We start from the raw sequence: 133,056 nt of genomic DNA on the forward strand, positions 1-133,056 counted from the left end.
AAGCTTCTTTGTGCTTAAAAATAACAACGTAATATGAAGCATATGTAATACACAAAAAATAATAAAACACCCTTCTCTCTCTTTCTCTAATTATATTTCTTTATTTGTTACCTCTTCCTTATTTATTTATTTAGTTATTTTATAACACGTTATCAGCACGAAGCTTTAACAAAATTTTAGGAAGACTCCAGGTAACAAATTTTCAATATGTCGAAACTCTTTCATCTTGAATTTAATGCTCTTAATATATCTGGAAATAATTATTTATCGTGGATACTATATGTTAAAATCCATCTTGATTCAATGGATCTTGGAGATACCATTAAGGCTGAAAATAATGCATCCCAGAAGGATAAAGCCAAATCCATGATTTTTCTTCATCGTCATCTTGAAGTATGATTGAAAAATAAATATCCTACATTAAAAGATCCTGCAGATCTGTGGAAAGACCTTGAAAAAAGGTACAATCATTAAATACTTCCTTAAGCCCGATATGTTAGAGAAAATTTTCTCGACCTTCCATGTCTCGAATGTGCTCCTGCAGCAGCAGTATCGAGAAAAAGAATTTAAAAATATTCTGAGTTAATTTTTTGCTTTCTTGTTGCTGAACGCAACAATGAGTTACTTTTGAGAAATCATGAAGCGCGCCCAGATGGTGCCACCCCATTTCCTGAAGCAAATGCGGCAAATTATAACCCCAGAAGAGGTAAATGGCAATATTTTGATAACAAGAAAAATTATGGAAGGAAAAGAAATTATGTTCACAAGAAAAGATCTCACCAGAAGTGGGATAAAGAAAGAAACAATGGACAAAGGATATCAATTGAGGATAAATACTTCCGTTGTGGTGGAAATGGTCATTGGTCACGTACCTGTCGTACCCCAAGGCACCTAGTTGATCTTTATCAAGCATCCTTGAAAAAGGATGACAAAGGAAAGAAAACAAATTTTGTTTTAAATGATGAAAATTCCACCACTCATTATAATGTATCTGATTTCTTTAAGGATTCTGAAAGAAATATTGGCTATTTGACAAATGATGGAATAGTTTGATATGTGTATGTGTTTGTTAAGTATTCATGTGAATAATTTTACTGTGTATGTACTTTTACTCATTTTATTATTATCATTTGATTTTGAAGAAAAATGGCAAGGACATATTCTGAAGATATTTGCCTTGCAAATAGTACAAGTTCGCACACTATTCTTAAAAGTACTATATATTTTACCCATCTTGTGCCAAAAGAAGAATATGTTAATATTATTATTGGCTCGAAAAATGTGAAAGAAGGCTCCGAAAGAGCTATAATTTTGTTTCCTGGAGGAACAAAATTTATAATAAATAATGCACTATTATCTACCAAGTCACTGAGGAACTTGTTGAGTTTTAAAGATATTCGCCAAAATGGATATCATGTTGAGACAATGAATGAGGAAAATCATGAGTATTTATGTATCACAACTCATGATTCAAATAAGAAAGTTATATTAGAGAAATTATCCTCACTTTCATCTGGGTTATATTATACCAAGATTAGTGCAATTGAATCACATGCCATTGTAAACCAGAAGTTTACTAGCCCAAATGAATTCATAACTTGGCACGACCGATTGGATCATCCAGGAACAACCATGATGAGGATAATTATTGAAAACTCTCATGACATTCACTAAAGAACCAGAAGATTCTTAAATCTAATGAATTTTGTTGTGCTGCATGTTCTCAAGGGAAGTTAATTTTAAGGCCATCACCAGTAAAGATTGGATTTGAGTCCCCTGAATTCCTAGAAAGGATTCAAGGTGATATATGTGGACCTATTCATCCACCATGTGGATCTTTTAGATATTTTATGGTCCTGATAGACGCATCTTCGAGATAGTCACATGTGTGCTTATTATCTTCTCGCAACCTGGCGTTTGCGAGATTACTGGCTCAAATTATTTGATTAAAAGTACAATTTTTAGAAAATCCAATCAAAATAATTCGTCTTGATAATGCTGGTGAATTTACTTCCCAAGCTTTTAATGCTTATTGTATGGCTAATGGAATAAGTGTTGAGCATCAAGTAGCTTATATTCACACACAAAATGGGTTAGCAGAATCACTTAATAAATGACTCCAATTAATTGCTAGACCCTTACTTATGAGAACAAATCTCCCAACCTTGGTTTGGGGGCATGCTGTTTTACATGCTGCAATACTTATTCGTTTGAGGCCAACGAGTTACCATAAGTTCTCTCCTATGCAATTAGCTTTTGGCCAGCAGACAAATGTTTCCCATTTAAGGATATTTGGGTGTGCGATATATGTTCCCATTGCACCACTTAATCGCATCAAAATGGGACTGGTGCACGGAATTGTGATCATCAACAATGGCGCCAAAGACTTGGTGCTCTCAAACGTGAATCACACTTCGTCAAAACTCCGCACAACTAACCAGCAAGTGCACTGGGTCATCCAAGTAATACCTTACGTGAGTAAGGGTCGATCCCATGGAGATTGTTGGTATGAAGCAAGTTATGGTCATCTTGTAGATCTCAGTCAGGCAGATTCAAATTGGTTATGGAGTTTTGATAATTAAAAGATAAATAAAACATAAAGTAAAGATAGAGATACTTATGTAATTCATTGGTGGGAATTTCAGAAAAGTGTATGGAGATGCTTTGTTCCTCTTGAATCTCTGCTTTCCTACAACCTTCATCACATCCTTCATACTTCTTTCCATGGCAAGCTGTATGTTGGGTTTCACCGGCGTCAATGGCTACCTCCCGTCCTCTCAGTGAAAATGGTCCAACTACGAGTTACGTAGGGCTAATCATCTGTCGGTTCTCATTTGTGTTGGAATAAGATCCAGTGATCCTTTTGCGTCTGTCACACGCCCAGCACTCATGAGTTTGAAGCTCGTCACAGTCATCCCATCCCAGATCCTACTCGAAATACCACAGACAAGGTTTAGACTTTTCGAATCTCAATAATACTACCAATGGATTCCAGCTTATACCACGAAGACTCTGATGTCAAGGAGTTGAAAGCTCTGTTGTCAGGAGAGACGATCAACACGCATGAGCCAGGAATCCAAGAGATACACGCTCAATCAAGGTAGAACGAAAGTGGTTGCCAGGCACGCGTTCATAGGTGAGAATGATTATGAGTGTCACGGATCATCACATTCATCAGGTTGAAGTGCGAGTGAATATCTTAGAACAAGAATAAGCTTGAATTGAATAGAAAATAGTAGTAATTGCATTAAAACTCGAGGAACATCAGAGCTCCACACCTTAATCTATGGTGTGTAGAAACTCCACCGTTGAAAATACATAAGTGATGATGGTCCAGGCATGGCCGAATGGCCAGCCCCCATAAAGGTCTAAGATCGCATAAAACTGATCAAGGATGATCACAAGATGAAAATACAATAGTAAAATGTCTTATTTATAATGAAACTAGCTACTAGGGTTTATAGAAATAAGTAAATGATGCAGAAATTCACTTTTGGGCCCACTTGGTATGTGCTTGGGCTGAGCATTGAAGCTTTACACGTGTAGAGGCTTCTCTTAGAGTTAAACACCAGCTTTTATGCCAGTTTGGGCGTTTAACTTTAGAATAGGACAGAGAATGGGCGTTTGAATGCCAGTTTGCGTCATCAAAACTCGAGCAAAGTATAAACTATTATATATTTCTGGAAAGTCCTGGATGTCTACTTTCCAACGCAATTGAGAGCGCGCCATTTAGAGTTCTGTAGCTCCAGAAAATCTACTTCAAGTGCAGGGAGGTCAGAATCCAATAGCATCAGCAGTCCTTTTTCAGCCTCTGAATCAGATTTGTGCTCAGGTCTCTCAATTTCAGCCAGAAAATACCTGAAATCGCAGAAAAACACACAAACTCATAGTAAAGTCCAGAAATGTAAATTTTGCATAAAAACTAATAAAAATATAATAAAAGATAATTAAAACATACTAAAAACTAACTAAAAATAATGCCAAAAAGCGTATAAATTATCCGCTCATCACAACACCAAACTTAAATTGTTGCTTGTCCCCAAGCAACTAAAAATCAAATAGGATAAAAAGAAGAGAATATACTATAAATTCCAAGACATCAATGAAACTTAGCTCCAATTAGATGAGCGGGACTAGTAGCTTTTTGCTTCTGAACAGTTTTGGCATCTCACTTTTTCCTTTGAAGTTTAGAATGATTGGCATCTATAGGAACTCAGAATTCAGATAGTGTTATTGATTCTCCTAGTTCAGTATGTTGATTCTTGAACACATCTACTTTATGAGTCTTGGTCGTGGCTCTAAGCACTTTGTTTTCCAATATTACCACCGGATACATAAATGCCACAGACACATGACTGGTTGAACTTTTTCAGATTGTGACTCAGCTTTGCTAAAGTTCCCAGTTAGAGGTGTCCAGAGCTCGTAAGCACACTCTTGCTTTGGATCACGACTTTAACCACTTAGTCTCAAGCCTTTCACTTGGACCTTCATGACACAAGCACATGGTTAGGGACAGCTTAATTTAGCCGCTTAGGCTTGTAGTTTATTTCCTTGGACCCTCCTATCCATTAATGCTCAAAGCCTTGGATCCTTTTTACCCTTGTCTTTTGGTTTAAAGGGTTATTGGCTTTTTGCTCTAGCCTTTTGGTTTAAAGAGCTATTGGCTTTTTCTACTTGCTTTTTCTTTTTCTTTTTTTCTTTTTTTCGCCAATTTTTTTAGCAAGCTTCTTCTTTTTCACTGCTTTTTCTTGCTTCAAGAATCAATTTTATGATTTTTCAGATCATCAATAACATTTCTCTTTTTTCATTATTCTTTCAAGAGCCAACAATTTTAACATTCATAAACAACAAGATAAAAAATATGCACTGTTCAAGCATTCATTCAGAAAACAAAAAGTATTGTCACCACATCAAAATAATTAAACTAATTTCAAGGATAAATTTTGAAATTCACGTACTTCTTGTTCTTTTGTAATTAGAACATTTTTCATTTAAGAAAGGTGAAGGATTCATGGAATTATTCATAGCTTTAAGACATAGACAATAGACACTAATGATCATGTAGTAAAAACACAAACATAGATAGAACATCAAGTATAAAACCGAAAATAGAAAAATAAATAGACAAGGAGGTTAAGGAATGAGTCCACCTTAGTGAGGGTGGCGTCTTCCTCCTCTTGAAGAACCAATGGTGCTTTTGAGCTCCTCTATGTCTCTTCCTTGTCTTTGTTGCTCCTCCCTCATAGCTCTTTGATCTTCTTTAATCTCATGGAGAATGATGGAGTGCTCTTGGTGTTCCACCCTTAATTGGTCCATGTTGTAACTCAAGCTTTCCAAGGAAGTGTTGAGTTACTCCCAATAGTTGTGTGGAGGAAATTGCATCCCTTGAGGCATCTCAGAGATTTCTTGATGAGGAACTTCCTCATGCTCTTGTTGAGTACCATGAATGGCCTCTCTAGTTTGCTCCATCCTTTTCTTAGTGATGGGCTTGTCCTCTTCAATGAGGATGTCTCCCTCTATGACAATCCCAGCTGAATAGCAAAGATGACATATGAGATGAGAAAAGGCTAAACTTGCCAAAAGTGAGGGCTTGTCAGCCACCTTGTAGAGTTCTAGAGGTATGATTGATGCATGAGCATTTTATCTATCTTTTCCTAGTGAATTTGCATCTAATTTGTTGAGTTTAATTAAGAATTAATTATATTTTAGCCACTATGGATGCTATTTTGAGTTTTGTGCAATTTTATTTATTTTAGGTAGCATTCGGATGGATTTGATGAAGTTTCTGCAGAGAAAAGAGAAGAAACCAAAGAGATTACCAGTGAAGACCGACACGAACGCGTGGCTCACGCGACCGCACAGAATGGAGAAATCGCAATGACGCGATCGCATGCCTGACGCGAACGCGTGGACTGGAATCTGCACAAATGACGCAAACGCGTGGACGACGCGGACGCGTCACATGCGCGATCTGCAAAAATACAAAAAACGTTGGGGGCGATTTCCGGGCTATTTTGACCCAGTTTCCAGCCTAGAAAACACAGATTAGAAGCTACAGAATGGACAAATCATGTGGTCCCCACCCATCAGCTGAAGACTTGTTAATTAATTCGAATTTAAATTCAAAATCTTATTTTTAGGAAAAGATATTATTTTTAATTTTAGATAATTAGATTTTAAATTTATGAGGATTAGTTATAAAAAAGGATCTGATGCCATCAGATTAGAGACGGTACATTCAGATCAGAAACAGTTTATCTAAATCCTAGTTTTCTACTCTGAACCATGAGCAACTAATCCTCCATTGTTAAGGTTAGGAGCTCTGGCTATTTTTATGGATTGATTCATTTGATCTTTCTAATTTGATTCATGCTTTGATTTATATTTCAATAATTATTTTCGTTCTTTATTTTATGAATATTGGGTGGAACGGAAGTATGACCCATGTTTTAATTGAGTTCTTGTAAAACTTGGAAAAGCTCTTTATTTGAACAACAGCTTGAAAACATATTATACTGAATTTTTAATTGTTTGTATTTAACGGGATACGTGACATATAATCCCCTTATTTATGGATAATTAGAATTCTTTTGGCATATAAACTAGAAATTGATCATCACCCTCTAATTGGAATTAATTGACCAAGGAATTGGCAGTTAATGAATTTTAGATGAGACTAGGAAGGTCTAAGGAATTAGGTCTAGTCACATATAGTTTGCCATGAAATTAAATCTTACATGATTAAATTAGTTAGTAATAAAAATCAATCCGAAAAATAGACAACTCTGAAGCCTTAACTGTTTTCTTCCATATATTTTTTTCCAATTTATTTACTTGCCTTTCTTCAATATTCTTTATATTGTTTAATGTTTTTTTATATTGCATCCAAACACTCTTTTCTACTTGCCTAACTAATCTTACCAAACGCTATTGTTGCTTAATCCATCAATCCTCGTGGGATCGACTCTTACTCACGTAATGTATTACTTGGTACGACCCGGTACACTTGCCGGTTAGTAAGTGTGGTTTGTAAAATCCGCACCAAGTTTTTGGCGCCATTGCCGGGGATTGACTGTGATTAACAACTATTAGTTGTTTGATTGTTTAGATTAAACATTTTAATTTTAATTTTATATAAATTTTATATAATTTCAAAGGAGAGTACTTGGCTCTTATTCTGCCCCTACTGCAGATCTTTATGGAAAAAGCATTGTGGTGCCTCTTATATCTGCAAACAACTTTGAGTTAAAACCACAACTGGTTACTCTGGTACAACAAAACTGCCAGTATCATGGTCTTCCCCACGAAGACCCAAATAAATTCATTTCAAGTTTTCTGTAGATTTGTGATACTGTGAAGACAAACGGAGTGAACCCAAATGTGTACAAACTCATGCTCTTCCCGTTCGCTCTGAGGGATGGAGCAAAGCTATGGTTAGATTCCCAACCCAATGAGAGCTTGGATACTTGGAACAAGGTGGTTACTGAGTTTCTGACTAAATTTTTTCCACCAAAGAAGCTGACTAAGCTTAGGATGAAGGTTCAGACCTTCAGGCAGAAGGATGGTGAAACTCTGTATGAAGCATGGGAGAGATCCAAGCTACTGACTAGGCAATGCCCTCCAGACATGTTCTCCAAATGGACCTAACTGGATATCTTTTATGAAGGTCTGGGTGACATGTCCAAGATGTGTTTAGATAATTCTGCTGGAGGTTCATTGCACAAGAAGAAAACTCCAGAGGAAACTATTGAGCTTATTGAATTGGTTGCTAGCAACCAATATTTATACTCATCTAACAGGAATCCTGTGAACTCTGAGACCTCCCAGAAGAAGGGCATTATAGAAGTAGAAGCTCTTAATGCTCTTCTTGCTCAAAATAAGCTTATGTCTCAGCAAATGAGTCTACTTACTCAACAGCTGGGTGGCATGCAAGTCTCAGCTATCAACACCCAAAATCTACCTCAAGAGGTCTCGTATGACATGACAGGTAATTTTGTGCAAAATGATAATTATGATTATGCTCAACCCTCTTCTGAACAGGTCAATTACATGGGGAGTGGTCCTAGAAATCCCAATAATACAATCCAGGGTGGAGAAGTCACCCAAATTTTGGGTGGAGAGACCAACCTCAGAGACCTCAGAATTTCAACAATAATTCTCAGGGTGGCCTCCAACAGAACAATTACAATAACCGCCAATGTCAGTCATCTTAACAAGCAACTTCTCAGCCCCAACAGAACAATAATTTGGAATCAATATTGTCAAGTTTTATGCAGGAAACCAGAGCCTCCATTAGAAACCTGAAAGTGCAAATGGGCCAAATAAGCAAGCAATTGCCTGAAAGGTCTGCAAGCACATTCCCAGGTGATACAGTGGTAAATCCAAAAGAAGACTACAAGGTTATACAGCTGAGAAATGGTAAAGTAACTGGTTCTGAGACCAAGGCCAATGAAGAATTAGTTGAAAAAGAAGCTCCAGAGGAGAAGAAGGAAGAAGTGGAGCACACACCTCCTAAGCGTGCAGACAACCCTTTCCTTGATTCTCTTGACACTTATCCTACCTTGCCAAAGGCTCCTGAATACAAGCCAAAAATGCCATATCCTCGAGGCTTCAGAAGGCTTCCAAGGAAAAGCAGTTTTCTAAATTTTTAGATGTCTTCAAAAAGCTACAGATCAACATTTCTTTTGCAGAGGCTCTTGAGCAAATGCCTCTCTATGCTAAATTTATGAAAGAATTGTTAACTCACAAGAGAAATTGGAAGGAACAAGAGACAGTGGTGTTAACCAAGGAATGCAGTGTCATTATTCAACACAACCTTCTTGAGAAGATGCCAGATCCAGGGAGCTTTGCAATTCCTTGCACCATTGGAACTGTCACCATTCAGAGAGTTTTATGTGACCTTGGAGCTAGCATCAATTTAATGCCACTTTCAGTGATGAAAAAGCTTCAAATTGAAGAGGTAAAACCCACTCGTATCTCACTTCAACTTGCTGATCTTTCTATTAAATTACTTGTGGGTTTTGTTGAGGATTTACTTGTTAAAGTAGGACCATTCATCTTCCCTGTTGATTTTGTTATATTAGATATGAAAGAGGAGGTAAATTCCTCTATTATACCTGGTAGACCCTTTTTAGCTACAAGTAGAGCTCTGATTGATGTGTAAAATGATGAATTGACCCTGAGGATCAATGAAGAACAGGTGGCCTTTCATGTTTTTGAAGCTCTCAAGCACCCAAATGATTCTAAAGGGTGTATGAGAATAGATGTTATTGAACCACTTATTCAAGAGATACTAAATATTGAGGTGCTGGATGATATTCTGGATCCCACTTTTGAATATGAATTAGTTGAAGTTGATGATTCACCACCCCAAAAGGATATGGTTCACACGCCTAAAGCAGAGGAGGAAACCCCCAAGCTTGAGCTCAAATCCTTACCTCCTTCTCTGAAATATGTCTTCTTGGGTGAGAATGACTCAAATTCAGTGATTATTAGCTCTTTCCTGAAGCCTGAAGAGGAAGAGGCGCTTATTTCAGTGCTCAGAAGCCATAAAACAGCTCTTGGATGGACCATTGGTGACTTGAAGGGGATTAGTCCAACCAAGTGTATGCACAAAATCCTCCTTGAAGATGATGCTAAACCAGTTGTGCAACCACAAAGGAGACTTAATCCAACCATGAAAGAGGTGGTCCAAAAGTGAGGGCTTGTCAGCCACCTTGTAGAGTTCTAGAGGTATGATTGATGCATGAGCATCTTGTCTATCTTTTCCTAGTGAATTTGCATCTAATTTGTTGAGTTTAATTAAGAATTAATTATATTTTAGCCACTATGGATGCTATTTTGAGTTTTGTGCAATTTTATTTATTTTAGGTAGCATTCGGATGGATTTGATGAAGTTTCTGTAGAGAAAAGAGAAGAAACCAAAGAGATGACCAGCAAAGACCGACGTGGACGCGTGGCTCACGCGACCGCGCGGAATGGAGAAATCACAATGATGCGATCGCATGCCTGACGCGAACACGTGGACTGGAATCTGCACAAATGACGCAAACGCGTGGACGACGCGGATGCGTCACATGTGCGATCTGCAAAAATACAGAAAACGCTGGGAGCGATTTCCGGGCTGTTTTGACCCAGTTTCCAGCCCAGAAAACACAGATTAGAAGCCGCAAAATGGACAAATCATGTGGTCCCCACCCATCAGCTAAAGACTTGTTAATTAATCTGAATTTAAATTCAAAATCTTATTGTTAGGAAAAGATATTATTTTTAATTTTAGATAATTAGATTTTAAATTTATGAGAATTAGTTATAAAAAGGGATCTGATGCCATCAGATTAGAAACGGTACATTCAGATCAGAAATACTTTATCTAAATCCTAGTTTTCTACTCTGAACCATGAGCAACTAATCCTCCATTATTAAGGTTAGAAGCTCTGGCTATTTTTATGGATTGATTCATTTGATCTTTCTAATTTGATTCATGCTTTGATTTATATTTCAATAATTGTTTTCCTTCTTTATTTTATGAATATTGGGTGGAACGGAAGTATGACCCATGTTTTAATTAAGTTCTTGTAGAACTTGGAAAAGCTCTTTACTTGAACAACAGCTTGAAAACATATTATACTGAATTTTTAATTGTTTGTATTTAACGGGATACGTGACATATAATTCCCTTATTTATGGATAATTAGAATTCTTTTGGCATATAAACTAGAAATTGATCATCACCTTCTAATTGGAATTAATTGACCAAGGAATTGGCAGTTAATGAATTTTAGATGAGACTAGGAAGGTCTAAGGAATTAGGGTCTAGTCACATATAGTTTGTCATGAAATTAAATCTTACATGATTAAATTAGTTAGTCATAAAAATCAATCCAAAAAATAGACAACTTTGAAGCCTTAACTGTTTTCTTCCATATTTTCTTTCCAATTTATTTACTTGCCTTTCTTCAATATTCTTTATATTGTTTAATGTTTTTTTATATTGCATCCAAACACTCTTTTCTGCTTGCTTAACTAATCCTATCAAACACTATTGTTGCTTAATCCATCAATCTTCGTGGGATCGACCCTTACTCACGTAAGGTATTACTTGGTACGACCCGGTGCACTTGTCGGTTAGTAAGTGTGGTTTGTAAAATCTGCACCAATGATCTCATGAACTTCTACTTCCTCTCTAATCATGATACTCTGAATCATGATGGCCCGATCCACAGTTACCTCAGATCGGTTGCTAGTGGGAATGATGGAGCGTTGGATGAACTCCAACCATCCTCTAGCCACAGGCTTAAGATCCGGTCTTCTTAATTGAACCGGGTTGCCTCTTCAGTCTCTTTTCCACTAAACTCCTCCTACACATATGTCCATGAGGACTTGGTCTAACCTTTGATCAAAGTTGACCCTTCTAGTGTAGGAGCGTACATTTTCTTCCATCATTGGCAAGTTGAACGTTAGCCTCATATTTTCCGGACTAAAATCTAAGTATTTTCCCCGAACCATTGTAAGTCTTTTCTTTGGGTTTAGGTTCATACTTTGATCATGATTCCTTGTGATCCATGCATTTGCATAGAACTCTTGAACCATTAAGATTCTGACTTGTTGAATGGGGTTGGCAAGAACTTCCCAACCTCTTCTTCGGATCTCTTGTCGGATCTTCGGATATTCGCCCTTTTTGCGCTTGAAAGGGACCTCAGGAATCACCTTCTTCTTGGCCACAACTTCATAGAAGTGGTCATGATGACCTTTGAGATGAATCTTTCCATCTTCCATGACTCAGAGGAGGAAGCTTTTGCTTTCCCTTTCCTCTTTCTAGAGATTTCTCCGGCCTTAGATGCCATAAATGGTTATGGAAAAACAAAAAGCAATGCTTTTACCACACTAAACTTAAAATAATTGCTCGTCCTCGAGCAAAAAAAGAAAGAAAGGGGTAGAAAAAGAAGAAAATAGAGGAGATGGAGGGTGTATAGGGTTCGGCCAAGGGGAGGGGAAGGTGTTTATGATGTGTGAAAAAGAAGGAGTGAAGAAGGGTTTTTATAGGGATAGTGGTCGAGTGGGTTGGGTGGGTTTGGGAAGGAAATGGTTTTGAATTTTGAAGGTGGGTGGGGTTTTTGGGGAAGAGATATGGAAGTGATTGGTGAAGGATATTTGGAGAAGAGATATGGAGGTGATTGGTGAAGGGTATTTGGGGAAGAGTGTTGTAGAAAGGTGTGAAGAGGAGAGAGAGTGAGTTGAGGTTGGTGGGGATCCTGTGGGGTCCACAGATCCTGAGGGGTCAAGAAATTCTCATCCCTGCTCCAATTGGGCGTTCAAAATGCCTTAGAGTGCAATTCTAGCGTTTAAACGCCAGTCTGCTGTCCTGTTCTGGCGTTTAAACGCCAGCTTTTATTCCTATTCTGGCGTCTAAATGCCAGTCTGCTGCCCTGTTTTGGCGTTTAAACCCCATAAAGGTGCCAGATTGGGCGTTTAAACGCCCATTTTGCTACCCTTACTTGCGTTTAAACGCCAATAAGTCTTTCCTCTAGGGTGTGCTGTTTTCGCTTTTTGCTTTTATTTTTGTAAGTGTTTTTGTGACTTCACATGATCATCAACCTAAAAGAAAACATAAAATAATATAGATAAAATAAAATTAGATAAAATAAAATAAAATTGGGTTGCCTCCCAATAAGCGCTTCTTTAATGTCAATAGCTTGACAGTGAGCTCTCATGGAGCCTCACAGAAAATCAGAGCATGGTTGAGATCTCTCAACACCAAACTTAGAGTTTGACTGTGGCCTCCCAACGCCAAACTTGGAGTTTGAATGTGGGGGCTCAATTTGACTCTGTACTGAGAGAAACTATTCATGCTTACTCTCCATGTGTACAGAAGGAGAACCTTGAGTCTTAACTACAAGGTAGTTATCATTCAAATGAAGGATCATTCTCCTCTGTCAACATCAATCACAGCTCTTGCTGTGGCTAGGAAGGGTCTTCCAAGGATGATGGATTCATCCTCATCCCTCCTAGTGTCTAAGATTATGAAATCAGCAGGGATGTAAAGGCTTTCAACCTTTATCAACACGTCCTCTACTAGTCCATAAGGCTTTTTCATAGATTTATCTACCATCTCTAATGAGAATTTTGCAGCCTGTACCTCAAATATTCCCAATTTCTCCATTACAGAGAGTGGCATTAAGTTTATCCCTAACCCCAGGTCACACAGAGCTTTCGCAAAAGACATGGTACCTATGGTACAGGGTATTAAGAATTTACCAGGATCTTGTCTCTTTTGAGGTAAAGTTTGCTGAACCAATGTATTTAGTTCATTGGTGAGCAAGGGAGGTTCATCCTCCCACATCTCATTACCAAATAATTTGGCATTCAGCTTCATGATTGCTCCTAAATATTGGGCAACTTGCCCTTCAGCAATGTCTTCATCTTCTTTAGAAGATGAATAATCTTCAGAGCTCATGAATGGTAAAAGGAAGTCCAATGGAATCTCTATGATTTCTGTATGAGCCTCGGATTCCTTTGGTTCCTCATTAGGGTACTCCTTATTGGTTAATGGACGTCCCCTGAGGCCTTCCTCATTGGGATTCACACCCTCCTCCTCCTCAGAGGTTTCGGCCATTTTGATTACATCAATGGCCTTGCACTCTCCTTTGGGATTCTCTTCTGTATTGCTTGGGAGAGTACTAGGAGGAGTTTCAATAACCCTTTTACTCAGCTGACCCACTTGTGCCTCCAAATTTCTAATGGAGGATATTGTTTCATTCATGAAACTGAGAGTGGCCTTTAATAGATCAGAGACTATGTTTGCTAAGCTAGAGGGGTTCTGCTCAGAGTTCTCTGTCTGTTGCTGAGATGATGATGGAAAAGGTTTGCCATTGCTAAACTCGTTTCTTCTACCATTGTTATTATTGAAGCCTTACTTCTGTTGATCCTTCCATGAAAAATTTGGATGATTTCTCCATGAAGGATTATAGGTGCTGCCAAAGGCTTCACCCATGTAGTTCACCTCTGCCATTGCAGGGTTCTCAGGATCATAAGCTTCTTCTTCAGAAGATGCTTCTTTAGTACTGTTAGATGCATTTTGCAATCCATTCAGACTCTGAGAGATCATATTGACTTGTTGAGTCAATATTTTGTTCTGAGCCAGTATGGCATTCAGAGCATCAATTTCAAGAACTCTTTTCTTCTGAGGTGTCCCATTACTCACAGGGTTCCTCTCAGAGGTGTACATGAACTGGTTATTTACAACCATTTCAATGAGTTCCTGAGCTTCTGCAGGCGTTTTCTTTAGGTGAATGGATCCACCTGCAGAATGGTCTAGTGACATCTTAGATAGTTCAGACAGACCATCATAGAATATATCCAGGATGGTCCATTCTGAAAGCATATCAGAAGAACACTTTTTGGTCAATTGCTTGTATATTTCCCAAGCTTCATAGAGGGATTCTCCATCTTTTTGTCTGAAGGTCTAAACATCCATTCTAAGCTTGCTCAACTTTTGAGGAGGAAAGAACTTGGCCAAGAAAGCCGTGACCAGCTTATCCCAAGAGTTTAGGATATCTTTTGGTTGAGAATCCAACCATGTTCTAGCTCTATCTCTTATAGCAAAAGGGAAGAGCATAAGTCTGTAGACTTCAGGATCAACTCCATTAGTCTTAACAGTATCACAGATCTGCAAGAACTCAATTAAGAACTAAAAAGGATCTTCTGATGGAAGTCCATAAAACTTGCAGTTCTGTTGTATTAGAGAAACCAATTGAGGTTTTAACTCAAAATTGTTTGCTTCAATAGCAGGGATTGAGATGCTTCTTCCATGGAAGTTGGAATTAGGTGCAGTAAAGTCACCAAGCACATTCCTTGAATTGTTGTTAGGTTCATCCATAATTGTTTCTTTTGCTGCTTCCTTTTTGAAAATTTCAGTGAGGTCCTCTTCAGAGTGTTGTGCTTTAGCTGCTCTTAGCTTCCTCTTTAGAGTCCTTTCAGGTTCAGGATCAGTTTCAACAAGTATTCCTTTATCCTTGTTCCTACTTATATGAAAGAGAAGAAAACAAAGAAAATATAGAATCCTCTATGTTATAATATAGTGATTCCTTAAGGTGTCAGAGGAAAATAAGAATAAAAGGATGAGGTGGGTAAGGAAGAATTCGAACACACAAAGAAAGATTGAGTTCGAGTTGACAATGGAGGAGGAATGTTAGTGTTTAAATAGAAAATGATATGAGTGGGATGATTTTCGAAAATTAAATTAAAATTTAAAACAATTAGATAATTAAAAAGAGTTTTGAAAAAAGGTTAATGGTTTTCAAAAATTAAAAGTAAAAAGGTGGTTAGATGGTTTTGAAAAAGATAAGAGTTTAGAAAAAGATTTTTGAAATTAGAATTTTAAAAAGATATGATTTGAAAAAGATATGAAGGCAGAAGCTATGATTGAAAAACAGAATTAAAAAGATTTGATTTTTAAAATTAATGACTTGCTTAACAAGAAATTTACAAGATATGATTCTAAACTTCAAATATTGAATCTTTCTTAACAAGAAAGTAACAAACTTGAAAATTTTTTTTGAATTAAGATTTTTGAAAATAGTGAAAGAAAAATTAACAAGATTTGATTTTTGAAAAAGATATGATTGAAAAGATATGATTTGAAAAAGATAAGATTTGAAAAAGATATGATTTTGAAAAACTATGAAGATTTGAAAAAAAAATTGATTTGAAAACAAAATTCCCCTCCTAGTGTCATCCTGGCGTTAAACGCCCAGGAGCTGCATGTTTTGGGCGTTTAAACGCCCAGCCAGGTACCTTGGCTGGCGTTTAAATGCCAGTTTTTCTTCTTTATTGGGCGTTTTGAACGCCCAGCTTTTTCTCTATAATTCCTGTGCTTTATGTTCTTGGATCCTCATTTTGTTGTTTTATTTATTTAAAAAGATATATTTTTTATTTTGAAAAACAACAAAATGAGTCAAACCATAAAAATCTTGGATCAAAGTACAAGATATATGCAAGAACATTATGAATGTCAAGATGAACACCAATAACAATCATGAAGATTATGATGAACATCAAGAATTTAGTTTTCAATAAAAGAAAACATACAAGACACCAAACTTGGAAATTTTTCATGTTTGGGCACTATAAATGCAAGAATACATATGAAAAACATCATGCAATGCAAAACAAGAAATCATGAGGATCAAATAAGGAAATTCATCAAGAACAACTTGAAGATCATCAAGAACACAATGCATGTTTTTTCGAAAATCGCAAGACAATTAAAATCATGCAATTGACACCAAACTTAAAATTTGGCACTAGATTCAAACAATAAACATAAAATATTTTTGGATTTTTATGATTTTATTAATTTTTTTTTGTATTTTTCGAAAATTATATGAAAGAAAAGAAAATAAAGAAGTTCAAAATTTTTAATAAGGATTCTAGAAATCATGCAATGTTAGTCTAAAGCTCCGGTCCAGGAATTAGACATAACTTACTAGCCAGCCAAGCTTTCAGTGAAAGCTTTGGTCCAAAAAACTAGACATGGCCAATGGCTAGCCAGTCTTCAGCAGAGCATTACATACAACAGCTAAATTGATAGAAACCAACACGCTCTTGTGATGATAGGTTGAAGCCTCGGTCCAAAAGATTTAGACATGGCTTTACAGCCAGTCAGACTTCAACATATCATCATGAAACTCTAGAATTCATTCTTAAAAATTCTGAAGAACATAGAATTTAGTTTTTTATTTGAATTTTTTTTGAAAATAAAAAGCTTTAAAAAAATAAAATTACCTAATCTGAGCAACAAGATGAACCGTCAGTTGTCCAAACTCGAACAATCCTCGGCAATAGCGCCAAAAACTTGGTGCACGGAATTGTGATCATCAACAATGTCGCCAAATACTTGGTACTCTCAAACGTGAATCACACTTCGTCACAACTCCGCACAACTAACCAGCAAGTGCACTGGGTCGTCCAAGTAATACCTTACGTGAGTAAGGGTCGATCCCACGGAGATTTTTGGTATGAAGCAAGCTATGGTCATCTTGTAGATCTCAGTCAGGCAGATTCAAATTGGTTATGGAGTTTTGGTAATTAAAAGATAAATAAAACATAAAGTAAAGATAGAGATACTTATGTAATTCATTGGTGAGAATTTCAGATAAGTGTATGGAGATGCTTTGTTCCTCTTGAATCTCTGCTTTCCTACTGCCTTCATCCCATCCTTCATACTCCTTTCCATGGCAAGTTGTATGTTGGGTTTCACCGGCGTCAATGGCTACCTCCCATCCTCTCAGTGAAAATGGTCCAACTATGGGTTACGTAGAACTAATCATCTGTCAGTTCTCATTTGTGTTGGAATAAGATCCAGTGATCCTTTTGCGTCTGTCACACGCCCAGCACTCATGAGTTTGAAGCTCGTCACAGTCATCCCATCCCAGATCCTACTCGGAATACTACAGACAAGGTTTAGATTTTCTGGATCTCAAGAATGCTACCAATGGATTATAGCTTATACCACGAAGACTCTAATCTCAAGGATTTGAAAGCTCTGTTGTCAGGAGAGACAATCAACACGCATGAGCCAAGAATCCAAGAGATACACGCTCAATCTAAGGTAGAACGGAAGTAGTTGTCAGGCACGCGTTCATAGGTGAGAATGATGATGAGTGTCACGGATCATCACATTCATCAGGTTGAAGTGCGAGTGAATATCTTAGAACAAGAATAAGCTTGAATTGAATAGAAAATAGTAGTAATTGCATTAAAACTCGAGGAACAGCAGAGCTCCACACCTTAATCTATGGTGTGTAGAAACTCCACCGTTGAAAATACATAAGTGATGATGGTCCTGACATGGCCGAATGGCCAGCCCCCATAAAGGTCTAAGATCGCATAAAACTGATCAAAGATGATCCCAAGATGAAAATACAATAGTAAAAGATCCTATTTATAATGAAACTAGCTACTAGGGTTTACAGAAATAAGTAAATGAAGTAGAAATCCACTTCTGGGCCCACTTGGTGTGTGCTTGGACTGAGCATTGAAGCTTTACACGTGTAGAGGCTTCTCTTGGAGTTAAACGCCAGCTTTTATGCCAGTTTGGGCGTTTAACTTCAGAATAGGGCAGAGAATGGCCGTTTGAACACTAGTTTGCATCGTTAAAACTTGAGCAAAGTATGAACTATTTTATATTTCTGAAAAGCCCTAGATGTATACTTTCCAACGCAATTGAGAGCACGCCATTTAGAGTTCTGTAGCTCCAGAAAATCCACTTCGAGTGCAGGGAGGTCAGAATCCAATAGCATCAGCAGTCCTTTTTCAGCCTCTGAATCAGATTTGTGCTCAGATCCCTCAATTTCAGCCAGAAAATACCTGAAATCGCAGAAAAACACACAAACTCATAGTAAAGTTCAGAAATGTGAATTTTGCTTAAAAACTAATAAAAATATAATAAAAGCTAATTAAAACATACTAAAAACTAACTAAAAACAATGCCAAAAAGCGTATAAATTATCCGCTCATCAGGGACCCCAAAGGAAATTGAGGATATATGTTGGATATGATTCTCCCTCTATAGTGAGGTATCTTGAGATACAAACTGGAGATGTATTTAAAGCCCAGTTTGCGGATTGTCATTTTGATGAATCAAAATTTCCAACATTAGGAGGAGAGAATAAGCTTCCTGAAAAGGAACTTAATTGGAGTGCATCATCGTTGATGCATTTAGATCCTCGATTAGGCAATGTGAACTAGAAGTTCAAAAGATTATACATTTGCAAAGAATAGCAAATGAATTACCTGATGCATTTTCCGATACAAAGAGGATAACCAAGTCGTATATACCAGCGAAAAATCCCCCAATTCGAATTGATGTCCCAGTAGGACAAGTAGCCACTGAAGCAAATTCACACCAGAAGCGTGGCAGGTATGTCGGTTCCAAAGACAAAAATCCTCGAAAAAGAAAAGAGGTAAATATGATTCCTATTGAAAAAGACATAGTAAAGATAACTGCAGTTGTCCAAAATTCTAATATAGTTTTAACGCCAGAAGACGTTCAGGTACCTGAAAATTGTGAAAATGACGAGATCTCAATAAATTATGTCTTTACAGGAGAGAAATAGGAACGAAATAAGACAATTGTCAATGAAATATTTGCATATAATGTGGCATTAAATATCATGCATGAAAGTAAGGATCTTGAGCCAAGATCAGTCGAAGAATGTCGACAAACGAATGATTGGCCAAAATGAAAAAAAGCCATGAAGGCTGAGTTATACTCACTTGCAAAACGTGAAGTCTTTGGACCTGTAGTCCGTACACCAGAAGATGTAAAATCTGTTGGATACCGATGGGTATTTGTTATAAATGAGAAAAATGAACTTGTGCGCTACAAAGCCCGACTTGTGGCACAAGGTTTTTCACAAAGGCCCGATATAGATTATGAAGAAACGTATTCCCCCTGCAGTGGATGCGATAATATTGCGTTATTTGGTCAGTTTATCTGCATATCATAAACTGCATATGCATTTAATGGATGTGGTAACAACCTATTTGTACGGCTCATTAAATCGTGATATCTATATGAAAGTCCCTGAAGGATTAAAGATATCTAAACCGTCTAATGAATATTCGCAGGGATTATACTCAGTCAAATTGCAAAGATCTTTATATGGTCTGAAGCAATCTGGACGAATGTGGTATAATCGTCTTATTGAGTATCTGGGCAAAAATGGATTCAAGAATGATGATATATGTCCATGTGTTTTCATAAAGAAATCTGCATCTGGGTTCATTATAATTGCTGTGTACGTTGATGATTTAAATATCATTGGAACTTCTGAAGAGATTCCAACAATTATAAAAACTCTAAAAGAAGAGTTTGAGATGAAAGATCTTGGAAAGACTAAATTTTGTCTCGGCCTGTAGATCGAGCATATAAAAAATGGGATCTTTGTTCATCAAACAACATACACAGAGAAGATCTTGAAGAGATTTTATATGGATAAGTCACATCCATTAAGTACTCTAATGATTGTAAGATCTTTAGATGTGGAAAAAGATCAATTCTGTCCTAAGGAAGAAAATGAAGATATCCTTGGTCCTGAAGTACCATATCTTAGTGCCATTGGAGCGCTAATGTATCTTGTTAATAATACGCGACCTGACATATCATTCGCGATGAATTTACTTGCAAGGTATAGTTCCTCTCCAACCAGAAGACATTGGAGTGGAATCAAGCAAATCTTTTGATATCTTCATGGAACGGTTGATATGAGATTGTTTTATCCCTATGGATCTAAGTCACAACTAGTTAGCTATGCAGATGTTGGATACTTGTCTGATCCACACAAAGGGAGATCTCAAACAAGATACCTGTTCATATATGGTGGTACAGCTATATCATGGAGGTCCACGAAACAGACGATAGCAGCAACCTCCTCTAATCATGCTGAAATACTAGCAATTCATGAAGCTAGTCGCGAGTGTTTTTGGCTGAGGAGCCTGATTCAATATATTCTGTTATCATGTGGACTGACTAATCATAAGATAGCTCCAACTGTCCTGTTTGAAGATAATACAACATGCATTGCTCAACTTAAGGGTGGATATATCAAAGGTGATAGAACAAAGCATATTTCTCCTAAATTCTTCTTCACTCATGATCTTCAAAATCAAGGGACAATTGATATCCAACAGATCCGCTCAAGTGACAATCTGGCAGATTTATTCACAAAGTCACTCCCAAAATCCGCTTTTGAAAAATTGGTACATCAGATTGGGATGCGCCGATTTCGAGATATTAAATGATATCGACAAGAGGGGGAGACTGTGCTCTTTTTCCTTGGTCATGTTTTTTCCCATTGGGTTTTTCTTGACAAAGTTTTTAATGAGGAAGTCCTCATCACTAAAAGATATTGTACTCTTTTTCCTTCACTAAGGTTTTTTCCCACTGGGTTTTTCTTTAGTAAGGTTTTAACGAGACAATAATCCTAAATGGTCATCCAATGGGGAGTGTTGTGATAAGGATGAATGATGTGGATGACCATTTTCCATGAGCAGTGACGGATTCAGAAAATTTTAGGAGTGGGGGCAAAAATATATATACTAAAATAAATATTATTAAATATTATTAATTATATAGAGATATAAAAATTAAAAAGAGTTAGTGAACACTTTTATTCTTAAAATACTATTTATTATATATAATTTATAAAAAAATATTTTTTATTTCTAAAACTTAAACTTAAAATATTTTAATTAAATTATAGATAACTTATTATCCTAACTAATTTTTTTATACATATTTAATAATAAAAAAATTGAATTAATTGGCACATTAGCGCCTAATGATACACTAATATTTATAACTTGAAACGAGAATTATATATAAATACTAGAAAAATTAAATTTGTATATGAAAAGTATGTTTATATAAAATAATAAAAACATAATTTACAATTTTTTCTTTCTTTTTTTTAAATAATTAAATTTGTTATATATTTTTTAATTTAATTTTGACATAATGTTAGATCAAAGATTTTATGCATCTGTTTAATTATGTATTGTAATTAAAATATTTTTCTATTACTATTTCTAAAAATAAAAAATATATTTTAAATTAGTAAATTAATCAATTCATTTTAAAATTTTATATGCAACATAGGTATATATAATAGAACAAAAGATAAAAAATAAGTAATAAAGATGAATAAATCGAGAATAAAATAAAATATATAAAGTTACAAAGAAAATAAAATATTAAATTAATACCTAAATTATAATTGTTTGAATTAAATTTTGTAATTAAAAATATCAAAAAGAGAAACAATGAAATTGAAAGATATATAGAGTCATGGAGAGTTATATAAAAAATAGAGAATTTAAAATTTATTTTTTGATGAAGAGAAGATAACTACTAGACAAGAAAAAGAAAAAAAATTAAAAATATAAAAATAAGAAGAGGGTTAAGGGAATAAAGGAATGACGGCACAAGAATTAAATTTGATTAGGTTAAATAATAGTCAAAATGATAGAGAAATAAAAATAATGAATTTGAACTTTAGTTAATTTAGTTTAATTTATTTGTAGTGGGGTCATTTAAAATTTAAAATGGGATCACATTATATATAACTATATTTTTTAAATAAAATAAATAAAAATACTGTGGGGGCAAGTGCCCCCTCATTCTTGCTCATGGGTCCGTCCCTGTCCATGAGACTTAGTTTACCAAGGGTGATTGCATTTAATTATGTTTGAAAGGTAAAGCTTCTTTAATTTGTGCTTATAAATAGTAACGTAATATGAAGCATATGTGATACACAAAAAAACAATAAAACACCCTTCTCTCTCTTTCTCTAATTATATTTCTTTATTTGTTACTTCTTCCTTATTTATTTTATAACATCTTATTTTAAATATTTGTGAAATAGAGTTTTGTAACATTTTATTTAGAATTTTGTTCATTAATTTTGAAAATCTAATTAAATTATTGATTGGATCCAATTTCTTACCATGCATGACCTAAATATTTTGTAGAACATTAAACCTATGTACGATTATTAGTATATAAATCAAACAGTTCGACTAAATCCGTTGTAATTTAGAGGGAGAAAAAATTAGGGGGAAGTATGGTTTTGGTCCTTAAAGTTTTCAGCCAGAATCAAAACCGTCCCTCATCTAATTTTCGATTTAAAATTGTCATTAACATTTTTTCGTATTAAAATCGTCCTTTTTAATAAAATTTTTAATTTTATTCCTAAACTACCCCTACTTTAATAAAACCACTAAACCAAGCCCACCACCACAGCGCCGCCAGCAACCCTAATCGCCAGCGAACCACCACGACACCACCTTTCCCTCTCTCCCCTTTCTTCTTCCTCTTTTCTCATCTCTTCTTTGTCCCCTTGCCCCACTCTCCTCTCCTCTGCCACCAAACAGCCGCCGCACCCTCACAGTGACGGCGTTGCCACCCAACCTTCGCCACTGCGCCCTTACCAGCGTCCCAACCCGTCACCACCCCCTGTCCGAACCCTAACCCAGCCAACCACCCCCGCGACCCTCTACCCTCTTCTCCACCTCGCGTCTCCTCTCAACGTCGAACCACCATCGCGAACCAACCTCCCCATGGCCGAACCACTGACCCGTAGCCTCCACCATCGACGAGCCATGGCGACCCAACCCAGCGCCGCCGCGGCGTCCAAGCCCCTCCCCTTCGTGCGAAGCCCTTTCCCCTTCCCCTTGCTCCATCGCTTCTCCCATTGTCTTCGAAGGTTAGAATAGGGCAAAACCCCTGTTTCCATTTCACTGCATACTGACCGCTGCCACGTCGCCAGCGCCACCACCAGGCCAGCTGAGTTGCTCTGCCCGTTCCTCAACCCAACATTCCCTTCTCCTTCCCTGCTCCAATTTTCTGCTTCCTATATCTCAATTTTTTTCTCTTCTGTTTATTCTGTTGGTGTTGGTGTTGGTGTTGGGGGAAAGGGAGGAGGGGAAGTGGAAGAAGCCGGAGAAGAAGAGGAAGAAAATGAAGAGGAGCATGATGGAGATGGTGATGGTGATGTTGATGGGTTTGGGTGGCACCAGCAGCATGGTGTTAATGTGGTTACGTCTCTGCGTCGTCTCTGCCGTCGGGAAGCAGAACGCGAAGCGCCAGTGGGTCTCCCTTCAGCTTCTGTATCTGCTTCCGATTCTGCTTCTGCATCTAATTCTTCCTCGGCTTCTTCTTCTTCTTCTGCTTCGGCTTCTTCTTTTGCATCTATTTCTGATTCTGCTGTTAAATTTTGCTGTTAAATTTGCTGTTTTTGCTGTTGAATTTTGGTTGTGGTTTTGGTGGTGGTGGTGGTGGTGGTGGTGGTGGTGTGGTGTTGGTGTTGGTGTTAGTGGTGATGGTGGTGGTTCTGGTGGTGGTGTTGGTGGTGGTGGTGGTGGTGGTGGTGGAGGAGGAGGTAATTGTGTTGGTAGTGGTGAGGGAAAGGGGAGACGGGGAGAGGGAGGGGGGAAGGGGAGATCGGGGGTGGGGAAAAGGCAGGGGGAAGGGGAGAAGGGAGGGGGAGAGAGGAAAGGGAGACCGGGAGGCGGGTGGGGGAACGGGAGGGGGGAAGTGGAGACCGGAGGTGGGGGTGGGGGGAAGGGAGGGGGAGGGGGAGGGGGAATGGGAGGGTATTTTTGTCCAAAAAAATAAAAAGGACGATTTTAATACGAAAAAAAATGTTAATGAAGATTTTAAATCGAAAATTAGATGAGAGGCGATTTCGATTCTCGCTGAAAACTTTAGAGACCAAAACTATACTTACCTAAAAAATTACTAGCTGGACTGTAGACAAGTTATTTTTGTAATTAAATTCAATTAATTTTTTGTCTCTTTTTCTTTTCTTTTTTTTATCTAACATTTTTAATTATTAATCCTTACATTATTGAACCAACTTGATTAAATTTAATTATTAAAATAAAAGGGATATTTACGGAATTATGAATAACAATTTGATAATTTGTCATTTTTGTCGAGCGAAACTTATCTTATAGGGATATAACTTTAGTTTCAATTTTTTATGGTCAATTTTGTCGGCGTATGAATCTTTCATGATAAAAAATGTCTATTTATTCTTAAGTTTAAATTAATTAAATGTTATATAATAAATAAACTAGCATATTTTTAGAATTTAAATTAAAATTCAATTTTTGGCTTTTTAAATTACAGGTTTGAAATTTTGTTACTTTATTTTTTAAGCTCAAATTCAAGTTGGACCCTCTTCAATATTGCTATTAGGGCTGGCAATGCTGGGAGCAGTAATTTATTCCACCTTCTTTTTTTCATCTAACAGGATGTTCACTAGATTGGACCAAATAAGTTCTAAGTTTTGGTATCATAGAATGAACCTAATTTATCCAAATAAGGAAGGCAAATTCGGACTATTTTTGACAAATTTCTTTTGATGACCAAACATTTTCATTCTTATAAAATGTCGGATTTGTAATATTCTGCTAATCACTCTTCCAATTCAAACTTTTTCCATACTCGAACTCAAAAGCACCTGGAAGGGAATGAACTTGCCTACCAATATTGGTACAGCCTCTTCAAATTCAGAATGCAATTCATCAAAAAGCAAGTAATGACCAATAATAAGAATCAAAAAGGAAAAGAAAAAAAAACTAATGAAGCAATCAATATAATTAGGTAACAACTCATGTGCAGTTATTTTTATGTAAAGTTGATAGTTGAAAATCATTAGATATAATAATTTAGTCAAATATGTCAAATTATTTAACGATTCTTAACTATCAATTTTACATAAACATAACTGTATCTGAGTTTCTACCATATAATTAACACGTCTCCAATATGGCACTCATAGTTCTGCATTTTCTGACTATTTACACAATGAACTTCATCTATGAAAGGTTCATTACAGATCAATGTGTAGCAACTAGCCCTTTATTGCAAGCTAAAACAAGAAAAACCTCCATTCTTTGGAGCTTGAAACACTTTTTCTTTTTACCAACTATTAGCAACAGAAGCAGTGTAAGGCACTTAGAGATGGCAAGCTTCAGGCCTCTTCATCTTCCTCGTCCTCAATTCCGACCCACCTTGTAAATGCGAAAAGGAACTCCTTGAAGTTCACCATTCCATTTTGATCCCAATCCATTTCTTCTGCAGCATTTTTGTAGATAATATAAATGTTAATAAAAGAAAAAAAAAAGATACAAAGATAACTATTTTTAGTTACTAATGCATAGAAATTACTGATATGAAGTTATGAGTTTGATCATTGAAATGAATATATGTATATCCAAATATGTATTTCACTGGCCCTCTAAAGGGAAGTTCTTAGATTTTATGAATGTCCAAAGAGTTTAATTTTGATGCACTGTTAGTGTAAAGCGTTTTACACAGTCGTGCAATCACATCCGTTCTTTTAGATGACTATTCAAGCGTTTTACACAGTCGTACAATCACATCCATTCTTGAAGTTCTTTTAGATGACTACTTTACACTAACAGTACATCAAATTAAATTCATGTCGAAATATGTATAAAACCTTATGCTAGATGCAGTTATAAAGAAAAATATAAGGAAATAAAGTTGAACTCTTGCTAACAAGAATGGGGACAGATAACAGACCAAATCTTTTCATTGCTATTCTTCCAGAAGAACGCTCCCCGCCTTCATTTATCGCCTCAATCATCTCGTTTTTGCTGACATAACCATCCTTGTTCTTGTCCAAAAACACGAACGCATCCACCAAAGTCTCGAATGTGGACTCCAGATTCGGCAACCCAATTCGTGATTTCTAAGGAAGTCATGGAGATTTCTCTTTTGAAAAGATAGCAAGAAAGGGAAATTCATGGATTATAAGAATGGCATACACAAAATCTGTTCATATTATTTTCACCATATGACAAAATTTCTCAAAGCTACTATCACATGTTAATGTCAATTAATGAATGGTTCATTAAGTCCAATCATCGCTGAAGAATCTACTAACACTTTTTGTGGACTTGAATGTGCAATAATAAATCTAAACAACTTAAACATCAATAAGAGGTTAGAGCACATAAGATTCAAGGAGTAAACATTACTAGTCTACCTTCCACTTTTGAAAGTTTTATGCTGATAAAAGCAAAAACTAAATCTTATTCCAAATTCAAAACTTATAAGAATGTCATATAGCCTATGGTAAAGAAATTAAGATAGCGCGAGAATTGCGCACAAGGATACAGTGTGAAGGGCTGCTGGATCGTCTGCGAGAAGGTAGACAAGGCAAAGAAGTACAGTGAACTCATTGAACTCCATTCCCATATCCTCATTGATGTCACATGCTTCAAAGAGATCATTCAACTCCTCCTCAGTAAAAGAAATTTCCAGTTTACTGAAACTTTTTTTCAACTCTTCTCGGTCTATTACGCCATTCGAATCCTCATCTATGAGCAAAGCAAAAAGCACACACCTATTAGCAGTTATAAGTTTATTTACAAATAAATATGAATATGTCAATTGTTGTTAGCATGCAGAAACCATACAAATTTTACTCCAATCAGAAAAATAAAAAACTAGCTTAGAGTTTCAGACTAGGTTAGATCCAATAGAAATTCAAACAAATATCGAAAATTCCTAATGTATGATTAGCTACAACAAGTAAACCAACATCGAGTCGGTCTAATAGTGTAAGACCTCATTAGGTCAATTCCTTGTGGTCTCAAGTTCAATCCCGGGAAAGTAAATAAAAAAAAGTGTTGAAAGGGCAATCAAGAACCCCGAGCCGGATTAGTTGATCCGGATGCCGGGTAGAAAACTTAACAAAAAAAAATGTACAGCAATAGAATTCTGAAAAGACAGTGACCATAAATTTAGCAAAAGCATAAATTTGAAATAGAAACATACCAAACTGCTCAAATATGGCTTTGCATTTTCTAAAGCTTTGATCAATTTTTGGGAATTTCAAGATTATAGTGTTGAACGATTTCACCGAACATCCTTTAGATTCCCTCTTTTGCAATGCTTCAACCATTTTAGCCTCAATTTTGGTTTCCGGAATCCAACCAACAGAATCAGCCCTTCCAACTGCGCCTCCCATTGAAAATTCAATAAACCCAAGTAGGATTCAGAATCCTCTGCTATCTTCCAAGCAACTGTTTAAAAAATTTAGAAAAAAGAAAATCAAATATTCATTTTGCCATCACACAAAGATATGAAATTCACCCAAATCAAAATCATTAATTTTCACTTAATATGTCACTAACTGCATGTCTCTCTAAATACATTTCATCATTGTTTTGTTCATCTCATAATTAATTGCACACAACTTCAAGTGCCAAGCCCTTTGCCCTAAGCATTTCCATTTTCAGTAAAATTTAGTAGATTCTTCCAAGAATGGATAAAAAATGCACTATGGAAACTTACCTAAAGATTATGATGGTGAACAGATATAATTAACCTACATCACAGACAATAACTATACATGCAAGTAAAGATCAATTCAACTTCCAATCTCATAACCTAAATGTAAAGAAGAAGAACATGGAGGAGGGCATTGTACAGAAGAACCAATACAACTATTCAAAGGAACATAAATCTAATTAACTAATTAATTAAACAAGATTAAGAAAGTTAATTAACGTAACAAAATGGATACAAAAAACAAAATCTTTGAAATTGAAGAGAATACAAACATTATGCAACATGCATACCTTATGATAAGGAGCAAGAGTTTTCTCCCAAGCTCCTTAAAGTCAAACCTGTGAAGCTGAAAATTGTAATGATGATAAACAACAACAACAACAACAAAATAAATGGAATTGCAAAGAAGGTGGTGGTGTTGTTGAAACAAGATGTTAATCCAAGGTTGGATTTGGATTTAGATATTAGTTAAAAAAATAAAAAAAAAAACAGTGTGTAATGAGAGAGGGTTCCTTGTTTCAATGTTGTCAAGTGTGTGATGCTATGTTTATGCTGCTCCCACCACGTACTGTTGGATCTAACCGCATCTATTGCTACATTTTTCAATTATTTTATTCATCAAATTAAGCCACTTACATTTTCTTAGATCATGTACTATATTATATATTTTTTTTGTTACCCGCGATATCCGTCAGCCCAGATCTGAGCGGGTTTGTCGCAGGCTAATTGGTTGTTGCATGTACAAGGCGAGAATCGAATACCGACACTTGTTTAAAAAGACTAATGAGCTAACCATTAGAACAACCCAACTTGGTTATGAACTATATTATGTAATAATATCCTATGGATTGATTGATTGATTGAGTAAGTAATGTTTAGGGAAAGTTTTGTTTTCTTTTGTCTTTTATCAATCATATTTAAACCCTTTTATTAAGAATTTGAATATTCAAAAAATTGTACTATCTATTTTTTAAAACTATTTTTTTTCTTTATTCTTAAAGTTCAATTTCTAAAATTTAAACAAAATTTTTTATTTACAATCATTTTAGAAAAAGTTTTATTTTTTGTTTTTGTTTTTGTATTAAGTGAAGAGTATGTGAGTTGAATGGAAGACTTCATGCTCATTAAAATATACAATAGTCTAGTCAGAGTATTTTATTTGCAAACTATATGTTGTAATGTGATGTTACTTATCTCATGTATCTACTTTGCAGTGAAAAAGAGATAATTGTAAATGTTTTTCGGTTACTATATAAATGAGATCTGAACAGCCAAAAGTTGGTATTTATACAAGTAAATTTATCATTTCAAATGTTGCTTCCATTTAATCAACTTCTAATATTATTTCGGTATATTCATAAATCTGATAATTTTCTAAAAGTTTCACTAAGGTAGACATTTTCATGTTTCTATCGACTCATAAATGAAACGTCTACAAGGCAAGACCCGACTAATTTTTTTTTTTGTTTTCTCATAGTATTGGTCAAAGACTAATTCATCGCAAATTAGAGTTCCATTTAAGGGTTTGCCACTAACCAATTAGCTGCTACATGCACAGTTCAAAATTCGAACCCCCATCATTTGCTCAAACAGACTAGTGAACTAACCACTAAACCAATCCAAGTTGGTTAAGAGGTAAGGCCCAACTAAATTGGATTCGATAGACTTTGATATCATATTAGAAATTGAATGTGTCTAACTTACCTAAAAAGTTAGCTCAAGAAGTATATAATGTATCATACTTATAAACCTTCTAATCTTAACCTTGGAACTCAAACTTTTTCCATACTTGGCACTTGGAAGGGAATGAACTTGCCTACCAAATAATAGGAATAATAAAGAAAAACAGAAAAACTACTGAAGAAGGCTGTCTAATCAACATAGTAGCAGTTACAAGGTAAAATATTTTAACACATCTTCAACATAGTACTCACAGTTATACACACTTTTCTGACTATTTACAAATGAACTTCATCTATGAAAGGTTTATTGCAGATCAAAGTGTAGCAACCAGCCCTTTATTGCAAGCTAAAACAAGAAAAGCCTCCATTTTTTTAATTTTCAGGTTTCTTTGGAGCCTGAAACATTTTGTTTTTTTTATTACCAGCTACTAACAACAGAAGCAGTATAAGGCACTTATAGATGACAAGCTTCAGGCCTCAGGCCTCTTCATCTTCCTTGTCGTCGATTCCGACCCACCTAGTAAACGCGAAAAGGAACTCCTTGAAGCTCACCATTCCATTTTTATCCCAATCCATTTCTTCTGCAGCATTTTTGTGGAGAATATAAATGTTAATAAAAAGAGAATATCTTATGATCTAGCTTGATGACTAAATGTAACATAAGTTTTGTGTTAGTTTCTTATAACCATAATTGCCAATTATTGCATGGTGCCAATGCCAACATGATTATGTCTGTGTTTAAAGTAGAAAATGCCTGCTTCAGTGTATATGACATGCTTATTCAAACATACAGGAATGGGGACAGATAGCTAACCAAATCTTTTGATTGCTATTCTTTCAGAAGAACGCTCCCGGCTTTCATTTACCGCCTCAATCATCTCGCTTTTGCTGACATAACCATCCTTGTTCTTGTCCAAAAACACAAATGCATCGACCAAAGTCTCGAACGTGGCCTCTAGATCCGGCAACCCAATTTGTGATTTCTAAGGAAGTCATGGAAATTTCTCTTTTGAAAAGATAGCAAGAAAGAGAAATCCAGGGATTATAAGTATGGCAAACGCAAAATCTGTTCATATTATTTTCGCCGAATGACAAAATTTCTCAAAGCTACTATCACTTATTAATGTCAATGCATGAATAGTTCATTAAGTCCAAACATCTCTGAAGAATCTACAATCATTTTTTTGGACTTGAATTTACAATAATAAATCTAAACAACTTAAATATCAATAAGAGGTTAGAGAACATACGATTCAAGGAGCAAGCATTACTAGTCTACCTTCCAAATTTGGAACTTCTATGGTGATCAAAATAAAAAACCACCCTTAATCTTAGCCAAATGGCCGAAAAGGGTATTCCAAATACGAAACTTTTACAAATGCGTATATAGCTTATGGTAAAGAAATTAAGATAGTTCAAGAATCGCGCAAGGATACAATGTGAAGGGCTGCTGGATCGTCCGTGAGAAGGTAGACAAGGCAAAGGAGTACAATGAACTCAGAGAACTTCATTCCCATATGTTCATTGACGTCACATGCTTCAAAGAGATCATTCAAGTCCTCCTCAGTAATTGAAATTTCCAGTTTACTGAAACTATTTTTCAACTCTTCTCGATCTATTACCCCATTCGAATCCTCGTCTATTAGCAAAGCCAAAAACACACACATATTAGCAGAAAACCACAAAAAAAGCTGCAGCATGTACATGAAGTAGGCATAATAATAGGATTCTAAGAAAACACTGACCATAAATTTAGCAAAAGCATAGATTTGAAGTACAAACCTACCAAACTGCTCAAATATGGCTTTGCATTTTCTAAAGCTTTCATCAATTTTTGGGAATTTCAAGATTATAGTGTTGAATGATTTCACCGAACATCCTTTAGTTTCCCTCTTTTGCATTGCTTCAACAATTTTATTCTCAATTTTGGTTCCATAAATCCATCTTTTATGGCTATCATGCCTTCCGAATACACCTCCCATTGAAAACTCAATAAACCCAAGTAGGATTCAGAATGCCTCTGCTATCTTCCAAGCAACTGCTAAAAAATTAAGGAAAAAAAACCCAAATATTTATTTAGCCAACACACAAAGATATGTTGAAATTGGAATTTCCCTTTAACATGATGTTAAGGGTAAATTACACAGAACTTTCTTGATTAAAGGTGATATTACTCTCGACACGCTTTAATATATTATATCTTCATTGATGCATAGCAGAGGTTAGGCTTGTCTAGTGTCATGACATAAATAGAGACATAGGGAGACACAAACCTATCTGGAGAAAGAAAATGCAACCGATATAGAAACAATCAAAATGTCTCTATACTCAGATAAAATTTGCCTAATACTTTGTCTACTCCAAATTGAAATCAAAGTGTCTTTTGTATTTCTGTCCTTAAACACTTACCAAACACAATCGTAGCGCCGTACTATATAAAATGGAATGATACCAAATGTCATATAACTTAAATCCCTGAAAAGGTTGGCCTATAATCTTACAAATGAGGAGTGTCGTGCGTAATATCGCCTAACTTCAAGAACAGTCAATCAAATTCACCCAAATAGTAATGATTAATTAACCCTTAATATGTCACTCATTGCATATCTCTCTAAATTTCATCAATCACACACAACTTCAAATGCTAATCTAAGTAATGAGGGGGTAAACTGGTAAAGCCCTTACCCTAAGCATTTCCATGTTCAGTGAAACTTCTAGCAGATTCTTTCAAGAATGGATATAAATTGCAGTATGGAAACTTAGCTCAAGATTATGATGGTGAATAGATATAATTAACCTACATCACAGAGAATAGCTATACATGCAAGTAAAAATCAATTCAACTTCCAAACTCATAACCTAAATGTAAAGAAGAACCAATACAACTATGGAAAAAGGAACACTAATTAATTCATCAATTAAACAAGATTAAGAAAGTTTATTAACTTAACAAAATGGATACAAAAAAAAAAAACAAACTTTTTGAAATTGAAGAGAGTACAAACATCATGCAATAATCAATGTACATACAACCTTATGATAAAGATTAAAGGGCAAGTTTTTTTCCGAAGCTCCTTAAAGTCAAACCTGTGAACCTGAAAATTGAAATGATGAACAAAACAACAACAAATGATTGTGTGTGGGATTAAGAACAAGAAGATGGTGGTGTTGTTGAACAACAAGATGCAAGAACACAAAGAAAAAAAGGATTTTTAAGAAGCTATAAGCTAAAGTTGGAATTGGATAATGGAGTTAGATATTAGAAAAACCAAAGCTTGTTTTTGTGATGCTCCCACCACTTATTATTGTCTTCTCTCTCTGGGGATTTAAATAAAAAAAAATTCAAATTTTATTGATGGGTGAAAAAATATAAAAAATTAAAAAAATTTAATGGGACAACAAATATAACTGTTAAAAAGAATAAAAATCTAAAATACTATGTACCTTTACAAATTATTAGTAATTAGTTATTATATATTTGTGTATAAATATATAGGTAGTTTAATTTATTTTTAATGTGTATTTTATATATTAATATATATTTTATACTAATAATTAATTTTAATAGATGATTTAATGTGTAATTAGTTTAATTAATGAAAATTCTCAAGTATATTATTAAAAATATGTAAACTAAAATTACATAATTTAAGAATAATTATATTATATATATATAAAAATAGTTATTAAATTAATTATTTATATAAAATATATATTAAAAATAAGTTAAATAATATTTATATTTATATAAAAATATATAATAATTAATTTAGTGATTAATTTTTAGTGTATATATAATATTTTTTATTTAAAAAATAAAATTTGATATGGTAAAAAATATTGCATTGTTCTATCAAAGGAATGTAAGTTGGGGAGGTGACTCACTCACATTTTCTCAGGTTATATAATATATTATATACAACAACACCCTATATATTATAGATAGTCACAAAAAAAATAGCCTATACATTATAGATTGATTAAGTAATTTTTAGAAAAAAGATTTGTTTTGTTTTCTCTTGTCTTGTCTTTTATCAGTGATATTTAAACCCTTCTATTAAGAATTTGAATATTCAAAAAAATGTACTATCTATTTTTTTTACTATAATTTTTTTTGTTTAATCTTAAAGTTCAAGTTCTAAATTCAAACAAATTTCTTTAGTTAATTTTGGTCCCTTTTCTTTAAACTTTTGGTCAAATAAAAGAAAATAAAACTTATTTGAATTTAAAAAATTTAAACAAACTGAAGTATTTTTTACGAAATCTACAAATTTAATGTTTGTATTTTGTAGATAAATGTTTTAAGGGACTTATTAAAGAGTTTAAAAATTAACTCTTATTTATTGAACAGACTTTTTTTTTTCTTAATCCAAGAGTAATCTACAAGTATTTTCATATAATCATGTTATTTTTCTTAAAACCTTATCAAATGTCTTGTCAACAATAATTATCGACAGCTATAAACTAGTATATCATAATTTTTATATATTTGTTATTTAAGTGGACCATAATCTTTCACAAATGAATTATCAACAATTTCTAAAACCCATTGATCATTGGGTTCCCATTTTAGTACGACAACCACCTCCAAAATCTATAGTGCATGGAGGGAATATTCTCATGCCATCATCAAATTCTGATTTTGAGTAAAAAAGAAAATCCTAACATATATCTTTTCTTGGTGATATCATCACTACCCCTTCTTTATATGATTTTTTTAATAAATTAGTTTTTATTCTGTTAATCATAATAATAAAAAAATCTTAAATTATTTGGAAATAATATATAATAAATGAGTAACATTATCGATTTGACAATGACAATATCTATTCTTCTTTTTCAAATTTTTTGAGTCGAGCTAACATTTATTATTTATTATGAAATAAAAATAATCTAATTTTTGGGTTTGAGATTAAAACATTTTTTTACTGTATTTTCTAATTCGAAAGGTTAAGAATTAATTTGTCATGAACCTAAATTTTATTTAAAAATTTATCACTAATTAATAAAAGATTAAACAAAAATCTATTACGCTAAGAATATAAAACGAGTCACTCTAATTCCAATAAGCCCAGCTCATTAACATTAAGGTCCAGTTTGGGTAAACAATTTAATTAAGCTACTTTTAAAAAAATAGTTTAAATAATAAATAATTATATTAAAAATAGTTTATAAATAAGTTATTTTGTATTTGGATTTTTAGTTTTAAACGTACTTATTTTATAGAAATATGATAAAAAATAGTAACATTATGAGAGAAGTCATTTTTTTTAACTTCTCTATAAGCTTTTAAATAACTTCTTAGAAAGCTACAATTTGATTTTGAAAATTGCACCGAATATTAATACTATTACTTTTCATAAGTTCAAAACTAAAAAAAAATTACTTTTAAAACTTTCCAAATGAACCTAAGCCTTTTTTGAATAAAAGATGAATTGAGCTATGAAAAGAAAAAATCTTAATTAACATCTAAAGTGTATGCACATATATTAATAAATACAATCATACTAGTATTAATATATTGAATCTATCAAAATTCCGCAATTAAACGTGCTTGATACTTTCAACTAATATGGTCAATTAGAGTGACATGAATTATCTCCTTTAACTAATGTTATTTTCTATTGGAAAATATTAAAACAATATTCTCTAGGGAATCTCCAAAAATAAAATAATGTCAAGTAAAAGAATAAAAGAGAATAGCTATAATTCCAAAAGGAAAAAGAGTATTTTGTCGCCAACCTTTACAACCCTTTTTGATAAAGATTGAAAATTTCCAAATGTAATGTAGTATCTTGCAACCTTTTGTATGTCACAATGCCTCTATTATGGAAGAGGACCATGCTATGCCTCCATAGATTGCGCCTTTTTCCATTCAAAGAACCTTCAAAGCTGTTGTCTTTTGAGCATTGTCATGTTTACATATCAATATCATCAAAGTTTGGTCCCCCTACATGATATCATATTTTCAATAAAAGAAAAAAAAAATAATATGTTGGCTTCATATATAGTTGTTTCTACTTTCCACTTTTCTATACCTTGAAAATAGTTGCCATAGTGAAAGTGATTTATTTAAAAAAAAATGTAGTATGAAAGTTTATTGAAATGTCAATATCCATATAGTGATAATAGTACAATCATTTTAAAAAGAGTTTATTAGAATTTGAAATGCAAAAGTATTTGGATGGCAATGGCAAATAATTCAAGGTGGAAATTAAAAGTTTTGTTGGGAAATCTGTGTTTGGATTTACATTGAAAGGATTTATAAATTTCAAGAAATTTTATTGAAGAATTTTAATTAGTTAGAAATAGGAGTTTTTAATTTCCACAATTCCACCTAGAGTGAGAGAATTTTAATTTTCCTTCTCTTTATCTCACTTAAAATTAACAAAAAAAAATAATAATTCAACTATATTAAACAAGAGAAAAACAAACTAATGCATCTATTTCATTCAAAATAAAAAATTGTAGCCGAAGAAAATTCAATTAAAGCATTTCAATTTCCAAGCAAAATCTTAGTAAAAATTTGTCTATTTTTGGATAAATAACTTAAATAAGTTCTTTTGAAGAAAGAGTCTAATATATAAGGACTTTTATTAATAGCAACTTATAAATAAGTTATTTTGTATTTAAATTTTTAGTTATAAAAGTACTTAGCGTTTGGATAAATAACTCAAGAACTTGTTATAACTAACTATTAAAATAATAGTAAGCTATATAAAAATAAAATCACATATGAAAAAAATAAAATTAAAACTGAGATTTCATATCACACACAATGTTAAATACAAATTTAATAATAAAAACAGAATGATAAAATAATAAAAAAATAACTGAAAGAAATATATGAAATAGGTCATTCAGATATAACATTATTTTAAAATAGTGGTGAAAGGTCAATATTTTCAACAGATAAATTATTACGTGAAAATGGTGGTGAAGGGTTAATACTTCACGCAGATAACATTGCGTGAAAATGATGGTGGATAGTCAGAACTTCTAATAAATGAAACCTTGCATGAAAATGGTGGTGGAGGTCAGTATTTCCAACAAAAACAGTAAATATTTTCACATAACTAAAATAATAAAAGTAGATGTTTTTGTTTTAAAGTTAATTTTTTTTAGAAAAATGATAGAATGAAAAGAGAAGTCATATATTTTTACTTTTTAAAAACTGTGAATTAACTTTTCGATAAGTTAAAAGCTTTTTTTTTTTTTAAATGGCGCTAAACACGATTTCTTATAATTTAAAAGTAAAAAAAAAAATAGCTTCTGCTATTACTCAAACGAACTCTAATCACTTTAATTAAATTATCTTTGGTAGAGAATAAAAGTAAATTAAGTGAAACTAAAGAATCAACCTTTTTTTAAAAGTTTACAAGGAGAAAGAAGAAAAAAAATAAAAATAAAAGAATAAAATTTAGATATTAGTAGAAAAAAATTGAAAGATTAATGCACTTTTAAATAATATATAATTGAGAATTTTTTATGACTACAAGAATGACTCAATGTATTAAAATGTCAATACTTAAAACATATTTTATTAGTGATTTCATATGATTAAGAAAAAAAAATTATTCACTTAATTACTTAAACACCCTTTTGAATATTAGATGAGGATATTATCTTTGGTCAGTGGCAATCAGCGGCGAAGTTGGAGGTCTTTGATTATTGATTATTGTGTTTGGTGGCCATATGAAGAAACCATTTTTTTTAATTTAAAATCAAATAACCATATTATATCACTAAATATATAATAGTTGATATTTAAGATGCCCATTTCATTTTTTTTAATGCAAGTGGTAAAATATTTTCATAGTCAGCAATAAAATATTAGTTTAGATAAAATTATAAATCAACAGGAGGATTTTTAGTTTAAATAAATGAGTAAGAGTATAATTCACTTGTAAATCTCTTGTGAGTTTTGCTAAACATTATAGTTAAAGATTTTAAATGTTACTCTATTTTTGTTTTCTTTAAATTACTCAAAGCTTTAGATGAAAAATATATACAAGTTCTCATGGCTTATTTTCGGTAAATGATAAAACTTTTAAAATCAACTTCATTCATATTTATACCTAAGATATTATGTAAATCACTAACAATTTTATATGAATATAGTAGTTACTAAAAAAATAAATGATAATCATACGCAATCACCCATAAATAGTAAATAAATAATAAAAAACTTCTGGTGGCAAATGAGTACTTTCACAACAATAATTAGACACAACAGTCAAATTTTAGATACAATCATGGTATTGTATTATGTATAAATTAAAAATTAAATATTAAATCAATTATTTATAAAAATATATATATACTAAAATAATTATATTAGATATATATTAAAATTAGTCGCTAAAATTAATTATTAATATAAAATATATGTATATTTATAATTTATATACATACATGATAACTAATTTTAATATATAAATAATATTTTTAATATATATATATAATAACTAAATTAATGTTTTTTTTTGTACATCTCAATCTGATATATTTTTGTTTTATTTCAGATAATAATATGCATCACATGCCGTAGATCTGTCTTTCATTGATCCATTCCCACACACCAACAAACACAGTTCATAACAGCATTTCCAGCAGCTTGTTATGTTCTTTTGAGTTTTAACTCTCTCCTTTCACACTCATTCACTTCACTTCAATGCCAACAACAACAAAAATTTCTCTGCCATCTCTCTTCCATGTCCACTTCTTCATCTCATAAACCATTATTTCCATTGCCCCCTTCTCAGGTAACTTCCCATTCCCACACCACAAGAAAAAGTTCCCATTACACATGCTTCCTTTTGTCCTATACTCACATGGGAACACTGTTACCCCATAAAAAATGAACTCTTTTCAGTCTCTTTCATGATACCCAGATCTTAATTCTCCATTTTATGCCACCCCATTGTCTCAAAATCTTAACTTGCTTCTGGGTCACAAAAAAGATAAGATTTTTGTTTTTATTTATTTCCCTTTCAGATAAATGAAAACTACCCTTATGGTGATACTATTACTAGTACTAGCTTCAGCTACATTTCTTGTAATTGTTGCACTTTATGTGTTCTTATACTTGAAAAGATTATCATCAAGAGATGGAAGTGAGAAGAAGGATATAGAGAGCTCAGAACAGCAGAAACAGGAAGAAGAAGAAGAGGAGGTGGCTATGAAGGAGGACTTGATCATCTTCCATGGTGGTGAGGATTTGACAATTTGTGATATTTTGGATGCACCTGGTGAGGTTATTGGGAAGTCCAATTATGGAACTTTGTATAAGGCTTTGCTTCAGAGGAGCAACAAGGTGAGGCTTTTGAGGTTTCTGAGGCCAGTTTGCACCACAAGAGGTGAAGATTTGGATGAGATGATTCAGTTTCTTGGAAGGTTGAGGCACCCCAATTTGGTGCCTCTTCTTGGATTCTACACAGGTCCAAGGGGTGAGAAGCTACTTGTTCATCCTTTCTATAGGAATGGAAATCTGACTCAATTCATTAGAGGTAATGAATCTTTTGCTTGTTAAATTCTTCTTTTTTGTTTGAAATGTTCATTTGATAAAGTGTTCTGATTTTGTCAAGATAAGGATCTAGAAGGCATTCACAGTGCCTGATCTCCTGAAAATTTTTTAGATAATTCAATTATTCCATGTTTTGTTTGGTATCTCTAATTGAGATGAAGGATGTTGAATTATGGGAATTATGGAAGTTACAATGTAGAAGAAACAACCTATTTTGTCTTGTAACTCTTAATCTTAGTAGCTAAGTAATTCCCTATTTCTAAGTGCTTGATATTTGTTTCAACTTGAATCAAATAGTTCTGTTTTGCTTTGCTTTTTGTTTTTGCATTTTTTAGTGAATATTTTGATCTCTTGGTAAACATTGCATTTTTCTTAATTGTACCCTTAGTTTGAACTAGTGATCAAATAGATAGATTTCAGAACTTGCTATTTGAATCATCAACCTACTCTTCCCCTATTTAGATAATGACTTTTTCTGTTTTTACATATATATATATATATTGAAAACTTTTATGTTATAATTATTGATGAACAATGTTCACTTAACAGATGGAAATGGAGAGTGTTACAAATGGTCTAACATATGCAAAATATCCTACGGTATAGCCAAAGGATTAGAGCATCTTCACACTGGACTAGACAAACCAATCATCCATGGAAACCTCAAGTCGAAAAACATCCTTTTGGATCGGTCTTACCAACCGTACATCTCAGATTCCAGCCTCCACCTTCTGCTGAATCCTACTGCCGGCCAAGAAATGCTCGAAAGCTCGGCTGCTCAAGGATACAAGTCACCAGAGCTCATCAAGATGAAGGATGCAAGTGAAGAGACTGATATATACAGCCTTGGTGTGATCTTCCTCGAATTGCTTTCGGGAAAGGAACCTATCAACGAGCATCCGACACCTGATGAGGATTTCTATCTTCCCAATTTCATGAGAAATGCTGTTCTTGCACATAGAACTGCTGATCTTTACCATCCAGCCATTCTCCTCAGAAACAGCAGAGATGACAACAAGAATTCGGTCAGCGAAGCAAGCATTCTCAAGTTTTTCCAACTTGCAATGGCTTGTTGCTCCCCTTCACCTTCAGTTAGGCCTAACATAAAGCTAGTCCTTAGAAAGCTTGAAGAGATTATACACTAGGAAAAGAAATCTATAGTGGTAACCATTATTGCCCTTTTGAAGCAGTTTACAACTACTATAGTTCTCTCCAAATTCATAATATACATTGATGTGGTTGAATATACTAAGGTTTTATGGATTCAGGCTCCTCTAAAGTGCAGATCCGAATGCACTTCGGAGAGTAAAGTGCAATGTTTGAACCATTGATGGAAAAAAATTGACGACACAGATTGCATGATTAGTTACTCTGGCCGTTAATTTTCTCATCAATGGTCTAAAACATTGCACTTTACCTCCGCACTTTAGAGGATCCAAATTCAAGATTTATATATGAGATATGAGAGAGAAAAAAAAATGTGCTGCTTAAAAAAAATGTGGAACTGGCTACCAGACAAAGAGTTCAAGAACAGTTGATGCTGATGTTGATGTTAAGGGTTAAAAAGTCAAGTGTGAAGAAAAGTATAGCTACAAATTGAACACATTAAATTCTTGCTCACAAATTAAGTTACTGACTTCATTTTTGGGATGAGATCATTATGTTCTTTTGAACAATTGAGAATGTGGCATGGACAGTGACCCAAGGAACTATTCATGTGATGTTATCATGTCACCTATTCTTAGTAACTTTTAGTTATTGTAGAGTTTTGAGGGGAGAAAGAAGACTCTTTCACTGTCAAGAATTTGTAGCTATTCTCTCAGATTTGTAGTTGTGGAGAGACAAGAGAATCTATCATGAAAAATGCAATTTTTTCAACAGTGACTAACTCCTGTTCAAGTTTTCATTGCTGGAAAGCTTAGACATTGAGAGTGCAAAAGTGCAAAGGAACCTGAAGAATTGAAGTGGGGGGCAATTTGGTAATTCAACCATCTCTCTGCACAATGAGTCCTCGGAACTATGATATATAATTCAAAATTCTCACCTATTGTTTTTTCTTGGTTTGATCTCACAGCATTTCCATTTGATTATGTCCTTTATAATTATCATTATTATTTACATTAGACCATACTTCTCATTCTCAATTGGTAGGATTATATCTTCATCAGACAAAATATAAACTGATTTTGATGTTGATGTCCAAATACTTTAAAAGGATTTTATATTATCATTCAATTGGACTAAGTAACATTTTATTATCCAATATAATTGAGTTTGATACTGATATTGCAACTCATCAGAAAGGGAAATAGAATAATATCTAATACAGTTGCCATTTTTAATTTCTCATTGATAACTTCTAAGGTGTTGGAGAGTGGTAGTTGGCAGGTAGGTATGGTGAGTAGGGTCTGCAATATTCATTGTTGTTGGTAACATCACAATCTACTTAAGAAGCAATTAAAGTGATATCATTATCTACTTAAAAACTAATTAAAGTGGTTTTGAGATTTTTGTACCCTCCTCAAAGAATATTAAACATTTTTTTTATATAGTATCCTCTAATCTAATATACTAATGACTAATTCGTGCTAATTCAAGTTCTATTTAAAACTATATCGCCGATCAATTAATTACACAAGGTGAAATTTAAATTTTAAATATTTGATTAAACAACAAAATAAACTAACTACTCGACTAATTTAAGTTATCTATTTATTTATTTATTGACCACTAAACAATTTAGTATCATTGAAATTGCAACTACACACAAATCAGCATGTGCTTTTTGGAATTGTGAATGCCACCTGGAGTTCTAATGTTAAGGACCGATAAACCATAATTTTGTCAACATAAAATAAATTGGAGGACATGTGGGGCATAAGGTCATTGTGGATAACATAAAGCAATCATATGATTCCAGTTTTTTCTCCTTCATTTATATTGGTAGATTTGTAGATAATTACTTTATGCATAATATAGTCCTGGGGATATGACGATCAGATATGACTGACACACACAAAAGGGAAGAGATTCTTTCATATTTGACATGTTTGTAGAATCTAGTATAATAGGGCTCACAAGAATGTAAATAGCTATTTGCGGATTAATTAAAGAACTCAATTATTTATTGTGTTAATATTTCATTGTTTACTATAAAAGGTAAAACTGAACAAATATTTACTGTACGTCCTTTGATTAGTTCTTAAACGTCATTATGGTAAAGTGCTCCATAAGTTTTTTTTTTTTTTTTTGCCTTTTTTCATGGCCTTTCTAAAAATTGAAACCAACGAAAAAGTTGTTAGAAAATATGTAGTTGAACAACTTTACATAGTTAATAATTTAATATTAACATCATTTCAGTGTTTGTTTGATTCTACTTTTGTATGTTGTCCCAAAACTAAGGTGATTCCACATGGTTTTGAATATGTCCTTAACCAACACACATGTAGTGTTATTATTGCAAACATATAAGGGTTCTGAGTTTTACTGGGGTATTTCAAGCGTTTGAGTTTCTTTTATATACTATCAATGTAAAAATGTTTTAAAATAACATTTAGTCATATATTACCACAAATAAAAGTAGTTCTTCATATTTTTCTAAAAGTTTAATTTTCATACACATTGTCATAATGTCATTCAATAAAAATATATTACTATGATCATGACTAGTTGCACAAATCTATATCTATATGTATAAATGTAAAATTCACTTAACTTAGCAATTAATACTTTAAATAATTAATGTTCTTTGTTGTTATTATACATGTATTTCACTAGACAATTTTACTATGTCTACGCTCTCTAACCTTTTATATACTCATCTAATCATTGTTCTTATAATTAAGATATTACAATATTTGTTATTATCATATTTTAAAAATTAATTTCAAAACTCTAATTTAAAATTCACAACCCAATTGTTTATATACATATATGTTGGAATTTAAAATGATGTAATCATATATGAAATTTTTTTAGTAAAGACAAAAAAATGTAGAATTGTCATAGATAAATGAGAATATACAAAAATTAGATAAAAATAGAGGGAAAAAAAATCTTATTGTAGCTAACTATATGCTAACACTTGTATTTAAAAAAAATGACATGGTAGTTCGTTTATTAACTGAATGGATTATATTTCTTGAATCTAACAACTTTGTTTTTTTGGTTATTCTTTGCCTTACGACAGTGACAGAGAAATATGTGTTCAGACTTCTATTTCTGGTGCATATGCAAGATTCTCTGTTTTTATATATAGAAAAATTAACACGAGCTAAATAGAAAACATGATCCAGCAGCACAATTGGTGAGGGAAATTAACAAAGTAACCACCGGAAGAAAAGCCTGTTTGCTACACTGATTATCCCAAAATTGGCTTGTTTAATTTTAAAGTATGACTATAGTTGTGATCATTTTTACAAGCAAATAATAAACTCAATTATGTAAGACCAAGTACTTACCACCTGGTACTAATGTCCATAAAGTGTAGTTTCTTAACTCAATTTTGCTAAAGTAAAAAAAGGGTGAGCTTTCTTTCCTTCAAATATAAATTGTGTGGTGTATTAGGGACTTTGCCAATATTACTCTAGGGGTGAGATCATGGGTTTCTTTATAAGGTTAATAATTTTTGGGATCATGGGGTGTCTAATGGTGGAGAAAAGCAAGGGGAAAAGGCCCCAAAGACATGGGTCAAAGTAGCATTGCTCAAAGGGCGTCTCTCTGCTAATGGCTTAACATGGGAATAAAGGTTAGGCATTGGCATTGGCATTGACAAGTGTTCAGTGTTGGGTTTGGAAGCTGGATGGTTTTCATCAATGGGGGCAATATAATCAACCTTTGGAGAAGACACATCCCTATTTGGCCACACAAATACCCCTTTTGGCTTGCAAATTTGGAAGCCACTTATCAAGCTTTCCATATTTCCAGTGCTTTTTTCTTGCATCACTGCATCATCCCCTGAATTTGCTGATTCTGACATTGTTGGTTCCTTCAGCATCCCTAGTTGCTCCTGCATCAAATGCGTTCCAGCAGTGTCAAGCAAATAGGATTCATTACTTTCAGCTAGAAGAGTTTTACTACTGTTCATTTTGTGCAACTCTTTGCAGGTAGTACTAATAAAAAATCATTCAACCCAAAACCCTATGCAAAATGAAGAGTACTGATAAACTAATGGCTATTATGTTACCGCCATGGTGCTCAAAGTGAGGGAAATTTCCTTCAGTTGTTCCTCAATTTTAACCTTCTTATTCACCAACTCTACATAGATCTCCTGAAATTTGACAAATAACCTAAGATGTTAAAAGCAACACACTTTCTATGTAACACTCACATGAGATTCCAAAATAGGCTATTATGAATTCACAAAATTAACTGTACATTAAAAGTTAAAACTATATACTAACCAACCTTGGACAATTTAGGAAAAAACAAAAACAAGAAGTGTCTCTCTGGTGTATGCATGTCATCAAAGTTCAGCATCACATTTCATGTACAAATAATTAAGCTTAGAAATTAGCACTAATTAACTAAGCCTTATTGTATGCACACGGATGCATTCATGCAGAATTCACCTGCTTTGGACCCAAGGAAGCATTCTCCTCGGATTGTAAATTGGACAAGCATGAAGTAGGGGTGGTGACCAAAGCTTCCTCTTCCTTCTTTGCTGCAAGCTCCCTCATTTCCCTGTTACATTCATAATCAATCAATCAATAATGACTCACCATCTCAGAATTTAGGAAACAATACTAATTATGGGCTTAAATCTGAATCAATGAATTAAGTAGTAATTACTGCTTCAACTGAAGAATTTCCTGCTTGATCTCATTGAGTTGAGCAACAGCAAGAACATGATCATGTGGAGAAATGATAATATCACCAATGCTCCAACCAGGAGGAGGAGTCCAGTAAGGGTCCTGAACCCCTGCTTGGCGCCGGACATCGACGAGATCAGCACTCTCCAGCCAATACTCCATGGCGCCCTCGGCATTGTGGCGCCGCCGGAACCTCTCAGTTCCGCCTGGTGCCACCTTGCCTGCCATGTGCTTGAGCAAATGGTCCAATAAACCAGTGTCCCCAATGTACTTCCTTGCTTCTGATCTCAGCTCTGCCCTCATTATTGGGTTCCCAAACACTGCCCCCTTCTCCTTCATGACCCTCAACATATTCTCCTCCGCAGTCTTATACCTACCAACATCAATTAAATCAATTGATTCCAATAATTAAATCAACGAACAAATAATAACTTCACTACTAAATTGAAGTGCACTTATGACTCTGACTAATTACAATGAGATATACTTAAATTTCAATAATCAAACGAACAAGAAAACGAATAATAACACTTTATGATATGATTCTGATTATGTTATATACCTTTGAACTGACCATCTATCAATAGCGATTTTCCGGCGCTTGTTTTTCGCTTTGGTGTTTCTGTTCGATGCATGATTCGAAACGACGTCGTTTGTGGTTACAACAATCGCATTGCATTGACGAGTTGTCAACTTCTTCTTCGTCTTCGTTTCTTCTTCTTCTTCTTCGTCTTCTTGATCTCTTCCGTTTCTCTTCTTGTTCTCCTCCGTGTCATCAACGGTAGCTAGTTGAAGTTGATTGGGCCGTAATTGGGCCTCATGGCGGCCCAAGAAGCGAACGTGGCGTCGTTGGCCCCACTGAAGCATTCCCGTGAACTTGAGGTGAGACCAGCACCGACCTTGCTTGCATGCTATTGTACTATTTGCTCCTCCACCGGCGGTGGCAATGGGCTTTTCTTCCGGCGAGGCCCAAAAAGCCCACGACTCTCTATTTTCGACGAATTCGAGGATCGGGACTCTCCTGAAGAGTGCTTTCACGGCGGAATTGAAATCCATAACGCATTTCTCGTCGAGCGCTGGAATCTTCTTGGCTTCGGGTTTTCCGAAGTTGGGATTAGTGAAGTGAGTGCGAAGAGAGTGAAGGCTTGGGTACCTCAACGAAACCAGATTCTCCTCTCTGTCAATCTCACTCACCTGGTTAATTAATTAATCACATTCATTCATTTATTCATTCGTAGTTCAATTAATTGACATCTTAATCATGAAGAAAAAAGCTAATAATTAAGTAATTATTACGATGATCATGATACCATTGCAATGCGAACGGATTTGAGCTGAACGGGGGAATCAGGTGGGAGCATGGAGTGAAGGATTTCATGGAATCCACCGACTTGTAATTCATCGGAACCTGCTGCAATGGTGGTAGTGTTCACCATTATCAGCCACACTCTGTTTCAGGTGAGAGCATGTTAGGAAGATGAAGAGATTATATATGAGAATAGTGTGTGTGTGAGTGAGTGAAAAAAAAAAGATTTAAAAAAAAAGAATGTAATGATGATGGTGATATGGTGCAAATGTGTGCGTGCGTTGCAGCATGCAACGCTGGGTTCGTTTATTCGTTACACTCTCACAATGATTATTTAGCGGGGTCGTGGCGCGTTTGATATAGTGAGAGAGGTGAGGTTCACGTGCTATGGAAGCAGAGAGGGTGTGTGTAGAGAAAAGCGCGTAGGTGCGCGTGTTGGTTTCAGTGACTCGTTTTGTCAACTGTGCCAAACGGGCAACTTAACAAACGAGGGAGAGAGAGAATCAGAATGATATCGTATAGCAAGAGCAGCAATGGAGAATCACTGAAACGGACACACACTCGTCTCTGCAATTCAAAGAGCTAAAGCATTTGTGGCATATGTCTTAGTAAACTAGTAACTACTTTTATGGTAACCAAATTTCAGTATACTTTATATAATAGAGTATTAAAATGCTATTTGTACCATGAAATTACTATGTATTTATGTATAAATATATGTTTGTTAATTTATTTTTAATATATATTTTGTATTAGTAACTGATGTGAATGAGAATGGTGCAGTTAGAAGAAGTGTTACTCGCGTTATTATTCTATAAAGGGTATAACCATAAATGTATTATACATATAAGTTGAGCTAATAAGGAGTTGCTTTATTCACACACACACGGAAGACGTACACCTTTCAGCACCAAGAATGCAACCAAGCAAGTACCTTTTGCTTTTTGGTGTTGCTTCTTTCTTAACTAGATTCATGTTTTGAGCTCTTCCACTCTCCCAGTGATGAGCAATTCAGGTTCATATGGAAAATATTTGCAGTGCATCTTCTCTGTCGTTTGACGAGACCATGAACAGGAAGAACACCACAAGGAAAGGAGAGGCTAGCTAGCGTGGGCTGTCTCTGCCAGACCTGTTTTGTGCTTATTTCTTTTTTTTTTGGTAAAATGCTTATTTCTCTTTTTGTATCATCCCCTCTGTTATAATTGGGCCTAGGCCCAATACTTCTATTCTTCATCCATGAATATTGGGCTGAACAGTTACATGGTTCCATGTGTTAGTCGGTTTGGCTTTGCCTATGAAAAAACCCCCCAAAACGACGTGCCGTTTTAGGTGTAGTTCAGTTCCCTCCTTCCCAGTGGCAAGTAGTGAATTATTCGAAGGTGGAAGTGGAAGAAGCATCTTTGTAGAATTGTAGTAGTTGGTCTCCATTGTAGCATAGCATCTCCATCACAATCACAATCACATAAACCGTTTGTTATTATTATCAATTTATTGTTCAGCTCAGCATCTTACTTTCCTTTCGTTATTCTCTGCGTCGAAGACGAAGAAGAAACAGAACAAAGATGGAGGAACACGAGAATGGCACTGCCGGTAATGTAACTGAGGAAGAGCCCGCCATCGGACCCGGACCAGCCCCTCGAGCCCGCCCCAAGCGTCCCCTCCAGTTCGAGCAGGCTTACCTTGACGCCCTCCCCTCCGCCAACATGTCTCTCTCTCTCTCTCTCGACCATATTTTTCTTTTTCCAATTAGGGTTTTAGATACTCACTCACTCTCTGAGCTTTGATGCAATTGTTCTTTCCGTTCTTTTACAGGTACGAGAAAAGTTATATGCATCGCGATGTGGTTACGCATGTTGCTGTTTCAGCTGCCGAATTCTTCATAACTGGAAGTATTGATGGTACGACATGTTGCTAATTCTACTTTAAAGTTAGATTTTTGTGTAACTAGTTAGTAATTCATCATAATTATGTATAATGATTTAAGATTAGGTATATTTGGCTAATTTTAAAATCACTTAAACATTGTTGTCAGGGCACTTGAAATTTTGGAAGAAAAGGCCCATTGGTATTGAGTTTGCCAAACACTTCAGATCTCATCTCGGTCCGATTGAAGGTCTAGCCGTAAGTTAGTCAACTTGGTTTAACCCCTTTGCATTAATCTAATTGATTATCACTTCATTATTGCTTGCTTGTTATCAACCATGACTTATTTCAGCTATGCAGGTTAGTATTGATGGTCTGCTATGTTGTACCATATCACATGACCGTTCTGTCAAAGTATATGACGTAGTGAACTATGACATGATGGTAATGATTCGTTTGCCGTATATCCCCGGTGCTGTGGAATGGGTTTACAAACAAGGGGATGTCAAAGCTAGACTTGCCATTAGTGATAGGAATTCATCTTTTGTGCACATATATGATGCTCGATCGGGTTCAAATGACCCTATCATTTCCAAAGAGGTAGCTGACTTCAAAATGTGTTACTTTCATTTTCCACAGTTAGTTACATAATTGTGTCATTCCTTGCCTCTATGTGTAGATACATATGGCTCCTATTAAAGTTATGAGGTACAATCCTGTATATGATTCTGTAATTTCTGCTGATACAAAGGGGATCATTGAGTACTGGAGCCCCACCACGCTTCAATTCCCAGAAGATGAGTATGTGCTTACTGTTAACTTCTACTTCATCCATCTATTTATATTAATCAATTCACATACAATTATGCCAAAACATTTACAAATTTTTAGGTAATCCAAACCCTTTGTAGTGCTATGGTACTCCTTTATTGTTGTGCTGAATGGATTACGTGATTTCAAACATTACAAAGTATGCGTTTTATTTGTTCTCAAATTCTCATTCTATTTGTTCTCCTTTATGGTGCTTTTAGGGTCAATTTTAAGCTGAAGAGTGATACTAACCTCTTTGAAATAGTAAAATGCAAGACATCTGTTTCAGCTATTGAGGTATTTTTCTTGTCCAAACATAACCCATAATTTTGGTTACCATATATGCAATCAAGACACTACTTGTTCAGTTTACAGTTTATTGTTACTGGTATTCATTCAATGTATTTCACAATGTTTTAGGTCAGCCCGGATGGTAAACAATTTTCGATCACATCTCCTGACCGCAGGATACGTGTCTTTTGGTTCAGAACGGGTAAACTAAGAAGAGTTTATGATGAATCTTTGGAGGTAATAATTTAACATAAATTTTCCCTGAATCGTGTGCTCTTTATGAACATGTGTTACAGAATGAATTGCTTTACTGATAGGTTGCTCAAGATCTTCAAAGAAGCGATGCTCCATTATACCGGCTGGAAGCCATTGATTTTGGCCGAAGGATGGCTGTCGAGAAGGAGATAGAGAAAACAGAAAGTGCTCCATTGCCCAACGCAGTTTTTGATGAAAGTTCTAATTTTATTATATATGCAACCTTGCTTGGGATTAAAGTAAGATTTTTTCCCCCTTTACTTACCTTATAGAGCCAATTCTTGATCTGTGCAACTATTTCACCTTTTCAAGTTATCTGATCTCTCCACATACATAACTACATCATTTTTCCTTGTTTGCTTATTGATACCATGAGGTGAGTGGATGAAACTTCATTCGCTAATGTGTATTTCATCTTCTCTATGTTTATAGATTATTAACTTGCACACCAACAAAGTTGCTCGAATACTTGGGAAGGTGGAGAATAATGATAGGTTCTTAAGGATTGCGTTATATCAAGGTGATCAAAGTAGTAAAAAAGTAAGAAGGATTCCTTCGGCTGCTGCTAATGCCAATGAAAGCAAAGAGCCTTTGACAGACCCCACTCTCCTGTGTTGTGCTTTCAAAAAGCACAGGATATATTTATTCAGGTATAGAAGATCCTGATAGTGATAAAACCTGAATTTTACCCCAGGTTTATCGTCCAAAGTTATGTAGTAATGTTATAATTCCGTGTATTACTCATGTGGAGTGGGTTTCCTAGCATTTTTCTCAGTACATTGAGGCTGTACTTTTTTTACCTGCATATCATCAGTCATATGACATGCAAAATATAACTCTTTATTGTATCTAAGTTTTGGAGTTTGTCATGTGTCAGTCGGAGAGAACCAGAAGAGCCTGAAGATGCAACTAAGGGAAGAGACGTGTTCAATGAAAAGCCTCCTGCTGATGAGCTTTTGGCAGTTTCAGATATTGGAAAGACTGCAACAACCTCACTTCCTGACAATGTGGTGAGTTATCTATGTTAGTGTGTAAAACAGGCACACACACACAATGTCTACAAATAACCAACCTTATGTGTATCAGAACCTGTCTCTTATCACTTCCTGTCTCTTATTTTATTTATTTTTAAATTGCTACTTAATAGCAGAAAGGAGACTGGGTTTCGTTCGTATGGTTTTTCTTTTTTATAATTTTTTTTCCAAATCCCATTGGTCACCTCTTTCCCGTGATAAAGAGCTTTACAATTCCAATTATTCCTTTGCAGATTCTACACACCACCATGGGTGATATTCATATGAAATTATACCCAGAGGAATGTCCAAAAACTGTGGAGAACTTTACAACTCACTGCCGGAATGGTTATTACGACAATCTTATTTTTCATCGTGTCATCAAGGGCTTCATGATACAAACGGGAGATCCTTTAGGAGATGGCACTGGTGGGCAGTCCATTTGGGGGAGGGAATTTGAGGATGAATTTCACAAAAGGTAATTATTTTTGTTTATAATGTTATTATGTCAACGAGATGCAATATTGATTCTGTTCTCCTCAATAGAATGATTACCTTTGTGCTGATGGCCTCTGGAATTTCATGTTATGGTTTACCTCATGGGACATAAAGCAAATATCTTTTTCTCTTGCAGTCTAAGGCATGATAGGCCTTTCACGGTGTCAATGGCAAATGCTGGTCCGAATACGAACGGCTCCCAGTTCTTTATCACCACAGTAGCCACTCCTTGGTTGGACAACAAGCATTCTGTATTTGGTAGAGTTGTGAAGGGAATGGATGTTGTTCAGGTACATCGACTTCAATTCTTGTATAATCATCATCATTTAATGCAATAAATTAATTCAGCACTGTTTATTAAGGGATTTGCTTGCATGCTCCTATTCTGATTCAATTGCAAAATAATTTCCATGTTGTGATTTGAGCTTCTAAGTGTAATTTAATCATTTTCCTTGGATTTCTCAATAAATGCTCTCGCTTAAGTTATTGTCTACAATATTAGGTTACCATTTATTTTTAGGTATTTGATTACTGTGAGAGGCTGCTGCCCGAAAGAAACTAACCAATAAAAAACTTTGATCTTTGACAGTCTATAGAGAAAGTGAAGACAGACAAGACAGATAAGCCATACCAAGATGTTAAGATCCTAAATGTCACTGTACCGAAGTCCTAAGGTCCATGGTTTGTCCGGCTAATTCTGTGGGTCAGTCCTTGCTGGCGCTACAAGCTGGGCAGACGAATAAGCTTCCACATGAGTAATTTTAAGTTTCTTTATAACAACCATTTTAACAGGCCTTGTTCGAAGAGCAGCTTTTGTCTTCGTGTACCAGTCTCCAAGCCAAGCAGTTCAGACTCGGCGAGTTGCGATCACCTTGCCATTATTCCGAATGCTCTCCAACAACACAGAAACATTTTTGCACATCAAATCTTCATAAGCCATGTCAACGCCAAGGACTTACCAGTCTGTACTTGATATGTATGCATGTCCAAAACATGAAGCAAGACTTTTCTTCTGAAGTGTTTTTCTGGAGTTTTGGACATATATTGTATTCGGTGTTATTTATTCTTAAGGACTACTAAAGTAGTGATTGTTACTTGTTAGTCCTTTGTCTTGATGGAACTATACGTAGGTTTGATTTGAAGATAACTCCCTTTAGATATTGTCCAAGTCTAATAGAAAAGATTGCCCAGCAATGCTACATAAACAACTTTTACCAACCACTCCAGTCTCCCTTGTCAAATATTAAATAAAAAATATCCATAGCCAAGAACATAACTTACTATCTTGTTCAAATTATTTCATTTTTATTTAATTCATTGCAAAATTTCTGTACTAGGACAAAAATATATTTAGATATATCCATTTTTAAATAAACCCAAAAAGACACTATTAACATGAAAAAAGTATAAAAACTATATGAAGAATTCTCCACATATAAGCGTTTTTTCATATAAGTCATTTATTTCTTTTTCTTTTTTCATGCCTTTTCTTTTTTTCTCTTCCTTCTTTTTTTTCCGTGCCTTCTCTTCTTCTTCTTCTTCTTCTTCTTCTTCGTTTTTGAAGTGTTTCATTTTCATCGTCGTGTTTCTCCTCGTTCTTTTGATTTTGCAACATTATATTTTTTTTCTTCTTTGTTTGATTTTTTCCTCCAAAAAAGAATTGAGAATATGAAATAAGAAAATGAAGAAGAAGCAGAAGATGAAGAGAAGAAAAAAGAAGAATTTTGAATTATACATAAAATGTACTTCAACGAATTTTGGGTGTATTTTTTAAATCCTTTGAGTGTATTTCTAATTTCTATAATCCTTAGGATGTATTTTTATAATCGTTTGGATGTATTTATATAATCCTTTGGGTGTACTGAACTAACAAACACAATACTGAATTTTAGTTTCCAGTCTCTGTCTAGCAGTTGCAAAATTTTAAAATGAAGATGTTGCTAAGAATCGTCAAATAGAGATATTGAATTGTTTATAAAGCTTTTTTGAATATATTAAAAAACATTCCCTTTTATTACCTAAAAAAAAATCCCTTTACTTTCCAAAGTTTTATGCGTTGAACTCGTTACTCTAATCCATTGACAGTGCATAAATCGCATGCTAGCAGAGCAAAGCATTCGAATCAACTAGCTTTTTCTAGTCAAAGAGATAACAAAGCAAAACTGATAAATACCGCAAGACTTATTTTTCATAACAAGGAAGAGCATAAAAATGCAAACCCATAATAAGCAAAACATTCAAAACACGACTAAATTATATAGGGCATTTTGGTGTCATTACATTGTCTCAAGTCAAATGAAAAATGGCAAAACCCATGAAACCTAAAAGTATGTGTAACTTAAGTAACAAAACCTTGTGATTTGGGTTGAAACTCTTGACTAAAACCGAAAATGTGTTGTACACATGAAACACTTGAGATCTTTCTAGTCAAATAAGCTGAAACCCATATCCTGTAGAAAGAATAAGAAACATACATCAGCAACAAATCATGAATTTACTATATACCAATCAAATAGTGGTTTTATTTTGAAACTTACATCATCCGACTCTTCCTTCTCTTCAACTTTCTTTTCCTCCTTCGCTTCGGCAGCAGGTGCAGCACCACCCCCTCCAGCGACGGGAGCAGCGGCAACAGCAACTCCACCGCCACCAGAAGGCACTGCGGCCAACTTCTCCCTTCCACATGCAATTAGCTCAGTGACATCTTTGCCCTCCACTTGACTCAAGAGCAAGTCAATCATGCCATCATCAGCCTCAGCTCCAACTATAAATCATAAACAAAAGTGGTCAACAATTCAACAGCATGAAAGAGACATCCTCGAATGATTTAAAATTCAATGTTACATGTACTCCAATTCAAAGATTTCAATACATTATACTTCATGTCTCAAAAGAAAAAAAACACGCACTTAATTCTATATGGAGAAGAAAACTGTAATGTCTACTACAACTGAGATTTAGGAATAAAACACCAACTAATGCATAAAATGCAACCAAACTTAATTTAACTCCAGTAACACATCTTATATTAAAGTCAATGTTTCACCAATCAGATTCTCAACTCTAAGTTAACAATAACAATAATAATAACAATCTCCAACTATGCTATGTGTACACCAAAATCAGCCACCAGTATAAAATACATGTTGGAATACAAATACACATTGAAAATTAATTAACGGCGCATGTATTTATACACAAATCCACTCGAGGCTGATATTAGTAGCTGATTTTGACGTAAGAATAGCATTTTTTATTACAATAACATAATAAATAAGAAAACCATACATCTAACTCATAAAACAATTGACCATGGTAAATCCAACTCATACATCCAACACTTGACCAGCTCAAATATTTAAAATAAAAAAATAAAAACAAAAAGAATTTAAGATGTTAGAAAATAGGGACCTGAGGAAAGGATGTTCTTGATATCATCAGCTGAAGGGGCAGTGTTGCCTCCCAATACGGCCAACAAATACGCAGCAATGACCTTCATTTCTGAAAAATTGATTCCGAAAAGAACATAGCAAATTGCAAAAGTTAGTTACTGACACAAAATTCATAGAACATAGTCAACGAAAGAAAGAGACTTTGAAATTCGTCGCGAGTGCACGAAATCGTACTTGCTGGATTTGAGTGCGGGATCCGACTGGGTTGCGATTTGGGCGCTAGCTAGGGTTTCTGCTGAAAGATAGGAACTTGGCTCTCTGAACTTATTTTATAGCTAGGGTTTTCAGCTTATTCAAGTTTTGGATTCCCGGAAATACCCTCCTATTGCGCCTATCAAACATTTTGAATTTGGGTGTAATTGTAAAAGTGGGAAAATGCGTGACTAATTATACTTAAAATAATTTCTAAATAAAAGAATTATTTAAAACTCTAAAATGTTGTGAAGATGTTATTTTGACCAAATGTCTTTTGTTTTTTGAGGTTTTGTTAAAAATCTAATCTAAAAGAAAACAAAAAAATTAATATAATTAGCATTTATCAATGAACAAATATTAAAAATAATTATCAAACATTTGTAGAACAAATTTATTTAACTTATTTTTTATGTATATTTTATATTTTAATATATATATATATATAAAAGATGGAATAAAAAATACTAATTAATCAAATAAAAAACTATTTGTTTTACGGAACACAAATATGTCTTTTACATGATTTGTAGTAATAAAAAAACTATATCAGTTATATGGCAGTTCCAAAGAAACGCACATCGAGATAAAAAAATCGAAATATTCTTTGAAAAAGAAGAGGTTTTTTGGACAGCATTGAAATTTTATTCATTAGCGCAATCAATTTTTACAGAAAATTTAAAATTTTTTTTTGTATAAAAAATACAAACGTTGAAATACTATATATATATATATATAATTGATTTGGTAGTTGGTTGTTTGTAAAAATAGTGAATAATTTATCTATCTTTATATATTAGTCTTGAACGAGAGTAATTTAAAGTGTAAGATGCATTTTAGATGATAAAGAAAAATGATGTTTATATGCTTGATTTTTAATTATTTACTAAGTTGTATTTAAGTTGAACATGAGTTATACACAACTTAAGATATAAATAATACCATCCACTAATAAAATAAAACATGTGAATCTTTGATAAAAGAAAAAAAAAAAAAGAGGTTAATGATTTCATATTATATAACTAGTTGTGCATGCGTTTATAACTTGAGAAATGAATGGATTGATTATCACCTTAACTTTTTAGATGCTTCACTTTAAGTACAGCTTGCATTTTGAAAAAGTCAAATTAATCTAACATGCAAAAGTTTAATTTTTCACATTTTAGATCTTATTAAGAGTTTATAATATAATAGAATTTTCTTATATATTTATCTAATTAATTGATGTTCAAATAATTTTAAATTTTTATTTTTTATTTAATTTTAACACATTAATAATATAAAATATTTTATATAATCATTTAATTAAATTTATTTTTTTTAGTGACAATTTATATATTTAAAAAATATTATTTTATTAAAATGATATTACATAATTAAATATATATATATATAAAAAATTTTACAGTTACAGTATATTAAAATTAATTATTTTATTTTATTAAAATAATTTTAAAATATAGATATATAAAAGTAAAAAGTAAATCTTTTAATAATGTTAAATTGATACCTATTTTGTTATATCAGAAATAATAAGGCCCAAAAATTAAAAAAAAATAAAAATAAAAAAATTCAAAGACTGGAAACGAAGCGTTTAGATTTAGAACATTGAAGAACACAGTGTGCAGGTTCGTCGATCTTCCTTCGTCTATCGTCATCTTCTTCTTCTTCTCCCTTCGCGTTAGGGTTTCCAGATATCCAATTTCCCCTCTTTTCTTAACCTCCTTGCTCCAATCATATTGCAATTTCTCGCAAATTTCATCTCTGCAATTCATCAATTCGCGATATATTGGCCTTCAAGGTACCGTATTCCTCTTTGAGATGCAATTTTTATTGTTAGTTAGCTTAGTATCTTTTCTGGATTTACAATTCACTTCAATTTTAATTAAGTTTATTTATTTTTAAATAATTTCAGTACCACTCTAATGTTTGTGAATATTAATTATATGTGCATGATTAATTAAGTAGGTGTGGATTCATTTTTTTTCTGTGCCTGTAAGCTACATTGTGAAGTTTGACTCTGTACCTGAATTTAAAAAAATTATGATCCACAAGTTATTCGAGTGAGTTGCAGCTGAGGCATATTTTTTATTCTCAGGGAAAAAAAATTGATTTTTGTTGTTGATCACAGGGAACTAAATCTTGTATCTTTGGTGCATTTGAATACCATAGAATGAGCATACACTAGGGTGAAAAAAAATGCAGGCTGAGGCACAAATCTCGGTTAATCCGGATACTAACCTTAACCCGGAGAATGCTATTTCAATCCGAAATGGGGATCCTGTTGTTTCCTCATCTCTTTCAAATGCAACCACAACTCAACAGCCAGGTTGCTTGTTTACTTTCGTCCCTAATTTGTTTCATTATGACTTACGAGTGATGTCAGGCTTTGATGATTAATATGTTTCAATGGTTGAGAAGTAAAAGGTATCATTCCCTTGTCTTTTGTAGCTCCGAAGAAACCGACAAGGCAGTGGGCTGCTTGGACTCGTCAAGAAGAGGAAAGCTTCTTCACTGCGTTACGACAAGTTGGGAAGGTATATTTATATTTACTGATTTTGCTTTCCCTGTGGTTGTTTTGTTGTTAATAATTACTAATTGCATTACTCTTAAATGTAGAATTTCGAGAAAATCACTTGCCGTGTGCAGAGTAAAAACAAGGATCAGGTACCTGTTACGAGGCTTTATCATCCGCTTCAGCTTGCCTACATGATCTTTTACCCCTCATTTATAAGTTTTGGGTTTTATTGCCAAGCTAATAGCCTTCATTGTTTCCCATTTTTCACTCTTTGTTTCTCCTGGATGATGATTCGCAGGTCAGGCATTATTACTATCGGCTTGTGAGACGGATGAACAAACTTCTTGGTCCAGGATTGTGTTTAGATGCCAAAAACTCGAAAGATACCAATGCTGCAATGCTTCGCTGGTACACAACTGTCTCAATGGGTTTTTGTCAAATGAAGTGCATATGTTATATATATATATTCTACGGAATGGCTTAGAAGTAGAAGAGATCTAATTCGTCTTTTTAGTTTTATCATTTCATAGTAAATTCCTGAATAAGATTTGAGGATAGTATTATATCAATTGATAATTTTGCATTGAAAATTTCTTAGGAATGATTAAGATACTCTCCTCAAATTATCTGACCTTTGACACAGGTGGTCTTTATTAGAAAAGTACAGCTGCAAAGCCTCAAAGCTTCACTTAAAGCCCCGAAGGTTCAAAGTTTTTGTGGAAACCTTGGTTAGTCAAGACTATACATTTGTCTTTGCATTTTAATTTTGAATATCTTAGTGTGTTTGGGAACTCACCTATTCTTGTTGCCATGAAGGAGCACCAACTTTTGAAGGACAGGAAGAAGAACGTAAAAAAGAAACCTCTGCAGGCGGTAAACTGTCCTCCTCCTGCTCCTAACACAGTTTCAAATCAAAGTAGAGCATCAGTAAATGATCCTCGTGCAGTTAAACTGGTTATTGTTGATAGTCAAAATATTTTAAAGCTTGGGCCTTCAAAACCACCATTGAAGCGCAACATAAACATGGGTGTTAACCGTAGTAACACAAAGGGAGATTCAATTACCATGAAGCCCTCAAGGCAGCGAAAGAAATCTGGTGATTCTTTTTCATTTCCCCTTTGAGATATGATAATATAGATCTAAAATAAATTCATGTATCTTATTTTACATTTAAAAATAAACGGAAATTTACTCTTTGATGTTTCTATCTATCAGGTGTGATCACAACTGCAGCATATAAAAAGTGGGAGAAGGCTGCAATTGCTGGTGTTTCTTTAGTTGCAGATGCTGCTGAGCATTTGGAGCGAGCTTCCTCTGGTAAGGAGGCTGAAAATGACCAGGAGAATAATCTAGGTAGTTGTTACCATGAGAGCTTTATCTAATCTTTGCTCCCAAAAGGGCTTACTATAGCTATTCTGCGATTTCACACTTATTCTTCCATCTTTGTCCAGGAGAAAAATGTTCTGATCCTGCTAATTATGTACTGCCCCCTTTGCCCACATTTCCACAAAATCATGTAGATAACAATGTACATAATAGTATGAAACTTAAGCTGCAATTATTCCCAATTGATGAACCTACTCGAAGAGCATTGGAAATGGTGAGCATGAAAGAAAACCAACTAACATCTTACGGTAGTACTGCAAAAGTGCTTTAGAAAGCGATTTACATATTGATTTTTCTTCTTTCTTTCTTTGTTACTCCTAGGATAAGCATAACCCATACCTGGAGCTTACACTTAGTGCAAGAAAGAAGATATCATCAATTTTGGAACATCTAAACCGTAAGTGGGGGAATTCAAGCATAGCAACGGGAGAATTAATGATTTTTCCCTATGGTACTCAAAGGGAGAATTTGGTAAATTATCATAGATGGACCCAGGAATCTACTCTTAGTGCTGCAGATATATATGCAATGATTGGAAGTCCACACATATTTCGTTTGAGGTACCTCATTTCATTTCCATGTTGCTTTCTTGATTTAGTTTCATATAAGAAGTAACTAAACATCAATAGTAAGACATGCCACTCAACCTTGTATGAAAAACTAACCATATCAACACTCTAATATTTATATATATTCTGTGAAGGTATGGCTGGATTTCCAACACTGAGCTTGAGTTATTAAATATGCAAGCCCCGGTAGTAACTGGCAGCATGCTTGGACTATCAAACAATAGTGTGAACAATACTATGGGTCAGATGCTGAATCCTGAAGCACTCCCTATTCCTTCAACTAACAATCATTCCTTGGAGCTCTCTGAAGAACGAGGAACGTCCATGATCAGAAACTGTGCTAACACTACTTCCACTGATTTGCCTAATACTAGAGACAACAGCGAATACCTGAATACAAGAACTGATGATTTCTGTGATCCTACAGCAAATGTACCATGGCGTGGAAAAAATGTTGGGGATAGAACTGTGACTAGACAGTTGGAAGATGCGGTATTTGTTGTTCTCTCATATTTTATTTCATTAGCTCTGAGATTATACTGTAGATTTTCACCCTATTGTACTTCTTTGGCACTTCTGCATAAATTTTCATATTTCTCCTTGAGATCTTGAGCATAATACACTCATCTTTTTAGATTGTGAAGATCTAAAAAGCTTTGCTTTTAAGTTTCTGGTTGGGTTTGTATGGTTTTGTTATGATGTCTGATGTATAATTACTAGCATCTATATCTATAATGCTACTTGTTTGTATTCAGGATGAGATGAAGTTAAGCAGTGGAACTGGTCTGTCAGCTGGTGAGTGGGCTGACAGCCTTACCAACATTAGTGTGGGGGACCTACTTTCAGGAGTTTCTCAAGATCTTGAAGATAACTGTGTTGATAATCGTATTGCTGAAAATTGTCATGGTCTTCAGCAAATTCCTTTCAGTAGTGATTCTTTCGATGCTGCTATTGCTGCTCATATCTCTAGACACCAAGACAGGATGGGACAACCAACCATGGCATCCCACATGTCTTCGATATGGGATGCTGAAGAGACATGCGATGCTTTCTTGTTTAAAAAGGATCCTATTCCTCATAAAGATGGTACTTGTCTATCACCAATTGCTACGTTAGATTCTGAAAATGTGGTCCTTGGAGGGTCCGAGAAATTTGAAAAGGTGACTCTTCTTCCTTTTGTTTTCTATCAAAAATTCTTTGCAAATTTAAATAAGATCTAATTTTCTCCATTTTTACTGCAGCTGTCACCTGAAAGAGAGAGGCTTGTGGATGATTTTGCTCAAACTGACCATATGGATAGTGGTGAGTCGGATGCAGAGGCCCAGCATCAATTAGCAAAAGATTTCAATGGACTAGCGGATATCTATTGGGTATGTTCCTTGCTGCAAGAGAAGCAAACCTAAATAACTACAAATAGGGAGTTATAACGAATATGTTCCGCACTCTGAACCATCTGTCAACACTAGCTCTATGAACTTAAATCTTTGAATCATTATTGCATTTTTGAAACTTTTTTTTTACACTTAGTGGCATCTGATTTTGAAGAACATATTACAGAATACATACATGTTAGTTTATTCCGACCTAATCTTTCTTTACTATCATCATGTTACAGCCTGATTCTCTGGGACCATTGGATCTGGATATACCATCAACCAAGTATCACAGTGAAGATCTAATTCTGAGTGATAGCCTTAGTGGTCTGAACCGCTTAATAGCCAGCAGCTTGGATGCATTCCAGAACTGCTCCTTTTTTGGGTTTGACAAGAAGGAAGCATCATCAGCAGTTGAGGCTCGAGAAGTTTCTCCTCTTTCGGATTTTAAAATTGGAAGTGAAAAATGAGCCTCAGCAGTCAGCATGATCGGATCATCTTGGTAACATTATCGTTCTTCGGCATGAATTTTTCTGGCTGAATCAATGTTCTGATTAACATTTTACTTAAACTTACTTGACTTGAGGTGTGCAAGCTGAAAATGAGACACTTCACACTTCCTGTATATGTTTCTCTAATCTGGGTCTTTCCCCTTCTGTACAAAAAAGAAGTTCATCAAAGGATTTCACTGTATCAACCCCTTGTTTGATTGTGTTAGCTTCTGTAGAAATACATCTGTTGTTTTAAGAAATCTTAACCCCTCTTTTATTCTTAGCTTCTATACTTTGTATTTTTTTAGTAGAGTTCATAATGTGGGGCAGGGTAAAATTAAGATTCTTTCAAAGAATGACATAACTTTTGGTGGAAGTGTCTTCCCTTTTGTTAAACAACCAAACAAGCTATCATATGAATCTTTTCAAAAACTTTTAGATCTTGCAAAAACTTTTCGTCCTTAAAATTGGGTTGATTTTGATACCACCACCATGTATAAGTTGGATTAGTTCGGAAGGAATCGTTATATTTGCATTTCTTTTGAAGGAAAATGTACAAGTTTGAATCCCTAATTTGTATCCCACTATCCCAAATATATTAAATACGGGAATTTAATTTTGATGCACCGATTATGCAAAACATTTTATACAATGATTTAATTTAACTTATGTTTTTAAATAACTTTTAAATAATAAGATTGAAGTTAATTACCTTTGCTTATATGATAATACACGATTAATACTGTCTGAGTAAAACCGATGCTATATGAAAATTAAATTCTTAAAACAATACATTAACAAACTTCTAAATTAGTCATGTAATTGCCTTGCTTACATCATAAGCAATTATAATTGTTTAGACATCAAAGCATTGCCGTTTTATTTATTTAGCCATGTAAAAGGTGTAATTACTTGTACCAAATGTGATTATAAGATCTTACAAAGGATTAAGTTATCCTAATCATCAGCTACATATAATCGTTTGGTTTAGTGTGATAAGCAATAAGCAATTGATTAATAAAAGGCGCATGTTCATAAATTTGAATTTATCGGCTAACTTTGTAAATGGAATTTTGCTATATTAGCTTTACATGGCAAGTAAACATTTAATTTAGTCTCTGTCTATTCTTTCAAAAGACAAGGCGATTTTCATCCAAAAAAAAAAAAAAACATTTCAGCCTCTAACAAAGATAATACGATTCTTCTGTTAAAAAAAATGTTAAATAGTAATAGAAATTAATATTGTAAGACTTTTATTTGTAATTTTTGGGAGTTTTAAACTCCTCACAATTTTTTTTTTCTACAATAAGACTAGCTACCATTATCACTATCAAGTCTTTCTCTTCGTTATCATTATAATTTCTATCTATACTATTTCAATTATGCAATCATATCTTGTCATCGTCATTATCTCTTCTACTATGGTCAATACCAACAACAACACCATCAACATCCCCATTCTCTTCTCTCATTTCTTGTCGATGCTATTTTTCCTTTTTGATAGGTTTTAGTATTGTAATTACTTTTTCTTCTTGTGATGTCACTTTTTGCAATGATCTTTCTCCACTTAACTATTACTAATAAAAAAAATTTTAAAAATAAATTTATTAATAATTTGTGGGAATTTACAATTTCTACAAATTACAAATAAAATTTCTACAAAACTAATTTTTGTTACTATTTAATGAATTTTTTTTAATAGAAGAATCGTATTATCAGGAGCTATAGTGTCCCTTTTTTTCTTTTTTTTATAAGAATCACTTTGTCCTTCAAAAGAATAGATAAGAACCAACTTAAATGTTTACTCTTATATGGCTATTGTTTTCTCTAAAATTTGATTGCAATAACATTCTCATCCATTGGCTTATAATGGGCGCAATCCGTCAATTATGGCTTCAGTCTTAAGTGCTTGATACACAATCCTTACCATTCTATACATTAATATCTAAATGTATTAAAATAAAGAAAAGGGGGGGGGGGGGGGGGGAAGAAAATGACAATAAAAAATGAAGGTAGTACTTATACAGCTGGTGCGTGTTTGGATTTTGGTGGCACCGTAAGTCAATGGCACACAATGGCATATGTTAGTGTCTTACAATCTTGACAGTTGACAATCGGATGTTGAATCTTGTCTTCAACACCACATGGTAGGGTAAGATTGTTAATTAGCTAAGGTTGCAAAATTGCTTCAAGATAACCAAGATAAGAAACCCGTTAGTATTTCGGTTAAGGTTGCTATTATCCTTTGTATTTATTCTCACTTTAAATGCATTTTTTTTCTTTCTTTTCTTTTTCTTTATTGGTCAATCACAATGCTTATATTCTTAATTAATACAAAATAAGATTTTAGTCAGAGGATAATTCATCTTTTCATGATTCTTTTTTTAAAAATAAAATCAAGACTGTTAAAGAGAAGTATATGAAAGATGACATAAGGCTTCCATGGGAACTTGGCATTCTTTGTTTGTCTATTTAGAATGATAAAGTCAATCAAATCTTAGCATTCATTTATGAGGATAAATAGAGGATCTGAAACTCATAGGCTATCTCCCTGAACATTGAACAAAGTAGTGCACCAAAGTAATGTTAATTGCACTGTATTCTTCATATGTGGAATCTACCACCAATGGATCATAGACCCTGATAATTAATTACCACAATTCTACATCTTCAAGTGGCCACTAGCCTCTAGTTAAGCTTTCAGCCAAAAAGAAATGAACTGGAGAACAAAATCCATAAGTTACAGTCAAAGTAAAACCATTACTCATCTTGAATGGGCACATTTTAGACCAAGCATGGCATAGAAACAAGAACTACAGCAGAAACTCCAGAAAATAAATGTCGAAATAGCTACCGGTCGCCATGATTTGGTGTCTGGGCGTCGGGTCTCAATGGAAGTACGGATCACGTGCCGAGAAGGAGCATTCTTGCCGACTAACACTTCTATACAATTCCTAGTCTGGTCCTTGTTTTTCTCATTTTATGGAGAAATGCCCACAATCTCTGATAGGCGGATTCATGCATGCGGTTGATTATGACTAAGATTCATACCTGTAACGGGAATCTACAGGGAGGATTATCAGGAGAGGCAGCTCTTTCAAATAGGAAGCTGGTAACTCCATAAGCATTATTAGTTCATTGGTTAAAATGTCAGTGGCTGCTTTTCTCGTTCCTAGACTTTGAAGCAGCCCATTTAAAGTAACCACAGTTTGCTTCCGGGTTAGACGAAGGCCCCTGTAAGAAGAAACACATGTTAATATTAACACAAGTCTGAATTGGCAGAAAAGATGCATGATTTGCAGCAGAAGCATGATATTCAAAACCACTACGGAGGTGAATTACCTCAGCACGGGAACAAACGTAAAACCGGCGTCCACAATTGGGTCCTTGTTTCTTCACTACCCGAGCAACACATGGTTCCTTATGGCCCTTGCAGAGTGGTATACTGTTCTGCATCAATTGATGTATTCTTTGCCATTCCAGTGAAGCCATATTACTCTTTTCTTTCTTTATAGAACTCTCAGTTAGTTTAGCTAAATTCAGATCACATGCATCAGTATCCAAGCTACATTGCTTGGGACTGTCACTATTATCACACACCGACTGAGTTTCAAGTTCGCAAGGGTCAGGTTGTGAGGTTTCTGTCTTATTATCTAAATTATCAGTACAAGAGTCATTGGCACCATTTTCAATATTTGAACTTTTCTTGAAAAATGACATGAGGGAGAGCTGGGACCATTGATTTCTAGCCTTTTTCTTGGATACATTGCACTGCATGGTTATTGATTTTGTATATTCACTTCCTGATTTTGAAACAGCCTCCTGAGAAGAACTTCCACAAGTATCGTTGAACTCCAAAATGCTACCTTCAGAACCCTGGCTTGGAGGATAATTATTATTATCACATGGAAACATGGCAGGCAAACCAGTTTTTTCGACTGGTTCTTCGATGCCCTCAGAAACTTGTCTTTTCATCAAAACTGACACTGGAAACAAGAAAAAGGCTCAGAAACAACAAAACATTAAATTCTTCTTTTTTTATTTAAATGTCATTCATGTTTATACCTATAGTTTGCTGTAAGCCATGAACCATGGGAACATATCTAGAAGATAAAGAGGGAGTACTATGTAAAGAGACATCAGGAATATCAACTAAAGTCATAAAAACTGGGGCATGATCAGATCCTTCCAGCTTGATGCTCCGTCCTCCTTTCCATCTGTGTGCACTGAGCATATCATAAGGTTAAAACTTATATTCTAGTGTCAAGAAAGGCATACAGCACTAATCTTGATCATATGATACAGTACTGCTAAAGAACCACATAAGTGGGAAGAAGATGCACAAATATATGTCAACTAAACAAAAGAAACACAACTTGCAAAAGGAAGGAGATGATATTTGCAGCTCCCATGTACATAACAAAGGGCATGTTATGGTAGTACCAAATATTTAAAATTATTTTCCAAAATAACTCAGAATAAATAGCTTACAACTTACATCATATGCAATGCATGCATATTACCTTAGTATGCTTTCAGGTTTAGCCCGTTTATACTGTGTCAAAATGTCACACTCCTGAACATGGCATCTTACAAAGCTATGGCATTGCATGTCACCTGATTCATGTAAGCATGAACCAGCACAAAGAATATGGTCAATTCTACTGCCGAAGTTGAATACTTCAGCACCTGTACTTTGCGACCAGCATGTATATGCTTCCCTTCTGCATAAAATATCGAAACATAAAAATTGACCAACAGTTTTGGCACCACTGACATCGAACAATAAATGTAGCTCAAGCACCATACTTATCAGGATGCTTTGTTCTGAAGACATCAGAAAATTGGCCTCCATTTTCAAGTAATATTGATCTGAACCATCTTCTAAACCTACACAAAATTCAGGTGAAGAAATGATTCGCAGCATATTACTGATATTTAGAAGTAGTGAAGTACTTCATATATAACTCTGGCATTCAGCTTACTCATTATTGTCAAACTCAGGTCCTGCATCACATCGATCAATTGCAGATGGCGCGATGTTGAGATCACCAACAACAATTATTCTCCTTCCCATATGCAGAAGAGACTCCCATCTTTTCTAATAGAGAAACTATAAATATCAATGAAACAGAACAAGATAAACACTAAAACATAGAAAATCCTCGGCTCTTCAAAACAAAGAAACAGAGGAAACAAAATTGAGTACAAACGTTGATATTAACATATCCAAATTTTTTAAAACTAAATACAGTTTCCTAAGAATAATTTACAAGCCAGCATACACCAAAAAAAACAAAGAGAAACTACCAGATTTAATTTCAGTCGGGTTTATGCTAAATATATGAGAGGCAAATGGTTTTATGATCACCATTTTACAGTTGAATAAGCTAATTCAAATTTCACCAATTAGTTTGGATTGGAGAATCCCGAACGTTGTTCCCAAATTATACACTAGTCATATAATTAATTTGTTCCGAAACCATATTAACATTTTAAATACCTGTAATATCTGGTAAAATTTTTGTTTAAACTGAATCCTTTCTTCGTCATCACCTCCGGCTCTTGGTCCATACACATTGAAAAGAACTGGACAGAACAAATATAAATTCATGCTAAAATTGTAACCGGGTAAACAAGGGAGCGAGCTTTCTGTTCTAATTATTTCAATAAGCATATGTACACAGGACACTCACCAAAGTGATCGTGATCAGTGATAACGCATCGCCCTTCGCTATCAACACTAAGAAGCTCATCTTGTGAAAATTCCTCAATATCTTCCGCTAGGAAAGGTAATTCGACTTTGCAAGCTTCGGAATTTCCCATAAGACCAGTAAAGCCTTCTTCTGCTGATACTGGCAAGGCTACTTCACCACTTGCAAATGCCAACTTCACACGACAAAATGTGATGACACCTACACAACACAATCAACAGAATTCACTGCTTTAAAGGAAGAATGCTATTCCAAAAACTCCTCATGATGAACAGTACTAAGGCATCTTTGTAAAAAATAGTATTCTTGAGAATAAAACTACTCTAAGCTTTTGCTTTTTTATTACAAGCCATTTCAAACTCAAAAACATATGCTCATTCAAACACACAATGCAAGCAAATCAATTTTTCAACCAATCAACAAAAGAGGTTAACTTTTACAACTATAACATTACAAAGGATTTTGAAGTTGTATACTTTGATTACGGTCGCATTTGTTTCTCACTTTCAAAAAATGTCATTTTTATTTCTCAACACAGTTGACAAAGCTGAAAAATAGTTTTTTCTTATTAGAAGCTACTCTAAAATTTGATTGTTCTTCCAACTCTCATTGTTTTACAAAATTCGTACAAATATTTAAAAGATAAACAAAAAATTCCACTCGCCCTAAGCAAGTATAGATTGGGGAATGCGATTTGAGAGTTTTGATTTGCATGGAAAGTGTGAAGGGCAAAGGAAGAGTGTTGCGAAGAGGTTGGTTACCGGAATAGCCGGTACGGCCTTTCTGGGAGGAGCGGGAGCAGGAGAAGAAGGATTCATAACCGGGGGCCATGACGAGATCGGCGGTGAGTTCTTGACGGCGGAGCTTCGTCTCCTGGAAGCAAATGATGTCGGCGTCGAAAGAGTTGAGAAGATTCCGAAGAGAACCGAACTGCGCTACGCGCTGCCGAAGGCCGTTCACGTTGTACGTCACTATCTTCATTCTCTCTCTCTCTTCGCGCCTTCCTTTCGCGGTTCTGCTCAGCTCGCAGCGTGGCCGGTGTGTTCTTAACGGGGTTAATATTGTAATTAGCCCATGATAGATTTTTTTTATTAGTTGTCGATATTATTCCCTAATCCTATCGGTTCAGAATTAATTTATGGTAAATCTAAATTCTATTTAAAAATTTGTCATTGCTCCATAAATCATTATTTATACAAGACAAAATTTAAATTTTGATATTTATTTAAGTAAATAAATGAACGACCAATCTAAATAGGTTAGTCACAAAAAAAAAATCTAAATAGGTTAATTTATCAGAGTTTAGTGGGAGTACATACTCCGTACTCTGTACAATTTTAAAAATCGAAGATAAGCGGCAGAATGAGTGGGGAAGAGACTTTGAGAGTGAAACACGACGAGACAGCCGATAATGTCGGCGGAAGAGATAAGGGGGAGAGATTGCATCAAGGAAAAGGAAGATCATATTTCGGGAGGGGTTTCTAAACCTTTGAAGGTTTCTTTTAAGGATAAAGTTGTGGATTCTAAGATTGTTAAAACTTTTTCACTTGGTAGTTTTTAGAAAGTAAGGAGATCTCTTGCATGTTTACCCAAGAAACTAAGAATTGTTTGGCAGAACCTTATAAGAATGCTATAGTGATTAAGATGCTAGGTAAACATTATAGCTACACTGCATTGTCTCATAAACTCCGAACGGTATGGCGGATTAAGGAAGGTTTTGATTTATTAGACGTGGAGTTTGACTACTTTCTTGTGAAGTTTAATGTGGCTGAGGAGCGAGAAAAGGTTCTCTTAGGAGGTCCATGGATGATTGAGGAAAATTGTGACAGTGAAGTCTTGGGATCAAGATTTTAGATCAAGTGAAAACTGTTTTGGAGCAACTTTAGTGCGGATTAGAATTTTCGACTTACCAATTTGGTGCTACCAAGAAAATGCAATGCTCCGTATTACGGCTGCAGTTGGCATTCCCGTCAAGGTTGATTTGGCAACAAAATTAGCTGAAAGAGAACGATATGCTCGAGCCTGTGTTCAGATAGATTTAGGAATTCTAGTGACTAAGAATTCTAGTGACTAAGAAGATTCTTGTTGAAGGTGTTGAATATGAGGTTGAATATGAAAGTCTTCACCTTATTTGTGACTCCTGTCTCAAGTTTGGTCATGATATGAAGGTGTGCAAGACTGACAGCAATACGATAGGAGGAACTAATGCCAAGGTAGTCGGCAATGTAGCAAAGCAGCCAAAAAATTCAAATTCAAAAAATCCAGTGCATGTGAAAAAGGCAAGTTTTAATTTTGGCAAGATTCTTTGAGATGAGACTGTAAATGTTGCTGTTCCAGATTTGGTGGAGAGTAATTTGCATGTTGTTCATGTAGACCATGCACAACATGAGGATTTGGAAGGCTGGACTCAAGTGATTAGGAAAGGAAAGTATAAAATGGGTCAAAAGCCTTCTCCTAGCACCCATCAAGTCCAACCAAAAGCAAAGAAGACTCCTAATAAGGCTACCAATACTTGGACAAGACCTAATCACCAACGTACAACACATGCTACTGGATCCAAAGTAAAATTAAGCAGGGGCATCAATATTGAAAAACCGGTTAGTGTGGCTTCTTCGGAAACCCGGCACAATGTTCATCATCAGTAGCAAGCTGAGACAACAAATAGCACTGTGCGAAAGTGTCCTCACCCAAACTCTTTGCAGAATTTACCAGTAGATAAGGATGGAGCATCGACGACGGGTGTGGCGCAAGTTTCGACGGAGAAAATTATGCTGCAACTTGAGAGTCTATTAAAGGCGGGATCGTCGAAGACAGGGACATCATGTTAAGTCTCGGGTTTGTTATTGGAGCTCCCTTTTTGCTGTTTTTTATGGTTAGTTTCAATATCATAGCCTGGAATGTGAGGGGTGCATATAACAAGATGGCCCGTGTGCATTGCAAAAATTTGGTGAGAATATATAAACCATCTTTCTTCTTTCTCTTTGAAACTCATACCATGTTTAATAATTTGAAGAATTTTTGGGATAAGTTAGGTTTTCATTGTGTTGGTATTGAGGAAGCAGTAGGACACATGGGTGGCATTTGGTTTCTATCTTCTATTGCTAATGCTTCTTGTGTGGTTATTGACCAAATTGACCAATGTATCACAGTGAAAGTGAGTGTGAGTAACTTAGTTTGGCTTTGTAGTGCAGTGTATGAGAGTCCTCAATTCGAAAAAAGAAGTATGCTTTGGGATCATTTGCGTTCTACTAATTCAGGCCATAATTGACCGTGGATGGTCGTTGGTGATTTTAATGAGATTGTGGCGCCAGACGAGAGTACAAGTGCTTATTTTTCTTCTCACAGAGCTAGTCTATTAGCTACTACTCTAGATGACTGTGAGCTCTTTGATCTTAAAATAACTGGTAGGAGATATACTTGGTATAAAGCAGTTCAGGCTGGCAAGGACTTGGCTAAAAAGTTGGATAGAGCTCTAGTTAATGAGGCGTGGATGACAATATTTTCTGAGGTTTATTCTGAAATTCTTAGCAGGTTTCATTCTGATCATTGTCCTATTTTAGTTCGTTGTCATGGTGGCCGCAGAGTGAAAGGTTCTCGTCCTTTTAGGTTCCAAACTGCATGGGCAACACATCCTTCTTATAAACATGTTATTAATAAGGCTTGGAATCAAGAGTTTGGAGGCGTTACTGAAAGGCTTAAGATGGTTCAACAGGCTTCTTTGGATTTTAACTCAAAGATTTTTGGAAATATTTTTGTGCGAAAAAGTAACCTGGAATATCATATTGATCTGATTCAACGGCGTTTGGAGATTACCAATGTGTTGTCTCTTAGAATTAAAAAAGGTGAATTAAGGGAAGATTATAATAGGCTTTTATTGCAAGAGGAACTTTTTTGGTACCAAAAATCTAGAGAGCAGTGGGTCAAGTATGGGGATAGAAACACTAAATTATTTCATCTTCAGACTTTGGTGCGTAGAAACCATAATAGAGTACATGGATTATATGTTAGAGATGGGTCTTGGTCTACTGATCCAGATATTCTCCAGGAAGAAGCCCTCTCTTTTTACAAGAATCTATTTGGTACAACGGAAGAGGTTGAGGTTGATTGTTTAGGGAATGTTCCGATGCCCACTCTAAGCACCAAGGCTTGTGCTAGGTTAATTGACCCTTTCTCTTTTGCAGAAGTCAAGTCAACAGTATTCAGTATAAGCCTTTTAAGACTCCTGGTCCAAATGGTTTTCAAGCTTATTTTTTTTAAAGAATATTGGGAGATAGTAGGCACTGAGATTTGAAATATTATTCGGAGCACTTTTTGGGGAGAGTACTTAAATCCTAGCATCATGGAAACTCTGATTGTGCTTATTAAACCCTACTTTTATGAAGGATTTCAGGCCTATTAGCTTGTGTAATGTTGTTTATAAAATTATCACCAAAGTATTGACTAATCGGCTTCGGCCTTTTCTTCCAGATATTGTTAGTCCTTTACAAGGAGGTTTTATTCCAGGTCGTGGTGCTCCTGATAATATTATTGTGGCCCAAGAAATTTTGAATTTCATGAAGCATACAAAATTCAAGAAAGGTACTCTTACTTTTAAAATTGATCTTGAAAAAGCTTATAATAGGGTAGATTGGAGGATTTTGGAGAGTACTCTCACTGCTTTTGGTTTTCCTATCATCACTGTTAATTTGATTATAAATTGTGTCCGTGCATCATCTCTTTCTATTATGTGGAATGGGAATAGATTGGATAGTTTTACTCCTAGAAGGGAGGCTTAAACAGGGCGATCCAATGTCTCATTACTTATTTGTGCTTTGTATGGAAAGACTTGCTTGCTATATATCTCATAAGGTGGTCGAGGGTGTGTGAAAACCAGTTTCTGTCACTAGGGGTGGCCCAAAATTTTCTCATTTGATGTCTGCAAACGATCTCTTACTTTTTTGTCAGGCTACAAAGAGTCAGGTCCAAATGGTTATGCATTCTCTTAATATTTTTTGCAAGGCATCTGGCATGAAAGTGAATCTTGAAAAGTCTAAAACTTTTTGTTCTAAAAATGTGACTGCTCGGAAAAGAGATATTTTTACTAGTGTTTCTTCAATACATTTTGCTTTGGACTTAGGAAGATATTGATGAGCGGATAATTTATACGCTTTTTGGCATTGTTTTTAGATAGTTTTTAGTATAATCTAGCTACTTTTAGGGATGTTTTCATTAGTTTTTATGCTAAATTCACATTTCTGGACTTTACTATGAGTTTGTGTGTTTTTCTGTGATTTCAGGTAATTTCTGGCTGAAATTGAGGGGCCTGAGCAAAACTCGGATAAAAGGCTGACAAAGGACTGCTGATGCTGTTGGAATCTGACTTCCCTGCACTCGAAATGGATTTTCTAGAACTACAGAACTCCAAATGGCGCGCTCTCAACGGCATATAATAGTCCATACTTTATTCGTGATTAGACGACATAAATTGGCGCTCAACGCCAGTTCCATGCTGCATTCTGGAGTCAAACGCCAAAAACACGTCACGAACCAGAGTTGAACGCCAGAAACACATTACAACTTGGCGTTCAACTCCAAAAGAAGCTTCTGCACGTGTAAAGCTCAAGCTCAGCCCAAGCACACACCAAGTGGGCCCCGGAAGTGGATTTCTGCATCAATTACTTACTTCTGTAAACCCTAGTAGCTAGTTTAGTATAAATAGGACATTTTACTATTGTATTTAGAGTCTTTTGACAATATAACCTTTGACCATTCGGTCTTTTGATTAAGTTTGGGGGCTAGCCATTCGGCCATGCCTGGACCTTCATCACTTATGTATTTTCAACGGTGAAGTTTTTACACACCATAGATTAAGGGTGTGGAGCTCTGTTGTACCTCAAGTTTTAATGCAATTACTACTACTTTCTATTCAATTCAGCTATTCCTATTCTAAGATATTCGTTGCACTTCAACATGATGAATGTGATGATCCGTGACGACTCATCATCATTCTCACCTATGAACGCGTGACTGACAACCACTTCCGTTCTACCTCAGACCGAACGCATATCTATTGGATTCCTTAATCAGAATCTTCGTGGTATAAGCTAGATTGATGGCGGCATTCATGAGAATCCATAAAGTCTAAACCTTGTCTGTGGTATTCCGAGTAGGATTCAGGGATTGAATGACTGTGACGAGCTTCAAACTCGCGATTGTTGGGCATGATGACAAACGCAAAAGAATCAAGGGATTCTATTCCAACATGATCGAGAACCGACAGATGATTAGCCGTGCCGTGACAGAGCATTTGGACCTTTTTCACTGAGAGGATGGGATGTAGCCATTGACAACGGTGATGCCCTACATACAGCTTACCATGGAAAGGAATAAGAAGGATTGAAGGAAGGCAGTAGGAAAGCAGAGATCCAACAGGGACAAGCATCTCTATACACTTATCTGATATTTCCACCATTGAATTACATGAGTAACTCTATCTTTATTTTCTGCTTTATTTATTATTCGAAAACTCCATAACATTTACTATCCGCCTAACTGAGATTTACAAGATGACTATCGCTTGCTTCATACCAACAATCTCCGTGGGATCGACCCTTACTCACGTAAGGTATTACTTGGACGACCCAGTGCACTTGCTGGTTAGTTGTCCGGAGTTGTGACTAAGTGTGATTCACGTTTGAGAGCGCTACCAAGTTTTTGGCACCATTGTTGATGATCACAATTTTGTGCACCAAGTTTTTGGCGCCGTTGTCGGGGATTGTTCGAGTTTGGACAACTGACGGTTCATCTTGTTGCTAAGATTAGGTAATTTTCTTTTTGTTTTATTTTCAAAAAAAATTTCAAAAAAAAATCTTTCAAAAAATTTTTACTTTTGTTTTGGAAAATTATTCTAAATTTTTAAGAATGAATTATAGAGTTTCACAGTAACATGTTGAAGCCTGGTTGGCTGTAAAGCCATGTCCAAATTCTTTTGGACTGATGTTTCCAACCATCATCATAGAGGCAAGTTAATTGAAATATCAGCTGTTGTATGCCTGATTTATATCCTAAAGCTGGCTGGCTATTAAGCTATGCCCAACCCTTAGATCGGAGCTTTAAGCTAACATTGAAAGATTCCTGGAATTCTTCTTAGAAATTTTGAATTTCTTATTCTCTTTTTCCTATATGTTTTTCGAAAAATAAAATAAAAATTATAAAATCATAAAAATCAAAAATATTTTGTGTTTCTTGTTTGAGTCTTGAGTCAATTTTTTAAGTTTGGTGTCAATTGCATGTTTTTTTTTAATTATTATTATGCATTTTTCGAAAATTCATGCATTCATAGTGTTCTTCATGATCTTCAAGTTGTTCTTGGTAAGTCTTCTTATTTGATCTTTAAATTTTCTTGTTTTGTGTTGTATGATATTTTTCATGTGCATTTTTGCATTCATAGTGTCTAAGCATTAAAGATTTCTAAGTTTGGTGTCTTGCATGTTTTCTTTGCATCAAAAATTTTTTCAAAAATATGTTCTTAATGTTCATCATGATCTTCAAAGTCTTCTTGGTGTTCATCTTGACATTCATAGTGTTCTTGCATGCATCATTGGTTTTGATCCAAAATTTTTATGTTTTGGGTCATAATTGTGTTTATGTTTTGGGTCATAATTGTGTTTTTCTCTCTCATCATTAAAAATTCAAAAATAAAAAAATTATCTTTTTCTTATTTTTCTCATAAATTTCAAAAATTTGAGTTGACTTAGTCAAAATTTTTTAAAATAAGTTATTTCTTGTAAGTCAAGTCAAATTTTCAATTTTAAAAATCTTATCTTTTTAAAACTTTTTCAAAATTCAAATCTTTTTTCATTTTTCTTTCATGATTTTCGAAAATTTCAAAAATTATTTTCAAAATCTTTTCTTAATTTTATTTCAAAATTTTCAAAACTTAACTAACAAGTAATGTAATTGGTTCAAAAATTTGAAGTTTGTTACTTTCTTATTAAGAGAGGTTCAATCTTTAAATTCTAGAATCTTATCTTTTAGTTTTTTGTTAGTTAAGTAATTAATTTTAATTTTAAAAAATTAAATCTTTCTTATCTTATCTTTTATATCATATCTTTTTCAAAATTTTATCTTTTTCAAAAATTTAATTTTAAAATATCTTTTCTAACTTCTTATCTTCTTATCTTTTCAAATTTGATTTTCAACTCTTTTTTTCAACTAATTATTTGACTTTTTGTTTGTTTCTTATCTTTTTCAAAACCACCTAACAACTTTTCTCTCTCTAATTTTCGAAAATACCTCCCTCTTTTTCAAAAATTCTTTTTTTAATTAATTAATTGTTTTAAATTTTAATTTTAATTTTATTTCTTATCTTTATTTTCGAAAATCATTTAACTTCTTTTCAAAATTTATTTTCGAAAATTTCTCCCTCTCTCATCTTATTCTATTTATTCATTCATTTACTAACACTTCTCTTCATCTCAAATCATTGCCCTTATCCTCACCCTTGTGTTTGGATTCTCCTTTCTTTATCCCCTTTCTTCTTCTACTAATAATAAGGAACCTCTTTACTGTGACATAGAGGATTCCTCTTCTTTTTCTGTTCTCTTCTCTTTCATATGAGCAGGAACAAGGAAAAAGACATTCTTGTTGAAGCTGATCCAGAACCTGAAAGAACTCTGAAGAGGAAACTAAGAGAAGCTAAATTACAATAATCCAGAGACAACCTTGCTGAAATTTTCGAACAATAAAAGGAGATGGCAGTCGAACCCAACAACAATAATGGAAGAAGGATGCTTGGTGATTATACTGCACCTACTTCCAAGTTTGATGGAAGAAGCATCTCAATTCCTGCCATTGGAGCAAACAATTTTGAGCTAAAACCTCAATTAGTTGCTCTAATGCAACAGAGCTGCAAGTTTCATGGACTTCCATCAGAAGATCTCTACCGGTTCTTAACTGAGTTCTTGCAGATCTGTGAGACTATTAAGACTAATGGAGTAGATCCTGAAGTCTACAGACTCATGCTTTTCCCTTTTGCTGTAAGAGACAGAGCTAGAGCATTGTTCAACTCTCAACCTAAAGATAGCCTGGACTCCTGGGATAAGCTGGTCACGGCCTTCTTGGCTAAGTTCTTTCCTCCTCAAAAGCTGAGCAAGCTTAGAGTGGATGTTCAGACCTTCAAACAAAAAGATAGTGAATCCCTCTATGAAGCTTGGGAAAGATACAAACAGATGACCAAAAGATGTCCTTCTGACATGTTTTCAAAATGGACCATGATAGATACATTCTATTATGGTCTATCTGAGTTCTCTAAGATGTCACTGGACCATTCTGCAGGTGGATCCATTCACCTAAAGAAAATGCCTGCAGAGGCTCAAGAACTTATTGACATAGTTGCAATTAACCAATTCATGTACACTTCTGAGAGGAATTCCGTGAACAATGGGATGCCTCAGAGGAAGGGAGTTCTTGAAATTGATGCTCTAAATGTCATATTGGCTCAGAATAAAATGTTGACTCAGCAAGTCAACATGATTTCTCAAAGTTTGAATGGATGGCAAAATGCATCCAACAGTACTAAAGAGGCATCTTCTGAAGAAGAAGCTTATGATCCTGAGAACCCTGCAATAGCAGAGGTAAATTATATGGGTGAACCTTATGGAAACACCTATAATTCATCATGGAGAAATCATCCAAATTTCTTATAGAAGGATCAACAAAAGCCTCAACAAGGCTTTAATAATGGTGGAAGAAATAGGCTCAGCAATATCAAGCCTTATCCATCATCTTCTCAGCAACAGACAGAGAATTATGAACAGAGTACCTCTAACTTAGCAAATTTAGTCTCTGATCTATCTAAGGCCACTTTAAGTTTCATGAATGAAACAAGGTCCTCCATCAGAAATCTGGAGGCACAAGTGGGCCAGCTGAGTAAGAAAATCACTGAAACTCCTCCTAATACTCTCCCAAGCAATACTGAAGAGAATCCAAAAAGAGAGTGCAAGGCCATTGATATAATCAACATGGCCGAACCTAGAGAGGAAGGAGAGGACGTGAATCCCAATGAGGAATACCTCATGGGACGTCTCTCAAGCAAGAAGGAGTTCCCTAGTGGGGACCCAAGGGAATCTGAGGCTCATATAGAGACTATAGAGATCCCATTAAACCTCTTTTTGCCATTCATGAGCTCTGAAGACTATTCTTCCTCTGAAGAGGATGAAGATGTAACTGGAGAGCAAGTTGCTCAATATCTATGAGCTATCATGAAGCTGAATGCCAAGTTATTTGGTAATGAGACTTGGGAAGGTGAACCTCCCTTGCTCATCAGTGAACTAGATACATGGGTTCAGCAAACGTTACCTCAAAAGAGACAAGATCCTAGCAAATTCTTAATACCATGTACCATAGGCACCATGACCTTTGAAAAGGCTCTGTGTGACCTGGGGTCAAGCATAAATCTTATGCTACTCTCTGTAATGGAGAAGTTGGGGATCATTGAGGTACAACCTGCCATATTTTCATTACAATTGGCAGACAAGTCAGTAAGACAAGCTTATGGATTGGTAGAGGATGTGTTGGTAAAGGTTGAAGGCCTTTACATCCCTGCTGATTTCATAATCTTAGACACTAGGAAGGAGGAGGATGAATGCATCATCCTTTGAAGACCTTTCCTAGCCACAGCAGGAGCTGTGATAGATGTTAACAGAGAAGAATTAATCCTTCAATTGAATGGGGACTACCTTGTGTTTAAGGCTCAAGGATCTTCTTCTTTAACAATGGAGAGGAAGCATGAAAAGCTTCTCTCAGTACAGAGTCAAACAAAGCCCCCACAATCAAACTCTAAGTTTGGTGTTGAATCCCCACATCCAAACTCTAAGTTTGGTGTTGTGAGTCTACAACATTGACCTGATCACCTGTGAGGCTCCATGAGAGCCCACTGTCAAGCTATTGACATTAAAGAAGCGCTTATTGGGAGGCAACCCAATTTTTATTTATCTAATTTTATTTTATTTTCATTGTTCTTTTATGTTTTATTAGGTTCATGATCATGTGGAGTCACGAAAAAATATTAAAATTAAAAACAGAATCAAAAACAGCAGAAGAAAAATCACACCTTGGAGGAAGGACTTACTGGCGTTTAAACGCCAGTAAGGAGCATCTGGCTGGCGTTCAACGCCAGAACAGAGCATGGATCTGGCGTTGAACGCCAGAAACAAGCAGCATCCTGGTGTTTGAACGCCAGGAATATACCCTGAGGAGAGCTGGCGCTGAACGCCAGAAACAAGCATGGAACTGGCGTTCAACGCTAGAAACATGCTGCAGTTGGGCGTTGAACGCCCAACATAAGCATCACTTCGGCGTTTAAATGTCAGAATTGTATGCAAAGGCATTTTACATGCCTAATTGGTGCAGGGATGTAAATCCTTGACACCTCAGGATCTGTGGACCCCACAGGATCATCTCAGGATCTGTGGACCCCACAGGATCCCCACCTACCTCAACTCACCCTCTCTCCTCTTCTTCACATTCATCCTTTCTTTCCCATAAACACTCTTCCTCAAAAACCCTTCAACAATCACCTCAATCTCTCTTCCCAATTACCCACCTTCACCACTCACATCCATCCACCCTTCCCCATAAACCTCATCTACCTTCAAAATTCAAAATCACTTTCCCACCCAACCCACCCAATATGGCCGAACCTTAACCCATCTCCCTCCACTATAAATACCCCTACATTCTTCTTCATTTTCACACAACACAACCCTCTTTTCTCCACCTTGGCCGAAACACAACCTTCTCTCCCTCTCCTCCATATCTTCTTCTTCTTCACCTATTCTTTCTTCTCTTGCTCGAGGGCGAGTATTATTTTAAGTTTGGTGTGGTAAAAGCATAGCTTTTTGTTTTTCCATAACCATTAATAGCACCTAAGGCCGGAGAAACCTTTAGAAAAAGGAAAGAGAAGACAAAAGCTTCCACCTCCGAGCCATGGGAGATGGAGAGATTCATCTCCAAAGCTCATCAAGACCACTTCTATGATGTTGTGGCCAAGAATAAGGTGATCTCTGAGGTCCCTTTCAAGCTCAAGAAAAATGAGTTCCCGGAGATCCGACATGAGATCCAAAGAAAAAGTTGGGAAGTTCTGACCAACCCTATTCAACAAGTCAGAATCTTGATGGTTCAAGAGTTCTATGCCAATGCATGGATTACTAGGAACCATGATCAAAGTATGAACCCGAATCCAAAGAACTATCTTACAATGGTTCGAGGGAAATACTTAGATTTTAGTCCGGAAAATGTGAGGTTGGCATTCAACTTGCCCATGATGCAAGGAGATGCACACCCCTACACAAGAAGGGTCAACTTTGATCAAAGGTTGGACCAAGTCCTTATGGACATATGCGTTGAAGGAGCTCAATGGAAAAGAGACTCCAAAGGTAAGCCAGTTCAATTAAGAAGACTGGACCTCAAGCCTGTGACTAGAGGATGGTTGGAGTTCATCCAACGCTCCATCATCCCCACTAGCAACCGATCTGAAGTTACTGTGGATCGAGCCATCATGATTCATAGCATCATGAATGGAGAGGAAGTAGAAGCTCATGAAGTCATCTCTCTTGAATTCTACAAAATAGCCGAAAAGCCCTCTACCTTAGCAAGGCTAGCTTTTCCTCATCTTATTTGCCATCTATGTTACTCAGCTGGAGTCATCATAGAAGGAGACATCCCCATTGAGGAGGACAAGCCCATCACTAAGAAAAGGATGGAGCAAACAAGAGAGCCCACTCATGGAACCCAAGAGACGCATGAGGAAGCTCGTCATCAAGAAATCCCGGAGATGCCTCAAGGAATGCACTTTCCTCCCAACAACTATTGGGAACAACTCAACACTTCTCTAGAAGATTTGAGTTACAATATGGATCAATTAAGGGTGGAACATCAAGAGCACTCCATCATTCTCCATGAAATTAGAGAAGATCAAAGAGCAATGAAGGAGGAGCAACAAAGGCAAGGAAGAGACATAAAAGAACTCAAGGACATCATTGGTTCTTCAAGAAGAAAGCGCCACCATCACTAAGGTGGATTCATTCCTTGTTCTTATTTCTCTGTTTTTCAATTTTTATGCTTTATGTTTATCTATGTTTTGTGTCCCTACTTCATGATCATTAGTATTTAGTAACTATGTCTTAAGGCTATGAATAATTCCATGAATCCTTCACCTATCTTAAATGAAAAATGTTTCTAATTCAAAAGAACAAGAAGTACATGAGTTTCGAATTTATCCTTTAATTTAGTTTAATTATATTGATGTGGTGACAATACTTTCTATTTTCTGAATGAATACTTGAACAGTGCATATTTTTTATCTTGTTGTTTATGAATGTTAAAATTTTTGGCTCTTGAAAGAATGATGAAAAAGAAAATTGTTATTGATTGTCTGAAAAATCATAAAATTGATTCTTAAAGCAAGAAAAAGCAGTGAAAAAAACAAAAGCTTGCGAAAAAAAAGTGCCGAAAAAAATTAGAAAGAAAAAGAAAAAGCAAGCAGAAAAAGCCAATAGCCCTTAAAACCAAAAGGCAAGGGTAAAAAGGATCCAAGGCTTTGAGCATCAATGGATAGGAGGGCCCAAGGAAATAAAATCCAGGCCTAAGCGGCTAAATCAAGCTGTCCCTAACCATGTGCTTGTGTCATGAAGGTCCAAGTAAAAAGCTTGAGACTGAGTAGTTAAAGTCGTGATCCAAAGCAAAAAGAGTGTGCTTAAGAGCTCTGGACACCTCTAACTGGGGACTCTAGCAAAGCTGAGTCACAATCTGAAAAGGTTCACCCAGTCATGTGTCTGTGGCATTTATGTATCCGGTGGTAATAATGGAAAACAAAGTGCTTAGGGCCACTGCCAAGACTCATAAAAGTAGCTGTGTTCAAGAATCAACATACTTAACTAGGAGAATCAATTAACACTATCTGAACTCTGAGTTCCTATAGAAGCCAATCATTCTGAACTTCAAAGGAAAAAGTGAGATGCTAAAACTGTTCAAAAGCAAAAAGCTACAAGTCCCGCTCATCTAATTAGAATTAATATTCATTGATATTTTGAAATTTATAGTATATTCTCTTCTTTTTATCCTAATTGATTTTCAGTTGATTGGGGACAAGCAACAATTTAAGTTTGGTGTTGTGATGAGCGGATAATTTATACGCTTTTTGGCATTGTTTTTAGATAGTTTTTAGTATAATCTAGCTACTTTTAGGGATATTTTCATTAGTTTTTATGCTAAATTCACATTTCTGGACTTTACTATGAGTTTGTGAGTTTTTTCTGTGATTTCAGGTAATTTCTGACTGAAATTGAGGGACCTGGGCAAAACTCTGATAAAAGGCTGACAAAGGACTGCTGATGCTGTTGGAATCTGACCTTCCTGCACTCAAAATGGATTTTCTGGAGCTACAGAACTCCAAATGGCGCACTCTCAACGGCGTTGGAAAGTAGACATCTAGAGATTTCTAGCAATATATAATAGTCTATACTTTATTCGTGATTAGACAACGTAAACTGGCGCTCAACGCCAGTTCCATGCTGCATTCTAGAGTCAAACGCCAGAAACACGTCACGAACCAGAGTTGAACGCCAGAAACACGTTAATACTTGGCGTTCAACTCCAAAAGAAGCCTCTGCACGTGTAAAGCTCAAGCTCAACCCAAGCACACACCAAGTGGGCCCCGGAAGTGGATTTCTGCATCAATTACTTACTTCTGTAAACCCTAGTAGCTAGTTTAGTATAAATAGGACATTTTACTATTGTATTTAGAGTCTTTTGACAATATAGCCTTTGACCATTTGGTCTTTTGATTAAGTTTGGGGGATGGCCATTCGGCCATGTCTGGACCTTCATCACTTATGTATTTTCAACGGTGGAGTTTCTACACACCATAGATTAAGGGTGTGGAGCTCTGCAGTACCTCAAGTTTTAATGCAATTACTACTACTTTCTATTCAATTCAGCTATTCCTGTTCTAAGATATTCGTTGCACTTCAACATGATGAATGTGATGATCCGTGACACTCATCATCATTCTCACATATGAACGTGTGACTGACAACCACTTCCGTTCTACCTCAGACCGAACGCATATCTCTTGGATTCCTTAATCAGAATCTTCGTGGTATAAGCTAGATTGATGGCGGCATTCATGAGAATCTGGAAAGTCTAAACCTTATCTGTGGTATTCCGAGTAGGATTCAGGGATTGAATGACTGTGACGAGCTTCAAACTCGCGATTGTTAGGCGTGATGACAAACGCAAAAGAATCAAGGGATTCTATTCCAACATGATCGAGAACCGACAGATGATTAGCCTTGCCGTGACAGAGCATTTGGACCTTTTTCACTGAGAGGATGGGATGTAGCCATTGACAACAGTGATGCCCTACATACAGCTTGCCATGGAAAGGAATAAGAAGGATTGAAGAAAGGCAGTAGGAAAGCAGAGATCCAACAGGGACAAGCATCTTCATACACTTATCTGAAATTCCCACCATTGAATTACATGAGTAACTCTATCTTTATTTTCTGCTTTATTTATTATTCGAAAACTCCATAACATTTACTATCCGCATAACTGAGATTTACAAGATGACCATAACTTGCTTCATACCAACAATCTCCGTGGGATCGACCCTTACTCACGTAAGGTATTTGGACGACCCAGTGCACTTGCTGGTTAGTTGTGCGGAGTTGTGACTAAGTGTGATTCACGTTTGAGAGCGCTACCAAGTTTTTGGCGCCATTGTTGATGATCACAATTTCGTACACCAGATATCTTGGAGTTAACTTTAATCATTCCCGTAACAGTAAGGCTTATTTTCATTCAGTGATTAAAAAGGTTAGGGGAAGATTAGCTAACTGGAAAGGAAGGCTTCTAAATAAAGTAGGGAGACTTTGCCTGATCAATTCTGTTGTAGTATCCATTCCTGTCTATCATATGCATCTTTTTTTCCAAATTGGATTTGTGATAAATTGTCTTCTATGATGAGACAGTTCCTTTGGAAGGGTCAAGTTGTTGTTAGAGGTCTTTCTCTTGTTAATTGGAGGACCGTGATCACTCCAAAAAAATTTGGTGGCCTGTGTGTTAGAGATCCTGCATGTTTTAATATATCTTTACTTAGTAAATTGGTTTGACAACTTTTTCATTGTCAGGACAAGCCTTGGGTTGCTCTATTGAGGGCAAAGTATCTGAGGAATGAGGGAGTTTTAGATGGCCCTGTCCCTTGCAACGCTTCTCATGTTTGGAAGAGTATCTCAAAGGCTTTTGGTGCTCTTAAGGATGCCTTCTCTTGGTGCGTTTGGGTCACTTGAACAATCTTTTTGGTTTGACAATTGGAGTATTGAGGGCCCAATTGCTCAAGATGTCCTTTTTGTACATATATCTGACTCTGATTTAACTATTAGAGACATTTGGAAAGATGGTCAATAGAATCTCCATGATATTTTCTCTATCATTTCAGAAGATGTCCAACAGTGTTTGAATGCTTATAATCCGGATTTGAATGCTGGAGAGAGTTCAGGTTGGTCGTGGAATGTGGCATTTTCTAGACTTTACTCAGCTAGGAGTGGGTACAGTTGGCTAGCCAAAAGAAAGTTTGACTAGAATGAGCATGATAATTGGTTGTGGGTATGACGACTGCATATTCCTGAGAAGTACAAGTTCTGGATTTGGCTCAGTCTTTATAATGCTATTTCTATGGCAGAGTTTCGTTTGGGTCGTGGCTTAGCTTTATCTAGCACCTGTCATCGGTGTCAGAATGGTTCTAAATCTATTTTTTATTGTCTTCGGGAGTGTCCTAGTGCCAAGGAGGTCTGGAACCTTTTAGGCCTGTATTCAGATAACTCGGATTTACGTGATTGGCTCTACAGAGGTGCAAGGAGTGGAGATGTTTTTCTTTTCTTTTCAACCATCTGGTGGATTTGGAGAAGCAGGAATCATGACTTATTTAACATAGATGATTCTTGAAGTGCTAGTAAAGTGGTGAGTTTGATTCGTAGTTCAGTAAGGGAGTTTCACATTATTTTTGCTATGCATCAATCTTTGTCTCCTCCTTTGCTTTGTTTGCATTGGGTTCCACCTCCAGTTCATTCTGTTAAATTGAATTATGATGCTAGCTGTTTTGCTCTTTTTAGCTATACTGGTTTTGGTTATATCATTCGCAATCCTGATGGATGTTGGTTGAAAGGTTGCACTGGAAAAGTTGAAGTATGCAGTGTTCTTTTTGCTGAATTGTATGCAATTTGGAGAGGTTTACTTCTTGCTTGGGAAAGTGAATTTCGTGAGGTTATTTGTGAAACAGACTGTTTAGAAACTCTTTTCTTGGTAAACCAAAGAATGCTTGGTAAGGATATTTCGGAATGGGATTTGGCAAAGCATATACAGGAGGTTATGAATTGGAATTGAAGAGTCTCTATTCTTTTAATTCAGAGAAATGCAAATAGTGTTACAGATTGTATGGCTAAAGCAGCTGCTTCTGGCGCAGACATTCACTCGAATTGGAGTCAACCATGGAGTAAATTTCAACATCTAATAGATTTAGATATGAACCTAGCCAATTAATTTGATTTTGTCTCTATTTTTTTTTTCTTTCCTTTCTATTTAGTCACAACAAAAAAAGGTTAATTTAGCCCATGATAGATCACCATTACTCAATACTAAAGTCCAAATTCAAGGCTTTAATTTGATCCAAAAGTACGTCATCGAGTTAAGTTGGTATTTCTATTAGGTACTTCTTGCTCAAGTACAACTTACAGGTGTGTACAGATAGAGTTAGAAAGAAATTATTGTAAGGATTTCTCTTCAAATTTTTTTTTCATTTTCCTTCTTTCTTAACAATAAATGCTTCTATATATTCTATATACATCATTAATCCGTATGTGCGTTTTCCTTTTTATTAATTTTCTAGTTGATTATTATGTTATTAACATAATATATTAAAAATATGATACGTAACAAATTTTATCTCATATATTAATAATTATCAAGTTCATATCATAAATTAAAAAAAATAACTAATTTAATTCACGTGAGTAATTCTTTAAGATTAATCTTTAAATATTTTAGAAATTTAAACTCTTTAAATTTTAAATTTTCATTTAAGAAGGTAAAGTTTGTTCTTTTATTTTTAAATAATTCTTTTTCATATTTTTTTATCAATCACATTTTATCTTTTAAAATAAAATTTAAAATTTAAAAAATCTAAATCTTTTGTTTTTATTTAACTCTTTATTTATTATACTTTATATCCAATTCAGATTTAAATTTTAGAATTTAGCATTTAAAATTAAATTAAAAGATAAGATTCATAATTTAGAATTTAAATTTTAAAATTTAGACTTTCGAATTTAAAGAACACTACCCTCCTTATTTTTTTTTCGTAAGGTGTTAGCATCAACCTTTTTCCAACGTCAAATTGATCAAGTTGAGGTATAAATCTTTAAGAAATACAGTTATACTTCAATTTTTTTAAGGACCAATATCAACAATAATGCATTCTCAATCCAAAGTTGACCAATGAGTCAATTACATATTTTTCTTTCATTTTTTCATAAAACCATCCTGCATAGAGTATTATTCAAGTTATTCAACAGACAAATTTTCCGTTTTTTCATATTATGTCAAATACTTAGCTAGCGTCGAAAGAAAAAGATTGAGAGACTGAGATTGGGAGACAAAGACGGAAAAACAAATATTAAAATAAGTCTTAGTATTGTATTTGGTATAAAGTTGGAGACAGAGATTGAAATAAGAATAAAACTCTAATTTAATTTGCATAAAAGATAAAATTAGAATTAATTAATTAAAATAGAAATATTTTAGGCATAAAATATTATTAAAGTTTCAGTCTTTATCCTAAAAAAATTTCAATCTCTGTGTCTCCATTTTTTGGAGATACTGAAATACTGAAATTTTAAAAGCAGATATTAAAATTTTAGTACTAATCTCTAAACTACTAAACATGATACTGAATTTTAGTCTTTCCGTCTCTTACCCTATCTTACCGTTACAGAAATACTTTTAAATAAATCGGTTAGCAAAGTGATCCTTAAAAAAGAATGGTATTTAATGTTTAATAATCTTTCTAATACTTAATTAAATGTATTTAGAACCTTGTAAAACTTCCTATATTTAGTTGCTAGGATTTAGGAAGAGTATTTGTGAAGAAGATTTATCATTATCCATTATTGTTACATGATTCTACTTCTACCTTGGCCAGCAAAATCGTATCATCAATAGTGGGAAACTTACTAAGATGTTTTTGGGGTTTATGTACAAAAAAAAAAACTCAGTTCTAGTTACACTTCATATTCAAATCAGTACACACCACATGTAATGTAATCATTAGCACAATACCAGGTCGAACTTGCTTTTTTGGGAGGAAATGACTAAACTAAGAAAAGTTTGAAAATGGCAAGACAATAGAACTCTATCAACATATTTCTTGTTCATTTGCTGCTCCTTCCTTTTTCATTTTCCCCCCAATTTCTGACTAGAAGATATATTTATTTATAGTTACACATTATTACATGAATGACAAACCAAGAACACCCCCCACAAATAAATCATGTACACTGATGAAACCTGAAAATATTTTATGCACAAACTCTACCAAAAACCTCTTGACGTAGTCCTTAAGGAATATAATCACTGTGCGGGGGCGCACGCCACTGTAACTGGAGTTCGAGTTCCATAGATTGTCAGAGCAGACGAGCGAAAAAAAAATGCAGAAATAGATAACAGTCTTAATGGCTTCAGCACAATCTGCACAGAAGATAATCTTAGAAGGAACTCTACTCCACTCACAATACTTGCTTAACTGAGCCTCTGACTCCGAAACAACCTCTATTCTAAGATTGTAGTGCGCCGGTTGCCGCTGGGGCTTGGCAAATTCCGAGAACCAATGCTTGCAGTTCTTAGGAGTCTGCGAAATTCTGGAAGGCTGATTTTTCCATCTTTGTCAATGTCAGCTTCCTCAAGCAGAGGATCAATTGAACCTCTTAATCCTGTATGCTGAAAATGGCCAAAAGGTTACATTAGTTGCAGAAAATCATAGATGCAAATATTGGTGAGCATTCACCGGGAAACAAATCTTAAATAAGGTTAAATTACTTTGGAAACCTTTTATAGTATCTTAATCAGTTTTTAATTAGATCCTTCTAGTTTAAATATTTATAATAAAATCCCTATACTGTACAAACATTTTCAAATAGGTCCATTTAGTTTAAAACTTTTCTGATTAAACTCCCAAACTAGACAAAAACTCTTTAAAAAAAACATTCTTTAGTATAGGGATTTGGTTTCAAGATTTATTAATTAGAAAGACCTAGTTGAAAAATATTTGTTAACATAAGGAATTGAGTAAAAATGTTTAAACTATAGGGATGTGATTGAAAATTGTTGTGAAATCAGAGGCTTAATTGCAAATATTTAAACTAGATTTCAAAAGTAATTAAACCTTTAAATAATTGAGAGAAAAAACTTCCTTAAAAAATGTTTGGGTAGCTTGAAAAAGACAGAGACCAACCATTCTTAGTTCCTCCGGAGTAATATATCCATCCTTGTCTATGTCGAATTTCTCAAAAGCAGCCTGTGATCGTCGCTGCCACTTTGCAGAGTCATGTTCCTCCAATTGGTGAACATGTAATGTAGCAGCCACAAACTCAGTGAAATCCACTAGCCCATCTGTGTTGCTATCTATCTGCAAATATATAAGATTGAATTTTACTATTTTAACAAGCCAAAGGCAATATTAAGATTCCTGAGATCACTATCATCAATCACCAAAGAAACTCCATGTCTTAAAAGTTGAATTATGGCTGATTATGTGTACTGTCTGCACAATATCACGCATACTCACCGCTTGCAATATCTCTAGAACACGCGATTCTTTCAACTTCCAAGGTAGATCTTTAGCAAGAGCCTGAGCAAAAGTGGGGGAAACCGTGGTTAAGGGAATAATTACTCATTAATTGGTAATGTATTTAGATACTAGTTACAAAGCAAGTAAATTTAACAGGCTACCTGTCTCATCTCTTCCAGACTAATTGAACCATTTTTGTCCACATCAATCGCGTCAAATTGATCTCTTAGATCAGCCAACTCTTCTTCATTAAGTGTACTCGCCAATGCCTGGAAGATTATCAGGTAAGAGAAAAGCAGGACGGCTGGACCTATCACATTCTATGCCTACTGCCTGATATAACATGTAAAGGTTATAACTTAACTAATTTGTCTTACCCTCAATGCAAATTGTTTCAACCGGCTATACTTCACAAACTGGCGCATGTTGCTCAGAACTGATATATCAATAGGAATCTCCGATGCTTCTCCTCCTTCTCTAACCCATGGATGTGCTGGAAATATCAGGAATTTACAATAAGTCAAAGCAATTAAACATCAAGGGAAGCTTTTATTGTAAATTAACATATCAGAGTCTTCTTAATAAAAAATGTAATAAAATACACACAATTGGATACATACACAAAGCCTGAGCAGCAGTTAATCTTGCCCGAGGATCCTTTACCAACAATTTCTTCACAAAATCCTTTGCTGCACTGCTTATAGTTGGCCATGGTTTCCTGCGGAAATCAGGCTTGTTACGTAAGACCTGCATGGACAGATTATATCAGATCATACATTTAATGTAGCAACAAACAAAAGTTGTAAAACAAATTATTTGATCACAATCAATAGGCAAGGAAAGTAAGGGGCCAAAGATTTATTATTTATGCCACTAAAAAAACAAGAATAGATCACAATACCCCAAAAATTGTAAAACTTAAAAGAATGGACTAATGTTAATGTATAGTACCTCCTTGAAAATACCATCCTCGGTCTTATCCCAAAATGGACGTTTCCCACAGAGTAATATGTAAGTAATAACACCTATGCTCCACACATCTGACTCAGGGCCCGACTTGCGTTTTAAAACTTCAGGCGCAACATAGTAAGCACTGCCAACTATATCATGAAATTTTTTTCCTGCATTTTTTCCCCGAAAAATAACAAATAATTGTCAAATAAAGATCACAAAGATGTCTGATAACTCAAACAAAAAAAGGAAAATGATGGTAATAATAATAAAAGTAATAAAGTATACCGTGTTTGATAGAAAAAAAAAAGAGGGGGTTGGGGCAGGAAAAACAATCATGCACATTAAAGTATTTCCTCACCAGGTTTTATGAAATCTGACAAACCAAAATCTGTAGCCTTTAAAGGTGAGTTTTCTTTGGTTGATTTGAAAAGGAAGTTCTGCATGCAAAGAAAAAATATATAATTTTGACAATGGCTCCATATGACTCAGATTTGCTAGGTATCCCAATGAACTTAACCCTACCTCTGGTTTCATGTCGCGGTGTACCAAACCATGTAGATGACACTCAGCAGCAACCTTGAGCATCTGCCTGACAACCACTGCGGCATCTTTTTCACTATACCGACTGTTCTTCCTGATTAAAGCAAATGAAGAAGTGAGTTTTGGTACGATAAATCGAGCTCAGACAAAAATTGGAGTCATTAATGAGTCCGTCACTGCAATCTCAATATGAACTCAGAATAGACACCTAGCTCAGTAAAATACTGATACAAACAATACTTACTTGGCCAATATCCGATCTAGCAGTTCTCCACCCTCACACAACCTAATAAAATAAAGGAGGTAAGGCTTAACTCAACATTAGCATGACAATAATACATGATTTTATAGGATAAATTCAGACTACATTGCAATAAATTACTAGTCAAAACCAAATGAACACAGGAAAAAAAGGCCAAAAATGAAACCAACTTACTCCATAACTATGTACACATAGGAATCATCTTCAAAAGCATTGTAGAACTGAACCACATTCTCGTGGCCAGCAAGTGCTTTCAGTATCTTGACTTCTCGCTTGACGTCCTCCACAGCTATAGGAAGAACCATCTGCCAACAAATTCAAGAGATAATAAATTTAGAAATGCATGATTTTATCTAAGCTCACATCACTTCTGTGTGGCTAGACTGACACTAAACACACAACCACATAGCTGCTTAGCCTTAGGAATGCAATACACAGGTAAAAGAGAGAACCACAGTAACTACGAGCCGAGCAGCTACAATTAGAATAACCAACCACAATCTGAGAACTTAATCTCGATGCAGTTTAACAAACCTTTTACACAGTCATCCAATTATTTACTCAAGTCACTGGGATTTAGGAATAGTTGACTCTTTCAATAATAGCTACCTCAAAACTCATTCACCACTCACCTATACACCATACATTTTATATAATAAGTTGACAATGTAAAATACCAACATTATTAGTGTACAAAAATCAAATTTCCAAAAAATAAAAAATAAAAAACCATATTCATACACCAGAAAATTTCAGCAAATGAAAGTCAACATTCAACAAATCTGAGCACACCGTCAGCATCATCATCATCCAACAACCAAATCAAGAATTGCAGAGCCTCAATCACCCAAACCTTAATCGACTTCACCACTTACGCTTGAAATCTCAACAAATATTCCAGCTGTAATAACTGAAATCCTAACTAACTAACTAATCATAACTAAATAAACAAATCTACCTTTGCCTTATCGAGCCTCTTAACGGCGACGCGGTGGCCATCGGCCTTGTCAATTGCGACATAGGTGTAACCGAATTGACCGTGACCTAACAACTTGCCAAGGGAGTAACGGTCATCGAAGTCTTTGTCGTAACCGAAATCGGTTCGCTTGCCGCACGGCACGTGCTTGTGCGTAGGCCGTTGCTTCTGCTGCTGGTGATGCCGTTGGTGTTTGTGTTTGTTGTGATGCGACGTCGTATTGGAGCCGCTAACGACTTTAGATGCGGAAAAGCACGCGCCCATGATTGAGTGTTAGTGAAAAGAGAATAGTTATTGTTTGAGATGGTGATGCGGTGTTGGGAATAATAATAATGAGGAGTGTTAGTCGTCGTAGTAATAATAATAATAGGGAGTAGGTAGTAGTTGTCATTCATTTGATGAGAGAATAGAAAAGATAATAAGATATATGAATTAAGAAAGTGTTGTGTGTGTGTGTGTATCTGTGAGAGAGAAGAGGAAAGGTTGGAGCAGGGAGGAGGAAGAAGGGAAGAAGGAGGGGAGTGGTCAAAACGGACTTTTGAATGGAGAGTTAGTCAGACAGACTCTACTACTCTCTTCTGTTGATTTTTGGTCTTAAAATCATTTTTTTTTAAGTACTATATGTAATTATTGCTTTAGAGTGCGTAGATTAACCAATAACCATGTTAAATAATGCCAATGGACTTTGTGAGTTCTGAATTAATCCATATCTAAGTGAAGGAAGGAAACTTTTTTAAAGTAATGTTACGTAAATAAAATTTAGAGTATCATTTTCGTTTCAAACGTTTGGGATAAGTTTTAAAGTTGTTCTTAACGTTTCAATCGTTCTATTTAAGTTCTTAACGTTTTAAAACTGATTGTCTTGCCGTTAGAAATCCGTTAACATAATTGACGGCGGGACAAAATTGAGACAATTTTAAAACGTTGGGGACTTAAATTGGACGAAAACGTTGAAGACAAAAATGATACATAGAAATAAATTTTAATTTTATCCTTCAATAATATCAATTTTTTACTATATATAGTATTCAGTTATTTTTTAATCACATCTAAGTAAATTACACTTAATCATATTAATTTTATTTTAAATAAATTATTTTTTATAATTTTATTCTTAAAGATTTTTAGCTATCATGAAATATTTGTAGAATGACTAGTATATAAACTTACAGAAAAGAAAAAAATAATATATATACAATAAAATATAAATTATACCTTTTGTCTCTAATGTATCAAAATTCTTTAAAATTATAAAAAAATAAATTTATTTAAATTGAAAGTAATGTGATTAAGTGTAATTTATTTAGATGTAATTAAAAAATAATTGAATACTATGTACAGTAAAAAATTAATATTATTGAAAGATAAAATTAAATTAAAATTTAATTTTATGTATTTTTTGTCTTTAACGTTTTTGCCCTATTTAAATTCCTAACGTTTCAAAATCGTCTCAATTTTGTCCCACCGTCAATTCTGTTAACGGATCCCTAACGGCAGGACAACATTGAGTCAATTTTAAAACGTTAGAGACTTAAATAGGACGATTGAAACGTTAGGGAGAACTTTGAGACTTACCACAAACGTTGGGACAAAAACGATGTTTTACTCTAAAATATTATTTTTTATTAATGTTTATTAATATTCTAAATATTAAATTTTAAATTTTAAATTTTAAATCTAAAATTTTAATGCTATAAAAATAAAATATTTGTTTATTATTGACTATTATTAATTATTTATTCTGAAGTTTAAAATAGATTGATCATGTGATGGATCTAACAAAATTCGACTAAAATTAAAGAAGATCACACCAAAAATAATACGGATTAATTTATCCGACTTACTTAGAATATGAGTATCATGACTCAAGTCCTACCCGACTTAAAGAGCAAGAAAAGACTCCTCTCTCGCTAATACTGTTATTATCCACGTAAAAATAAATTTGTGACATGGACTAATTTTCTATGTCAAGAAAAATTCATTTATTTTAGATAAGACCATAAATTTAAATAACTAAATCATCATATTTATCTATAAATATTTTTATATGTACTTTTTATTCACTATTTTTTAATTAATATGAAACTGTTTAAGATATCTTTAGTATTAACATTGATCTCATTTCATAAGTCTAATTATTCATAATACGTTTCAGATACACTTCAAAACATTAGTAAAAAATATTAATCCTAACCTTCTCATTTTTTTCTTTAAAAAAAATAGGATAATATAGAATATTATACAAAAATATTATATGCCTATTTAAAAATTAATTCTTAAATAAATTATTAAATATTTATATATATTGATATTTGTTTTGCATATATATTTTTAATGAAATGGTTAACTATTAAAATAATTAATATCAAATTACTTCTTTTATATTATAGTATTACATGAGTTTTTTTATTTAAATAAATAAATGAAATACATTAATTTCCAGAATATACTGAGATAGAAAGATAGACGAAAATGCATAGGACCACTTTAAGATAAGTATATACAAAATGGGTTAAGCCTTCATTTCAGGAAAAGCACCATTAAATTGAATCTGACATGGCAGAACCACTTCTGGCTCGGCGCTAGTAAAATGGGCAAGAGTGGCCATTTAGTGACTGGTGCCCACGAAATGGGCGCATCAAATGGGGCAGACACGAAATGGTGTCCAACTCATTGGTACTACAAATGAAATAGTACAAATAAGGTGTACCACATGTGAAATTAGTTTTGAATTTCGCTATATAAACGCTTGTGGCTACCAGTGTGTTATCATACACGGAAGAAACTATTCTCCTGCCATCTCTTCCAACTCCAAATTTTTTTCTACCACTTTACTTTCTTTATCTCTTAAATACCGTGGTTGCTAGTTTTGTTGTGTCTGTGGCTTCTGAAAATATCTATGTCATCATATATTCGAATGAAAAAATTTCTCATACAGCAGAAGGTATCACATTTGTTTGTGGTGATCCACTTTAGATAATGATTCCGCCACAAACATCATTGCAAGAAATGAAAATTTTGATTCTCATAAATACTAGTATGGTTGGAAAAAAGGAAATTACGAAGCTGACTTACAATATGTCAGTTGCAGTAACCAACTCATCTGCGTATCAGAAAATACAGATTAAATCTAATCAGCATGTTTCAATGATGTTTTCTTATCATCGTACCATTGGAAGCATCTATTCGTTGAAACTTTGTGTGAATCTTCAAGATATTGGTGGAAGCTCATCTAGTTCTAATAATGTGGAGCAGGTTAGAAATTTGGGATCGGCAGAATTTGTTCCGTTTTAGGATATTGCTAGGGGTCGTAGTCCCACCTTTAATGCCTTTGTGACGCCAGAACAAAATACAGAAAATCGTCATGCACGTCCCTCCGCTTCCAACCCTGTTGCATTCCCATAAGGTCATGTTGATGGCTTGGTAGACATGTCTGATGAAGATGAGATTGAAGATTTTAGCGGTGACGAAGCAGAAATTGTTCCCGAAATCCAACCGCTTTATTGCGAGACAGTTCTTCTAATTCGTGCCAAATCGGGAGGTGGGGAGGTGGGTGGTGGTGTATCCAGCAGCACGTCAGCACATTATCTATCTTTAAATCTTGGAGCAATGAACTCGACATCCGCAGAAGACAGACCCGAGCAACTATGCTTTGTCGGACGAGATGGAGCTCGAGATTGGGTTGAAGTTTCTCAATAGAGAAACAGCGATGCTTGCTGTCAAAAACTACAACATTCGTAGAAGTGTGGAATACAAGGTTGTAGAGTCAGATCAAAGTTGGTATGTATGTCGATGCAAGCAGTTTGGGGACCAATGTCGTTGGATGGTACAGGTTGTAAAGACCAGGTCTTTCAGATTTTGGAAAATTTGAAAATACCAAGGGCTTTATGGTTGTTTGGCAAGTTCGATGTCTCAAGATCATGCTCAACTTGATAACAATGTCATCTGCCAGCATATATTCTCCATGGTTCATGCTGATGCGACCATTTGCATAAAGGTATTGCAAGGATCAGTCGAGTTAGCATACGAGTACAAGGTTTCTTATAAGAAGGTTTGGCATGCGAAGCAGAAAGCAATTGCCAAAATCTATGGTGATTGGTAGGAGTCATACGACCAGCTGCGAAGATATTTCAACGCTCTACAAGCGTTCGTTCCAGGTATAACTAGCAAGTCAAACTTATTGGACTTTGTTATTGATGGTGGTTTTAGTCGATTCTCTGTTTTACTAATTAAGCATTGTGATACCAAGGACAATTGTTGACCTACAAATGCGATCGTACTATGTCGGTAACACATTGGACCGTGACAGTGTCATGTTTCATCAGGTTTTCTGGTCGTTCCCGTCGTATGTTAAAGCCTTCAAGCACTGTAAGCCACTAGTCTCAGTTGACGGAACGCACTTATATGGTAAGTATATAAGGACCCTGCTGATGGGCTAGCACAGGACGGGAGTAACAACATTTTGCCCATCGCTTTTGCAATTGTCGAACTGGAGAATACATATTCATGGTACTTTTTTCTTACCAACCTAAAGAGGCATGTAGCAACTCAATCGGAAATTCTGCTTATCTCTGTTAGGCATGCAGCAATAAAGGCAGCTTTAGAGCGAGATGGGTGTGGATGGAAACACAATGTTTACTGTGTGAGACATATTGCCTCTAACTTTGCAACAAGTTTTAAGAGTAACGAAGCCAAAAGACACCTGGTCAACATGGCGTATTCTAAGACGCAAGAGTAGGCGCAACACTACCTGGAGTTAATCAGCAGCGAGGATCCCGTCCCCTCTCCATAATTGATAGCTTGGATCCAGGTATAGAGTCACCTAAATAGCTATAGCACCGTGATGACGGTAACCGATATGGTCACATGACAACCAATCTTTCGAAGTGTATCAACTCCGTCCTCAAAGGTACTCGTAACCTCCCAATTTGTGCAATTGTCAAGTCTACCTACCATCGTCTTAATACACTATTTGTAAACAAGGGTTAACAGGCAAAAGCACATATTGCATGCGGTAAAGTTTTTTTGCAATTCCTGCAAAAAGTTATACTGGCAACACAGAAAGGAAATTTCCCAAATGCTTGTGACGTCGTACAACAAAGCTACGCCAATCTTCACATTAGATGAGATAGCAGCGGTAGGGGTGCAGTCTAGGTTTCACGTTTATCTTGAACATCACAGGTGTGAACATCACAGGTGTGACTGTGATTACTTCCAAGCGTTGCACTATCCATGTCATGCTTTAGCTGATGTGCACATGCAAGACTTGATTGGCAACGTTATGTCGAGGCAGTGTACCGTGTTGAGAATGTGTTCTGGGTTTACGACATGGAATTTCCACTGTTGCTGGACGAGGATATGTGGCCCCCATATGAAGGACAACGTGTTTGTCCCAACCCCTACCTCCGACGTACAATGGAAGGATGTCCAGTGTCAACAAGGATTAGGAATGAGATGGACAAGGCCGAGACTAGAAAAGCAATGTGGGCTTTGCAGGCAACCAGAACATACAAGGTGGCAGTGTCCGTATATTTCTGCCAGTTAGTAGTCTACCTTTCCCAATATTGATATTATTTTACGCTGCTTTTTATTTTCTTTTGTGCCAAATTATGTAACATGTGGATTGTTACTTTATTTCATTTTATGGCTCTCCTTTGGTGTTACAACATGTTTCTTTCATGATTACTATGAATTATGATAAACAACCCTAAATCTAAGTACATAAACTACATGAAACTACTAATACAATATAACATTCAACAACAAACGACTAATACAATATAAAACTAAAATGGAAAGAAATACAACAAAAACAAACAACTAATACAATACACGATGTCCTAACTCAAGCGAAACAAAACTACATAAACTAAATCTAAGTATACAAAATTAAATAAATAAGACACATAACTAATGGTGCTCGTATCCCTATATTTTTTACCCACAACACAATTTTTTCTCACAACCCTTTTTATTAAATTTGCTTTCCCTTCTACTGCATGTTCGACTTGGTCCCCTCCCCCTTCTCCCATTTTATATCCGTCCCAAACCCCTTCACCTCTGTCCATGGCCACCCAGTTCAACCAGTGCATGTTCGTAGGGGGACTGGTTCTCACTGGAATTTGCAGCTTTGACTGACGGGTCGCCATTTAATTTCATGGTTGCCATACATGAGTTGTCTAATTCGTGTGCGCCACCAATGGGTTGTTCCATTTTGTTGCTGCAGCATCTGAAATGGGCCACTTCGCAAGTGCCATCCATGACTTCCTCCAATTCGTGGTCGCCAGCAATAGATTGGGTGGTCAATCCTTCGGTTTGCCATCTCAGAAGCAATTCGCGAGCGTCCCCTGAATAAAGGCTTAACACATTTCGCGGGTACTTCCCTTGAAGTGGCCCTGCGTATTTTCGTCTACCTTTCTATTCCTATGTATTTAAAGAAAAATTAATGTATTCCTTTTGTTTATTTAAATAAAAAAACCAAAGCGTAAGTCTCTATTTATGATTTTATAATTTTGTGGAGATGAATATTTTTAGTAACCAGATGTTCGAATTTGATTATTTTGTGAGAAAATATTCCTTCTCTCAAAGTTACAAAACAGTTTTGTTAGACTTTTTTCATATATAGTATTTTCTACAAAAATGTTATATGCGTACTAAAAAATAATTATTAAATTAACAACTATGTATTTATGTGTAAATATATGTATTTTTTAAATTATTTTTATAGTATATTTTATTATATTCTAACATGTATTTTATACTAATAATTAATTTTAGTAGTTGATTTTTGATGTACATCTTATCGCATAAGTGATTTTTTTAAGTTATTTTAAGTTTTTTTTTTTTTTTTGTGAGAGTAAGACTCAGTTGTTTCTAGGAGTGTCAAACGAGTTCAACTATGATTAAACATCAGTCGAACTTTTAAAACTTTAAGCCTCTAACTCTATCAATTTAATTAGTAGTTTGGTTTTCAAAACCTGGTTATTAACTCAGTAAAATGCCCTCTCTCCAAACAGGCACTGCCTATGCTTTTGTCTAATATTTTTGTTCACATTATGCTTTTTGACTTTATCTTTTAAAACACTTTTGGTTTTTAAATAAATTTTAATTATGTTAAATTAATTTTTATATAAAGTTATTGATTCATTTATTTGGAAAACGGATAAGATAGTTTAAAGTTTAAACCAATTTTATAAATTTTTATGTCATCTTTTAATAATAATAAAAAATGTTTTACTTAAATTTATTAGTTTTTAATAGAAAAATCTGATATAGGAATTAATTTTTCTAATTGAATAAAAAATTAGAAGTTCATCTGATTACTAAAACTTGTTACATAGTAAAGTGTCCAACTAATTTTTTTAAAGACTAGTTTAAATAATTACTTTTAAAATTTAAATATTATGTATATATTCTAGTGAAAAAAAGACATATGTATAGAATAACTTATTAAGTTGAATTGACTTTTAAAAATAAATATTATATATTTTTTAAAATATATTTTGTAATTAGCAAAACCAATTTTATGTTTGAATAGAAAATATAAAAAAAACTTTTTAAATTAATTAAAATATAAGAATTTTTTAATTACCTAACGTTTATATAATTATCTAAAGCTATTTTTTAATTAAAAAATTACTCCTTTTTCTAAGAGACAATAGAATAATGGGAAAGATTTTGAAGCTTAAGACAGAGTGAGACAATAATGAGTAGCACAATATTCTCTTTCATCTCTAACAATGGGAGAATACGTTTTTTTTTTTGTCTGAATTTGTAAACTCTCATCATATTTTTTTTGTTTTAAAAAATTGTTTGTTGATTCAAATTAATATGATTTGATATTTTAGCATATGATTCTTCAGTAAAACTGCAACTTCAATTAAAAAATAAATTATCAAAGATTTTGAGCTGAAATAATAATAATAATAATTTGATATTTTCCGAGGATCAAACATTCAAAGTTTTAATATAATATTTTAATTCTAACTCGTTTACTTATATAAAAATTAAAGTTAGAAAGTTGAGGCCAAAGGTATTAAAAAACTGTGTGTCATCCCTCATGTTTATTTTAGAATAAGTATATCCGTGTGTATTCAGAGTTTGCAACCAATAAAAAATAAAGTATCCGTGTATTAAATATTAAGTTATTAACACATATTGCAAATATATATAATTATTATATTAATATTTAACATTAAAAACTCAAATGTAGTCAATTTTATTTATAGTGGTAGTTAAAAATCGTTAAAAAAAATTTAATCAAATTATTTAACGACTTCCAATTATTAACTTTACGTAAAATTTATTTGAGTTTTCATCGTATTTAAAATTTTTTTTTTTGTACAGCTAGAATATGACTGATTTATTTTTTCAATGCTATATATATATATATATGAAGTCACACCAAATTGAAGTGCTGGATCTCAATCTGAACATCCAACTTGGTATTGACTGAGTCTTCACTCGTCAGTGTGATAAATAATTAATAAATATTATTTAATAAAAAAGATAAATAATAGACACATGAGCAACAAAAGTCAATTTCATAACGTGTTTATGGGCCCGCCCATTAGCAACCATAGTTGTATTCTACATTTTTTCCTCTTTTCATAATATACATTCTTTTAAGCTGCGTTTATTTATAGAGTACAAATAATAAGATAAAAATAAAAATATAAAATCATATTTATTTTAATAAAAAATATAATAATATTAATAAAAATAAAATTTATATTTTATGTTTTATTTTATTTTTTTATTAACTTTTTATAATTAAATTTTTTATTATTATATTTTTTTTAATATTTTGAATTAAAAGATAAGAATAATTGGATTTTTATAGTTTATTTAAGTTTGTCATTAAATAAAATAATGAATATTAATTTTTATATTTCTATCGTTTATGTCTTATTTTTAATATCTTATATTATGAATCAAATATAATTTTAAAAAATTTTAGATCAAACACTTTTATTTTAACTAAATTTTATTATATTTAGAGATTTTGAACCTTTTTTTTTCTTTTAAACAAATAAATTTCTCTTTTATTACATGTGGTTCTCAATTTCACATGCAATATAGATCCCTCCAAACCACGCAAGATTTGAATGAATGAATGTATGTAGTTCTTGTAAAATTCTTTCATCATGGCTGATATTTTTCAGTGACAAAACTTAAAGCATAGATTATATTTAAGACACGATGTCACAAAACATCATATGGGAAAACAACTTTAATTTTTCAAAATAGTCATAAGCAAGTAAAACATGAGAAGGTACACTTGTATTGTTTTGGTAATGAAGATTGATAGTTGATACTTGATACAACTATATATGTTAGGTATACATTATAATTAATTACTAATATAAAATATATATTAAGATACGATTCTATTAAGTAGACAATGAAGATAATGAACAATGCAAACAACAGACTGTAATTATAGTCCAACAAAATTAAAAACAAAAAAATCAAGTTAAATCAATAAAGTGAAATAACACTCAACATTATTTATAAATTAATAAAATCAAGTTGATATATATATATATATATATATATATATTAGGACACATAAAAAAATTAATTATTATATATTTATATATAAATATATATTAATTTATTTATTTTTAATATATATTTTATATTTTAATATTTATTTTAAATAAACAATTAAATTTTTTTGTGCACATCTAATATAATATATATATATATATATATATAAATTGAGAATTATTAAATTGTAATTTTTTTAAACAATTCCAGTTCCAAATTAATTTTTAAACTTTATTAAAAGGAAATATATATTCTGATAATTAAAATTGAATTCTTTGACGTGCCATTGATTTATTGGAGGACAATTCAAGCTAATTAACCTAAGTCTTACTTTGACCAATTGAATAAGAGATAACTATTATTAGAGGCTTAAAAATGTTGAAATTGGTGCATTATACTCTATGTGTAATTTGTTTGTAGTAATCCATAATTTCACATGCAACTAGATGCTAGATTCTTGTAATAATTCGTTTATCTATTATCTCTTTACGTGATGCATAATTCTACTTTATGACTTGTTGAAGACCTGGTCTTAAAAAGTTTAGGTTCAGAATGTTTCTCTTTAATCTTGCTCATACGTCAAGTAACATCATAATTAAGTAAATAGATATAAAGTATACCCTAAATTAGCATAAAAAAATTTAAACCAAATATTATAGTTTTCAATATATTTTATTTACTAAATATTTAAATTAATCTCTAAATTTTAATTTTGTCTTATACTCCATGATTTAAAATATAGAGTCAGGTAAATAAGAATAAAAAGGTCCATCCAATCTCTTTAAAGAGGTTGGACATGACAACAAGGACTAGCATTATTTATCTAAATAAGTAATTATCTTTTAGAATATCTCCTATTACTTCTATCTCTTTTAAAATATAAATTCCATCAAACTTTTAAAATAAAAGGAATAGTTATCCATCCATAAAGGTGGAACTACTCTAATAAAGGTGATTAATAATTCTACTATAAATATACTGACACTCTCAGATATATTCACGTTTTAATCTATTAAAAACTTATCTAAAATTCTTGTAAACTTAAGTATCAGAGTCTCTTGTAGATACTATTCCCTACCTCCTCACAAAGAACTCAGACAGCGACACCTCGGCACAAAAATAAGTCAGACATTGTCGAATAAGTAATTTGAATCTCACGTTCAGATCCAAATTATCGTTCAAGATAATCCTCAGAATAAAATCCATATCAAATTATTAATCTATATAATTAAAGGACCAGTATAAAAATTATAAAATTTTTCAGAGTCGGTTATATTTTATATTAAATAACGATAAAAATAAATTTATTTAATTTTTATTAAAATTTGATATAAAAATTAATTTGTCTAATTAAATAAAAAATTAAGAATTAATTTAATAATTAAAATTTATTGAAAGTTAGAATGTCGACTACTTTTTTTAGAATTAATTTAAAATATTACTTATAAATATATTCATATTTATATTTATAGAAACTTTTGCCATCATCATATGAAAAGTCTGTATTATGTTATACTATATAAAATTATATTTAGATAGCCATTGCCCAATGTGAACACACTTTTTGTTGAGATAATAAATAATGGTGGGGTTACTTGATTACATGTTCATATTTTAGGTCACAAAAATCAAAGCAGGTTGGCACAAATAATTAAGTTCATAAACAATAAACAAATACACAGATAATTAGTCACATTTTGAAAGTCAGAACGAATACTTTCTTAATGGTAGTAATATTAGTAGTATGTTGGTTTTCAGAAAAAAATATTAGTATGTTGTAATCTGTCTAGAATTAAGCCCTAATTAAGGGTACCTTAATTTTTTATTTTTTATTTTTTTTTACATTTTATAAAACTCTCTATTGTATTTGGTGGTAAAAAAATTAAAACTAAAATTTCAGTCTCGAAACATAAAATTTTAGTTATTTTAGTATTTTTTAAAAAAAATAACACAAGAAATTAAAATTTTTGAAGACAAAAAGTAAAATTTTAATAATATTTTTTTCAATAACCAACTTATTTTAGTAAATATTTTTATTTCATCTCTACATTTATCTTAAATTAAATAAATATTAAAACATAACTCTTTCAAATGCTGTTTTGTTGATTTTTTATTATTTTCTTTTCTTTTTGCATTTTGGTAGTAACTTTTTATTCTTTTTTTCATAAGGTAGTCTAGGGCTCATAGCCCAAATCTTGCATTGAAAAGTATACTCTTTTTTGGTATTGGTTGATATACTTAAAAGCCCAATATCTACTAGTCTTTATTATATTTTTGGACATGATAGTATTCTTTTTGTTTGGGATTGCATTCTTCTTTTGTGGACTTCCAAAAGGCTCCAATGTAAGCTAAAACCTGAAAAATAGTTGAAAACTAATGACAAAAACAAAAGTTGAAAACCAAAAAAAAAAGAAAGATTACTGTCAAAAAAAAAAAAAACCATTTTAATAGTTAAATCAATACCCATATCTAAAACACGAAAAAAAAATTGTAATTATTCTATAGTGCAAGTCAATTTCTTTTCACTATATTCATCTGTCATTTAATATTTTTTTATATATCTTTTAAATTATTAAAATTTATTGAACTAAATAGATGAAATTTTCTCGTAGGGTACAAATTTAGTGATAATTAAAGAGTAATATGTCCTACGAAAAAAATAGTTAAGAATCCGAAAGGTATTTACCCTAAATATAATTATGATGACTATATAATTTTATTGTTAAAGTCAATTTTTTTAAACCCTAAGAGCACCTTTAATGATTGATCTCCATTTAACTTTTTTCTGACACTTTGAGAAATTTATCGTTGGAGAAGGAGAGAAACGAGTTTTTTTACGAAGTTCAAGGTAGAAGAGTCCCTGTTCAAAGAAACTCAAGGATAACCAATGGTAACTTGCCACATGACAAATAAATATATATGAAACTATAATTAAATAAATAATTATATTAAATAATTAAATTATAATAAATAATTATATTAAATAATTATAATTTTATTTAATTAATAATTTATATTAATTATTTAAATAATAATTAATTAGATTAAATAATTAAATTTTTATTTAATTAATAATTTATATTAATTATTTATATCATAATTAATATTAAATATTATTTATATTTATATTATTATATTAAATTAGCCGTTTTAAAACTAGCCGTTGTAAAATTACCCGTTAGAAACTAGCCATTATTATGTTACCGTTATTATTAATAAATTAATATTTTGTTACTCTATATATACCACTTAGATACACTACTATTCTCACACTATCTACTACTCTTCTTTATCTTTTTCCAAGTTTACGAAATCAAAGTTCTGCTACTATTATTTTTTGTTCGAAAAAATGGATCCAAACCAACTCAACTCTTTCTTCAATTACTTACAAAACTTTCCTCAAATTCCAAATATCCAACAATCTCAAACCTCAAACTCTCAAGTTCCAAATCAAAACTTCACACTACCAAATTCATTTCAAAATCCAAATCCACAAAATCTTTCTAATTTCAATTTTCAAGCTCTTTATAATAATCAGTTTCCTATATTCCAACCGCAAAATCAAAATTCACAAACACCCCATTTTCCATTTTCGTCCATATTTAACCCCTCTATCGGAAATGTTACTCCAACTTTCTTACCGTTTCCAACTTAATTCAGTGCATCAAGACATAACTCATCTGGTGTTGGTAGCTTTTCTAACCCATCCTCTCAGACTCCTATACAATCTAGTCCAAATTAATAATATTCAGATTTTGCCAACCCTCATGGATTAGATGCTATCGACCTTAATGATGATGATATTGAAGATCAGAGGCAAGATAGTATTCGACACTGGCATTGGAAAGAGGATGAGATGCTGATCAATGGATGGTTAAATGTTTCAACTGACCCTTTAGTTGGTACCAATAAAAAAGGGGAAACATTTTGGAGTCGACTTCATAGCTACTGTTTTGAATTTTGCTCCGACACGACAAGAGAGGTAGTTGCATGTAAGAAACGATGGTATAAGATCAACAAGGCTGTTGCACAATTTGCTGGTTGCTACGATCAAGCTAGTCGAAACATAAGGAGTGGTTCGAACGCTGATGATATAAAGGAGTTGGCTTATAAACTTTATTCCACAAATTATGGTCAAAAGTTCACTTTTGAGAGGCATTGGAACATGCTTCGGTTGGAGCAAAAATGGAGAAGCCAACTACCTACACAGAGTGTCGGCTCAAAGAGAACCAAAGTTAGTGCAATTGTAGCATACTCATCCTCATCAAACCCAGAAACACCGTTGACTAACGAACTCGGTGTGGACTCTCCCGTTCGCCCACAAGGATCAAAGAAGAGCAAGCAAAAAGATAAGAGAAAAGCACAGATGTCTGAAGATTTTAGCGAAAGAAAATCATCAGTTGTCAAACAATTATCTCTCGTGGAAGATATTAAGAATGTTAGAGAAAAGGAACTAATGGATAGGGAAAAAGAAAGAGAACAGGAGAAGGAACATAGAGCAAAGATTATGGCAATCAAAGAGAAGGAGTTACAAATTCAAGCGGCAATGAAAGAACAAGAATTACAAGCTCAAGCAGCAATGAAGGAAAAAGAATTACAAACTCAGAGGTATATTAAAGAAATGGAGATAAAAGTAAAAGAAAGGGAAATGGAAAGGATGGCCAAGGAAAGGGAAAGGGAAATGGATATGCAAATACTTAATGCTGACACGTCTACAATGAGTGAAAAACGACGAGCTCTTCATGAGATTGCATGTGAGAAAATAGTCGCCAAGTGGTTTACTTAATGGTTCCTTATATTCGTAGAGTTATGTAGTATCTTCTTATTTTTATTGCGTATTACTAGTTTATGATGTAGTTTGTTTTATTTATTTCTGATCTAAATTTTTAAATTAGTCAATATTATTGTGCCCTTATTGTTCATGAAAGTGACTGTTGCAAAACTAGCCGTTGTAAAACTAGACATTGCAAAATTAGCCGTTGCAAAACTAGTCGTTAAGGTACTTATTACAGACACACTTATAAATATCAACTATCCATGACTCTGCAACTCCACTTCAATTCTTGTTTCTCACCTCGAAAGAGAACTAAAAATTACATTTCTAAATATGGCTAGAAATTTTGATGATATGTTTAATGAGGCTTTATATGGCAAAAGAAGACGGCAAGATAACACAGTCATAGATAATTGGATCGATGAGTGTTTACTCCAAGATTTAGAAGAAGAAGATATCGATAGAAGCTCTATCCCAATTACTCGTAGATGGATCAATAGAGATCGAAAAGCAGGACATGATCACCTTTTTCAAGATTACTTTGCAGATGAACCGGTGTATAATGCTGACATTTTCTGACAGAGATTTCGACTGAGAAGACATCTGTTCCTTCGGATAGTAGACGCTCTCTCAAACGTCTATCCATATTTCCAACAGAGGGTTGATGCAACTGGAAGAAGAGGCTTGTCATCTCTCTAGAAATATACCGCTGCGATACGCATGTTAGCATATGGCGTAGGAGCTGATGCTGTTGATGATTATGTGGGCATAGGCGAGAGCACTACAATTGAATGCTTGGAAAAAATTGTTGAAGGTGTCATTTCGGTGTTCGAGGATAAATACTTGCGAAAACCCAAACCAAATGACGTACAACGCCTGCTACAAATGGCGGAGGGTCGTGGCTTCCCTGGCATGTTGGGTAGCATTGACTGCATGCATTGGCAATGGAAAAATTGTCCAAAGGCGTGGAAAGTATTGTACATGAGTGGTTATCGTGGAGTTGCAATCATAGTACTTGAGGTTGTAGCATCTTCAGACCTTTGGATATGGCATGCGTTCTTTGGAGTTTCTGGTTCAAATAACGATATCAACGTGTTAGATCGTTCTCCAGTGTTCGATGATATTCTAAACGACCGTGCTCCGGAGGTAAATTACACTATTAATGGTAATGATTATACTATGGGATACTATTTAGCAGATGGTATTTATCCTGAATGGGCCACATTTGTCAAATCAATCTCAAAGCCACAAGAGAAGAAACGCAAGTTATTTGCACAATACCAAGAAGGGCAAAGAAAAGATGTGGAGCGAGCATTCGGAGTGTTGCAAGCACGCTTTGCAATTATACGTGGTCCAACTCATTTTTTGGAAAAGAAGAAGCTTGCCAACATAATGAGAGCTTGTATTATATTGCGTAATATGATTGTTGAGGATGAAAGAGACACTTATGCAGGAAATTTTGCTCAGGGCTTAGAGTACGATGATGTCGAAAATGGCTTATAACAACCTCAGCTGGGAGAAGAAGATTTCGCACCATAGCATCAATTTCTCCAAAAAAATACCCAACTTCGAAATAGGCAGCAGCATAGATAATTGAAAAAGGACTTGATTGAACACATATGGCAATTTCACAATGCTTGTCGTCAACTATAATGCTTAATTATGTTTTTCTTTGTATTAAGTAATTTTACAAATTAGTGTAACCTGAAATATATATTGTGTATTATTATTATATATGAATTTATTTAATATTAATATCTTTTAATAGTGAATTATTTTTAAATTTATAAATTTAAATTACATTGTTGAAAAAAATTAATTACATTAATTTCAAGTATTTTAATTAATTAATTAAGTGGGACCACAATAGGGACTAAAGTTAGTTCCTCCTAATGGAGAAGAGAGAGATGTTTTGAGTTCCTATTTACTGTTTATGACGCAAAAGCTGATGTGAAGTTACTTTTTAGAGCATCTCCAATGCGGAAGCCCAGTTACTATTTGGTCAGAGAAAAAAGGAATTGGAGCGTTGGAGAGAATTAAAGTGAGTTCCTTCACTTTTTTCAAAAAGAGAGAGAGAAGAGGGAGTCCCTCTGAATGGGGACTCCCATTAACGAATATATAACTGCCAAGTGGCAAATAAAATAAAAAATAAATAATTATATAAAATATTAATTAATTAAATAATTATATTAATTAATTAAATAAGTATATTATATAATTAAATAATAATTAATTTAATAATAATTATAATAACTAATTAAATTAAATATTAATATTTTTATTTAATTAATAATTTATATTAATTAATTAACTAATAATTAATTAAATAATTAAATTATAATTAATTTATTAATAAGTAAATAAATTAAATAATTAAATTTTTATTTAATTAATAATTTATATTAATTATTTATATCATTATTAATATTAAATATTATTTATATTTATATTATTATATTAATTTAACCGTTGCAAAACTAGCTGTTGTAAAAATAGCCGTTAGAAACTAGCCGTTACTATGTTACCGTTATTGTTAATAAATTAATATTTTGTTACTCTATATATACCACTTAGATACACTTGTATTCTCACACTCTCTACTACTCTTCTTCATCTTCTTCCAAGTTTACAAAATCAAAATTCTGTTACTATTTTTTTTTTGTTCGAAAAAATGGATCCAAACCAACTCAACTCTTTCTTCAATTACTTTCAAAACTTTCCTCAAATTTCAAATACCCAACAATCTCAAACCTCAAACTCTCAAGTTCCAAATCAAAACTTCATACTACCAAATACATTTCAAAATCCAAATCCACAAAATCTCTCTAATTTCAATTTTCAAACTCCTTATAATAATCAATTTCCTATATTCCAACCGCAAAATCAAAATTCACAATCACCCCATCTTCCATTTTCATCCATATTTAACCCCTCTATCGGAAATATTACTCCAACTTCTTTGCCGTTTCCAACTCAATTCAGTGCATCAAGACATAACTCATCTGGTGTTGGTGGCTCTTCTAACCCTTCCTCTCAGACTCCTATACAATCTAGTCCAAATTCGCAATATTCAGATTTTGCCAACCCTCGTGGATTAGATGCTATCGACCTTAATGATGATGATATTGAAGATCGGAGGTAAGATAGTATTCAACACTGGCATTGGAAAGAGGATGAGATGTTGATCAGTGGATTGTTAAATATTTCAACTGACCCTGTAGTTGGTACCGATCAAAAGGGGGAAATATTTTGGAGTCGAATTCATAGCTACTGTGTAGAATTTTGCACCGACATGACAAGGGGGTGGTTGCATGTAAGAAACGATGGTATAAGATCAACAAGGCGGTTGCACAATTTGCTGGTTGCTACGATCAAGCTAGTCGGAACATAAGGAGTGGTTCGAACGCTGATGATATAAAGGAGTTGGCTTATAAACTTTATTCCACAAATTATGGTCAAAAGTTCACTTTTGAGAGGCATTGGAACATGCTTCGGTTGGAGCAAAAATGGAGAAGCCAACTACCTACACAGAGTGGCGGCTCAAAGAGAACCAAGGTTAGTGCAACTGGAGCATACTCATCCTCATCAAACCCAGAAACACCGTTGGCTGACGAACCCGGTGTGGACTCTCCTGTTCGCCCACAAGGATCAAAGAAGAGCAAGCGACGAGGTAAGGGAAAAGCACAGATGTCTGAAGATTTTAGCAAAAGAAAATCATCGGTTGTCAAAAAATTATCTCTCATGGAAGATATTAAGAATGTTAGAGAAAAGGAACTAATGGAAAGGGAAAAAGAAAGAGAAGAGGAGAAGGAACATAGAGCAAAGATGATGGCAATCAAAGAGAAGGAGTTACAAATTCAAGCGGCAATGAAAGAACAAGAATTACAAACTCAGAGGTATATTAAAGAAATGGAGATAAAAGCAAAAGAAAGGGAAATGGATATGCAAATACTTAATGCTGACACGTCTACAATGTGTGAGAAACGACGAGCTCTTCATGAGATTGCATGTGAGAAAATAATGGCCAAGTGGTTTACTTAATGGTTCCTTGTATTCGTAGAGTTATGTAGTATGTTCTTATTTATTTATTGTGTATTACTGGTATGTGATGTAGTTTGTTTTATTTATTTCTGATGTAAGTTTTGAAATTAGTCAATATTATTGTGTCATTATTGTTCATGAAAGTGACCGTTGCAAAACTAGCCGTTAATTAGCCGTTGCAAAACTAGCCGTTAAGTAGTGGTGCACGAATTTGTAATCCGCACAACTAACCAGCAAGTGCACTGGGTCGTCCAAGTAATACCTTACGTGAGTAAGGGTCGAATCCCACGGAGATTGTTGGATTGAAGCAAGCTATGTTTATTTTATTTGTCTTAGTCAGGATACCAATAGGATTCTTTAGCCTCGTATTTTAATAAAGGAAAGGGCATAAAATAAATAGTTATTACTTTAATAATGGAGAATAAAAGCGTTACTTGTTGTGCAGTAATGAGAAATATGTTGGAGTTTTGGAGATGCTTTGTCCTCTGAACTTCAACTCTTCCTTGAAATCCTTTCCCACACGCAAGGTTCCTTCCATGGCAAGCTCTATGTAGGGTGTTACCGTTGTCAATGGCAACTTCCCATCCTCTCAGTGAAAACGTTCCTATGCTCTGTCACAGCACGGCTAATCATCTGTCGGTTCTCAATCAGGTTGGAATAGAATCCATTGATTCTTTTGCGTCTGTCACTAACGCCCAGCCTTCAGGAGTTTGAAGCTCGTCACAATCATTCAAAACCAGAATCCTACTCAGAATACCACAGACAAGGTTTAGACTTTCCGGATTCTCATGAATGCCGCTATCAATCCGGCTTATACCACGAAGATTCTGATTAAGGGATCTAAGAGATACTCATTCAATCTGATGTAGAACGGAGGTGGTTGTCAGGCACACGTTCATGGATTGAGGAAGGTGATGAGTGTCACGGATCATCACCTTCTCCATAATTAAGTGCGAATGAACATCTTAGATAAGAACAAGCGTGTTTGAATGGAAAACAAAAGTAATTGTATTAATTCATTGAGACGCTGCAGAGCTCCTCACCCCCAACAATGGAGTTTAGAGACTCATGCCGTCAAAAAGTATGTAATTCAGATCTGAAAATGTCATGAGATACAAGATAAGTCTCTAAAAGTTGTTTAAATAGTAAACTAGTAACCTAGGTTTACAGAATATGAGTAAACTAAGATAATTGGTGCAGAAATCCACTTCTGGGGCCCACTTGGTGTGTGCTGGGGCTGAGACTAAAGTTATCCACGAGTTGAGGCCTTTCTTGGAGTTGAACTACAAGTTATAACATGTTTTGGGCGTTCAACTCCGGATCATGACGTTTTTCTGGCGTTTAACTACAGACAGCAGCATGTACTTGGCGTTCAACGCCAAGTTACGTCGTCTATCTTCGCACAAAGTATGGACTATTATATATTGCTGGAAAGCCCTGGATGTCTACTTTTCAACGCCGTTGAGAGCGCGCCAATTGGACTCCTGCAGCTCCAAAAAATCCATTTCGAGTGAAGAGAGGTCAGAATCCAACAGCATCAGCAGTCCTTTTTCAGCCTAACTCAGATTTTTGCTCAGCTCCCTCAATTTCAGCCAGAAAATACCTGAAATCACAGAAAAATACACAAACTCATAGTAAAGTCCAGAAATATGATTTTTGCCTAAAAACTAATAATATTCTACTAAAATTAATTAAAACATACTAAAATCTACATGAAATTACCCCCAAAAAGCGTATAAAATATCAGCTCATCAAGTAGCCGTTAAGAAAAACTAGCAGTTGCAAAACTAGCCGTTGCAAAACTAGCCGTTACAAAACTAGCCGTTAAGGTACTTATTGCAGACACACTTATAAATATCAACTATCAATGACTCCACAACTCCACTTCAACTCTTGTTTCTCACCTCGACAGAGAACTAAAAATTACATTTCTCCATATGGCTAGAAATTTTGATGATATGTTCAATGAGGCTTTGTATGGCAAAAGAAGACGGCAAGATAACACACTCATAGATAATTGGATCGATGAGTATTTACTCGAAGATTCAGAAGAAGAAGATATCGATAGAAGCCCTATCCCAATTCCTCGTAGATGGATCAACATAGATCGAGAAGCAGGACATGATCGCCTTTTCCAAGATTACTTTGCAGATGAACCGGTGTATAATGCTGACATTTTCCGACGAAGATTTCGAATGAGAAGAGATGTGTTCCTTCGGATAGTAGACGCTCTCTCAAACTTCTATCCGTATTTCCAACAGAGGGTTGATGCAACTGGAAGAAGAGGCTTGTCGCCACTTCAGAAATGTACCGCTGCGATACAGATGTTAGCATATGGCATAGCAGCTGATGCTGTTGATGATTATGTGCGCATAGGCGAGAGCACTACAATCGAATGCTTGGAAAAATTTGTTGAAGGTGTCATTTCCGTGTTCCAGGATGAATACTTGCGAAAACCCAATCCAAATGACGTACAACGCCTGCTACAAATGGCGGAGGGTTGTGGCTTCCCTGGCATGTTGGGTAGCATTGACTGCATGCATTGGCAATGGAAAAATTGTCCAAAGGCGTAGAAAGCTATGTACATGAGTGGTTATCGTGGGGTTGCAACCATAGTACTTGAGGTTGTAGCATCTTCAGACCTTTGGATATGGCATGCATTCTTTGGAGTTTCTGGTTCAAATAATGATATCAACGTGTTAGATCGTTCTCCAGTGTTTGATGATATTCTAAATGACCGTGCTCTGGAGGTTAATTATACTATTAATGGTAATAATTATACAATGGGATACTATTTAGCAGATGGTATTTATCCTGAATGGACCACATTTGTCAAATCAATCTCAAAGCCACAAGGTGAGAAACGCAAGTTATTTGCACAATACCAAGAAGGGCAAAGAAAAGATGTGGAACGAGCATTCGGAGTGCTGCAAGCACGCTTTACAATTATACGTGGTCCAGCTCGTTTTTGGGAAAAGAAAAAGCTTGCCAACATAATGAGAGCTTGTATTATATTGCATAATATGATTGTTGAGGATGAAAGAGACAGCTATGCAGGAAATTTTGCTCAAGGCTTAGAGTATGATGATGTTGAAAATGGCTTATCACAACCTCAGCTGGGAGAGGAAGATTTTGCACCATACCATCAATTTCTCCAAAGAAATGCCCAACTTCGAAATAGGCAGCACCATAGACAATTGAAGGAGGACTTGATTGAACACATATGGCAATTTCACAATGCTTGTCGTCAACTATAGAGTTTAATTATGTTTTTCTTTGTATTAAGTAATTTTACAAATTAGTGTAACCCCGAATTCATCTATTGTGTATTATTATTATATATGAATTTATTTAATATTAATATCTTTTAATAGTGAATTATTTTTAAATTTAAATATTTAAATTACATTATTAAAAAAATTAATTACATTAATTACAAGTATTTTAATTAATTAATTAAGTGGGACCACAACAAGGACTAAAGTTAGTTCCTCCTAATGGAGAACAGAGAGATGCTTTGAGTTCCTATTTACTGTTTATGACGCAAAAGCTGATGTGGAGTTACTTTTTATGACAGGTGGGCCATAAATAGAAACTGGGATGAGTTCCCTACTAGAGATGGTCTATAGCACCTCGATCCCCATTCAACTTTTTTCTGACACTTTGAGGAACTTACCGTTGGAAAGGAGAGAAACAAGTTTCCTCATGGAGTTCAAGGTAGAAGAGTCCCTGCTCAGAGGGACTCAAGGACAACCAATGGTAACTTGCCACCTTTTAAATAAATATATATGAAATTATAATTAAATAAATAATTATATTAAATAATTAAATAATATTCAATTTAATAATAATTATAATAATTAATTAAATTAAATAATTATAATTTTATTTAATTAATAATTTATATTAATTATTTAAATAATAATTAATTAAGTAATTAAATTATAATTAATTTATTAATAATTATAATAATTAATTAGATTAAATAATTAAATTTTTATTTAATTAATAATTTATATTAATTATTTATATCATAATTAATATTAAATATTATTTATATTTATATTATTATATTAAATTAGCCGTTGTAAAACTAGCCGTTGTAAAATTAGCCGTTAGAAACTAGCCGTTGTTATGTTACCGTTATTATTAATAAATTAATATTTTGTTACTCTATATATACCACTTAGATACACTTCTATTCTCACACTATCTACTACTCTTCTTTATGTTCTTCCAAGTTTACAAAATCAAAGTTCTGCTACTATTATTTTTTGTTCGAAAAAATGGATCCAAACCAACTCAACTCTTTCTTCAATTACTTACAAAACTTTCCTCAAATTTCAAATACCCAACAATCTCAAACCTCAAACTCTCAAGTTTCAAATCAAAACTTCACACTACCAAATTCATTTCAAAATCCAAATCCACAAAATTTTTCTAATTTCAATTTTCAAACTCGTTATAATAATCAGTTTCCTATATTCCAACCGCAAAATCAAAATTTACAGACACCCCATTTTCCATTTTCGTCCATATTTAACCCCTCTATCGGAAATGTTACTCCAACTTTCTTGCCGTTTCCAACTCAATTCAGTGCATCAAGACATAACTCATTTGGTGTTGGTGGCTCTTCTAACCCATCCTCTCAGACTCCTATACAATCTAGTCCAAATTCGCAATATTCAGATTTTGCCAACCCTCGTGGATTAGATGCTATCGACCTTAATGATGATGATATTGAAGATCGGAGGCAAGATAGTATTCAACACTGGCATTGGAAAGAGGATGAGATGCTGATCAGTGGATGGTTAAATGTTTCAACTGACCCTGTAGTTGGTACCGATCAAAAGGGGGAAATATTTTGGAGTCGAATTCATAGCTACTGTGTAGAATTTTGCTCCAACATGACAAGGGAGGTAGTTGCATGTAAGAAACGATAGTATAAGATCAACAAGGCTGTTGCACAATTTGCTGGTTGCTACGATCAAGCTAGTCAAAACATAAGGAGTGGTTCGAACGCTGATGATATAAAGGAGTTGGCTTATAAACTTTATACCACAAATTATGGTCAAAAGTTTACTTTTGAGAGGCATTGGAACATGCTTCGGTTGGAGCAAAAATGGAGAAGCCAACTACCTACACAGAGTGGCGGCTCAAAGAGAACCAAGGTTAGTGCAACTGGAGCATATTCATCCTCATCAAATCCAGAAACACCGTTGGCTGACGAACCCGGTGTGGACTCTCCCGTTCGCCGACAAGGATAAAAAAAGAGCAAGCAAAAAGGTAAGAGAAAAGCACAGATGTCTGAAGATTTTAGTGAAAGAAAATCATCGGTTGTCAAAAAATTATCTCTCATGGAAGATATTAAGAATGTTAGAGAAAAGGAACTAATGGATAGGAAAAAAGAAAGAGAAGAGGAGAAGGAACATAGAGTAAAGATTATAGCAATCAAAGAGAAGAACTTACAAATTCAAGCGACAATGAAAGAACAAGAATTACAAGTTCAAGCAGCAATGAAAGAAAAAGAATTACAAATTCAGAGGTATATTAAAGAAATGGATATATAAGCAAAAGAAAGAAAATGGATAGGATGGCCAAGGAAAGGGAAAGGGAAATGGATATGCAAATACTTAATGCTGACACGTCTACAATGAGTGAAAAACGACGAGCTCTTCATGAGATTGCATGTGAGAAAATAATCGCCAAGTGGTTTACTTTATGGTTCCTTGTATTCGTAGTGTTATGTAGTATGTTCTTATTTTTATTGCGTATTACTGGTTCATGATGTAGTTTGTTTTATTTATTTCTGATGTAAGTTTTTAAATTAGTTAATATTATTGTGCCCTTATTGTTCATGAAAGTGACCGTTGCAAAACTAGTCGTTGCAAAACTAGCCGTGAACTAGCCATTAAGGTACTTATTGCAGACACACTTATAAATATCAACTATCCATGACTCTGCAACTCTACTTCAATTATTGTTTCTCACCTCGAAAGAGAACTAAAAATTACATTTCTAAATATGGCTAGAAATTTTGATGATATATTTAATGAGGCTTTGTATGGCAAAAGAAGACGGCAAGATAACACAGTCATAGATAATTGGATCGATGAGTGTTTACTCCAAGATTCAGAAGAAGAAGATATCGATAGAAGCTCTATCCCAATTACTCGTAGATGGATCAACAGAGATCGAGAAGCAGAACATGATCGCCTTTTTCAAGATTACTTTGCAGATGAACCGGTGTATAATGCTGACATTTTTCGACGGAGATTTTGAATGAGAAGACATGTGTTCCTTTGGATAGTAGACGCTCTCTCAAACGTTTATCCGTATTTCAACAGAGGGTTGATGCAACTGGAAGAAAAGACTTGTCATCACTCTAGAAATGTACCGCTGCGATACGCATGTTAGCATATGGCGTAGGAGCTGATGTTGTTGATGATTATGTGCGCATAGGCGAGAGCACTACAATTGAATGCTTGGAAAAATTTGTTGAAGGTGTCATTTCGATGTTTGAGGATGAATACTTGCAAAAATCCAAACCAAATGACATACAACGCCTGCTACAAATGGCAGAGGGTCGTGGCTTCCCTGGCATGTTGGGTAGCATTGACTGCATGCATTGGCAATGGAAAAATTGTCCAAAGACGTGAAAAGATATGTACATGTGTGGTTATCGTGGGGTTGCAACCATAGTACTTAAGGTTGTAGCATCTTCATACCTTTGGATATGGCATGCGTTCTTTGGAGTTTCTGATTCAAATAACGATATTAACGTGTTAGATCATTCTTCAGTGTTCGGTGATATTCTAAACGACCGTGCTCCGGAGGTAAATTACACTATTAATGGTAATAATTATACTATGGAATACTAGGGCCGTCAAAATGGGCTAAACCCATTGGGCCAGCCCGTTTACCCATTTAAATGGGCGGGCTTTGCCCCTAAAATTAATCCCGTTTAAATTTCGGGCTAAACGGGCTGAGCCCGATTAACCCGAAAAAAATGACGGGTTAAACGGGCTAGCCCGCGGGCTAAACGGGTGGCCCGTTTAATTTTTTTTCATTTTTTTTAAAAAAAGTAACAGTTTTAGCTAATATTTTTCCCGATCCGACCCGAAAATCCGACCCATCAACTAAAAAAAAATTTTTTAAATGGGTTTTGACCTAAAAGTGGTATTTTTTGTCAAAATATTTTTCAAAAAATAAAATAAAATGATAAACGGGCTGGCCCGTTTAACCCATCGGGCTGACTATAAATGGTCCGGGCTAAAAAATTTTGGCCCGCGAATAAAGCGGGCTTAAATGGGCCAGCCCGTTTAACCCATGGGCTTAATGGGCTGGGCCTAAATGGGCCGGGCTAGCCCGTTTGACAGCCCTATGGAATACTATTTAGCAGATGGTATTTATCTTGAATGTGCCACATTTGTCAAATCAATCTCAAAGCCACAAGAGAAGAAACGCAAGTTATTTGCACAATACCGAGAAGGGCAAAGAAAAGATGTGGAGCGAGCATTCGGAGTGTTGCAAGCACGCTTTGCAATTATACGTGGTCCAGATCGTTTTTTGGAAAAGAAGAAGCTTGCCAACATAATGAGAGCTTGTATTATATTGCATAATATGATTGTTGAAGATGAAAGAGACACTTATGCAAGAAATTTTGCTCAGGGCTTAGAGTATGATGATGTCAAAAATGGCTTATCACAACCTCAGCTGGGAGAAGAAGATTTCGCACCATACCATCAATTTCTCCAAAAGAAATGTCCAACTTCGAAATAGACAGTAGCATAGACAATTGAAAGAGGACTTGATTGAACACATATGACAATTTCACAATGCTTGTCGTCAACTATAAAGCTTAATTATGTTTTTCTTTGTATTAAGTAATTTTACAAATTAGTGTAACCCCAAAATATATATTGTGTATTATTATTATATATGAATTTATTTAATATTAATATATTTTAATAGTGAATTATTTTTAAATTTATAAATTTAAATTACATTATTGAAAAAAATTAATTACATTAATATCAAGTATTTTAATTAATTAATTAAGTGGGACGACAATAGGGATTAAAGTTAGTTCCTCCTAATGGAGAAGAGAGAGATGTTTTGAGTTCCTATTTACTGTTTATGACGCAAAAGCTAATGTGGAGTTACTTTTTATTATTGGTGGGCCATAAACAGGAACTAGGATGAGTTCCCTACTGGAGATGGTCTAAGAACAACTCCGATGGAGAGTCCCTCTCTCACTTTTTCCTGACACAAAGGGACTCCAACCATTAGAGAAAAGGATATGAAAGTCCTCCCACAAGTCCCAAAGAAGACGAATTCCTCCTTAGAAAAACTCTATCCTACCAATGATAACTTGCCATGTGACAAGTTATCTTTAAAATAATAATTAATTAAATAATTATATTAAATAATTAAATTATAATTAATTAATTAATATAATATCTTTAATTAATTAATTATAATTTAATTAATTAATATAATTATTAAATTAATTATTATTTTAATAATTATATTGAATTTAGTTAATATTAATAAAATATGTAAATTATAATTAATCATAATAAATAATTATATTATTATTTAATTAATAATTTATATTAATGATTTAAATCATAATTAAAATAATTATACTCAATTATAATTAATTAAATTTATTTATACAAAAAAGTAAATTTAATTTTTTATATATTATAAAATAATTTTTAGTGAGTTATTTATTTTTATTTATAAAATTTAAATGTGAACACATTACAAAATAATAGAGTTTAACTATATTCTTTATATTAAATAATTTTATAAATTAATATAATTTTAAATTATATATTGTGTATTATTTTTATATATAAATTTATTTAATATTAATATTTTTATTAGTGAATTTTTTAAATTTATAAATTTAAATTATATTATTAAAAAAATTAATTACATTAATTTTAAGTATTTTAATTAATTAATTAAGTGAGACCACAATAGAAACTACAGTTAGTTCCTTCTAATAGAGAAAAGAGAGATGTTTTGAGTTATTATTTATTGTTTATGATATAAAAATTGATGTGGAGTTACTTTTTATAACAGGTGGACCATAAACAGAAACAGGGATGTAGCACCTACATCGAGAATTTAAGTATTGTATACGTCATTAGTCCGATCCTTTGTAGGATCTTTCAATAGGAAAAAGAGTGGATCCGCAGGGTCCCAAATGAATTGGCTTATTTGAAAAAAGCCTTGTTCTTTGGAAGATCTATCTCGTGTCTGGTACTGCATGGTTCCACCCTGCAAGAACTTCGATAGTGACGATATTGATGATAGTGACGATATCGACCGTGACCTTGATACGGAGCTGAAGCTTCTAACTATGATGAATGCGCTAACTATGGATATGATGCCGGGAATAGATCGGCGAATAAGAATATTTGGCCATCTGTAATAGAAATCACATTTGTAGGAATATAAGGCGAAACAAAAAAAATAAATAAACCACAAAAAATGGAATGAGAATAAAAAAAGAAATATAATAAATAAAAAAAATATTATTTTAATATAAATATTAATAGAAATCTAAACATAGAATGAAATTATCAAATAATTTAGATAATGAATATAAAAATATGAAAAATCTAATAAAATAATAATGATATACTATAGAAATAATAATAATATACTATAAAAAAGTATATGTATCTTATTTGAAAGGTTCGGAAGAACGCACTTTTAGTGTGCCAGTTATCGTATCCAGCGACTCTCTTAAGATTTCTTCATCTGAGATCCTGAAAAAGAAGATCAAGTTGGCCCTTGCGAACGGCTTAATGCACTCGACCTACTCTTTCGTACAACGAATGAAATAACATAAATCCATAACTAAACTAGTTCCCTAACGATATGGTCTAAAAGCAAAAAAGGAAAAGACAAAAGTAATAATTGCCTCGATCATAGTATCTATCTGTAGCTTCCCACCCTTTCAGGACGAGTATGTAGTAGGTGCCGTCAACGGTTTAGATTCAACCTATATATACACTGATAGATCTCAAGCCGTTAGTTTAATAGATCTATGGATGTTGGTGTACTTGGCGGTTGTGATTAACTTTAGTCAAAATTAATTTCACATAATATTATAGTATTTATTTTTGAATGTCATATCAATTATATTACGTATTAAAAAAAGTTATTAAATTAACTATGTATATAAAGTAAAAATATAAAATATATATTAAAATTATATAAAAAATTATATTATATATAAATACATAATAATTCATTTTTAGTGTATATAAAATAAATTTTTATATCCTATATATAATCAGGAAAATATATTTTACTCCCAACATATTGGCCTTAACTCATAACAATCAAAGAAATACTATACTACTAATTATAGTAAATGAATATAATTAAAGCCATATCCACATAATAATTAACAATCAAAGAAATATAATAGTTTTAATTAAAAAAAAAAAACCATACTAAAGCCTCAACATCATAGTAAATTAATATATATGTGTGTTATGAGACAAAATGTTAAAAGATTGATAATTCTAAGAACCAATATTTGTAATAAAAAAATAAAAATTAATTAATATTGATACCAATTCCAACAAATATCAATTCGTTGTTTCTTATTTCCCATTTATAAAGTAGTGTTTACATAGATATTCATGGATCCTATGACCTAGGCAAAGAAACAACAAATTAAAGCCATATCCTCATATGATTAAGCTTTAATTTAACAGAACACAAAAAAAAAAAGGATTCATGGACCTATACTTTGGACATACAAAATCACAAAGCTTAAGAGATAATATGTAAATATATATTTTTTTATGGTATTTTTTAATCCGACAGACAAATAACTATTCCGTTGCGAATTGTAAACATATTTTTATTAAAGTAATTTTAAATAGCCCATGAAAGTTGCAACTACTTATTACTTAAGCAAGAATTTGATCAAGAGGCTTGGCTTCCAATTTGTTTGTGTTGTTCAAGCCTTGGAGGTTTTGCCTCTCCTTGGCTAGCTTCTTTAGGTTAGCAAGCTCAAGGTCCTTGCTCATCTTCCTCCTATACATCTCGGCGAAGGTGATCGGCTCCTCCATCACCGGCTTCTCTCCCTCCTCGACCTTAAGAGGGTATACGATCGCATCCGGTGCCGGATTTTGGAATGTGGCGATGGATAAACGGCTAGAGTTTGAGTTCACAACGGCTTGGTGATCAGCATTCTTGAACCTACCATTGCTTAAGAACTACAAAAAAAAAGCATATATCACATATATAATTTAGATGAATTAAATAGAGATTGTATGTTACAAAAAAAATAATAATATATGAATGAAGAAAATTACTATAGAGAAGTATAGATTATTACTATTATTTCTATTTTTTGAAAAATATTATAGTATGATGATTAGCTAATTTCTAATCAAATAAAATGTCATTATTTTATTAAACCTAAAAAATTAGTATAATTCTTATCAATAATTTAGATTATACAGTGTTAAATGCAAAAACTTTTATAAAAGGCTAAACATTTTAAATTTTTAAAGTAGTTATTATACAAAAATGGATAGAAGTTAAAATAATTATCCAAAATAAATAACATTTTAAAATAGACTACAAAATCAGCAGAGTCAAACCATCTATCTGTGTGTTTACTTATTAGGGTTTTGTGCTTTGGGTTTATATTTTCAGCCTCTAGCTTTCGTTTTTCGTAATAAATTGGTCATTGACATACCAAAAAAAACTATAATTTTACTTATTGCTCGGGGATTAGTAGGCCCTACTAATTCATGATAATAATAATAACATAAATTGATTGATCGAGCATATTTTGATTTTATTAGAAAATGGTTCAATTTAGATTATCATTTAAAATCTATACCAAGTGATTAGTTTTTTTTTAATATTTTTTGAAAATTATTAATTCATTTCCAACACATAATTAATTATTACCAACAATTTATGCTTATCATGTAGTTATTAAAAAATAAATATACTATTTCTTTTAAATAAAATGTGGTTAATTCATTTGAAAGTTTAAATTATTAAAATATAATCACCACAAATATAATAATTTTTTGAAAAATGTATGTTACGATAACAACTTATACTTAACCAACCCATACCGTAATTTAAACTTAATGGGAGGAATTAAAGCAGTCCACCATATATAAGTATTAATTAATAGTTCTTTGGTCCAACCCTAATTAAAGTTCTACTTACTTCACATAATAATAGTAATAATATTTCGTTCAAAAATATCTGCTAGTTATATTATATTAAATAAAATTTAAAATACACTATAAAATCACCGGAGTCAAACCACTTGTATTATTATTGCATTTATTTATTAGTGTATTTTATTTCGCAGCCTCTCCTTTAGCTTGGGTATTAAGTAGGCCCATCTAAATTTATTGATTAAAATAGTTGAATTTAGAACATTTCAAAAGTTGTAACAAAGTGGACCAAAAATTTATATTCAAAATAAATATGCTAAAAAAGAGCTAAATGTGTAGCATGCGTGTGTGTGTGGATTTTTTCATAAAATATTGATGTGGACAGATTTTTCTTTAATGATAAATATTGAAAAATGTGATTATTAATAAACATTCAAAGATGGGGGACTCTCTATCTTTCCACATGAGATGAACTTTACTTGGCACCTGTTTTTTCGGTGAATTAATTAATTATATATAGGTTATTAAATTACTTAATTGACCCTTATTAATTTGCGTCAGCTTATATATAGTTTACTTTGCATGTATATTGTTTCGTCTATTAATTCTAGTCTCTTTGATTTTCAAAAATGAGTTATTGTAGTTAGAAGTTAGAAGATAGGAAAGTGAGAGAAAACGGTTCATGAACATTTTAAATGGAATCACGTTAAATTCTAAAGGTGATGTAAAATGTGATAAGTGTTAATTGGCTGAACTATAAAAATTTGGAATTAAAAAAATAGTGTTTTTTTTTGTGTCTAAAAAAAAAAAGATTGTGTTATTTAAAACACTTGTTGAAAATATTACACCTAAAAGATTTGAATAAAAATGTAAATTAATCTCTAATGCGTTGACATTTTTTTTTATCTAAATTTATTTAAAAAAATTTCCAGAGAAAAAGAAAAATAATTTGTTATGTACTTATGTGTACTTATGATAGCAGTCAACTTTGAATAAGATATGAACTATGAGATATTGTAAACTAAATTCACAAATTCACATCATTTCAATAAAAGTCTGAATTAGTTGACATTTTATTTACCAAAAAAGGGTAAACTATCATTTTAGTTAGATATAATTTTCGATAATGACTTTTGAAGAAAAAACAGTTTAATCTTCGAGAGATAATTTTAATGTGACAAAATACATATCTTTTTTTTAAGTAAGAAACAACTCATGAATTTGATTTCATTTTTCATTAAAATATATGAAAAATCAACAATGCTAGGAACCAACTCTATATAAGCTAAGAATCAGTCAACTGGTAAATTAGAGATACCGGTAACTTTAACCGGATGTTGCTACTGATAGGCACACGGATGTTTCTTTTTCTTGTAAATTGGATGGTTTTGGATATGATTAACTAATGACTGATCAAAGCATCTGTTCCGTGATTTTCTCCTAACACTAACGTATCTTTCCTCATGTTTTGAACGTGGACAACAATAATTTAAAAAATAAATTAAATTATAAATTAATAAAACTAATTATAATTAATTATGTTTTTTCATTCTTGGCTGATTATTAGTTGGTTCCATATACTTTTCTATAAAAAAATATTTAAAAAATATGTAAAAAAAATATATCAAGAATTGCACTTGAACTTTATCTCTAATTTTTTTCCAAATTTAATTGAATTTTTCCGTCGTCCACATAAAAAAAAGTCGCAAAAATAATTCTCTTAGAAAAAAATTAAAAGGAAAAGAATTTTTTTTTTTAAGTAGACTTGCAAAAAGTCCGAGTCCAAATCTAATCTCTATATTCTTTTTAAATAAGTCTTCTTATATTTAGTTTATTTTATCAAACTAAAAGGTCAAATATTATTTTCTTCTTTTAAAATTTATGTTATATAAATTTTATGCACGGTAAGTGTAAAGTAATTTTACACGTGTATTTAATTACGTAATGTCACATTAGTAAAAATAACTGTTTTTGACATTGACTACGTGAATGATAATCTAAAAGAACGGATATAATTGTACGATTGTGTAAAATATTTTATAAACTTAAATTCATAAAAAAAATATTTTGGAGGAAAGAGAGAGAGAGAGTGAAATAAAAAAAGATTGCATAGGGAATACTCACATGACCATGATCTCCTAGATTGACAACAAAGGCACCTTCCACAGGCTGAACAGTGATCCAAGTCTTACCATTATCTCTTGTAGCTTGAAGCCCACCAACCTGATCTTGAAGAAGGAGTGTGATGGTGCCTGGGTCTGTGTGCCTCTTCAATCCAAGTGTGAGGTCTGGTTGAGGGCATTTTGGGTAATAATTCACCACAACCTTTTGGTCCATGTCCACACATGCTTTTGTTAGTGCTTCTTTTTCTAGCCCCATTGCCTCTGAGAGGACCTCTAGGAGCTTGCATGCAAGCCCCATCAGGTCCTCGCTGTACTTTTTCGTCACCTCCATCCATCCTTCCGGCTTGTCCGGCCACCTCGAGTAGTCGCGGTTGCGAATCGGGTATGAAAAGTATGTCACTATCTCCCTCCAATCTTGCACTGCTTCTCCCTGTGTTATGAATTGTGTTATTTGAACATCTAAATTATTAATGTTCTATTAATTATTCAAAGCCATGAAGCAAAATTAACCAAAATTAACAAGGATTTATGTATTCGACATGCATGTAATTAATTATTTTTACTATATTAACACAAAAACTCTCGTATACATATATATGAATTAAAATAATGTTATTTGTACGTTAAAATTAATTTTTAAATATATATAATTTAATTTATTTTTAAAATATATTTTATATTGATGGATAATTTTAGTACGAAAATTTATTGTTGTCCATAATTCAGTATCTGAATTTGGAGAGATTTTACAAATCATTCATTTTAAGTTAACAATAGTTGGCATACTGTCAGCAAAAATTATTAATTGGTGTGATATATAATCTATAAATTTTTTTAGATACTTATTATGAAAAGAAAAAAAGAAAAAAATTAGATAAATTCTTACTTGGAGATGGCTAGAGACAATGAAACCACCCTTCTTGCCACCGGACATGTCGAAGCGAAGCTTCTCGTCCGGTGGCAAGGCGAAAAACTCCTTAGCGAGAGTTGTCATCTCGGAAATGAGCTTGGTATCCACACCATGATCCACAACCTGAAATATTCCCCAATCCTCGCATGCTTCAACAATCTTCTTGCATATCTCGGCCCTACGACCATCTGCGTCGTTGATTCCGGCCAATGATATGACCGGAATCACGTCGCTGAATTGGTTGTAGGCAACTTTTGGCCTCTCATCTTCATCCCTCACAAAGCTGGACTCAAGAGTTTTTTGCTCAGCCAAGTGAGTGAGGGTTTTTGCTGGCGCCATATGAATTATATTTTTTTTTTTTGAAAAATCTTATTATTTAATTTGGTGTTTAAAGGGTGTGAGTGATGTTTTTTTTTTTTTTTTTTTTTGAATGGAGAGTGATTTTTGATGGTTGGGTGAGATATGGGAATGGAAGATGGGGTTTCTTGGGTTTATATAGTACTAGTGATGGCGTGGTAGGTTTGAATTTCACACGCACCCAAATTTAATTAATTAGTCATTATAATATATAAATATGAATATTTTCATAAATACCTCCAACATATTCTATTTGTGATGAAATGATGATACTTATGAATTTACATTAATTTTATATGTTAAATAATAATAAATTGTAACTATATATAAAGAGGACGGAGATACTGAGATACATTGTTTTGTGTAGTTAGTGCTCTAGACACTAAACAATAAAAAATATAAAATATAAAATTAATTTATAAATATATTAAGAAATCAATTAAATAAGCTACGTGCGTACAGTAGTGTCCATAAACTTGTTAACAACAACAACAAAAATAATTGGATTCATAACTTTAGTGTTAAAACTTAAAAATACGAGTAAATATAAGATTTTAATTATTTATTTTATATTATTATGAAACTGATAAATGGTATCATGGTATGCCAAGATTGTATAAGATAAATAAATGTCTATATACTTCATCCATTAAAAGACTTGTATTATATGTTACATAGTTTTTTTTCTTTTTTGTATTGTGTTTTAAAATTTTTATTTCGAGTTAACAACAATAAAATTTTAAACCTTTTAATTATACAAATTTTGATATTCTATTATAAAATTATTTTTTACAAAAATCTAAATTGATAAAGCGTATATAAACAATGATAGAGTAAAGTATATTTTTTGTCTTAAAATTTGTTAGAAGTTTTAAAAATAAACATAAATTTTATTTTAAATTTTATCTTAAAAAAATTCAATGTGTATCAAATATATTCCTGACAACTAATTTTAAGGCCAATTTAACAATAATTTTACAAGAACAACTTTCAATACAAGTAAATTAGACATAATTGTTATGTATTATTGTTGGATTGATTCTAAATTTTTTAAAAAATTTAACTGTTAGGGATATATTTGATGCAAAGAAAATTTTTTAGACAAATTAAAATAAAATAAAATTAAAAAAAATGTTAAATTTTTTTGACAAATTTTAGGGGAAAAAAAACTTTATTCATGATGATATTTCTAATAGTTTTTAAAACACATTAGATTTTTTAAAAAGGGTAGCTCCTACTAACTTGTCTAGAGAAATGGTGAGTTGGAAGAAGTTTCAAGTTTCAACCATTCAATGTCACAAGTCACAACTCACAATCACGTTGCTACCTAACTCTCTTTGTAACCACATTTTGTAACACATATCAATGCTTCTACACAAACTCCTCTAACAATTAGATAATAGTTTCAATCTTACAAGTCATATTGACTCCTGCCATCTTTCAAAGGTACATTGAAAAACAAAATAGTCAAATATTTATATCTATAATAAAATTTTATAAATAAATAATTCAAAGTATTAAAATGTGATAATAATTTACTTTTATAAGTATATTTTGAAAATTTTAATTACTTTCTAAAAATTATAAAGCAACACATAAATATATAATAATTAATTTTTTTTTTAGTATTTATAAGATATTTTTAGCAGCTTTTGTTTTTGTTTAAAATTTTAGCAGCCTTCAAGGTGGCGGCTCCTGGCACTGTTGAAGTTTTTTGTTTTGGTCATTGGTTGAATTATTATTTTGAGGGAACCCTTGGTCATATTGGGCCTCTCTTTTTGGACATATTGGGCCGGTTGAGTCATATAGTTAAATTTTGATTTTTATTTGGGCTTCTTAATTCTTGGTTGGGTTAGGCATAGAATCCATGCCCAACAAATACTAAAAATTTTAAATTTGGTTTTATGGCCCAAGACCAAAAAAAAAAGTCTGGTCTTATGGCTTATAAAATTTAGGCAACTCGCAACACTTAGGAAAAAGCAATTCTCCCCCCTCCCCACCTCAAGGTCTAGGGTTCAAACCCTAGAGGATGTAATTGAGGAAAAAATGTGATAAATATGTGAGGAGTGTGTGGGTGTGTTATGTATCTAGGATTGGGGGTTGTCCAATCCACCGACCAAAAAAAAAAAAGGAAAAAGCAATTCTCCAACAGTGGAGCCTTAAGCTCTCCAACAGTGGAGCTGTTTTGCTTCGATAAGCGGAGCCATTATTTAACCAACTTCACAAATCTAGTGTAGTTATAAAAAACAAGAAAATCATAAAGTAGATAACAAAGAAGCACCAACACAAGGATCACAAATAAACAGGACAAGGCAAGGAAGGTATCGGAAGTGCAGGCATGGACGGAGACGTTCTAGACTTAGAGGAGTTCCCAGCTCAACAAGGAGGTAATCCAGACCAGAAACCAGTCGGCAGAGTATTAACAGGGAAGGTGCTAAATACAGTCACAGTGCGTAAGACGATTCTCAACATGTGGGGAGATCCACAGGGACTAGTGATCACCAATACAGGACCGAACTCTTTCATCTTAAACTTCAAAAATCAGGAGGAAGCAAGAATAGCGTATGATGGGAGACCATGGAGAATAGAAGGACATATGTTGAGCTTGCAGTGGTGGAGTCCAAACCTGTCCATTGAAGAGGTAAATAACAATCAGCTTCCTATTTGGATTCAAATACATGGGCTACCTTATGATAAAATTAATATAAAGAATGCTGAAAAAATATGAGCAATAGTAGGGAGAGTTATAAGTGCTGAGAATCCATTTGTTGAAGGGAACATGCTTAGATCCTTTTTGAGGGTTAGGGTAGAGATAAATGTTCAAACACCTCTGAAAACAGGATTTTGGCTCAAAAGAGATGATGGAAGTCATTCATGGGCTGAGTTCAAATATGAAAAATTGTATGATTACTGTTACAAATGTGGAAAATTTGGGCATGACAAAAAAGCATGTATTGAAGAGTTGGCTATGTCATTAGTAAACCCAACAAGTCCTAGATATGGACCAGAACTTACAACTCTGGGACTGAGATCAATAGAGAATGAGGCAAGAAAGGCAGGAATTAGGAGGAGAAAAGAAGAACACAACAACTAGGTGGAAGAGTTATGGGAGGCGCGTGAGAGAAGCTTGCAAGGGAGAGAGTGGCTGAAAAGACAATCACAAAGGGAGGAAGAAGGGTCAAATCAAGGGAGTATAAGAAGTTCTCAAGCCAGTGCCTTTGCAAAATCTTGGGGTAGATTGGCAAATCCAAAGGAGCAAATGGGAGGGAGACAAGTGGCAACACAGGAAGCTCAAGATCAGGATGAAGGGGCTGATGATGAAGAAATGAACGGTGATGATGATAATAATATATTGAACCTAGCTGATGGGACAACAAACCAGGAAAAAGGGGAAAAGAAAAAAGGCATTCTAGAAAAGCAACAAACTAGTGAATCAGTAGCAATGGAAAACGTGAAGGATGTCAGGGAATTAGGAAAGAATGGGGAGAATGGGAAGAATAGTAACAAGATTTTTAGGAGGTATATAGAGATAAGGTGGGCCAAGCAGGAGAAGAATGGACAGCACAAAAAAGATGGCATGGGCTTTCACCAACCAAAGGCCCAATAGAGATAGCCAGCAAATTAATAGTGGGCCAACTGAAAAAGAAAAAAACCTCACTATTGGACAACTATTGAAGGAATTCAACAAGAAGATGGCTGAAGAAGGAAGGAAGAGAAATATAGAAGAGGAGTTGGAAGAGGAGGCTCAAAATAGGAAAAATATGGAAGCTGATGAGATAGTAAACCAAGATCAGAACAAGGGGGAAAAGCCAGAACAGAATAACAAGCAGTTAGTCACAGAAAACGATGGAGGGTTCTACTATATTGAACTAGCAGAAGAAGAAGAAGAACTAGAGCAGGAAAATAACAAAGCAATTGTAGTGGCCAAGGAATATGAAATAGAACTTGCTCAAAGAATGGAGGAAAAACTGAAACTCAAAAGAAGAAGAAGAGATGACCAGCAGGGACAGATAGGAAATTGCCTGGAAGAAGAAGAGGAAGTTGTGCAGGTGTGGAGAGCTAGGAAGAAGAACAAGGTGGTCGGAAGCCTCATGGAAGGGATGGCCGATGAGGATGAATTACTGATCAGAGGAGACAACTTGGGAAATTCAATGGCTGAGGAGGCGGGCCTACACATGCCCACAACTCAACCATGAGTGTGATAAGTTGGAACTGCCGCGGGCTTGCGGCCCCGCAACAGTTTCTGAACTGCACAGCATGTGCAAACAAATAAAGCCTGCAATAGTATTCCTAATAGAAACTAGAGCTAGAGAAGGAACTATTAAGAAGTTGAAAAGAAGGTTGCATTTTGAGAATGTATTTCACATAGAACCCCAGGGACTGTCCGGAGGGCTATGCCTTTTGTGGAATGAAATATATAATATTGATATTTATTTTTGGTGTGATAATCATATAAAAGCTTGGATTGACGATAGGAAAGGGAAGATATGGATATGCAATTTTATCTATGGAAACCCACGCTTTGGAAGAAGAAAAAAGCAATGGAGAGCAGTTACAGAAAACAATTATAATGAGGGAGAGCCGCAGTTATTCATAGGAGACTTTAATGACATCTTGAGTCAAGAAGAGAAAATTGGTCTACATCCAAAGCCACAAAGCCAGGTAAAAGAGTTTAGACAGTTTGTGGATATGAATTGTCTTATGGATTTAGACCTAAAAGGTGGAAGATTTACGTGGTTTAGTAATCCGAGGAATGGATTCATCGCTAGGGAGAAAATAGACAGGGCGTTAGCCAATTGGGAATGGAGAGCTTTGTACCAGCATGCGTCACTCACAGCTCTACCAGCAATAAATTCTGACCATTGTCCAATAGTTTTAAACATCAATCAAGTTCAAAGAAGGGAGAAGAGCTTTAAATTCGAGGCATTTTGGGTCGATCATGATGAGTGTGAGAATGTAGTAAGGAAGGGGTGGGATAAAGGGAATATTCATGGATGCGATTGGAAATGAATAACAAGAAAAATGGAAAATTGCAAAGAGGACTTTTAAACGTGGAGCAAGAAGACTTTTAAACGTGCAGATAAAGAAATCCACAAATTGAAGGATGAATTGAAGAAGCTACAAGATTCAAACTTAACACAAGAAAAGCAGGAGATGATACAATTAATAAAGGAGAATATAGCAGTTCTATGGAAGCAGGAAGAGAAATATTGGGGACAAAGAGCCAGGTTGAAACGGTTGAAATAGGGAGACAATAATACAACTTTCTTTCATGCCACAACCATTCAAAGAAGAGAGAGGAACATAATTGATAAATTGAAGAATGAAGATGGATCATGGATGAAAGATAGGAAAGAAATCATGAAACACATAGAGGAACATTTTGAAGCGTTATTCACTTCTAACAGCAATAGAAACGTGGCAGCAACTCTAAATAAAATTCAAGCGAAAGTCACAGAAGATATGAACAGGGGGCTGATCTCAGAAGTCACTGAAGAGGAGATTAGAAAAGCAATTTTCAGCATGGGCGGCCTCAAAGCTTCAGGACCAGACGATCTGAATGGGTTATTCTATCAAAAACACTGGGAGATAATTAAGAAGGAGGTATGTGCAGTTGTTAAAGAATTCTTTCGACATGGGAGTTTGCCAGATGCAATTAGTGAAACCACAGTTGTTCTAATTCCAAAAGTCAAGAATCCGGAAGAACTTAATCAGTTAAGACCAATCAGTTGTTGTAACTTTATCTACAAGATTATAACAAGGGTTATAGTGTCGATATTGAAAGGGCTATTGGAGGATATAGTGTCACCAACTCAAAGCGCTTTTGTGGGGGGAAGACTTATACAAGATAATGTAGTGATCGTCCAAGAAGTGTATCACAGTCTAAATAAGAAAGGAAGAGAGGGATATCATAATATAGCGATCAAGTTGGATATGAACAAGGCATATGATAGACTAGAGTGGGATTTTCTCGAGAAGGTGTTTTTGAAATTAGGATTTACCGAAAGATGGGTTGAATTGGTAATGTAGTGTGTCAGAAGTGCAAACTATAGGGTAAAGGTCAATGGAGAGCTGTCTAAAAGGATCAAACTACAAAGAGGGCTTCGACAAGGGGACCCCCTATCTCCCTACTTTTTCATTCTAGCAGCTGAGGTATTCACGATTTTAATGCAGGAGGCTCAGGAGAAAGCCAGATAACCGGTCTACAGATAGCTCCAACAGCTCCGGTTCTTACTCACTTGTTGTTCGCAGATGATTGCATTATATTCGCCAAAGCAAGGGAGGATGAGATTTTTCAGATCGTCACCATTCTTAATGAGTACACAAAGGCATCCGGACAAAGGATAAACTTAAACAAGTCAGGTATCACCTTTGGAAGCCACATGTTGATAAAGACAAGGGTAGAGATTGAAGAAATTTTAGGAATGACAGCATGGGACATGCCAGGAAAATACTTAGGGTTACCAGCCATATGGGGAAGGTTTCAGAACAGGGCTCTAACATGGATTGAAGAGAAAATCACGAGTAAAATAGAGGGATGGAAAGAAAAGTTGTTGAATCAGGCAGGCAAAGAAACATTAATAAAAGCAGTTATACAAGCAATGCCATCATATGCCATGAATATCATAAAGCTTCCCAATAGTTTTTGTAGGAGAATTTGCTCAAAGGTGGCGCGATTCTGGTGGGCTACCTCCCGGAAAGAACAAGGCATTCATTGGAGAAAATGGGACTGCATTACGGAGAGCAAGAGCAGCGGGGGATTGGGATTCAAGGATCTCGAAAAACATAATACTGCTTACCTTGCAAAACAAGCGTGGAGAGCAATGAAGAATCCAAATGCAATATGGGTCTAGGTACTCAAATCGATGTATTTTCCGGATGAAAACTTTTGGACAGCAAAATGTAAAAAAGGCGCATCTTGGGTTTGGAAAAGCATACTGCATGGAAGAGAACTACTAAGGGAAAGAGCTAAATGGAGCATAGGGGATGGGTCCAAAGTCAGTATCTGGAAGGACAATTAGATCATTGGGAGAAGCAAGCCCCTGGATGCAAACAGTCCAGATGATTCGAAGGTAAAAGATCTCATTAAAGAGGGAGAAGGGTGGAACAGAGAAATAATTGTAAACAAATTTTTTCAAGAAGTCTGCAAAGAGATTCTTAGCACTCTAGTTAGTGTAGTGAATAGAGATGACTACTTATACTGGCCATGGAAGGAGGATGGGAGTTACTCCATAAGAACTGGATATTATGTCGCTAAAAAAACAGAGCAGGATCTGAAAAATGGAAATCCATCAACAAGTGAAGACAAAAGGGAGATTTGGAAGGAGATTTGGAGAATGGAGGTTCCGCAGAAAATCAAAATATTTTTATGGAAAGCTTGCCAGGACATATTACTAGTGGGCTCAAATTTGCATAAAAGGAGGATGGCACCAGATTCATTGTGTCAAATATGCTTAAAAGGGATGGAGACGGTCGAACATGCCTTACTACTATGTGATTGGGCGAGAGCAACATGGTTCGGGGCGGAATGCCAATGGACCCCAACACCGAAGACAGTGAACTCGATTGGAAGTTGGATGGTAAAGTGTATAAGAAAGATAAGACAAAGAGGCGGAGAAGACCAGGAGAAGAGGATAAGTAAGCTGGGATTTCTCTTGTGAGAGATATGGAAAACCAGAAATAACAGACTATTTCAAAAACAGGAAGTGAATCCAAGTTGGACAATCAGCAGAGCAAGAACACTAGAGACAGTTTATGAAAAACTAGCAGAAAAACAACAGACACAAAAAAGAGAAGCCAATAGGAGCAGAACTTACCCGGTGACATGGAGACCTCCTCTTGAAAATTGGCTGAAAGCAAATGTAGATGCTGCCTTTCGAAAGGAGAATGAGACAGGTGCAATAGCTGTGGTGATCAGAGATAGCAAAGGAAAGATGGTATTAGGATTTTCAGGGAAGATTCAAGCTAAATCAAGCACTGTGGCTGAGGCCCAAGCAATAAGACAAGCTTTAATCATAGTGAACAATTTGAATATGGGTAAAACGCTAATAGAATCGGATAATTTAAAGCTCATTCAAACAATCAAATCCAAGACAACTATAGGAGAAGCATCGGCTATCATCCAAGACATTCAAATTTTAATGAAAGAACTACCTGAAAAAGGAATGACTTGAACTCCCAGGAATGGAAATCGGCTTGCTCATGCAGTGGCAAAAGCTGCGGAATCAGAAACGTTACATTCGACCTGGAGCTTGCAACCACCTACAGAAATACGACGCATCCTCAGGAGTGAGATTCGAACATGAAATAAGAATGTCAAAGATTATTAAAAAAAAAAAGAAGAAGAAAAAGAAAAGAAAAAGACGAGGAAAAAAGGAAAATAGAGGCTAAAGGGTAACAGCTCGTACCAGTCGTGAGGCAGCAAAACATGAGTTAAATCCAGATCATTATGATCTGAGGTAGAGAACTTGCATGCATCCCACGACAATGCGGTCTCATGGGCAAATGTCCATGTTTGAATTTCAACCATATATCAACAGGTCGGGTTGAGATTAAAACATGGGATACAAGGAAAGGACGAGGCAGTAGAAGAAGATACTAGAGATATTGGCTGCGGTAAAACAGCCAGGGACTTTTGGGCTTTGTGAATCGGATCTTCTGGGCAATGGTGGACATCGACGGAGACAGGGGTAACTACATGGGTTACACTGGAGGCTCCGTGAAATTTAGTTTCTGATAGCGAGCCATCCACTAGGCGCAACCACCGCTCAGAATTCTGATTCCCACGCCGGTGCTGCGAAGAAGAAGATGTTCTTGAACATGTAAAATTTAGCCGTTTCTCTAGTGCAACAAACGGGTA

At 34.1% G+C, this 133,056-nt stretch overlaps 10 protein-coding genes and 1 non-coding gene across 17 annotated transcripts; 4 read left to right on the forward strand and 7 right to left on the reverse strand.

The window, feature by feature from the left end:
• Positions 1–14,377: 14,377 nt before the first annotated feature.
• Positions 14,378–14,485, forward strand: LOC112716122 (small nucleolar RNA R71). Its single transcript, XR_003160179.1, has one exon. It is a non-coding gene; the product is annotated as a small nucleolar RNA R71 (small nucleolar RNA).
• A 10,665-nt stretch (positions 14,486–25,150) lies between these two features.
• LOC112796315 (probable calcium-binding protein CML21) lies at positions 25,151–28,526 on the reverse strand. The gene is made up of 5 exons (XM_025838699.3): positions 28,183–28,526; positions 27,377–27,624; positions 26,714–26,916; positions 26,117–26,285; positions 25,151–25,645 (listed from the first exon to the last, which is right to left on the reverse strand). Exons 2-5 carry the CDS (start codon positions 27,567–27,569, stop codon positions 25,542–25,544), a joined length of 669 nt encoding a protein of 222 aa, XP_025694484.1. The 5' UTR covers positions 27,570–27,624; positions 28,183–28,526; the 3' UTR covers positions 25,151–25,541.
• Positions 28,527–29,747: 1,221 nt separating this feature from the next.
• On the reverse strand, positions 29,748–32,911 carry LOC112796284 (probable calcium-binding protein CML21). Of its 6 annotated transcripts, none has more exons than XM_025838678.2 (6): positions 32,608–32,880; positions 32,260–32,371; positions 31,361–31,612; positions 31,011–31,213; positions 30,389–30,557; positions 29,748–30,155 (listed from the first exon to the last, which is right to left on the reverse strand). In XM_025838678.2, the coding sequence occupies exons 3-6, from the start codon at positions 31,554–31,556 to the stop codon at positions 30,052–30,054; spliced, it is 672 nt and encodes a 223-aa protein (XP_025694463.1). In that variant the 5' UTR covers positions 31,557–31,612; positions 32,260–32,371; positions 32,608–32,880; the 3' UTR covers positions 29,748–30,051. The 6 variants fall into 6 exon arrangements, with proteins under 6 accessions (XP_025694463.1, XP_025694478.1, XP_072087951.1 ...); XM_025838693.2 differs by having other exon boundaries at positions 32,260–32,389; positions 32,608–32,878; XM_072231850.1 differs by having other exon boundaries at positions 31,361–31,615; positions 32,260–32,389; positions 32,608–32,875.
• Positions 32,912–38,083: 5,172 nt separating this feature from the next.
• LOC112796322 (putative kinase-like protein TMKL1) lies at positions 38,084–41,244 on the forward strand. Its single transcript, XM_025838708.2, has 2 exons — positions 38,084–39,083; positions 39,650–41,244. Exons 1-2 carry the CDS (start codon positions 38,576–38,578, stop codon positions 40,243–40,245), a joined length of 1,104 nt encoding a protein of 367 aa, XP_025694493.1. The 5' UTR covers positions 38,084–38,575; the 3' UTR covers positions 40,246–41,244.
• A 2,216-nt stretch (positions 41,245–43,460) lies between these two features.
• LOC112796328 (protein DYAD-like) lies at positions 43,461–46,552 on the reverse strand. Its single transcript, XM_025838720.3, has 6 exons — positions 46,221–46,552; positions 45,473–46,104; positions 44,891–45,283; positions 44,671–44,782; positions 44,286–44,369; positions 43,461–44,108 (listed from the first exon to the last, which is right to left on the reverse strand). Exons 1-6 carry the CDS (start codon positions 46,344–46,346, stop codon positions 43,734–43,736), a joined length of 1,722 nt encoding a protein of 573 aa, XP_025694505.1. The 5' UTR covers positions 46,347–46,552; the 3' UTR covers positions 43,461–43,733.
• A 933-nt stretch (positions 46,553–47,485) lies between these two features.
• LOC112796338 (peptidyl-prolyl cis-trans isomerase CYP71) lies at positions 47,486–52,167 on the forward strand. 2 transcript variants are annotated; one of them, XM_025838733.2, is made up of 13 exons: positions 47,486–47,921; positions 48,029–48,114; positions 48,249–48,337; positions 48,440–48,679; positions 48,759–48,880; positions 49,111–49,186; positions 49,310–49,417; positions 49,498–49,674; positions 49,868–50,085; positions 50,313–50,445; positions 50,703–50,926; positions 51,083–51,236; positions 51,536–52,167. In XM_025838733.2, exons 1-13 carry the CDS (start codon positions 47,779–47,781, stop codon positions 51,617–51,619), a joined length of 1,854 nt encoding a protein of 617 aa, XP_025694518.1. In that variant the 5' UTR covers positions 47,486–47,778; the 3' UTR covers positions 51,620–52,167. The 2 variants fall into 2 exon arrangements, with proteins under 2 accessions (XP_025694518.1, XP_025694527.1); XM_025838742.3 differs by having other exon boundaries at positions 47,544–47,921; positions 48,432–48,679.
• A 1,004-nt stretch (positions 52,168–53,171) lies between these two features.
• LOC112796340 (large ribosomal subunit protein P2B) lies at positions 53,172–54,768 on the reverse strand. Its single transcript, XM_025838743.3, has 4 exons — positions 54,573–54,768; positions 54,358–54,447; positions 53,484–53,710; positions 53,172–53,396 (listed from the first exon to the last, which is right to left on the reverse strand). The coding sequence occupies exons 2-4, from the start codon at positions 54,443–54,445 to the stop codon at positions 53,370–53,372; spliced, it is 342 nt and encodes a 113-aa protein (XP_025694528.1). The 5' UTR covers positions 54,446–54,447; positions 54,573–54,768; the 3' UTR covers positions 53,172–53,369.
• A 1,341-nt stretch (positions 54,769–56,109) lies between these two features.
• LOC112796349 (TSL-kinase interacting protein 1) lies at positions 56,110–61,187 on the forward strand. The gene is made up of 14 exons (XM_025838767.3): positions 56,110–56,391; positions 56,722–56,919; positions 57,042–57,127; positions 57,210–57,257; positions 57,407–57,516; positions 57,752–57,836; positions 57,925–58,204; positions 58,324–58,461; positions 58,560–58,708; positions 58,816–59,054; positions 59,198–59,555; positions 59,819–60,223; positions 60,305–60,433; positions 60,679–61,187. Exons 2-14 carry the CDS (start codon positions 56,790–56,792, stop codon positions 60,904–60,906), a joined length of 2,385 nt encoding a protein of 794 aa, XP_025694552.1. The 5' UTR covers positions 56,110–56,391; positions 56,722–56,789; the 3' UTR covers positions 60,907–61,187.
• Positions 61,188–63,452: 2,265 nt separating this feature from the next.
• Positions 63,453–67,710, reverse strand: LOC112796363 (DNA-(apurinic or apyrimidinic site) endonuclease 2). Its single transcript, XM_025838786.3, has 9 exons — positions 67,403–67,710; positions 66,624–66,842; positions 66,431–66,516; positions 65,913–66,028; positions 65,737–65,817; positions 65,451–65,651; positions 64,993–65,153; positions 64,270–64,913; positions 63,453–64,161 (listed from the first exon to the last, which is right to left on the reverse strand). Exons 1-9 carry the CDS (start codon positions 67,620–67,622, stop codon positions 64,078–64,080), a joined length of 1,812 nt encoding a protein of 603 aa, XP_025694571.1. The 5' UTR covers positions 67,623–67,710; the 3' UTR covers positions 63,453–64,077.
• Positions 67,711–85,969: 18,259 nt separating this feature from the next.
• Positions 85,970–90,896, reverse strand: LOC112796370 (calcium-dependent protein kinase 28). Its single transcript, XM_025838798.3, has 12 exons — positions 90,237–90,896; positions 89,453–89,583; positions 89,261–89,302; positions 88,999–89,110; positions 88,835–88,913; positions 88,474–88,643; positions 88,143–88,269; positions 87,900–88,015; positions 87,684–87,791; positions 87,520–87,582; positions 87,187–87,360; positions 85,970–86,672 (listed from the first exon to the last, which is right to left on the reverse strand). The coding sequence occupies exons 1-12, from the start codon at positions 90,516–90,518 to the stop codon at positions 86,505–86,507; spliced, it is 1,572 nt and encodes a 523-aa protein (XP_025694583.1). The 5' UTR covers positions 90,519–90,896; the 3' UTR covers positions 85,970–86,504.
• Positions 90,897–119,228: 28,332 nt separating this feature from the next.
• LOC112796379 (naringenin,2-oxoglutarate 3-dioxygenase) lies at positions 119,229–124,494 on the reverse strand. The gene is made up of 3 exons (XM_025838807.3): positions 123,816–124,494; positions 122,931–123,359; positions 119,229–119,876 (listed from the first exon to the last, which is right to left on the reverse strand). Exons 1-3 carry the CDS (start codon positions 124,176–124,178, stop codon positions 119,568–119,570), a joined length of 1,101 nt encoding a protein of 366 aa, XP_025694592.1. The 5' UTR covers positions 124,179–124,494; the 3' UTR covers positions 119,229–119,567.
• Between the last annotated feature and the right edge of the window lie 8,562 nt (positions 124,495–133,056).

This window comes from Arachis hypogaea, chromosome 1 (assembly GCF_003086295.3).
Source record: "Arachis hypogaea cultivar Tifrunner chromosome 1, arahy.Tifrunner.gnm2.J5K5, whole genome shotgun sequence".
In the NCBI taxonomy this organism is placed as follows: Eukaryota; Viridiplantae; Streptophyta; class Magnoliopsida; order Fabales; family Fabaceae; genus Arachis; species Arachis hypogaea.

Bases quoted from the DNA above. Each gene is read 5' to 3' on its own strand.
- LOC112796315 (XM_025838699.3), bottom strand. From the start codon at position 27,569: ATGGGAGGCGCAGTTGGAAGGGCTGATTCTGTTGGTTGGATTCCGGAA. The intron at 26,286-26,713 runs GTATCCTTGTGC...TGACTTCCTTAG, and splicing joins ATCCAGCAGCCCTTCACACT to AAATCACGAATTGGGTTGCC. The intron at 25,646-26,116 runs GTCTGTTATCTG...AAAATGCTGCAG, and splicing joins AATAGCAATGAAAAGATTTG to AAGAAATGGATTGGGATCAA.
- LOC112796284 (XM_025838667.2), bottom strand. From the start codon at position 31,556: ATGGGAGGTGTATTCGGAAGGCATGATAGCCATAAAAGATGGATTTAT. The intron at 30,558-31,010 runs GTATCCTTGCGC...TGACTTCCTTAG, and splicing joins ATCCAGCAGCCCTTCACATT to AAATCACAAATTGGGTTGCC. The intron at 30,156-30,388 runs GTTAGCTATCTG...AAAATGCTGCAG, and splicing joins AATAGCAATCAAAAGATTTG to AAGAAATGGATTGGGATAAA.
- LOC112796322 (XM_025838708.2), top strand. From the start codon at position 38,576: ATGAAAACTACCCTTATGGTGATACTATTACTAGTACTAGCTTCAGCT. The intron at 39,084-39,649 runs GTAATGAATCTT...TTCACTTAACAG, and splicing joins TCTGACTCAATTCATTAGAG to ATGGAAATGGAGAGTGTTAC.
- LOC112796328 (XM_025838720.3), bottom strand. From the start codon at position 46,346: ATGGTGAACACTACCACCATTGCAGCAGGTTCCGATGAATTACAAGTC. The intron at 44,783-44,890 runs GTAATTACTACT...TGAATGTAACAG, and splicing joins GAAATTCTTCAGTTGAAGCA to GGAAATGAGGGAGCTTGCAG. The intron at 44,109-44,285 runs GTAACATAATAG...CATTTGATGCAG, and splicing joins TCACTTTGAGCACCATGGCG to GAGCAACTAGGGATGCTGAA.
- LOC112796338 (XM_025838733.2), top strand. From the start codon at position 47,779: ATGGAGGAACACGAGAATGGCACTGCCGGTAATGTAACTGAGGAAGAG. The intron at 49,187-49,309 runs GTATTTTTCTTG...ACAATGTTTTAG, and splicing joins CATCTGTTTCAGCTATTGAG to GTCAGCCCGGATGGTAAACA. The intron at 49,675-49,867 runs GTAAGATTTTTT...CTATGTTTATAG, and splicing joins CAACCTTGCTTGGGATTAAA to ATTATTAACTTGCACACCAA.
- LOC112796340 (XM_025838743.3), bottom strand. From the start codon at position 54,445: ATGAAGGTCATTGCTGCGTATTTGTTGGCCGTATTGGGAGGCAACACT. The intron at 53,711-54,357 runs GTCCCTATTTTC...TATGATTTATAG, and splicing joins CAAGAACATCCTTTCCTCAG to TTGGAGCTGAGGCTGATGAT. The intron at 53,397-53,483 runs GTAAGTTTCAAA...TTCTTTCTACAG, and splicing joins AGAAGGAAGAGTCGGATGAT to GATATGGGTTTCAGCTTATT.
- LOC112796349 (XM_025838767.3), top strand. From the start codon at position 56,790: ATGCAGGCTGAGGCACAAATCTCGGTTAATCCGGATACTAACCTTAAC. The intron at 58,205-58,323 runs GTGATTCTTTTT...TCTATCTATCAG, and splicing joins AAGGCAGCGAAAGAAATCTG to GTGTGATCACAACTGCAGCA. The intron at 58,709-58,815 runs GTGAGCATGAAA...TGTTACTCCTAG, and splicing joins CTCGAAGAGCATTGGAAATG to GATAAGCATAACCCATACCT.
- LOC112796363 (XM_025838786.3), bottom strand. From the start codon at position 67,622: ATGAAGATAGTGACGTACAACGTGAACGGCCTTCGGCAGCGCGTAGCG. The intron at 66,029-66,430 runs GTATTTAAAATG...TTTCTCTATTAG, and splicing joins AATTTTACCAGATATTACAG to AAAAGATGGGAGTCTCTTCT. The intron at 65,818-65,912 runs GTAAGCTGAATG...AATTTTGTGTAG, and splicing joins CCTGAGTTTGACAATAATGA to GTTTAGAAGATGGTTCAGAT.
- LOC112796370 (XM_025838798.3), bottom strand. From the start codon at position 90,518: ATGGGCGCGTGCTTTTCCGCATCTAAAGTCGTTAGCGGCTCCAATACG. The intron at 88,270-88,473 runs GTACTATACATT...CTGTCCATGCAG, and splicing joins AGGATGGTATTTTCAAGGAG to GTCTTACGTAACAAGCCTGA. The intron at 86,673-87,186 runs GTTGGTCTCTGT...GGCCATTTTCAG, and splicing joins CTCCGGAGGAACTAAGAATG to CATACAGGATTAAGAGGTTC.
- LOC112796379 (XM_025838807.3), bottom strand. From the start codon at position 124,178: ATGGCGCCAGCAAAAACCCTCACTCACTTGGCTGAGCAAAAAACTCTT. The intron at 123,360-123,815 runs GTAAGAATTTAT...TTCATAACACAG, and splicing joins TTGTCTCTAGCCATCTCCAA to GGAGAAGCAGTGCAAGATTG. The intron at 119,877-122,930 runs GTGAGTATTCCC...TTTTTTTTGTAG, and splicing joins ATCTAGGAGATCATGGTCAT to TTCTTAAGCAATGGTAGGTT.